This window comes from Myxocyprinus asiaticus, chromosome 1, assembly GCF_019703515.2.
Source record: "Myxocyprinus asiaticus isolate MX2 ecotype Aquarium Trade chromosome 1, UBuf_Myxa_2, whole genome shotgun sequence".
Classification (NCBI taxonomy): Eukaryota; Metazoa; Chordata; class Actinopteri; order Cypriniformes; family Catostomidae; genus Myxocyprinus; species Myxocyprinus asiaticus.
Genome location: NC_059344.1, coordinates 10392295 through 10536473, shown reverse-complemented (window position 1 = coordinate 10536473; position 144179 = coordinate 10392295). Strand labels below are relative to the sequence as shown.

Below are 144179 nucleotides of genomic sequence, written 5' to 3'. Positions count from 1 at the left end.
GATTGCATGTGTGTTGTTTCTGTGTGATGAATTTCTCACACAATGGAGAAAGCGCTGGTTGTGTATGCTCGCACTGCACATACTCGACACGCTCACATTTGCATGCTGTTCACTTCCCTCCCTCGCCAGACTTCGCCGGGAGATTGCATGTGTGTTATTTCTGTGTGATGATTGTCACATAAACAATCTTCTCACACAATAGAGAAAATGCTTGTTGTGTCTGCTTGCGCTGCACATGCAGAACACACACATACATTTACATGCTGTTCGCTTCCCCTCCCCGCTGGTGTTCGCCATGAGGCTTGACGCAGGCTGTTTCTGTGTATAATGTTCACATAAACTATGTTTTCATAAAATCAGAAATGTGCTAGTCGCAAATATTTGAGACGCACACATTCATACGCTGCTCATTCCCCACCGTAGGTCGCTGGGATGATACACAATGTGTTTCTGTGTATTGTGTTCACATAACCAATGTTCTCACACAAAAGAGAAAGTGCTTGTTACAAGAGACACACACACTGCTCATTCCCCACCGGAGTTTGCCGGGATGATACACAAATGTATCAAATGTGTTTCTGTGTGTGGTGTTCACATAGGAATGTTCTCACATAAAAGAGAAAGTGTTCGCTGTATGTGACGCCCACACACTCACATGCTGTTCACTCCCTGCCAGAGTTTGCCGGGCTGTTACACAAAATGTTTCTGTGTGATGTGTTAAATAAAGAATGATTCTTACAAAAAAGAAGAAATCGCTTGTGATGCCTTCACAAAACACTCAAACATTCTCATTTCCCTACCCCTCCCTGCCTGAGTTCGTCTGGACTGGGATATTACACAGAATGTTGCTTCTGTGTGTTGTGTTTAAATAAAACAACCCTAACAACCCTAACCTATCCCTAACCTTTATATTATGGGAGGGCTACCTAATATATGTGTATTTTGGTACAGTGACCTGTATATTGGCTTTTGTTGAAATTACCCCCCTTAGAAGTCACAAGCACTTCCATTAGGAATACATTTCCTTTCCCAACCTTTGGTTGTGAAGGGGTTAAATTTAGAATGTGTGTATTTATATGGTTCATATAGATTCCCAGGCTGAGATTAACTTCCATCTGGTTTTCACCATGTGGGGTTATTCATTAATATACACACTTGAAGACATGTCTTGTAGGCCTGTGACTTCCTATCCTTTTTCAAGTGTTTATATCTCAGGGGGTATGACTTCACATAGTGCGGTGTGATGGGACTCTGTTCCCCTAGTGAGTTCTCGCAATGTTGAGTGAACTGAATTGAGAAAAAGGGAACGAGACATTGCGAAAGCTAGCCGCACTACTTCAGAGTTTTGAGGTTCCAGTGATGCGCTCTTGTCCCTCAGTCAGAAAATTCTGAAGAAATGGTGTTTGCGCACCTGCTTATATAGGCCAACTGTGTGCCTAAAGGGGAGGGGCTCAAACACCATTGCCAATCTCAGGATTGGCATTATTGTTAATGATGGGAAGATCGGATCTTTTTACTGACTTGAATCACTGAGTCTCGTTCAGCAAAATGAATGTATCTTTATTCAAGTCATTTCATTCATTTGAGCAGAATTAAATTAAAATGTTACATTTTCAATAGCCAAATCACCCCCAACACGTCTACTTATGCAAACTTTGATTATAGTCCCAATAAGGAAAAATTGATAATGCAACAAAGGACAAATTATGAGAAACAGAAATGATTAGTTCACCTCTGGAATCTTCTTGTCCAAGTCGTTTGTTCTTTTGTCACGTGACAGCCGTATGTGCATAGCGTATACGGCTGTCACATGACAAAAGAATGAACGACTCGGACCAGAAGACTCGAGAGGTGAACTAATCATTTCTGTTACCTGTGTGAGCAATACATAGCTGTCACGTGACAAAAGAACGAACGACTCAGACCAGAAGACTCGAGAGGTGAACTAATCATTTCTGTTTCCTGTGTGAGCAATGCATAGCATATACGGCTGTCACGTGACAAAAGAACGAACGACTTGCCTATGCGGTTTTCACGTAACAAAGGAACGGAGGTTGCACAATGCACATGCGTGGCCAACACAAAATGAACGAATCACTCTCTGAGACTACTCATTCTTCTGTGTCACGAATCGTTCATGAACGACCCATCACTAGTTATTGTACATATTTAAGTTTTAAAATGCATAGCCTATTGAGTAATGTGATCATGTCTTCTTAAATAATCTGTTTTAGAAGAGCATATCGTCTTTCTAATGCCATTACAATTAAGCTTATCAAAGAAGGCTAATATAACATTATACTGCATTCGCAGACTGTGGAGACTGCCTATTGATTTCATAGCGATTTTTCTCAACACTTTTTTATCCTCTGAAATTGTTTTCAATGGCTTTCCAATAATCAAAATGCATTAATACAATTTATTAAAAGTTCAGTTGTCTTTGATAAACAGTGAAAGATCACAGAAAGATACGTTTAAGTTGCACTTAAGAGCGGTTCAAAGCTCTCGGTAATTTACAAACGTTTTTACTTAGATAACGATGCTTTTGGAACATTTTTCACATTTAAGAGTAATAAATGAACAAACGAACTGGTCATTTAATTAAAACGAGGGCATGAAATAATTAAACGTGGCAACAATTTAACTAAAACGATGGAACAAATTAGTAAAACGTGACTACGATTTAACAAAATCGAGGGAAGGACTTAATAAAACGTGCTCACATATTAACAAGTCGAGGGAACGATTTATTAATTTGTGGCCACGATATAAAAAAAATGTCCCCCGCAAGTCATGTGCGGGGATCGTACTTCGAAACCTTTAAGAATGATTTGTTTCGAACCAATGATTCAGGGTGCTATCAAACTAGCCAAGTCACAAGATTTCAGCAAACGAGGCTGGCTTCGTCACATCATAATGTTTCGAAACAGTTTTGAAACGTTTCGAAATGTCTCGCGGTAACGCTAGGAGGCGTTGATCCCACAGTGAAACCATGAATCAGTGTTAAATGTTGGCTGTAGCTGATCTTGAGTCAGTTCAGCAATAACTTAGGTGTATAAAATCAGACAGATTCAAAGATTTGACACTTCAGTCATTTTAATTTCCCTGTCGATCACCTTGAGTTGTGTTCCCAATGGAAAAAAAATAAAATAAATTTGTGAGAAAGAAGTTTAAGAAAAACATAGATATTTTGTGACATTTAAAAAGATTTGTTTGTTTTACAAAAGGTGAATCTGGAATTTCAAATTTTGTACGTTAACGTCCCTTTTTTTTATTATTTTTTATTTAGTCTCCTAATTTCAGTTCATCAGGTATGCTGCATAGAATAATGGTTTACGCATTTATCATATTATTTTAAGCACTTCATGTGTGAATTTGAGTGTCATACTGACTGAGAAATGTAACATTTTTTTTTCCTCAAATGTTTATTGCATCCGTTAAAGCATATATATATATATTATATATATATATATATATATATATATATATATATATATATATATATATATATATATATATATATATATAGGTTGATATTTGAAATAATTTTAAAACAGTAATCATAAAAAGGCCAACTTATTTAAGAAGGTATACATATTCTGCCAATATTCAGATCTGTTTATTACAGGATATTGTAGACAACCAGGAAAAATATATGACAAGCACAGGGCAGTAAATGTATTATTTATTACGCTGCTTTTGACTCGAGTCTTCTCATTGCGTTTACACGCCTGTGACCAGCAGATGTCCTCAGCGTGCTTTGTTTCGAACGCTTCGAAACAATGAATAATTTCCCCTAACAACTGGTTCATGTATTTCGGAAAGCTTCGTTTCTGCCATCTGCTGGCACTTCGATCCATTTCACTGTCATGGCCATTATAAAATGCCCATATACAATGAGTGGGCACATTAACATTACTTAATGTCTTATTCAAGCACTCTAATAAATATTGCATAGATTCTATTCTGCCTTAATATAACTTTTTAATTTAATAATTTCAGAAAATAAAAGGTACAGAGGAATAATATGCACCCCCCTAGATCCGGCCTTGCTGGCAAGTGCTTCGGGTCAGGAGGTTATTCGCCTCCACGTTGTGCATTAAAATAGTTTAACACACACCTAGCCGTGGATTATCCCTTACATATATTTTAGATTGTTTTAAGATTTAAGTTTTAAGTGTTTATAGATAGATTTATAATCAAACAGACTTATAGAAACATGCTGGGAATTTTTTTGCTTTAGATGGTATTTAAATATAATTAATGCATTTAATCCTTGAGATTGTCTGAATGATATCATCCTTTTGTGCATTTAAACAATTTGAACATTGATGCTGTATATAACAAGTAATTTATTCACGTTTATACAATAGGCTACCTCCTTGTAAATCAGCCATTTCTATAGCGGGAGCTCCCCAAAGTGGTTATTTAGGCTATCACTGGTTCTTGAGATAAGGGACAAAACATAACTTACATGCCATATTTAAAAATCAAGAAATTCATAAAAATAAAAATACTGGAAAAGCTAAATCAAAAGGAAATGTGTATACTTAGGGCATTTATTACTTATATATATATATATATATTTTAAATAATTTAATTAGAATGTTTAAAAATGCATGCTTTATACTTGGAAGCACATGTAACTTAACCTGTCCTCAGCAAGAGTTCACAAAGTTAAACTGCCAAACAAAGTGTTTAAAAAATGCAACAAATTCATAAATATAAATATCACATGAAAGGTATGGATCTGTACAATATCAAACAATACATAAAGTAAACTTTAAATAATTTATTTCCATAAAAATCTGCATATGAAAGTTGTGTCCTCACTTTGCGTCAACTCCGTCAGATTTTTTTATTATCATGAATAAATCATACAGTGTCATAGTCAGCTATAACTCTGAGTACCCCTTTTCCACTTCCTGCTCATGGTGAATGCAAAGTAGCACACGTTGTCTTGTAAGTTTTATATTTTTCATATTTGAAACAAGCAATGTTTAAGTCTCTGCAGTCACAGCTTCATCATGTCAACTCCATCATACCCATTATGAAAATTTCTGTTAGAATTGTGGGACAAATTTTGGCATTTTAGTCATTTCATCAACTGGATAGAATGTACAGCATTTTAACACTTAACTCCTTTACTGAACACCATTATTAGAGAATTAAAGACTTTACACTCTTGTTGGATAGATCAAATTGAAATAGCATGCATTTAGTGTGTCTGACGGAGTTGACACAAATGACAGTAGGATGTAAGTTGTGAAGTGAATAAATGTCAATATTTGTTTTTTGAACTGGAATAAACCAATGGTTTGGAACTAAGGCTGTTGTGGAACTGGTTTCCTTTACTCCATACACCTTCTGACAGAGGTTGAGGATCCAGCAATTACACAACAGTGCATCTACACACACACACAACATATAACAATTTATAATAAATATTATAAAGCAAATAATTCAAATATGTTACATCATCTACATAAATTGTGGCAGCAGACAAGTAAAGCATTTAGACACATACAAAAAGTGGCTATAAAAATCTAAAATAATGTTTGTTTTATTTCCACATCATTGAACATAAACCTATTTTTGGCATAATTCTTTTGGAGAGTCTCACTTTGTTTGCATCACATCTCAGTGGTTTTCATCTCTGTGTTTTTAGGATGCTGTGGCAAGTTAGACATTTGAAACTTTGAAAAGTGCATCTCAGTATCTCTGAATTCTGTTGTGCTCAGTCAGTGGTCTTTTTGCACAATAACACATCATCTGTGGAAGGCTGTGCTGCCTGTTCTTATTGGAATGGAAAGGCGTGTTGCCTGAGCAGCTGTAGCTTCAACTGCCCACTACTGCCCCATATTCGTAAAAACATCAATGTGGTACATCAAGCTTGAATTGCTCTGATGGTAGGGACATTCCTTTTTTACGGAATTTAAGGGTTGGGGGCCATGATTATGCTTTTTTTGTGTGTCAGCAGTCAGTTGAACAGGCCTACCACAAAACACTGTTTAAACAGTCACTAAACTGCATCCAACAGCCAACCTAAGGAAAAACTTAGGAGAATGTTGGTCACACCGCTACCTTACTCCAGATGAACACCGAAAAAAGAGAGCGAAATGGGAAGTGTCCCTAGAATCAGACTTCCTTAACCCGCTCATAATCTTCCTTATTAAGTACACTTACTGAGCACTTTGTTAGTAACACTATGGTCTTAATAAAGTGCCTGACGTGGTCTTCTGCTGTTGTTGCCCATGCACCTCAAGGTTCGACGTTTTGTGCATTCTGAGATGCTATTCTGCTCACAACAATTGTTCAGAGAGGTTATCTGAGTTACCGTAGCTGTCAGCTCAAACCAGTCTGGCTGTTCTCCATTGAACTCTCTCATTAACAAGGCATTTCTGTCCACAGAACTGCCACTCACTGGAAGTTTTTAATTTTTGGCACCATTATGAGTAAACACTGTTGTGCGTGAAAATCCCAGGAGATCAGCAGTTACAGAAATACTCAAGCCAGCCCGTTTGGCACCAAATATCATGCCACAGTCTAAATCACTGAAATGATATTTTTCTCCATTCTGATGGTTGATGTGAACAGTAACTGAAGCTTCTGACCCATATCTGCAAAATTGTATGCATTGCAATGCTGCCACACTATTGGCTGATTAGATCTCCATTAAAATAATTAGAATTGCAGTGTACAGTAGGTGTTCCTAATAAAGTGCTCAGTGAGTGTATACAGTAGGGATCATAGAGATGTGCCCAAAGCCAAATACCTTATTCGGAAAGGTATAAATAATGACTTCAAAACGAAAAGCAGATTCATCCAAACAATATAAAAAAAATATTTGTATGACTGATTATGCAAAAAGCACAAGGATAAAGCGACATTTTAAATAAACATATCCAAAATTACAATGAATTTTTTTTTATTTATGAATCTTTGCAGCCAATATTTCTAAAGTGGAAACCTTATGCGAAAATGCGCACTCAATTTTTGGTCTCTGTTAATTGTTCGCATCTGGAGCTTGTCAAGTGTAACATTAACTAATATACAACATCATATACACTTTCCACTTTTTGAAATGTCCATGTTAATGCATCATACGATTCACACATGATTCTCATGTATTTATTTATAGCCTAAACCTGAGCACAATGTTAAATTCTTGACCTGAAGTGATTTAATGTCAGAGCTTGTATATCTGTCTCTTATAGTTGATCACATTTATATCCACATCAGTGATTAAGGTAATTAACTGGTTAAGATTTTACTCCAAAAAAAAAAAAGTTAAAATGCTCCATAAAATTTTAAATGCTCCACTGAGTATTCATCTATTAGAAATATCCCTCCTTATGTAAAACAAAGAAACTGAAAAATGCTCTGTCTTTTTTTCCCTTCTTCTTCTTTAAACTGTGCTAAATTTGAGCATGTTAAGTGTTCTTGAACTCTGGTAAGGCGCTATATAAATTTTACATTATTATTATTATTATTATTATTATTATTACTTTTATTATTTAACTAAATAATGGTGTCCTATCGTAAAAATTCCTGATAGACTTACAGGGCTTTCACCTGTTTGTAGGCTATATTTATTTTATTTTAATTTCTTTTAATGTTTGAATTTGTATTTATTATTCATTGCAAAATATGTGCTTGACATTTCACATTTTGGTTGACACCTCCTGCCTTCAGAATAATGTTGTTATACATGCACACAATAGCGGTTCTAGCTTGTATGGCAACCTGGGCGAAACCCGCTTCAGCACTTGTCTGTGTGGGTGCCTCATGCCGCCACTGGCAAGATGCCGCCCATGCCTAAATCCGCCCCTGCATGCACAGACAAACGAAAATTCTGTTTCATGCAGATATTAATATCTGAAATACCAGGAGAAACTACAGTTAACAACATATTCCACAGTTAAAGGTGCAGTATGTAAGATTCATAAACCCTTGTTATTAATGACACCTGTGGCCGTTAAGTGAACTGCAGCCAGCTACCTGTTGCTCGTGCTCGCGCTCGTGCACACACTCCATAGGGACGCGAGCATCGACCAAATCAATAACATAACGTACAAAGAGGCTAAACGTGATTCACCGGCATCATGCTGACAGATGAGGTAGCATAATTAAAATTACAGTTATAATTGTTTTACTACAAACTTTGAGACTAAACTAAAACTATTTATCAGCTAACATAGCATACTGACACACACATACAGCTACATACTACCGAACTATACCAGACAGTTTACTGTTGCACTGCAGTTATGTTGCACTATTGTATGTTTTGTATGTCATATGTTGTACTACGAATACGAAACCAGCATATTTGCTTAAATTTATCCTGTATACCTGAATTTTAGTATAAAGAGAAGATCGTTGAATTATTTGAAAGTTACGAAGCAAGGTAGCTTGCAATTTGTCAGCGTTAGCAGGCAAGATCAAGTTAGCTAAAATTACACAGATCAGTCCTTGTGGCACTATATTTCACATGCTTTGCAGTTATGTAAGCTTACCTGTCCAATAAGAAGAATGCCAATTCAGGGTCGGTTTTGATCCCCAAAACTGAACGAAGGTCCCTCCAGGAATCAGATGCCCTGCTGATGTTCACTCTAGTTTTCGCTCGGTCACGTTCCCGCTTAGCCAGACTGGATTCAGTAGATAAATGTTTTTTTTTTTTTTTGACTTACTCTGAGTTTGTGTTGGAGTCGGTGTTGTGCTGGGAGCCGGCCATTTGCTGGATTCCATCTCTAAAATAACATTACCTAGTGTTGCAGTTTGTTGTCACTGCTGAATAGTGGAAGCACTGAGGCAAGGCTCTCGGGAGCGCGCATAAACGTCACATACTTTGGATTTTCCCGGCAAAAGCGACCCGCTCCCTTCATATGAAAATCAGTCTACAGGCTTTAATAGGCAACCAAGGAAGTCCGGGAAGGGCTCATTTTTAAGTTGTATTACAAGCCGTTCACACATTGGCAAAAAAAAAAAGGTGAATATTACATGAAAATTGTTACATATTGCACCTTTAATATAGCCTAAAAATTCAGCTTCATCTAGTAAGAAAAATTCATCATTGTTTAATAATAATAATAATAATAATAATAATTATTATTATTATTATTATTATTATTATTGGCCTATTATTATGAAAAGGCATATGCAAGGCAAATTTTGTTAATAGAAATTATAAATGTAAGAGTAACACTTAAAAATGGGCATTTCGTTTAGTTGTGACACACTTCTGGTTTAATTAATTAACATTTATATAGCACTTTTATGACACCACACTCATAGTGCTTTACACAGTGAACAGGTGACTCTTCTCAACCACCACCAGGTGGATAATGCAACGGCAGCCATAGTGCACCAGTACATTCACCACACTCCAGCTATTGGTGGAGAGGAGAGAGCAGAATTATTAAGCCAATAAATGGATGGGGATTATTAGGAAGCCATGATTGAAAAGGGCCAATGGGGGTAATTTGGCCAGGACACCAGGGTTACACTCCTACTCTTTTTGAGAAGTGTCCTGGGATTTTTAATGACCACCGAGAGTCATGACCTCTGTTTAACATCTCATCCGAAGGACGGTGCTTTTTTACAGTATAGAGTCCTCGTCACTATACTGGGGCATTAAGACCCACACAGACCACAGGGTGAGCACCCGGCCTCCCTAATACACTGCTGATATACATTCGGTAAGTCTTCGAGTGTTTTCGGAAGAGAAGGGGAGGTTGTATTGCACTCATAACTGATACTCGCTACTAGCCAGCCAGGTGAAGATGGAGCGGTCTTCCTCAGCATTTAATCACTGGCTCTATAGAGATAACCAGCAATCTTAGTTATCCCAGGAGGTCTCCCATCCAGGTACTGATCAGGCTCAATCCTGCTTAGCTTCAGTGGGCAACAGTCTTGAGCTATAGGGTGATAAGAATTTCACACACCATTGCACTTGTGTATATGGCTGTGTGACAATAAAAGTGATTTGATTTTGATTTGATTTGATATGGCTGCTGGATGTTTAAGCCCTGCCCACACTCGGTTCTATCCCAATACAGAAACAGAGACAGATAATTTTGTCATATGAACAGATACAGATACAAAGACAGATAATGGCTTCGCTGCACACCCTAATGGATTATCTGAAAACTTACCCTCACTCGCTTGATCACTAATACGTAACCTCATTTGTTAATACAGAGATTCATTTCCTCATAATCTATAAGGGGGAGGTACAATCTTAAAGGGGAAATCATCTCACTACAACCCACCCTACACTTTGTATATTGATGATAAATAATAAAAAGAACAAATAGATATCTCATCCCAGGGCCTAAAGATGGCCAAAGTCATACTACTAGACTCATGGACTCAGGAGACTACAGCCCCATTTTCCCTACTCCTCACCCCCATGGGCAAATGATGGTTGTTTGTATGCCTTCCTGCCGACTCCATGGTCGGGGCATGACCATGCTGGGACCAGGTCCATTATCACACGATTTGCTCTGAGGGCTTCCATTGTCGTCAGCAGCTCTGACATATACTGGTTCCACTGCTGGTGGAAGCAGAGAAACTTTAGTATTGCTCCGTGCAATTGTGCCCTCTACTTCAGTCTGAGGAACAATCCACCAAACCTAAGAATTCTCACTCATTATTTTTATTCACCCACAAGTCTGTTTGTCTAACTGAGGAAAGAGGCTGCAAAATGAGGATATAATAAGCATGTTAAACATAAGTCAGAACAGGACAAGTTAACTCATCACCATGGATTACTAAAAGTTGGAAGCTACTTTATAATCACACAACATATGTATGTCATGCACCCATCAGTCTCCCAGTCCTCCACTATCACCCACTCTCATTCATCAGCACTAATCCCATCATTGGCATCACCTGTCACACACTAATCAAGGACTCTATTTATACTCACCACTTTCCTTCAGTCAGTGTTTAGTCTCGTCTAAAGCAGCATTGATCTATCTGTGTTTGTTTCTCTAAGCTACGTTCTTTGTATTATTATTGCTTATGTTGTTAATCTCTTTTGTTTATTTATCTTTGGAATCTCTAAGTTTATAATTGTCTATTTTCATCATTAAAACACTGCATTTGGGTTGCATTGGGTAGAATATATAGTGTACTTCAGTGAGTTGGCTAATGTGGTTGACTTCAGTGATGTGGCTTTGAAGGACCTTTTCCGCATTGGATTGAACAGGCCAGTGAAGTCCGTCATGCCTTATGGAAAAAGCCCCTAACCCAATTTATTTATCTGGCATTGTTACTGAGTAGATCTGCCTTCACTGTAGGAGCAATGGGGGAGGCCAACACTCTTGCAATGGATTCCACGGTGGAGTTCCCCATTATGTCTGCCACAGCCCAAGAGCCAGCATCCACGCATGCCATAGTCCCAGAGCCAGCGCTCATCTCAGAGCTAGTGCCACCCCTGCTATCCTGCATCCCGAGCCTTCGACAGCTCCGCCCTCCGAGACTTCCAAGGCTCCGCCCGCTCCTCCAGTAGCTCTGCCCGCTCCTCTTCCTGAGACTCTTCCTCCTGTGGCTCCTCCTCCTGAGGCTCCCTGCTCCGCCTCCTGCAGCTACGCTCGCTTTGCCTCCTGAGAGTCCTGCGGCTCCACCTGCTCCCTCCCCTGAGCCTCCCGTGGCTTCATCTCTTGAGACTCATTTCCCTGAGCCTACTGTGGCTCTGCCTGCTTCTCCTCCACAGCTCTGCCTGCTCCTCCTCCTGAGACTCCTGCAGCTCTGTCACCTGAGCTGCCTCTGGCTTCGCCTCCTGCAGTACCACCCCTAAACTTCCAGCTGCTCTGCCTCTTGAGCCTCCTGTGGCACCGCCCCCTGAACTTCCTGCAGTGAGGGCGGGGGAGCTGAAAGATCGGGACTGGGCAGTAAAAGGTGCCTCTCACGTACTTGTCAGCTCCTCGTGCACTTCCGGGAGGAAAGGAACTGGGGTGGGGTGTGGCTGTGAGCGGCGCCGCGGGCCCAGGAACCAATCATCGAGCCGCGAGGGTTCAGGGGAGAGCAGAGGGTTCCACTCTAGCCCGACGCTCGCGGCTGCCCAGGAAAGCATGTCCATCATCTCCGCGTCAGCCTGCGACTGGGTTTCCATACCCGAGGGGGGAAACCCAGCTGAGGTTTCCGCGTCCGACTGGATGAGCCCGCTCTCTGATGCTGCGCTTGAGAGCTCATCACATTTCATTCTAAATCAGCACACTGCTGATATACATTCGGTAAGTCTTCGAGTGTTTTCGGAAGAGAGGGGGAGGTTGTATTGCACTCATAACTGATATTCGCTACTAGCCAGCCAGGTAAAGATGGAGTGGTCTTCCTCAGCATTTAATCACTGGCTCTATAGAGATAATTTCATTTTTAGAATGAAATTACACCAATGGTGTGCCACTTACACACTGAACTTAATTGCTTCAAAGGATGTAGTGGATGTCATCTCTAAGTATCCTGCCCACAAGGTACACAATAGTTCAACTGCAAAATGTGCAGAAATATGAAACAAAGCCCATCACTCTACAGTTGCTGCTGATGCATTGGAGTCCGCTGCATGAAACTTGACATCAAACTTGAAACAATTTTTCCTTGTGTGACTCAGTGGAACTCTGCTGTTTTAAAATATTCTGCTCTTTTAGAATATTCTTGCTGTTTAAAAGATAATATCTTGCACCTCAACTTTCGAATAGGTAATGAACTATCAGTAAGCAGTGTTGGGCCTCATGTATTCAGATAGAAGACAAAGGCAGGCCTAACACAGTCATAAAACCTAACTCAGCCCCCACATACTCGCTCTCACACAAGTCGTAAATCTTACTGATAAAAATCGCGCCAAAATCAAACAAAGGGAGTCCAAAACAGACTACAAATCCCATGAAGCCTTGCTCACTAAAGGATCGAACTCTCAACTCCTATTGGATGAGGCACACAACAGAACGTCCCTCAAACCATGACATCATCAGGAGTAGAAATACCTCTGAAATGCTTCCGGGATGCTTCCAGCAACTTTGTTCGCCGTGTATAGACGTAGCTCATCGCTGCTCTCAGGTGCAACCTCGTAGCACAAGGAAGTAACGTCCGACTTGAAACTGTGGCCATACAATCTCCATCTCGCTGGACGAGTTGACATTACTCTGTGTTCAACCGAACACTCTAACGGATCCGAAGGAGACCGCCGAGCAATCCGCATCTTCATCCGTTGCCTGCAGAAGTGAAGAGATTAAAGATTTCTCTTCCATCTTCAATCGAGTCAACATTTCTGATTTCTCCGCCAGCCCGCCGAGAATCAGCAGCCGTGCCCGCCGAAAGAGCGAGGAAATGGCCTCCCGTCATCACCTGAGCCTCGAGGAACTGAGTCTGAGTTAAAGGACGGATGAACACACATTCTGCATCCTCATGCGATTCAAGTAAGAGGTTTACTTCTGGGCAGAGATAGAATATTATAGTGTGTTATTCTTGTGTTTCAAGGTTTTTTGCTTGTACAGTTTACGGACCGCCATGTCTGCTCATTATTAATACTCAGGGTATTAATTATCACGAATTTGTTTTGCTGTATTGTAGTCCAACCACATTGGACTGTTGTGCATTTTCGCCATCGCGGGTGAGACCGGCAAACTGAGTTTATCCATTAAAGAGTCAAAGATTACGGGACTTTTACGAGCCGTCCACCGTGTCTCTGAGCGATAAACTAACAGCTGCTTTCTCTCCCACGATCGTGAAATCGGCTTTAGGGCCGTCACTTTATTCTCTCTCTCCCTCTCGTACTAACCACACACACACACACACACACAACCCCTCACAAACATTCTGGCACACATTTTTGGCTCGTAGATAGCTTCGTGCTAAAGCTCAGCTTTGTCCCTAAGCTATCGTACAAGCGGATACACGCGGTAACTGGTAGACGCCATTGACTGGTTTCTCTCCGCCCACATTCACGGCCATATTCCCTGGCTGGAAGTCTCGCGTGACATACTCTCCACAAGAGTCATGTCCGTCATTTTGTGCGCATCCCTCCTTACACACACACACACACTCGCTCTCACACACACACACACCCTCATGTGTTATAGGATTATTTTGATTTCCATATCTAATCATATCACTGTTTAGTTTGTAGTTGTAAGTCGGAAGTTTATTGACTGCATTGTATTAATTATTAATTGATATTACTGCATAAATAAACTTTGTTTATATTACAAAGAGAAGTGTTTTGGTTTGTTTTGCATATGCCTGTGTTATGCTGAGGGGATGTCAGTACTCAGATTCAAGCCTTCATTCATTGTTTTTTCCTGAAAATCAATATTCTTCGGATGTCGATTTTTCTAAGAAAACAATCTAATATTGAGATTGTTATACGATCTGGTTATTAGTCCCTGATTCCAGGGTGGTGCCCCGTCAATTTTAATCCTTATTAATATTCTGTTGATTTTTGATAATTGATAATTATCTTTGATGATTGTTGAATTTGAGATCAATAAGCTAGTGTTAATTTTAATTAATGTTTCATCGATGTTAACCATTAAAGATTATCTTTGATAATTGTTGATTTAAAGGATTAAAAAAACTAACATTGATTCTCATCAATGTTCTATTGATTTTAATAATTAATAATTATCTTTGATAATTATTAATTATTGCTAATAACCAAACCCGCTCCTAAACGTAGCGCACTACATTTACTGGAGCCCCATATGAGGTTTTAATGAGTTAGATTCAATTAATTAATTAAAATATTAATTAATAACTAAAGAAATAATTATTAATTATTTCTGATAGTAACACTGATCTAAACAACCAGTAAAGCCCTACAGAAGTAAGGGTTAAAAGTGTTTCATTGTTTTTAGATTAAAGCTTTGACCTAGCAGCATTGCCGATGATTTTTTTGGTCATTAATGTTCTTAATGTTGCTATTGTTTTATGCACTTAAAATGAACTTGAAGTCTCAGTGTTTTGAACTATAAACTTTGGCCATGCACTGTCATTGCTGTTAGATTTAATGTTTAATTAATGAATGTAATGTTTAATACACTTTTTAAAAATGTCATAAAGAGCTCTTTTTGTGAGGTTCTTTTTGTTAGTAATAAAGAATTGAATAAATGTTCTTCCTCTTTGTACTTTTTTGGTCAAATGACTATCCTACTCAAATGCATGTGACATAAATTATGTTGAAAGTAATACAAAAGTAATCAGATTAGATCACCCCAAAAATGTAATCTACAAGATTACGTTACTGATTGCATTTTGTGCAATGTAATTTGTAATCAGTACCGAATTACAATTCACAAGTAATCCGCACAGCACTCATGTGTTGAATAAACTGCTTTTTGTGAGGAAACAGTGTAGAGATGTGTGGAGTTTACTATGATAAAAAAAAAATTATAAGATAGGACATTGACAGTTTTGCGACTGGAAGGTTACAGTTTAGGGCTCTACCCATTCATTTGTATGGTATCCGCTAACGGTGACTAACTGTCGTAACATGCTTGTTGACCATTACGCTTTCTCCTGTGGTAAAAATGTGGAAGTTACGTGCTGCATCCGAATATCCATACTTCTCTATTATATTGTATGCCAAAAACAGTATGCCAGTTGAGTAGTACATCCAAATCCACAGTATTCACAAAGCAGTAAGCGAGAAATACCCGGATGAACAACTATTTCCAGCGAGATTCTGAAATGCGAATTGACTGGACACTTAACGATCCCATAATCCCTCAGGAGCTGAGGCAACGTCACATTCAAAACGCTGGATTTAAAAGAATGAACCACGAGTCAGATGGCTCTTCTCAACTGTAAGTGCTACATATACCAAGATCATTGTTCCTTGTGCTTAAATGGTGTTTGTTTAACAAAACCAGAGCAGTTTTTGCGGTTGTTGTTCTTACGTCATATAAGCCGGTCACGGGTCAATGCCCACGTGCCCGGATGAAGTATGTCCGAAATCTGTTCATATTACTCGCATGCATATCTAAAGGAATGTACTGCTTTGGCGGCAGATATGTGTGTCCTTTATCAAATACAGTACATACTCTGACAGTACATGATTTCAGACACAACAGTTATCTCAGTATAGAAGATCTCTGGAGAGTTAGGCTGAGTTCAGAATGGCATACTACCCATACTACACATACTACTTCTGCCATATCTTTCTATAGCAGAAATAGTAAGAGTAGTATGGTAGTATGCCATTCCGAACTCAGCGTCTGTTTGGTTTTTCTTCTGTGTTGCAGATGTGACATGCAACGCAAAAGCAGCAGTGTGCCCTCTAGCGGTGGATGACTGTATAGACAGTCTTTTCAACATCTGCTGGCATGATTACTGCATGCATTTGTTCTGAAATTGATTCATTGATGATCGATAAGCTTAAGCAATCAAATTATTGACAACAATGAATTGATTATCGATTATTCATTAACATCTCTAATTCCACAAAATAATACATATTTTAAATAGAAGACAAAACAAAATGAATCAAATCCCCTTGTAATTCACTAAAACTTGTATTTTTTTCTGTCTTATAGGGTTACCTTTTTAACAAGTAATATCTACTTTTAATATATCCCATTGTCTGTCTCCCACTCAAAGGCCTTGACTAAAATCTGGAAGATTTCTGAAAAACTTTCCAACATGCTGCTTTTAAGGTGGAGTAATTTTATTACATCTTCCCTCTTGACATTTGATTGGTCTCTTGACACCTGCAGTGATCTTCTTCCTCTTTGATTGGTTTCATTGTTACTACATTGTTTAGCAAGTATGTATTTACATAAAATTTGCAATTCAATAATCTATTTTATTGTTGTTTTATTTCTCTTCTTACATATTACTGGATTATAAGCCTTAGCTATGGAGGACCAAAACATTAACCACCCCTATAATCAAAAAGGGACGAAGAAATACAAAAATTAATTAAATATGAAATTTAAGTAAATAAAAGAATAAAAGAAAGAAAAATTTGTACATTGAAAAATAAATACATTAATAGATTATTGAAGAGATGGAGCAAAAAAGGAATAAAGCATTACAAAAATACATTTTTAATTGACTACTGTGAAAATTGAAAAACCTTTATCCCATTGTTCTGTTTATTTATTGATTGATTGATGTAATTTTTTTTTTTTTTTTTTTTTTTCAGTTTTGGTCCTCCATGTGGGAAAAGTTTACTTTGAACCCAGGATCTAAATGAATGTAGTCTGTGCTCAACAGAAGATAATGTTTCATTTTATTTTTTTCATATGTGATTGGGACATTCTCCCTCTTTGGTCCATGTAGGCTCTGATCCCAGCGTTCACCACAATCTTGAAGATTTTTGACCATGTACTGTATTGGCATTGTTTAATCCTCACCTACACTTTGTAATCATCTCTTTTTGACAAGCATTCTCTTTAACCTCTCATGGAACATTAGAATGCATATACAGACCTTGTCCTTCTCCTATCTGTAATTTAATGTGCTTGTTCTAGCTGTGCACTACCAGATACAGTAGGACCTTGAGAACGTTGTATAGGATTTACAGAGGGGCATGCAATTACTGTTTTGTACTGACATTGATTTTACAGTATTACAACTCCATAATAGAGTATGGGCAGGTTTAATTGTCTCTTAGACTTATAATAATGGCTGAACCCACACTTGTGGATAGCTAACCACTCTCACTCTCATCTACAATGGCATTTTCTATGGGTCAATACAGTAATGGGAAATTAAGATTAGTATGAATATGACCTTGGATTTACCCTAAGGATGGTTACTTATTCCTTCTACATAATTTACCTTTACATTTTTGTTTTACATAATAGTGATCATAATTGCCAAACTTCATAGTACAGTTTAGAGTAAAACAAGAATGCACTGTGAATGGGATTAATATATACATTTGTCATCAGTATGCAAACAATTTTTTTATTTCAGAAAAATATATTGTTTACTTTTTTGGTGTGGTAACTGATATTATAATAAGACCGGAGTGATGACCGATGCTATGTTTTGGAGGGAATCATTTTACATTTATTTTTCACCAAAGCTCTAATGCAGTCAGTAAGCCTCATTGATTTGTTTTTATTGGGTTAAATTTTAAATTGAAACAAAACCTCTGGGACTGTAGTCTGTTGTGTTTGAGGGCTCAAAATAGACCCTCTATTGTGAAAATAAAACAAAACTCAAACTCATGTAGGCTCAATAAACATATGTAGTGCTAATGTTAGGCTTTAATAAAGCAATAAGCTGTGAGAGGCCATACATTTCATTGATTTTAGCCAGAGTGCCATACTTGCAGGTGTTAAAATCCTACAATGTCTTTAGGACAGGATTTTATACTGCTTCCTACTGTCACAATTTAAGTAGCACACAGAAGATTGCTGAACCCAAATGCAGGGATATTTATTAACTGAAGTAAAAAAATAAATAAAAAAAACAGGAACGGAAGAAAACAATGGTAAATAGAACTGACAAAACTAGCACATATGAAACTAAAGTCTCTATAAAAAGCTGTTGAGGTCTTTAGCTTGTCAATGGTGAGACAAAACAATAAAGTGGAGGAGTATATACAGCATCCTTGTGATAAGATGATTGAGAACAGGTGTTGCTAATGAGTGATGAGGCTCAGAAGACTGGGGAGTTATATCATGTGACAGCAGAGGAAGGAGAGACTGATGGGCATGACAGAACCCCCTATGCCGAGGTCGACCCCATCCACAAGGAGCAGGATGGTCCGGGTGGTCCCGATGGAAGTCTGTGAGAAGACTTGGGTCATGGATGTCATCTCGAGGGACCCATGACTGCTCCTCTGGGCCGGACCCCTCCCAATCAATGAGGTACTCCAGCTTTCTCAGTAGACGACGGAAATCCACGATAGCCCGAACCGTGTAGGCTGGACCATCCTCTAGGAGTAGCGGCGGAGGCGGAGCACAATCCTCATCAGTCTCTGAGGAAGAAAGAGAGTGCGGAAAAGCTTGAGTACGGAAACATGATTTGTAGGTGTAATTCAGTACAGTGGGGGAAGTTGAAGGCAGTAAGTGACTGGGTTCATTTGTTGTGTAATGGTGAAGGGCCAAATTCTGAAGGGAGTCAGAGATGAATGTCCCTGGTGGAGAGCCACACCTTCTGGCCAGGTTTTTAAACAGGTTGATCAGAAAGTCAAGTGTCAGCCTGATGTTTTTGGCAATGAACTGCTCACTGAAGATGTGTGTGAGCAGCATTCCACATCCGCTCACTAGTTCTGAACCAATGGTTGGCCACTGGGAATTCTGAGGGCTCTCCAGACCAAGGGAGCAAAGGGGATTGAAAACCAAGAATACCCTGAAAGGAGGTGAGTCCAGTAGAAGGATGGCACAGGGTATTCTGTAAGTATTCCGCCCAGGGGAGAAAGCAACTCCACTCATGCTGGTTCTTACTACAGTAGGTTCTGAGGAACCAACCTATCTCCTGGATCTTACGCTCCATCTGCCCAATTGTCTGAGGGTGGTAACCTGGGGAGAGGCTGATGGAGATGCCCAGGAGGCTGAAAAAAGCCTTCCATACTCGTGATGTAAACTGCGGACCTCTGTCTGACACTATGTCCTCTGGGAGACCATAGTTATGGAAGACGTGTTGGAAAAGTGTCTCTGCAGTGTCTGGTGCGGTGGGAGAGGAACCAGATGACAGGCCTTGGAGAATCGATCCACTGCCACTAGAACACAAGTATGGCCCTTGGACAGGAGAAGGTGATAAAATTCACCCCCAGGTGGGACCACAGTCTTCGGGGCACAGGTAAGGGCTGAAGTTTCCTGGCTGGGAGACGGCAAGGCACCTTAGAAATTGCGCAGTCTGGACAAGCATGCACATAGGTGCCACCAATAATGGTACGGACTAGGACAATCATCTGCGATGTGCCTGGGTGCCCCGACACTGGGGTGGTGTGAAGCCAGTTGAGGAATCTGTGGCATAGGGAGGCAGGAACGTAGGCTGGAGCAGGCTCAGTGGCGGTAGCTTGGGCAATTTGCTGGTCCAGATCCCATTGTATGGGACTCACCAGGATTGAGGGAGGGAGGATGGGTTCAGGTGATGAGGAGTTGTGATCTTGTGCATGGAGTCGGGAAAGGATGTCAGGTCTAAGGTTTTTGGTGCCTGGTCGATAGGTGACAGTGAACTGGAAATGGGTGAAGAACAGGGACCAACATGCTTGACGGGGGTTCAGACATTTAGCTGAATGTAGATATTCCATGATTTGATGGTCAATAATAACCTGGAATGGGTATCGGGCTCCCTGTAGCCAGTGCCGCCATTCCTCTAATACCATCTTGATCACCAGCAGTTCCCTGTTCCCTATATCATAATTTTGCTCGGCTGGAGACAGCTTCTTGAAAAGAAGGCACAAGGGTGGAGCTTGGGAGGACTGCCTTGTCTCTGGGACAGCACGGCCTTGACACCGGTGGTGGAATCATCTACTTCCACTATAAAGCGAAGTTCAGGATCAGGGTGCTTATGGATGGTGGCATTTGTGAAATCTGTCTTGAGTCACTGGAAGGCCTCCGTGGCTTCGGGAGTCCAAGGAAGAGTTTTGGGCTTGTCTTTGAGGAGGCTCATAAGGGGAGTGACCACCATGCTAAAATTCCTGTAGAACATCCGATAGAAGTTGGCGAAGCTGAGGAAGCATTGTAACTCCTTGATAGTAGTTGGTTGTGGCCAGGATGTGATGGCCTGTACCTTGGCATTTTCCATCTGCATGCCATGGGAACTGATGACATACCCCAGAAAGTGAATGGAGGTCCGATTGAAGAGACACTTTTCTGCCTTAAGGTACAGATGTTGTTTCTTTAGGTGCTGTAGAACTAGTCTTACATGATGGATGTGATCTTAAAGAGAGGAGGAATATCATCAAACGATGACAAAATGGTGCAAGTACTCACACAGAATCTCATTCATGTAAGACTGGAAGATGGAGGGGGCATGACCAGACCATACGGCATGATGCAGTACTCATAGTGACCACTGGAGGAGACAAAAGCGGTCTTCCATTCGTCACCCTCACGCTGCGTAGGTCCAGTTTCGAGAAGATGGTGGCACCTCTCAGGAGTTCAAGTACAGATGGTACAAGGGGTAGAGGATATTTTAATTTCATAGTAATCTCGTTCAAAGCCCACTAGTCAATACACTTCAAAGTCCCCCATACTTCTTATCTACGAAGAAGAAGCTGGAGGCCACTGGGGAAGTGGATGGATGGATGTAACCCTGATTCAGGGCCTCTCTGATGTAATCCTTCATAGCTCGTTGTTCAGGAAGTGATAGAGGATACACTTGTTCATGAGGAATTGGAGCACCAGGCAGAAACTCAATAGAACAGTCCCAGGGCCTATGTGGTGGTAATTGGGATGCCCTCTGGGGACTGAAATTGTTCATAAAATCCTTGTATTCAGGCAATATGGAGATGGACTGAGCAATGGTAGGGCTCTCAATGGAGGTGGTATTACATGAAAGTGACAACTCACTGACAGCCGGTTTATCGAAGGATACAGTACGGTGAGGAAGGGAGAGACAGTCAGTAAAGCATCATTCGCTCCAGGCACATACCTCTCCACTAGACCAAGAGATGATGGGGTTGTGATGCACCAGTCAGGGTAATCCCAGGACAATGACCACAGTAGAGTAATCAAGGATGTGTAGAGCCATAAATTCGGAGTGAAGGGCACCAACTTGAAGAGTAATTGTTTCAGTCTTCTGGGTGATGAATCCAGAGCCAATGGGTTTTCCCACTACGGAGCTGATCGGCAGAGGTGCGGGGCATGGTTTTCCCTGGAGGTGGAGTTCGGGGAGGAGCGAGAGAGAAGAGCTTGCTCGCCAGTCTCTAGACACACCATCACCTGGTCCTCAGCCACTGCTCCACTCTCTGGTGGATGACAGCCTTTCCTCCCTAGGTGGATGGCAGCAGGTCCTCCAACCCCTGGTGGATGGAACAGCTCCTCCCCTTTCTGGCAGATGGCAGCGGTTCCTCCAACTACCGGCGGACGGCAGCGGCGAGGACTCTGCAACAGCGCATCCCTCCTCCTCCCAGGTTTCTGCATCAATGTAACAGGTTCAGGATGGGCAAGGAGGAGGCGGGAACCGGCAGGAGAGTCAACATAACTTTAATGATGTAACTGAACTTAAAACAACATAAAACAAACATAAACACACACACACAGCACGGTCGCGTGTGTCTCTCTTTCTCCCGAACTGGCGTCTCCGCCTACCCTTTATCTCTCTCTTCCGCTGATTAATTGACTCAGCGCCAGCTGTGCACCCTCACGGCCTGGCCACGCCCTCCTCCTCATCACAAATGTAAACTGGAAATTTGCCCATATACCTAACAAATTTCATTGGATGTTTCTAGGATTACCGCTCAGACAAAATTCCAGAGTAAATTAAAATGAGAGATCAGAAAACAGAACAACTGTTGTCAAGAGAAAAACTGAGAATGTATCATATGGATTGGGTATCAAGAAGGGAGTTTTTCATTAAATTACATTAAAACAAAGTTTACTGCTCTATATTATTTTTAATGGGATCTCAGAATGGGGTTAACATATTACATCTTTTTAGAAACTCTTTGTAAAGGACAGGGTTGTATACCATTCAAAACTTAATTAAATGACTTTTCAAGCTGAAGTATGTAACTTGTTTTGTTAAAGTACTTTCTCCTATCCAAGCTTAATATACAGAGACAACAAGTAAGCCACTAATAGGTACATTTTCTCTAAAACTGTAAGCACTGTGTCTCTGTGGCACTAAGGAAATTTCTCTGTTTGTTTTGAGCGACCCGCTTAGACCATCTCTTTGTTTGACCATAGCAGATGGGGGGGCATATTCAGAAAGCTCTTTTGAAAACAAAGTTTGTTTTTGCAATTCCGTTTGGTGGTGCTAGTGTCACAGGAATTACATACTTCAGCTTTAAATTCCAATTAAATTCCTGGATTTTATTTTAATTTGAATTGTTGTAGGAATATAGGATGCAGAATTGTAATTTTGAATTTTATTTAAAATAAATAACTATAACTAATAATAATAATAATAATAATATATATATATATATATATATATATATATATATATATATATATATATATAATACATTACAATTTCAGTATCAGTTACCCATAAATAAGTGTCTCCAGAATCATTAGACAATTAATAATCTGTGTTTGAAATGCCATCTAGAAAAATGTAAGGACTGCCAAATAGCTGCTGGCACTAAAGGAAGTCTTCAAAATGGAGCCAAAAAATATAAAGCTGTCTGAAAACAATGTGGTGGACATTATGTGGTCCAGTGTGGCCAAAATTAAAATATATTAGCATAATTTTTCGAATTAACTAATTATGTAAATATTTATGTTTGTAACGATGGCTGGCAGTAACAATGACAGGCAGATGAAGAAGAGATGATGTGAAGAACCCAAGTGCAGTTTAATACAAACATGAAATCCAAAAACAGTAAATCCAAACGTGAACAAAACATAAACATGAACTTGACTTGACTTGACTTGAAACAACGTTACACCAACAATGTTACATTAACACAATACCTGACAAAGGACCATGGTAAACATGAGGGTATAAATACATGGACAAGGGTAACAAGACAATAAACCAATGAAAACAAGACACATGAACATGGAGGGACACAGGATGAACACATGATTTGACATGGAAACAGGGAATCACATGACATGGCAGGGAAACAGGAAATAACATGACATGGAACCACATGACCTGAACAGGAACTAAACTTTAAAATAAAAGACATGAAAACAAGAACAAAACACATAAACATGACATATCCCCCCCACAAGGGGTAGCTCCCGACGCCCTAAAACATAAACACAACTCATTTGTGGTGACTTTTGGTTTGTGGTTGTGGAGCAGAGGCGGGCCTGGACATTGGAGCAGAGGCGGACCTGGACAGTGGAGTAGAGGTGTGCCTGGACCTTGGAACATGGCAAGGAGCAGTCTGGGGCTTGGCTGAGATATGGCATGGAGCAGTCTGAGGTTCAGCTGTGACTTGGCGTGAAGCAGACTGAGGCATTATTGTGACAGGCTCAGGCATGGCTTTGACATGGCATGGAGCTGACTCTGGCGTGGCTGTGACATGGCATGGTGCAGACTCAGGCGTGGCTGTGACATGGCATGGAGCAGACTCAGGTGTGGCTGTGACATGGCATGAAGCAGACTCAGGCATGGCTGTGACATGGCATGGAGCAGACTCAGGCGTGGCAGTGACATGACATGGAGCTGACTCTGGCGTGGCTGTGACATGGCATGGAGCAGACTCAGGCGTGGCAGTGACATGACATGGAGCTGACTCTGGCATGGCTGTGACATGGCATGGAGCTGACTCTGGCATGGCTGTGACATGGCATGGTGCAGACTCAGGCATGGCTGTGACATGGCATGGAGCAGACTCAGGCATGGCTGTGACATGGCATGAAGCAGACTCAGGCATGGCTGTGACATGGCATGGTGCAGACTCAGGCGTGGCAGTGACATGACATGGAGCTGACTCTGGCATGGCTGTGACATGGCATGGAGCTGACTCTGGCGTGTCTGTGACATGGCATGGAGCAGACTCAGGCGTGGCAGTGACATGGCATGGAGCAGACTCAGGCGTGGCTGTGACATGGCATGGAGCAGACTCTGGCTTGGCTGTGACATGGCATGGAGCTGACTCTGGCGTGGCTGTGACATGGCATGGAGCTGACTCTGGCGTGGCTGTGAGATGGCATGGAGCTGACTCTGGCTTGGCTGTGACATGACATGGAGCTGACTCTGGCTTGGCTGTGACATGGCATGGAGTTGACTCTGGTGTGGCTATGACATGGCATGGAGCTGACTCTGGCATGGCTGTGACATGGCATGGAGCTGACTGGCATGGCTGTGACATGGCTTGGAGCAGACTCAGGATCTGGGGCAGAAGGTGGCACAAGCTCTGCGAAAATGACGTGGGACCCTGGCTCAGCAACCATGACGTGGGACCCTGGCTCGTCGACCATGATGTGGGACCCTGGCTCGTCGACATGACGTGGGACCCTGGCTCGTCGACCATGATGTGGGACCCTGGCTCGTCGACATGACGTGGGACCCTGGCTCAGTGACCATGACGTGGGACCCTGGCTCGTCGACCATGACGTGGGACCCTGGCTGGTCGACCATGACGTGGGACCCTGGCTGGTCGACCATGACGTGGGACGCTGGCTCGGCGGCCATAACGTGGGACGCTGGCTCGGCGGCCATGACGTGGGAAGCTGGCTCGGCGGCCATGACGTGGGACGCTGGTTAGGCGGCCATGATGTGGGACCCTGGCTCATCGACCATGACGTTGGACGCTGGCTCGGCAGCCATGACGTGGGACGCTGGCTCGGCGGCCATGACATAGGACGCTGGTTCGGCGGCCATAACGTGGGACGCTGGTTCGGCAGCCATGACGTGGGATGCTGGTTCGGCGGCCGTGACATGGGACTCTGGCTTGGTGGTTGTGACGTGGGACTCTAGCTCGTTATCTGCCTCCCCCACAGTGAATGGTGAACCACTTATCAGTAGGGCAAGGTCGATATACTGAGTCTGGCTTTAGGTGCTCCAACCGCCAGGCATCAGGGAGGAGACCGGCTCATCCAGCCCAAAACGGAAACAGTCCTTGAGGGCATTCTCATTAAAGTCGACCCTGCAAGCCAGAGTGCAGAAGTCCTCTACATATTCCTCCAAGGGACGATTCCCCTGACGTAAACGAAGAAGGTGAACTGCTGGGTTCATTTTGCGGTCAGGTACTCTGTAACGATGGCTGGCAGTAACAATGACAGGCAGACGAAGACGAGATGATGTGAAGAACCCAAGTGCAGTTTAATACAAACATGAAATCCAAAAAGAGTAAATCCAAACATGAACAAAACATAAACATGAACTTGACTTGACTTGACTTGAAACGATGGTACACCAACAATGTTACATTAACACAATATCTGACAAAGGACCATGGCAAACATGAGGGTATAAATACATGGAAAATGTAACAAGACAATAAACCAATGAAAACAAGACACATGAACATGGAGGGAAACAGGATGATCACATGACTTGACATGGAAACAGGAAATAACATGACATGGAACCACATGACCTGAACAGGAACTAAACTTTAAAATAAAAGACATGAAAACAAGAACAAAACACATAAACGTGACAATGTTTTGTTGCTTAACTTGTTGGATTAAGGAAATGTCTCTATTTTGTGACTGTGTTGTATTTCTGCAAAAGCAATTCAGCAGATTCCTCTTCAAGTCATTCCAATTCAAATTCAAATTCAACATCCTGAGGGGCGTGGCAAATTCATGTAAAATTCACAATCATAAATTTAAAGGGAACCAATTCTTAAATTCTGTATTTTGCTTCAGCCTGGTACAGAAGCCAACAAGATCACACAGGAAGTCGTTATGTTGTTTCAGAGAGTTCCAGTACTTTACGATCCGCTATATTATGCTGACTCACCGACAAGTGGCATCTCCACATCGCTCCAGCATATTTACCTTCAACTGTAGCGCAACCGGAAGCGTGTTGCGTCAGCAGCGTGGAAGACTTGGTTTTGAATCCTGAGTTGAAACCAGGTAGTAATCATGATTGCATAAACAGTGACAAGCACAATTGGGAGGTTGAATTTTTCCCTCTAAAATTACATTTTTACTCCACTGATGTTAGGTTTAGGTTTGGGGGGTACAGTTTATAAAATATGCATTTCATCTTAACTGTATTACAGCCTGTAGAGCTGAAAACAGCTTGCTTCACAGCATGCTTTTGGCGCTCCTCTATGGACATTACACCCGGAAAATAGAGTTGCCCAACATTTTTGCTAAAGAAAAGTCAACCTACTGTTTCAGAATCCACTGTGAGATCAGTCTGGATTTGCATTAGCCTCTTATTCTAACACAGGTTGCAGCTCTTGCACTGTCCCTTTAAGAGGCCATTTCAGCTGTCATTGGAGTGATTGTGTGGGCTTAAACTCCTGTGGCGGAGGGGCTTAGCGCAGCGCTCCAGTAAAGCATCCAATCAGGAAGGTAACACTCCTCATTCCTGGTCCACCCAGTGTCCCTTCAGCAACACTGCCACAGATGAGATGTGCTCATTAAACTCTGCTGAAAGTTTTACAGTTGGGATATGAGTATAATGGCAGAACCAGCAACAATAACCAGACCTCTGATATCTTCTAAGCGACACAAAAGCATAAGGAAGAATTCAAGAAGGATTTATTCCCAATACCAGGAGGATAATGGGTGAGTGTGCTCTTTTACCAACCCTGATAGAACTCAGCCTTTTGAACTAACTACTCTTAAGTTACATTGACTGATTTCACACCTGACACCAACAGACTATTGTATTCAGTCTCTTAGGTGAGGGTTTTTGTATTTTTTATTATTTACATTTTTTATTGTAATATTTATGCTGTGCAGCATCCAGTGGGCATCCAGGTATTTGGGCTGTGGAAAGAATGTTATTTCCCTGTTATTCTGTTTAAAGTAAAATAATCTTTCATACTTGATTAAGATTAGGAAAAACTTTTTTTATATAAATTCTTCTGCGCTCTTGTTATTTGAAGTCAGGATTCCATTAAGGAATTTTAAATATGCACATCATTATCACATACTGATGCAATGTTTTATTTTTTTTTTATTTTATTTTTTTTTATGTACTGTATGTTGATAAGTTGCTTTGCATATGTAGTAATCATTACTCCTCATAATTAAGCCTTATGTAGGATTATTACCCATGTAGCTAATAACACATTTGTCATCATTAATCATTTTTGTAAATTGAAATAGATACAATATCAAATACAGCTAAATGGTTGTAAATCCATTTCACCATTTTCCACAGTGTGTCTGTATTTATATATTTAGAAACAACGAATACTGTAATAGTTGATTGCAAGTAATATTTGTTTTTTTATATATACATCCTCTTGAATTTTGCCTTTTCTTATTTTGTATGAAGTTGCATGATGGTTTGAGAAGTACTTCATAAATGAAAAGCCAACTATGTTACTATAAAATAAATTAAAGCGATCATTGATCACTTTGGTTGTGTTTCAGACTGTCTGATGACGAGGATAAGGATGGAGAGAGAGTAGACAGTACTGATCCAGAGGAGATGTTCCAGAACATTCAGCTACAGAAGGAAATAATTGCCAACATTCGAACCAAACCTTGGCCAATAAGACGCAAGCTAAAAGTGCTTAAGTAAGACACCACCAAGTATAATTCAAAGCAATTTCTGAAATTATTAAGAAGGGAGTTAAATTGTTCTTTAGTGGGCCAGTGTGAATGGCATATATAATTAATAAGGATAAAGGATAAATACTTTTTATAACATATATACACTGTATAAAATATCTGTAATTTGAATGGTAAAAGAATGTAAAAATGCTACAGTAAAAAAAATGTTTACCTTAACATATACAGTAAAAAATTATAATATATTTAACAAGAATATACATGTAATTTTACGGTATAATATTGTATAAGAAAAAGTATTTTTAGATCTAAAATGTGTGATTTTACCATATAATTAATGGTAAAAATGTATTTTATGTTTAACATTGGAATAGTAGAGAATAGTCTTTAAGGTAAACTATTGTTAAATTAAGGAGAAAAAACATCTGCCATTCCCAGAAGTCTCCGCGTGACCCATCACGTTTCATTATATTTTATGGGAATAGTTGTGTTTCTTCTTTTAGTTTTTTTAGTTTTGTACTATGGGGTGTTCAGGAAAACACACACACACACACACACACACACACACACACACACATAAATATATATATACTGTATATATACTGTAAATATGTAATGTATGTGTGTGTATGAGTGTGTGTATGTGTGTCTGTGTGTGTGTAATATATGCAGATAATATAATTTATAAGGCCTCTTTGACATGTTATGCACTGTAAAGGTTTTCTTGAGTTTAAGCCAGTTTTACAAAGCAATTGGGATTGCAGCTATTTCATGACGCTACAAAGTGTGGGATGTTTGTGAGAAAGATTCATTGTGTAAGTAAGAAGAATTAAAAGAACTGAGCATTATTTTTTTTCCTTAATTGGCAATTTTATTCCATTATGGCCATTAGCCTACATAAAACAAAATTCAAAAATTTTGAAACTGATGATAATGGTGTAAGAAAACATCCACACATTAAACCCGCAAGGTAAATAACAATTAACTTTCAGTGCTTGAAAGCAGGCACCATATTTACAACACAATGCCTGGAGAACAAACTAAATTGGCTGAGTAATTGTTTAATTAGCCTGACCAGGACTTTCTCATTTTACTGTGTTACCGTTTGCTGCAGCTTCGGGTCAAGGATGCACAAAATGATTAGGGTTACACGAAGAGCAGGTGTGGTTATTTTAATGTGTAAACAAACATTGACTATTCATGCACATGGCAACGCACTGAATAAATGCTGCACTTACACTACAATTAATGTCTGACTTACATATTACATGTTGTATTCATACTTGTTGGAATGCTTAATCATGAGAGAAAAGCACATAAGCTTTCAGTATTATTTTATATCAAGGTTTCTTAATGTTTGCGTTGACCCTAATCTCCAAAGATGATGACGATCCAACAAATGCTTTTATTATCACATTTATCTATGAGATTAGTTACAATAACTGGCAGGTTTATGCCTGATGGTGCATGGAAGAGATGAATGCTACATTTTATGAGTCTTCTAATCTTTGGGTGAGCGCCCATGATTGCATATGCCAAAAAGATAAAAATAATAATAATAATAATAATAATAATAATAATAATAACCCTGTATTTTGCTTTTTGTTTGCTTTCCCTATTATCTTGTCAATTAATTTTATTCATTTATATAAATGATGCCAAAAGCCTTATTTTGTTGCCTTTGTTTATGTTGTTTATTTTTATAGAAACATGGGAAGTGCCTGTTCCCTATCTGTCACTCACTCAACGTTGTGTCGATGTAGTGACACTAGGGGTCACACTTGGGAGCCCAAGACACCTCTGGTCTTTGATAAAAGGCCAATGAAAATTGGCAAGTGGTATTTGCATGCCACTCCCCCGGACATACGGGTATAAAAGGAGCTGGTATGCAACCACTCATTCAGATTTTCTCTTCGGAGCCGAATGGTCATGCTCATTGAGCTGAATTACTACTGTTCATTCACCTCTGCTGGATCTGACGGCGCATTTCAGTGGCTTCTCCCTCCTCTGCACTGGTGCACTGCAGAGAACGCCCCTGGGCGCTTCGGCAGAAAAAAGAGAGTATATTTTCTGAAAGAGTTTATTTCTATAAAAGAGTGTATTTCTCTAAAAGATCGGCACACACGGAATGTCTTTTTAAAGACGTGTCTTTTTAAAGATGCCTTTCCGATTGTGTGTTATTCCTGGTTGCGGTCGTTATCTCTCAACTTCAGATGGTCATGATCGCTGTCTTTCATGTCTGGGCGTGACCCACACGGAGGCAGCTTTCATGGATGGTTCATGTTCTCACTGCGAGAACATGACCATGGCAACGTTTCTTACGAAAGCAAGCCACCCCAGCGGCTCCCCGCCTCGGTCCTTCTACCTACGGTTTAGAGGCCAGCGCGGCTAGCACTGGGGGCGATTTGGGGACCCAAATGGGATCGCCTCTGCCTGGTATCCCCCCGCAGACCTCCCATTCCTCAGCACGCTCGTCTGCCCCAGTCGGACTTCTGGATGAGTCCGCCGGCTCGTCTCACGGCAAGTCTGGCCTCTTGTTCGGAGCCCGCGAAGATGATGAGCTCTCAAGCGCAGCATCGGAGAGCGGGCTTGTCCAGTCAGACGCAGAAGCCTCAGCTGGGCTCCCCCCCTTGGGGATGATTGCCCAGTCACAGGCTGATGCAGAGATGATGGACATGCTTTCCCCGGTGGCCGTGAGCGTTGGGTTAGAGTGGAACCCTCCACTCTCCCCTGAACCCTCGCGGCTCGATGATTGGTTCCTGGACTCGCGGCGCCGCTCAAAGAACCCATACCCCACTCCATTGCCTTTCTTCCCGGAAGTGCACGAGGAGCTGACGAAACCGTGGGGGGCACCTTTTACTGCCCGGCCCCGATTCCTCAGTTCCCTGCCCTCACTACCCTCAATGGCGGGGCAGCCAGGGGCAATTCCCTTGGTGGAAAAGGCGCTCGCAGTTCATCTATGCCCGCAGAGCGCCGCCACCTGGCGCGGACGCCCAAAGCTCCCGTCCAAGCCCTGTAGGTTCACGTCATCCCTGACGGCTAAAGCCTACAGCGCTGCTGGACAAGCCGCCTCTGCCCTACATGCCATGGCTCTCCTGCAGGTCCACCAAGCCAAGGCGCTAAAAGAACTGCATAAGGGTAGTTCTGCCCCAGATCTGATGCAGGAACTGTGCTCGGCAACCGACCTCGCTCTCCAAGCGACGAAGGTCACGGCGCGGTCTCTCGGGTGGATAATGGCCACATTAGTGGTCCAGGAGCGCCACCTTTGGCTCAAACTGGTCGAGATGGGTGAGGCCAACAAGACACGGTTCCTTGCTGCCCCCATTTCCCAGACTAGCCTATTCGATGACCCCGTCGAGGACTTTGCCCAGCAGTTTTCAGCGGTGAAGCAGCAGACGGTGGCTATCTGGCATATCCTGCCCCGGCGCAGCTCAAGATCCCATACCCCGTCTGCTTGTCGCCAAGGGCATCCCCCTGCGGTGACTGCACCAGCTCTGCCACAGCCCGCCCCTTTGGCCTGGAAGGAAGCAGACGTCACCTGTCTCACAGTCGGCCGCTAAGAACCCATGGAGGTCATCAAAGCACGCCTGAAACGGGCGACCCAGGGTCGAAGAAACCCACTCACCTGTAGCTGGTAAGAAGACCACTCCATCCCCCGGTGGAGGACCGGGTGGAGAATTTTTTGTTTTATTTCGCCACATGCCCAAATGGCTGCAGTACCCAACAGTTCAGCAAAAAAGCGGTTTCCTTCTCCCCTGGGTCACATACCCAGTGTGCACAGTCATCATCACGACTACCGTCCACGGGTTTTTCCTTGCAGGATTGGCACTCCAGCAGTGGTCTTCCCGCCCCTGAGTGCCTAGCTGTAGCACACAGCCGCCCCCGATGTGACAGTCTCCTCGGGTTACGAGGATAGGCCTCTTCCTCCCCCGTCCCAGGCTGTTCCGGGGGTGGTCACAAGGAGCCAGGTAAGTGCTTCAATGTCCCTAGACTCAGCACGCCCACGACATGGCGTGGCACCTCAAGCTCCGTCCCGCCGCGAGGCCCCACCTGCCGGTACATCCGACGAAGTTGTCCCCTTGGTCCCCCTTCCGCGGAACTTGGATGCGTGGCTTGCGCTTTCCAATCCGTCACGATGGCTGGTCCGGACCGTCCGACTCGGCTACGTGATTCAGTTTGCCAGGCACCCGCCCAGGTTCAGCGGTATCCACTTCACCTTGGTGGAGGACGAAAACGCTGCTACCTTGCGTGCAGAGATCACTACCCTCCTACGGAAGGGTGCGACAGAACCTGTTCCTCTGGCCGAGATGAAGAAGGGGTTTTACAGCCCTTGCAAGCGTTCTCTGTCAGCGAAGCGTGCCTGGAGTTTGGTCCGGGCTACTCTCACGTGATCCTGAGACCCCGACCGGGCTATGTGGCCAAGATTCCCACGATCCCTTTTAGGGATCAGGTGGTGAACCTGCGAGCGCTGCCCCAGGAGGAGGCAGACCTAGCCCTATCGTTGCTGTGTCCGGTGTGCGCTTTACGCATCTATTTGGATCACACGCAGGGCTTTAGAATCTCTGAGCAGCTCTTTGTCTGCTTTGGTGCACAGCGGAAAGGAAGCGCTGTCTCCAAGCAGAGAATCGCCCACTGGCTCATTGACGCCATAGCTATGGCATATCACGCCCAGGACATGCCGCCCCCGGTAGGGCTACGAGCCCATTATACCAGGGGTGTAGCGGCCTCCTGGGCCCTGGCCAGCAGTGCCTCTCTAACAGACATTTGCAGAGCAGCGGGCTGGGCAACACCCAACACCTTTGCAAGGTTCTACAACCTCCAGGTGGAACCGGTTTCATCCCAGGTAATGGCACGCAATACAAGCAGATAAGCCCGGGATAGCCAGCCAGGTGTATCGCTTGCATATAGCGCCTTCCACCTCTTTTGAGCTGAAGACGTGCGCCATTAATTCCCAGTAGTGTTCACAAACTATGTTCACTGTTTGACTTCCTCCGAGCCCTGTGGCAGTCGAGTTTTCAGAGATACTCGCTGCCGGCCCAGTACACGTGCTAACTAAGAGCCCTGTTCTGGGGTAGGTGCTCCGCATGTGGCGGTTCCCTGTAAGGCAAACCCCATGTGATGTATATCTTCCGCTAATTCGTTTCCCTGTTGGCAAACTGCATCTTCCTTGGGCAGAGCCCCTCTGCCCCAGTCTCCATGTTTGTAGTAACTCCTCCCCCATTGGGTAGGATCTACCTTGTGACTCTCTACTTGGTTGTCAAGACCATGTGACGTATTGTTCCACTTAAATATCCCCCCCTCTCTTTGGGCGAGGTGTGGTCTCCACAGTGTCCTCCCCTTGGGAGGGACACCCCCCGACTAGACCTGGCGGCCCAGTCAAATAATCCCCCTTCTTTTTTAGGGAGTGGAAAAAAAGAAGGGGAAAAGAGGCCACGACTGGGTTAGCCTGTCTCTATCTTTTGGGTAGTCGACTTGTCCCCAAATGGCCGTTTGACACTAGGTCTCCGCGGTAACACGCTCAACAAGCCACGTGATAAGATGTGCGGATTGACAGTCTCAGACGCGGAGGCAACTGAGATTCGTTTTCTGCCACCCAGATTGAGGCTAGTCACTACGCCACCACGAGGGCCTAGAGTGCATTGGGAATTGGGCATGCCAAATTGGGGAGAAAATCCAAAAAACAAAACAAAAACAAAAAAATGCAAAACTATCAACTGTAGTTTATCAGAAGAAGTAGGCTATAATTACTTCAGAATTACAAAAAAGAAAGAACAAATTTTTTAAAACTAACCAAGCACACATCACATGCACAAATTAATAAATATATTTAATGAAATTCTGTGCAAATGAATAAAAATAATTCAATTACCAAAATAAGGTATGGTACAGAATACTTGCTTTGAATAGTGGCATAAGGTATTTGCACCCTGGTGTATAATAAAACAGTATTTCATCTAATAAGTAGGCTATTGTGATGGAACTTAACTATATTGCTGGCAGTGGGAAGAAACACACCTGATGTGTCAGTGTCAGTGTCAGACTCTCGTTCTGCTGGCCCATGAGATGCCAGGCCACTAGAAAATTCCATCACCCACACATTTCATACCGTGTGTGTGCCCGTCCACCCCCTTCTCTGCACTGCCTAACCTTTAGCGATCACGACGAAAATGCACCGTTTATTTTCAGTGATATCACAGTCCCCTTAGACACTTTATTTAGACCTTTTGTGTTAATTTTTATTTAAAATAAGTGACTTTCCGATGGTGTGTACTGTATGTCTTTGCTAACATAGATCGATAAGAGGAAAATATTGATATTGGCAAAAGGTGGTCTCAAACTCAGATCACCCACACAACTAACCAACTGTCTTACTAATGTCACCACATCACATCTTAGGCTGAGAGAGGTCAAATTTACATACTTATCTCTCCATGTCTTCAAAGCGTATGCAATATTTTTAATAGTTTTGATAGGTTCTATCAGACTATTGGCATGAAAATAGCAAGTCTGTGTGCCCAGTGCTATTTTCACTTATTGAAAATAATTATATGGCTATACTGAACCAGTGGTAAGGGGGTCCCTGGTGGAAGCGGGGGCCCTATGCAGCGGCATATGTCGCTTATTAGGCAGGTCCGACTCTGAGATAAGGTTCACAGAACAGAAAAGCATCCTGTTAATGGCTTTATTATCTCCTACCTCTGCTGTAAATTCAAAATAAATAAATAATAAATGGTGTGAATTATCCGAATTGCTAAAGCTCACAGTTTTTGTGTGTGTGTGTGTGTGTTTTAGGCAGGCCAGAGAGATTGTTCTGCAGTATGAAGGCAGACTGACCAGGACGCGTGGTTACCAGGCAGCTGGGGCAGATGTAAGTTTTATGCAACCTTATATCAATTAACTTTTATTGGGTACTTTTTGTTATATAAGTTCACCTTTTCAGCCTCAGACAAAATGTTTTTACTTTGCAGCTCTCACCAAACACGTTGTGCATGCATGTAGCTTGGAGCATTATTCACTGTGTTTGTTTAGGCAAGCACATACAGTACTTTAGGAAAATAATTTTTTTCAATGTTGTAACTTGCCCTGCATAATTTGTGCTATAAATTAATTTAATTTCAAATCATTCCACTTGTTGAAGAGATATGTAAGTAATTGGAGTTACAGTTTTCGCCTGCTAAATGATAAAATAGTTGGAACAAATCTCATAGACTCACACTGAAGGAGGCACCCAAACCATATCAAAGGACCAGATTTCCACTGAGACTTGAGGGGGGTCTCTTTTGACTTGGGCCAATAAGCAACCACCCAGAACACCTTTGCAACCACCTAGAAATGAAAAATCTAGTTATTTTCAATATCATTCAAATTTAGCATTTAAATATGAATCCTCCCGAGACAAACTTCTTTCAACCACCTTTAAGAATTTTAATTTAAGGAGGTCTGTTATCTATCTACTGAGGCAATCTCTGATGTTACATTTGTTTTGTTTTTTATTCAGTATATATAGTTTAGCTTCTCTCCTTTTCTCTTTAATTTTTCGGTCAGCACTGTTTATGAGATCTTCAGGTTCTGCATCTCTCTGCCTCAGTGGCACTCCTCATCTGCTCACAGACGCTGCACTCAAATTTATGGCCTGTTGTTATAGCCTGCTTTAATTAAAATGTCCAATGGCATTCGCCCAAGGCTGCCCAAGCTCCATAAAAATTAATTGACTTTTTTGCAAGTGGATTTAATGAATTATTAATTCTGATTATGGCTTTCATGGAAGATTAAAATCAGATACCCATGCATATTGATTTAACAAATGTATGCATTTCTATTTTCTCGCTATCATCTTATAAATGCACAGGTCTTACAGATTCTTGAAAACTCCTTGGATTGAATCTTTTATTTATTCGTTCATTTAATTGTGAGTTCTTCTAGCTGCAAAAATGTCCTAATCAGATTTTTGCCTAGGTGAAAATGTTAGCTTCAGTTGTTGTCTTTAGAATGATGGTTTTGTTCTCATGTGATCACACATTTTGTTACATTTACAGTTGCTGAAGAAGATTTCAAGAATCCTCTACAACATTGTTGTTCTGTTCATTCCATGGGAAATGAGGATTAAAAAGATTGAAAGTTAGTAACACAACATACTATTATTTATTGCTATGTAAAAAAAAAAAAAAAAAAGAAAGAAAAAAGAAAAATGTACATTTCATGTTGATAGGTTAAAGGAAACATGAATGCTTGTTTGTTTACAAATGTAAATAAAGTAGACATACAGTGCTGTTCACAGCATATTTTAATTCCGTAATGATGCATTTCCAATTATTAACAGGAAATTTAATGAGATAACATGTAAGGTGGGATTTGATACTTTGGGAAATCATTGGATTGTGAAAAGTGGGCATTACATACTAAAATGGAGTGGCAAGTTATTACATTTTAATGAAATATTACAAATACAAAGTTATAGCATACATATAATAACATAATATGGTAAATCTGTTAGGTTTATGTTTTATTCATCTTACTGTATTAAATGCATATGTTGTTTTTGAAGGTCACTTTGGTTCAGGAGTTGCCTCTTATTTCATATTTCTGCGATGGCTGTTTGGCATCAATATTGTCCTCACTCTTTTGACTGGAGCATTTATTGTGTTGCCTGAGGTTAGTTTGCACTGCATTTTTTCTCAAAAGTAGTTAGTATACTCTATATTCAAATCTGAATCTAATTAGAAATAGCTGAATCAAAGCTTCATGACATTTCTAACTATTTGAATGTACATTATCTAATGATTATACATAGCATTATGCTCCTTTTACAAAAGTTTAATGTAGAGGTATGCACACATCACTGTATGTGGTTTTTCCCAGCATCATTAGTTTACAGACAGCATCTTTCATTAAAACCATTTCTTAGTAAGGCCATTTATTTCTTAGAAAGGTATTTTATCTGTAAATATGGTTAGATTTATTTCACTCCCTGATGCAGAGACACAAAGCAATTTCTGTGTTCAGGTATAATGTGTTGCCTGTATCATTCTCACTCTCTCTCCAATCTGTGTTGTCCAATCAGCTCCTGGCCGGCGCTCCATTTGGTACTACCCGCAGCAAAACCATTCCTAAGGAGCACCTTGCTTCCGCGCAGGACTTGGACACCATCTGGTCGCTAGGGGCAAGGCTATTATCTCTCTTTTTATATTGCTTTTGCCAAAATTATGCAATTATGATATGTGTAACTATGCTATTTTGCCACTTAGGGATATATCACTAATTTATTTTTGATATCCAATCTGCCACTTTGTAGACGAGTTTTGTTTTTATGTCTGTTTTTCAGGGTTATCTACAATACTCTGTGTTGTTTTATGGCTACTACGGCAATGTGCGTAAAATCGGCAGCGCTGGATACAGACTACCCTTGGCCTATTTTCTGGTTGGGATGGCTGTTTTTGCCTACAGTTTCATCACTTTGTTAAGAAAGTAATCACATATACAACAAATATACTTTTCTTGAAATCACTGATTTGTCTGCTGAAAAGAACTGCTTAGACCGTTCGATTTTATTTTATTTTTTTTAGGGTGGCTTATGCTGGTTTGGTGCTGGTCCAGCTAGTAGACCTATTATTTGCTCACCCTCATGAAGTTCAAAATCCATATGCTATTATACAAAAAGAGAGCTTATGAAGAATATTTATGCAGCTTTAAACAAATTTTCAAAAATTATCCTTTTTTTGTTTGAAAAATAAAAATAAAAATAAAAATAAATGGGTTTGGAATATAAGGGTGAGTAAAAAATGACAGATTTCATTAATGGGTGAACTATTCCTTTAATTACTTCCCAGTGTTATCTTTATAATCATTCTTGCTCTTTCAATTTCTTATTTTGATCCACATGCACTTGACAGAGCTCCTTCCAGCATTTGTTGTTTTCTCTAGCATGCATCGTTAATTGAGCTTTATATATTCTTTTTTTATTAGAATGGCTAAAAACTCCCGCATGAGTTTAGCTGGCGCTTCTGATGAGAATTACACCTTCTGCTGGCGTGTCTTCTGTGCATGGGACTACCTCATTGGGAACCCAGAGGCAGCTGAGAGTAAAGGGGCAGCCATCGTCAACAGCATCAGAGTGAGCATCTGCAACATCCTACATCCCATATTAAACCACCTATCCCTGACTCAATTCCCAACGATCGTCCAGTTTTAATTCAGTATGACATTGCCTACAAGGGAAGCTTATGTTCTACTATTAGTGCTAATTTCCCCAAGGAAAACGTGCAATTTGAGTCTCATCAGTGTCATTCAAATAAAACACTGCCATTTGTACTTTCGCTCAGAATAAGAATAGTGGCTAACCTGCTCTCTAGAGATATATCGGCTGCTAAAAAACCAAATGTCAGTTGAACACTAGTTTTGGGGCCATTTCTTGGTAGTTTTATTGTAGTAACAATAACTGTATTACCTATTTGTATCCCAAAAAGTGTTTTGGGAATTTGAATGTTAATTGTTTCTCTTTTTTGTGTGTGTTTTTAAGGAGGCCATTGTTGAAGAGCAAGAGAAGAAGAAAGACACCAGCCTGCAAGTTCCTCTTTATTTGTCTCCCATTAACACATCAACATAACCCAAAAGTGCTGACACAGTCGTTTTTTATGAGCTCTTCCCTCACTTTCTCAGAAGTGCATGTTTAACAAAACCGAGGCCATTGCAGGCTTTTGAGGGAATAAATGCACAGTATCAATAAGTGAATTACAGCGATGTGTTCCTCTCTTTCTGGGGCTGTCACACCACCTGTAATGCTGGCTCAGAGTGCTCTGATTTATATATCCCATCCAATGCAATTGCAGCAGAACATGCTAAATGGAAAACAACCTGCTGTATATTATACAAACTGCCTTCTACTAATGGCGGATGACTGTGCCTATATTGGCATCAGACCTGCTCACACATTAAAGCAGATTAACATGTTGTGGGAAAATAATTTCTCAAAAATAATGTCAAATAGGCTTAATTTGCTTTAAGAAAAATATAATTTATTTATTTATTTATTATTATAGTGAGGTGATATATGACCTGAACATGTTCTTGACAGGTTTCATGAGACTCGCCAATATGTTCTAAATATATACGTCTATGTGACAAGGAGGAGGGCATGGCCAGGCCATGAGGATGCACAAATGGCGCTGAGTTGCCTAATCAGTGGGAGAGAGATAAAGGAAGAGCCGGGGATGCCAGGGAGAGAAAGAGAGAGAGAGACACACAAACGGCCGCTCTGTGTGTGTGTGTGATGTTATGTTTCAGTTCCTTTGTACCATTAAAGTTTACGTTGACTGCTCAGCCAGTTCCCGCCTCCTCCTTGCCCATCTTGCAAATGTGTGACATTATCGTGACAGTCACTACAGGATAATCATGAATATCCCCGTGCACACACCTCACCCTCACCCGATTATTTGCATATAATGCCTCATTTTGAACCAAGCATTGATGAATGGAGGTTTGATTACAACCTGAATACACAAAGGCTTGGTATGTACCCCCCTTAACACTCACCGGTATATGGTATGTCCCTGCTCAATCAGATCAGTCCGTGGAGTGTCGGGGACCCGGATCAAGGCCCACCTCTATTGCCGGGCATTGATCTCGACCATGACCCAGCTCCCCGCAACACCAGCAGACCAGCCCAAGCTTCCTGACCACACCTGTGGTGGTGGGTTCCCTCACCTGGGGTGAAGAGAGGGGAGAGACAGGGTTTGTTGGAGCAGGGAACCCCCATGACCTGGGAGCCAAAACGGAACAGGATGGAAAGAAGGGGGGGGGGGGGGGGTGAGAGAGCCATAGATGAGACAACAGGGGGGGAAAGGGCAGGGGTGCACCGGCCCGATAGTCTTCCGCCAACTGGCCAGTGGCACTGAACACACTCGGCCATCCCCTTCGGCAGCTGGGAGACAAACTGCTCCAGTACCACCAAGTTAATGACATCGTTGGCGTCGCTGTCCTCCTTAGCCAGCACCCACTGCTGGCATGCGTCACGCAGCTGCTGTGCAAAGGCAAACGGGTGGCTGACCTCGCTCAGCATCAAGGATCAGAAGCGCTGCCGGTGTTCTTCTGGGCTGTGGCCAACCCTTTCCAGGATTGACTTCAGCATAAACTTTAATGGTACAAAGGAACTGAAACATAACACACACACAGAGCGGCCATGTGCGTCTCTCTCTCTCTCTCTCTCTCTCTCTCTCTCTCTCTCTCTCTGGTTTTTCCTTTATCTCCCTCCCGCTGATTAGGCAACTCAGCGCCGGGCTTGCATCCTTGATGCTTGACCCCTCTCTGCTCGCCACATTCACATTAGTCTAAAAGTAAAGCAGCTTATAATATTTTACAATATTGTTGTTTCATTGGTATTGATGTTAATTGAATACCCAAAAAACCCACAAGAGGTTCAGTAGATATATAATAGCAATGACACTTGTTTAAAGGATAAAGGATACTCCTAAATAAAAACTACTATTAAAAATACTACTGTACAAAATCAGGTTTATCTAACCATAATGTCATACATTTCGGCTTCTGTCCCAATAGAGCCGTACTGATCAGTTTGCGAATTTTGGCCAACATTCTGGTCCTGCTGTCTCTGGCTGGCAGCATTTACATAATCTACTTTGTGGTGGATCGTTCTCAGAAACTGGAGCAAGAGAAACCAGAGCTAACACTCTGGGAGAAGAACGAGGTTTGGTTATAGTATTTTTATTTTTATCTTATGTATACTTTGTCTTGAACATCAGTACATCGCAAAAAATTTTTTCTTTAATTGTGTTTATCCATATTATGCATTGGGTTACCTCTTTAGGTGAGTGTGGTGGTGTCGCTCATCACGATGATCGCTCCTTCAGCTTTTGAGCTAGTGGCCCAGTTGGAGATGTACCACCCCAGGACAAGTCTCCGCTTCCAGCTTGCTAGGTCAGAAAATAACTGTTTTAAGTTACTGCTGTTTGTCTATTTGCTTTTTTTTTTATTTTTTTTTTTTGAGACAAATGTGCCTCTTTTTGTTCATTTGTGTATTTAGAGTACTGGTGTTGTACCTTGGAAACCTCTACAGTTTGATTATTGCCCTCCTGGACAAGGTCGATAGTATGAGCTCTGCTGTAAGTGACAATTCTCTTCTTATTCCATTAAATTTATTCCCCAAATTGTTATCCCACCAGTATATATAATCTCATATTAAGATTTAAAACATCAAGAATTTTAAACCTAAGTGAAAATGTTTTGCTCAGATGTTCCCCTTAATAGCTCTACATTAGAGCTGGCCGGCGCTACAGAGCACTCAGCACCAGGACAACCAGGCACAAGAACAGTTCCCTATCTGTCACTCACTCGACAATGTGTTGATGTAGTGACACTAGGGGTCGCCCTTGGGAGCCCCAAACACCTCTGATCTTTGAGAAAAGGCCAATGGGAATTGGCAAGTGGTATTTGCATGCCACTCCCCCGGACATACGGGTATAAAAGGAGCTGGTTCGCAACCACTCATTCAGATTTTCTCTTTGGAGCCGAGCAGTTGTGTTCAGCGAGCTAAATCCTCTGCCGTTCCATTCACCTCGAAAAGCTGTTGGATTTACGGTGCATTACAGCGGCTTCTCCCCCTCTTGTACCGGTGGAGTGCAGAGAATGTCCCTGGGTGCTTCAGCAGCTAAAAGAGTATATTCTTCCTACTGAAAGAGTATATTTTCCCTTCTAAAAGAGTGGCATTAACGGAGAGCATCTTTTTAAAAATGCCTTTCCGTTTGTGTGTATTTCCTGGTTGCAGTCGTTACCTCTCCGCTTCTGATGGCCACGATCACGGTCTTACATGCTGCGCAAGTATGCGTTCCCCCTCAGTGAGCCTACTTGCACAGACGTTGTGCAAGGTCAGGGAGGACAAGGAGCAGGTCATCATAGCATCACCCTACTGGCCCACCCAGACTTGGTTCTCGGACCTCACGCTCCTCGCGATAGCCTCTCCCTGGCGAATTCCCCTGAGGAAAAACCTTCTTTCTGAGGGACGGGGCACCATCTGGCACCTGCAACCAGACCTCTGGAACCTCCATGTCTGGCCCTTTGAGGGACACGGAAGACCTAAGTGCCTACTACCTGCAGTGGTAGACACAATCACTCAGGCCAGGGCTCCCTCTACGAGACACCTGTATGCCTTGAAGTGACATCTGTTCGCTAAATGGTGTTCTTCCCGACGCGAAGGTCCCCAGAGATGCGCAGTCTGATTGGTGCTTCCTTCCTGCAGGAGAGGCTAGAGGGGCAGCTGTCCCTCTCCACCTTGAAGGTGTATGTAGCCGCTATAGCGGCACATCACGATGCAGTAGACGGTAAGTATTTGGGGAAGCATGACTTGATTATCAGGTTCCTGAGAGGCGCTAGGAGGTTGAATCCCCCCGGATTGTGCCTCATCCCCTCATGGGACCTCTCTGTGGTCCTTTGGGGCCTATGGGGAGCTCCATTCGAGCCCCTGGAGTCAGTTGAGCTAAAGGCACACTCTTTGAAGACTGTCCTCCTGACTGCACTCACTTCCATCAAGAGAGTAGGGGACTTGCAGGCATTCTCTGTCAGCGAAACGTGCCTAGGTTTCGGTTTGGGCTACTCTCACGTGATCCTGAGACCCCGACTGGGCTATGTGCCCAAGATTCCCACGACCCCGTTTAGGGATCAGGTGGTGAACCTGCAAGCACTGCCCCAGGAGGAGGCAGACCCAGCCTTGGCGTTGCTGTGTCTGATGCGTGCTTTACGCATCTATTTAGATCTGACGCAGAGCTTTAGAAGCTCCGAGCAGCTCTTTGTCTGCTTTGGCAGACAGCGGAAGGGGAGTGCTGTCTCCGAACAGAGGATCGTCCACTGGGTCATTAACGCCATCGCGATGGCATATCATGCCCAGGACATGCCGCCCCCCTTGGGGCTACGAGCCCACTCTACTAGGACTGTGGCGGCCTCCTGGGCCCTGACCAATGGCGCCTCTTTAGCAGACATCTGCAGAGCAGCGGGCTGGGCAACACCCAACACCTTTGCGAGGTTTTACAATCTCCGGGTTGAGCCAGTCTCGTCCCGTGTGTTGTCAGGTACGAGCAGGTAAGTTTCGGGACTGCTGGCCAGGTGTACTGCTTGTGCATAGCGCCTTTACCCTCCCCGAAGGTGAAGACATGCGCTTTGACCCCCATTCGTGTTCACAAAGTTGTGGACCCTGGATGACATTCCTCCTTAGCCCTGTGGCAGGCGGGTTTGCGGAGAAACTCGTTGCTGGCCCAGTACGTGTGCTAACTAGGCCCTGTACTGGGGTAGGTGCTCCACATGTGCTGGTTCCCCGTAGGTAACACTGTGTGATGTATCTTCTGCAAAATGGTTTCCCTGTTGGTAAACTGTGTCTTCCTTGGGCAGAGGTTCCTCTGCCCCTGGTCACCGTGTCTGTAGAGCTCCTTCCCCCTCGGGTAGGACCTACCACGGGACTTCTCCACATGACATACTTCCGACAAAACTTGGTAAGACCATGTGACATATTTCCACTCAAATACACCCCCTTCCCCCGGGTGGGGTGTCGTCTCCACAGTGTCTTCCCCTTGGGAGTGACACCCCCCCCGACATGGACACTCATGGCCCCCAGTCGGTAAACGATTTCCACTCTTTTTTGGGGAGAAAAAAGAGGAGAAAAGGCCATGGCTTGGCTAGCCTGTCCCCATTTTTTGGGCAATCGACTTGTCCCCGAGTTGCAGGGGACCGTTCGACGCTCGTAGGAGCATTGGGGAGGTTACGTGACAGCCTGGTGCGCTGGCTACGAGGCACACAGCGGTCTGCCCGTCTTGCACCGCCAGTCCACGTAACACAGTTCAGCTTATTGTGCCGTTTTGTATAGGGACCCCTAGTGTCACTACATCAACACAACGTCAAGTGAGTGACAGATAGGGAATGTCCTGGTTACTTTCGTAATCTCCATACCCTGATGGAGGGAATGAGACATTGTGTCCCTCTTGCCACAACACTGAACTACCCGCTGAAATGGCCGGGACCTTGTCTCAGCTCCTCAGCACAAAACCTGAATGAGTGGTTGCGAGCCAGCTCCTTTTATACCCGTATGTCCAGGGTAGTGGCATGCAAATTCCACTCGCCAATTCCCATTGGCCTTTTCTCAAAGATCAGAGGTGTGTGAGGCTCCCAAGGGCGATCCCTAGTGTCACTACATCGACACAACGTCTCGTTCCCTCCATCAGGGAACGGAGGTTTACGAAAGTAACCAGGATGTTTTTACCCTCAGGCCATTTACCACATGAACAATTAAACTGCCTTCAGGACTCCCATAGTGCAATAATGTATAAATATGTAATGTACATATGTAAATTCACTTATATTTAATTCAATAACTGTATATACCCCTACCACATATACAGTATTACCACTTGCACATGTACATACAACAAAATAGGACATATAACATAGAATGATGTATGTCTATATATACTCTTATGTTGTTTTATATTCTGTGTCTAATTGTAATGTTCTTTGTGCACTTGCTTGCTTGTTTCTCCTATCACCAAAAAAATTTACTTGTGTACGTGAGCACACTTGGCAATAAAGCTCATTCTGATTCTGATTACAGATTATGACTTTATGGAGTCCTGTTAGAGTAATGTTTCTATAGTTATCAACTTAGTCTCAGATGTTAGGAATTCTTAGTCTAAAATTCCTTAGGAGAAATACAAATGAAATACACATGAGACAATTGTAAACATACAGTAACACTGTAAAGCTACAAATGAATGTGGATAGCACAGCTAAGATAAATGTTGGAGTTCATATTGAAATCTCTTACTTTTGATTGCAAATCTTTGTATCTTGGCAAATCTGAGCAGTTTGAGACATTGCTGATCTATTCTGAAACTCTAGAGGAGATTACTGTGGTCTTTTCCTCAGAAGAAAAATCTGAGAAACAGGAGACTTAAGTAAAACTCCCTATTTGCTCTCCATTTAATCTTATTTCAGTCATGACAACTCTAGGAAAGATTTAGCATGTTAATGTGAGTATGACATATTGATTGGATATTGGTCTTGGCAGACTACATCTGCAACGCTGCTGCTGCTGCTGAGAAAGTATGGAGACTTGCTAATGCTAGAACATACACAGATATACTGAGCACAATTAGAATAACACAAGACATGCTGCAGCACAATTAGACATAAATACAATCCCCATGTAGCAGATCTAAACCCGTGGAGCTGGGGAGGAGGATGGTTTCAGTGAAAACTCTTGCAGCGCACTGCAGTGAAACCGGCTTACTTGCAAACTGAGCCAATTTAAACTTTGCAAGTTGATTGGCTACCCAATTACATGTTAACAGACCTATCAGCTTACACTATGTAAGCCGATTGACTTGACATACTGTATCACATGAGAGCGAGCTGATTAGCTAACAGCTAAGTTCAAAAAGGCTATCAGCTTGCACCATTCAGGGTTTAATGCATGAACATAGTCTTGTCGTTTAGGAAACACAACTAAAAACCTAATTGAAACAATAAAAACACTGCTTAGACATTCGCCACTCTTTAAGTAGACAAATACTGAAACTTTCCAAAACATATTGCATGTTTTTAATAATTCTCATTCATAATTTGCAAAAAACACTCTAGATTCCTGTTGGTCCAGGAAACCTAACAGATTCAACATCATACCTAGCAACGATCTCTCAACCCACTGAGGACAACCTATCCACCATCGTCCCAGATATCACAGAGCGACAGAACAGCACTCTGACCATGACTCTTCTGGACCTAAACAACAGCATGACCACTATCAAGAGCCACATATCCTCTGGGCAGCCAATGAGAATGCAAGCTCTGCTAAACCAGACAGTCCTCTATGAGTACAATACCAGATCACAGCAAGACCCCTGCTGGGAAACATATGTCGGTCAGGTACTCATCACTGCTTTCTGCTCCTACTTTCCTGGCACATGAGCCTGGTTGGAGGATATGAACAAACCCTATTAGCTTGATTTTTAGGTTGCCATCTTTAATACTTTTTGCATTGTCAACAGGGGCTTAGGAAAATTGTTGGGGTGCCCTATAAGTTTTGCTTATGTACATTACGAGTGACAATCACCCAGTAGTCCTAACTAATTTACTGAAAACATTGGTGTGACGAGGAGGAGGGCATCCCCGGCTCTTCCCTTATCTCCCTCCCACTGATTAGGCAACTCAGCGCTGGGCATGCATCCTCAAGGCCCGGCCACGCCCTCCTCCTCGTCACATGCATGCCCGGCGCTGTGTTGCCTAATCAGCGGAAGGGAGATAAGGGAAGAACCGGGGACACACTCCTCTTCGTGACAATTGGTAAAAAAGGTGTAAGATTACTGCTTACTGCTTGTACCTTTGTTTAGTCCACTGCCCACTGACACTACCTGTTGACTGAGGCTTCTGCTTGTTCTCAAAGTCAACATGAAAACTAAATTTACCCTACTTACTTTCGTGATGCATTTCCTTATTGTGCACAATTCACTGGTGCACGTTATTGCGTCCCCAAGAAAATGTTGTCTTCCTAATCTTTTACCAAAATTACCAATAACCTGCTCTGCCTCTGAAATGACTATTGTCATACTATACTGATATATTATACAGAAATAACAAAATTTAAACGAACAAACATGCTTACCAACTTTTAACAACTATAGTACAACATAATCTTTATGTTAGCTGATGGACCTCTATTTTTCCAGTTGCTATTGCAGGCTACATAGTTATGTATTTATCAAAGATATTATTGTAAAAAGTAAAATGAAAATGGCTGTTTGACAGAAATGATTTTCATGGAGCAGTGGAGTATGGATTGGATACATAGATTTAAATATGCAGTCCAGCATTTATCTAATGAAATTGCTATCAGGGTAAGATGTGGTGTGCATGAGCTCTAAGATCTGAATTAATGGCCTGCTTGGAGATACTGATGGTTTGCATAGGGGCACAAGGTAACTAAATACGACTCATTTATTTTGTTTATGTAATTCACAGGAGATGTTAAAGCTCTCCATCATTGATATGATCTTTACGGTGGCAAGTATCCTGCTTATTGATTTCATCCGGGGATTGGTGGTTCGATACTTGAGTGACTGTTGCTGCTGGGACTTGGAGAGCAAGTTTGTAAGTGTGCTACTTTTGGTCCAAATGACACTTTCAGAGATTTTTTAAGCTACTTTTTGACATATAAGCCTGCATGGAATCTGTTTCCACAGAATTTGCAGAAAACACAGCAAATTCCCATAGAATTCAATGTTCATTAAGTTCTACCAGACTGATCTCACAGTGAATTTGGCTACAGTAGGTCAAACGTTCTCAGTGAAACTCAGTCTGCCTTACCAAAATTCGTACCACTGCCCCATATGTTGGAAGTGGGAAGTGTTTTTGAACGTAAGCTCCACAGCCAAATGTACATGGAGGGGTGCCAAAAGCGAGTTGAAAATTATGTAATACAGTGAAGAGTAATGCATATTTTATCAACTGTACTATTTAAAGGAATGTCCAGGTTTAAAACAAGTTAACCTTTTTCAACAGCATCCGTGACATGTAAATAATTTAGACACCTACCTCTGTTTGTAAATAATTAACAAATAAGTTTGTCAGAGATGTTAAAAGTAAGAAATCTTTTAAAAATCTAGTTTAAAACTCTTGTGTCATGTTTTTAGAAATGTAATCTTTGTGTCCAATTTGGTTTCATAAATATTTTATAAACCTTTTATAACATTTTCCTCAAAAAATAAATAAATAAATAAATAAATACAAATAAATAATAATAATAATAATGAATTTAAAAATGTCATGTGGTGTAACCATCAAGTAAAAAATATTAAAATACTTTTCTTTGAACTTGAATATATGATAGTATAAGCAGCTTAAACATTAATAAAAAAAAAGTTTTCAAACATATTTTTCAAGGTAATTTATATATATATATATATATATATATATATATATATAATTAATTTTTGAGAAAAAATATCAGAGTTTTTTCCGGGTTACACCACATGACTAGAACAAACAGTTTTCACATTTTCATTAAAATGTCGAAGTATCATTTTTTTTTTTTTTTCAACTTCATGCTCAGTCTTGGAGGTCTAAAGGGGTTTTGTCAACATAAACAACACAATGGCTACCAACATTTTGGTTATACCACATGACTTTGATCTGGTGGACAAAAGTATTTTTAAATATTAATTGTATTTTAAACACGACTGTTTCACAGTTTTTTTTTTTTTTAAATATATAATAATAAAAGATTATTCTGTACTACTCATGCCAAAAAAAATTTTTTTTTTCAAGAATTGCAGCTTTTGATAAGACTTTGACATTTTTTTTTTACTGTCTCTTAAAAAAAATAAAAAAAAAAAAAATAATATATATATATATATATATATATATATATATATATATATCAAATACATCAAAATGACTTTAAACTCAGATATTGAAAATATATTAAAAAAAAAAGTGTTTTCAAGTAATTGTTTGTGTGAATTGCATTTTCTTTTTTTTTAATGTATTTTGAATCATTTAATAGATCTGGACAAAAAAAAATTTGCATCACGTTATTGACCCAAAAACAAACAATGTTTGCAGTAATACATATACAATGGACAGAATTCTACAGATTTCCCAGACAATCAGCACAAAATATGTAACAAAAATGTGTGAAGATGCCTAGCGATGAGCTAAAAGGCCTCATGTTACTAGAAGTAAAACTTATTATCACTTGTTTGTATTTTTTAGTTCAGATTTTTCTGTTTGTAGCATATGGCTAAAAACTGCAGCTATAACGTTCATATATTAATCAGTATATTCCCTTTCCAGCCTGAATATGGTGAATTTAAAATAGCTGAAAATGTTCTTCATCTGATATACAACCAGGGAATGATATGGTAAGTTGTAATTTATACATTTACCAATACTTTGTATAAGATAATGATAATCATTATGAGAAGAAATTGTATCATAATGATTATTTTTACATTACTGTGACTGCTGTTAATCTGTAAAACACAAATCATAATATAAAATATTATTTTTCACTGTATATCATTAGGCTATACTGTATTTTACCTCACCTATCTATATCTGCAATAAACTGTCCTATTCCCCTGGTGCTCTTTACATTAGAACTCAATGCTCCATTGCTCTCCAGCTTTATAATCCCACAATAATGACTTGTCTGAAGCTAGGGGCACAAGCTGAACTCCATTAAGATGAGAAATCAATCTTTCACTGTGTCTTTTCTTTATCCCTGTAGGATGGGAGCGTTCTTTTCGCCATGCCTGCCCGCCTTTAATGTCCTAAAGCTCATTGGTTTGATGTACCTGCGGAGCTGGGCCGTGCTGACCTGTAATGTTCCCCATCAGCAGGTCTTCAGAGCCTCGAGGTCAGTGAGGCAAAATGAGGTCATTAGAGGTTAGTCATTTACCACTGATCTCAGACCAGTGCTGTGCTGTTACAGAAGTGGTTTGGTGTTTTGATTTGACTCTGAAAAGGTGACCTCAGACTATGGCAATTTAGTCCAAAAGAGTAGCTGACCTTACTTGCAATATAACTGAAGCATGAGGACAAAATGTTAGTTTCATAATAGGTGCTGGGGCCAATTAAGCAGGTTGAAAAGTAGTGCATTTCATTTCAATTCATTTGAAATTGAATTGAAATGAAGAAAAGTCAAACATGCTGGTGTTTGACCCACAGAAACTGACAGCTGAAACCTTCAGTTTCATGCATAGCCTATCACCGTAACGGACACTTCTCTAGTGTTGTACGTACACAAATAATACATCTCAAAAACATTTTAATTGCTGACATTACATTAGAACCTTACGGTGTATTTTCAGTAAAATGCAACAAAAAGAACTGTAATTTCAATGTTTCTGTCAGTTACAAGAGGCCCCTAGTTTGGAAATCTTTCCAGCCCATTACAACATGTATCCTTTGCTGAAGAACCACATTCATGAAGATCTAAATGGTTGTATAAATTCCTCTGACAAGGACTGTGATGTGAAATACAATTTTATTTTATATGAGCTGTGAGATTAATTTAAAATCAGTGAGCATTCAGTGTGCGGATCAGAGACTCTCTACTTCACTGAATTTAAATCCCTTTCATTTTCCAGTGTGTTGAGTACTGAGATAACAATGAATGCTTCAATGTGACAAGCAACTGCACTGGTCAGTCTCTCTTTCAGATGTATTTAATTGCAGCTTTATTGTTCCCCTACTTGGGCTTTATCAGTCACTTGCAGATGTGAGGTGAAGCATTACTATGCAGTCTACACATTTTTCATCTTCAACAACACTGCAGTATTTCATACAATAAAAATAAATCATCCCACTGCTGGAAGTTGATAACGTATCATCAGATAATATGGAAAAGCCAAATCAATGTAGTTACATCTTGTTACACAATGTAAAAGTCCACTTAAATATTTGATAGGCTCAGTCTTGTACTGGGACTGTTTTAATTTTATTTAATTTTATTTCCCAGATCAAATAATTTCTATCTGGCGATGCTTCTCTTCATGCTGTTTCTGTGTATGCTACCAACCATTTTTGCCATCGTGAGATACAGGCCATCTCGGTACTGTGGACCTTTCAGGTAAATAAAATTGTCCTCAACATATATGAATGGCTGCCTCTTTAAATCGAAACTATTTAGAGGTATAGTTCACCCAAAATTGAAACTTTTGTCATAATTTACTCACCTTTATATTACTTCAAAACCATATGGTTTTATTTCTTCCGTTGAACACATAAGGAAAAAACATAGGAATCCTATCACATAGGAAGTTGGCATGTTGTTTCTGAGTGTTCCAGCACCTTAGATCAGCCACATTTTGCCGACTCAATGACAAGAGCCATCTCCTATCAGACATTTTTGCATCGGCTCCAATGTGTTAACCTTCCCTTGTGGCGTGTCAGCAAGAGTGTTGCGTCAGCAGTGTGGGAGACCCAGATTTGGATCCTGCGTTGAAACTAGAGGGTAATTGTGTTTGCATAATCACATTACAACTCGGAGGTTGCATTTTCCCCTCTAACATTAAATTGTTACTCCACTGATGGTTAGGTTTAGGTTTGAGTTGGGGGGAGGGAGGGAGCAGGTACAGTTTATAAAATATGCATTCCTCTTCACTGTATTACAGCCTGTATAGCTGAAAACAGCTCGCTTCACTACTCGCTTTTGGCACCCCTCCGTGGACATTACACCTAGAAAATAGAGCTCACATGTGCCCATACACCCAACAACACTGGCCACTGGGGGCAGTGTTTCAAATTTCAGTAAGCATAGATTAATTTTTGCTAAAGAAAAGTCAACCTACTGTTTCCGATTTCACTCCGAGATCAATCTGAAGGAAATGTTAGGCAGAATGTCCAAATTACTTGTTTTCCATATAAAGAAAGTGAATGATGCCCAGTGGCTGCCAAGCTCCAAAAAGAACAAAAAAGCACCATAAAATGTATTCCATATGACTATTTTTAAGTCTTCTGAAGCCATACATTAGCCTTGTGTGAGGAAGAGACCAAAAATGTAAACTTAATCAAATTGAGTTGTTAATTGCAGAAAATCTTGCCCTTCACTGTACTCTTAAATCTAATTCATGCATGTGCACATTCAAACTTAGTGTGTCATGAGACACAAGAGAAGCATGCCATTGGGGTGAGTAATTTGTGACAAAATCTTCAGTATTTGGCTTAAATTACCCTTCAAGCATACACTACTTCCACAGTATGTATCACTCCCCTACATGGCAGCATTCTATTCAAGGTGCCGTTCTATGGTGACATCACGTGAAAGTCTCGAAAAAAAAATACAAAAACAATTTCCCTTGTCGCGTGGAAATAAATTAAAGATTCCATTAAGAAAGATTCAGAAGGCCACAAATTAATGAAGGCCAACCCATAAAACAACCTGTAATCATATCTTGTGCAATAAAAATAACATAATACAAAATTAAGTGATAATGTACAGTCAGTTGCATTACACGAAGAGGAGTGGTCTTATATAGTTTTGAAGGTGTTTACTTTAAAAAAATTTTGGCTGACTCTAGATAGTTCCACTTATTTGATGAATTATTTGATGGCTATCTACAAACAATAAATAAATACAAGGACATTAAATATTGATTTACATTAGAAGAAAGAGACCGCAGAGTGATACAGGAGCCATGAAATAAGCACAGCTATGTTGGAAACTGGTTTCCTGGGACAATGATCGATTATACAGTTTGATGATAACTAGGCAAAATATTTGACCACAGAATCTGATTGAACAATCAGAATTTATTATTCCAAAGTGCTGTGCAAAAATGGCTGTCTGCTTTTCTTTACATCTCCTCCACCGCTCTGAAGTGGTCAGGAGAAAATTTACGACATCATCTCCGAGACCATTGCCAATGACTTCCCGCTGTGGTTCAGTAAAGTGATGAATTACGTCACCAGTCCTGTGGTGGTGTTGCCTGCATTGCTTCTACTGTTGTAAGTGCTACACTTCTACATATACACTGGCCTTAATTATCACAGAGAAAATAATTCGATCAGGCAAACGTTCAAATCCTTTATTTTAGTTCAGTTTCTCACGTTCTCTTTCAGTATGCTGATCTACTACCTACAGTCCATTGCTAGATCACTCAAAGTCACCAACAGCCAGCTGAGATTGCAGCTGCAGACCGTGAGTTACTCTAAATGGAATATCATTATGATGGATTTTAGTTATCGGGCAATGATTTAAATGAGGAACCCAAATGAAACAGGATTAGGACATAATAGGGATGGGCGGTATAACTAAATTCTTATTATCATGGTATGAGTAATTTTATGTCATGGTACAGTATCCATATGTACATCACTGTATATGTCACAATATAATTCATTTTTGCTGGAAATTCAAAACAAAAATAGCCTATATTTTAATGCATTAATGCCTATTTTGGATAATCCAGTGAACTGATTACTTTACAAAAGAATGGTAATTCATCTCATGTTCATGCTCACATGTGACTGCACATCAGTTGAATTGTTTATTAATGGTACAGTATGCAATTTTTAAAGTCCGCTAGGCATTAAGCGAAATAAAACCCCTTAATAACAGTTTCTTCCTCATGTCTTACTTGTAAATAACGTGAAGCAGTCCTGCCCACTGATAGCAGCACAAATATACACCAATCAGCCACAACATTAAAACCACCTGCCTAATATTTTGTAGGTCCCCCTCGTGCCACCAAAGCAGCGCCAACCCGCATCTCAGAATAGCATTCTGAGATGCTATTCTTCTCACCACAATTGTACAGAGCGGTAATCTGAGTTACCGTAGACTTTGTAGGGCTTTACTGGTTGTTTAGATCAGTGTTACTATCAGAAATAATTAATAATTATTTCTTTAGTTATTAATTAATATTTAAATTAATTAATTGAATCTAACTCATTAAAACCTCATATGGGGCCCCAGTAAATGTAGTGCGCTACGTTTAGGAATGGGTTTGGTTATTAGCAATAATTAATAATTATCAAAGATAATTATTAATTATTAAAATCAATAGAACATTGATGAGAATCAATGTTAGCTTTCTTAATCCTTTAAATCAACAATTATCAAAGATAATCGTTAATGGTTAGCATCGATGAAACGTTAATTAAATTAACACTAGCTTATTGATCATTCAAATTCAACAATCATCAAAGATAATTATCAATTATCAAAAATCAACAGAATATTAATAAGGATTAACATTGACGGAGCACCACCCTGGAATCAGGGACTAATAACCAGATAGTATAACAGTCTCAATATTAGATTGTTTTCATCCGAAGAATATCGATTTTCAGGAAAAAAAAAAACAATGAATGAAGGCTTGAATCCGAGCACTGACATCCCATCAGCATGACACAGGTGTATGCAAAACAAACCAAAACACTTCTCTTTGTAGTATAAACAAAGTTTATTTATGCAGTAATATCAATTAATAATTAATACAATGCAGTCAATAAACTTCCGACTTACAACTACAAACTAAACAGTGATATGATTAGATATGGAAATCAAAATAATCCTATAACACATGAGGGGTCGCGTGTGTGTGTGGTTAGTACAAGAGAGAGAGAATTAAGTGACGGCCCCAAAGCCGATTTCGCAATCGTGGGAGAGAAAGCAGCTGTTAGTTTATCACTCAGAGATGCGGTGGACGGCTTGTTAACAGTCCCTTGTTCTTTGATTCTTTAATGGATAAACTCAGTTTGCCAGTCTCACCCGCGATGGCGGAAATGCACAACAGCCCACTGTGGTTGGACCACAATACAGCAAATCAAATTCGTGATAATTTATACCCTGAGTATTAATAATGAGCGGACATGGCGGTCCGTAAACTGTACAAGCAAAAACCTTGAAACACAAGAATAACACACTATAATATTCTATCTCTGCCCAGACGTAAACCTCTTACTTGAATCGTATGAGGACGTAGAATGTGTGTTCATCCGTCCTTTTACTCCGACCCAGTTCCTTGAGGCTCGGGTGATGACGGGAGGCCGTTTCCTCGCTCTGTGAGCGGGCGTACGGCTGACTGCTTATCGGCGGGCTGGCGGAGAAATCAGAAATGTCGACTTGATTGAAGATGGAAGAGAAATCTTTAATCTCTTCACTTCTGCAGGCAAACGGATGAAGATGTGGATTGCTCAGCGGTCTCCTTCGGATCCGTTAGAGTGTTCGGTTGAACACAGAGTAATCTCAACTCGTCCAGCGAGATGGAGATTGTATGGCCACAGTTTCAAGTCGGACATTACTTCCTTGTGCCACGAGGTTGCACCTGAGATCAGCGATGAGCTGCATCTATACACTGCGAACAAAGTTGCTGGAAGCAAATCCCGGAAGCATTTCAGAGGTATTTCTACTCCTGATGATGTCATGGTTTGAGGGACGTTCTCTTGTGTGCCTCATCCGATAGGAGTTGAGAGTTAGATCCTTTAGTGAGCAAGGCTTCATGGGATTTGTATTGGACTCCCTTTGTTTGATTTTGGCGCGGTTTTTATCAGTAAGATTTACGACTTGGTATGTGGGGGCTGAGTTAGGTTTTATGACTGTGTAAGGCCTGCCTTTGTCTTCTATCTGAATTCATGAGGCCCAACAACTTTGTCAGTTCGAATCAGTCTGGCCATTCTCTGTTGACCTCTCTCATCAACAAGGTATTTCCATCCACAGAACTGCCGCTCACTGGATATTTGTTTTGTTTTTGGCACCATTCTGAGTAAATTCTAGACACTGTTCTGCGTGAAAATTCCAGGAGATCAGCAGTTACAGAAATACTCAAACCAGCCCATCTGGTACCAACAATCATCCATGCAATTATCTAATCAGCCAAACATGTGGCAGCAGTGCAGTGCATAAAATCATGCAGACATTGGTCAGGAGCTTCAGTTAATGTTCACATCAACCATCAGAATGAGGAAAAAATGTGATCTCAGTGATTTGGACCGTTGGATGATTGTTGGTGTCAGATGGGCTGGTTTGAGTATTTCTGTAACTGCTGATCTCCTGGGATTTTCACGTACAAAAGTCTCTAGAATTTACTCCAAAAACAAAAAACATCCAGAAAGTGGCAGTTCTGTGGACAGAAATGCCTTGTTGATGAGAGAGGACAACAGAGAATGGCCAGACTGGTTCAAACTGACAAAGTCTATGGTAACTCAGATTACCGCTCTGTACAATTGTGGTGAGAAGAATAGCATCTCAGAATGCTATTCTGAGATGCGGGTTGGTGCTGTTTTGGCGGCACGAGGGGTACATACACAATAGTAGGAAGGTGGTTTTAATGTTGTGGTGTATGTAATGCAGTTTAAACAGTATGGTAAATTTCACACTGTATGTAACAGCATACTGCCCTGTCCTAGGACATCACATTTCATATAATCTCCTGCCTCCAGCAGTTTTTTTTACAACAGTAATTACATTTATTCTTGTTTCAGGAGCGGACAGATGACAAGAAGAAAGTATTTCAGTTAGCTGCAGGTACATTATCTATAAAAGATCTTCATTATTAATACAAGACTGATAAGTCAAAAGGCAGTATCAGCTTGTCACCAGATGCCTAAACATTTCGGTGTGTAAATGTGTTATTCACAGCGCGTCAACAGGCACCTGAGGGCGATGATATAAAGCCAGAACAAGAAAGTGACATCACCAGTATGGAGTCCTCTGCCCACTCTGCCTCCCCCCAACGCCGCAATGGCAGTGTCACCAACTTCGAATCTCCTGTCCGCCATGGCAACAGCATTCGGACCATAACCCAGTCAGCTTCACGGCCTGATGTCCCAAGAGCTGCCGGAGCAACACGGAGTCCAGCAGTCCCTGTGCGACAGAAACACAAAGCAGAACACATATCCAATAGGTTTGTGATGCTCCTTGGTATAATATATATATATATATATATATATATATATATATATATATATATATATATATATATATATATATATTTCCATTCATTGCTGCTTAGTTCCATTCATCTGCAGTTCACAAAGCTTCACTGCCCTCCATTTTTGCCTGTGTAGTGCTTTCAGAAAGTACAGCAGCCCTTCAGTTCTTCAAAGACAAGTACGGCTAGTGGAGTACATACCAATCAGGTTTGATATTCTCATTGAATTTGATCATGCAACAGCAGTAAATCTTAAAAGTTATTTAATCCGAATACTACAATTATTTTTTCTATGACTGCAGTGGACATTTCTCTTAAAAGAAGACTGTACTTAGAAGACATATATATATATATATATATATAAATGCTGGTTTTGAATTTGCTTTAAAGTCAACATGAAACATCATTTCCAACCCATTTTACTTTAGTTTAAAAATATTAATTTAAGGATAACATGAAGGGCAGGACCTGATTTTATCCATTGAGAATTAAAAAGTAAGCGTACAAGAATGGAATCGGGTGGTTAGAGGTGAGGGATTAGAGAAGGTGGTGAAACATATTACATTTTAATGAAATATTATGAAGACAAACATTTGTTTTATTCAGAATAATGATTACAGATGAATCACATGGGATTCATAAGACCACAGACGTATATTAAGAAAATATATTTGGGTCAATTTTGATTTCGTGTTGACTTTAAACATTTAAATACATTTTAAGACGTTTAATTGTTAGTGTCCATGTTATGCCATCATTTCAGATTATTGGGATAGGGGAAGACAGTGCTTGCATTTTAAAAGTAAATTTCCAACTTCATCTCAACCATTTGCACTTATAGCTTAAAGGAATAGTTCACCCAAAAATTTTTATTTGGTCATAATTTACTACCTTCATGTTGTTCATGACATTCTATCTTATGCAGAAAATAAAAGGATATGTTTTAATGAATATCGCAGGCCAGATTGCAGCCCAAAAATGTTAAGTCTCTCATTATTCACTAACCCTGATGTCATCCCTGATGTGTATGACTGTCTTTCTTCAGCAGAACACATTTGAAGAAAAATAGAAAAAAAGATGATAAAGCTCTGTAGGTCCTTATAATGTAATGTAATGTAATATAAATGGGTGCCATCAGGCTGCTGGCTATTTGACGGTCCATAAGGCATATTTCGGCAGCATAAAAGTAATCCACACGACTCCAGTTGATCAATTAATGTCTTCTGAAGGACCTATAGAGCTTCAACTTTTTTCTAAAAATCTTAATTTGTGTTCTGCTGAAAAACAACAGTCAGACACATCTGGGATGACAACTGAATAATGAGATGATTTTAATTTTTGGGTGAACTATCCCTTTAAGCTTTAAAATGAGACACTATTCACTGTCATTGTATTGAAAAGATAGACTGTGATATTCATTAAAACATCTAATCTTTTGTGTTCGTTATAAGATAAAAAGACAAACTGGATTGGAGTAAATTATGACCGAATGTTCATTTTTGGTTTAACTATTCCTTTAAACAACATAATTTACCATCTGCATAATATAGTATAGGGAAAATGTCTTTGTTTCTGTGAATACATATATGTACAAACGTTACGTTCTCTGATATGCAGGCATGCTGGGTACTTGAGTAGTGGTTCCAGCCACTCCAAATCCTACCATCACATGGCCTACAAACCCTGTACACGGTACACCGAGAACATCAACTCTGATCCACTGTATCGCAAGACCCTCCGCCCCATGCACACCGAGCCTGGCATAACCACAGCTCAGAGCTACGTGGGCCTCCGGGCCCATACAACACGCTACGTCATCGTCAACGAACATGAAGCTCGCAAGAAGTTAATGCGCTCCACAACACGTGTACCAAGACATTATCGCCTAGCGGATGAACCAACAGAGATAGTAGAGCTGTATCCTCGCAACGTAAAGTGTTGCATACCTCGAACCCCTCACCGAAGCCATCAGCCACACCTCAGTGAGGAAGAGGAGGAAGAGGAAGACCCTAAGAGCAGCACAAGGAGGGGATCGTTCAGACAGACACACCGTCCACAATCACTGTCAGATCTCCACCAGACCGCAAGGTTCTACATTGGCGATACAATTAACAGTCAATTGTCTATGGAGCAGGGTTTATATGGTGAGGAAGAGGAGGAAGACCAGGAAGAAGACTGGGTGAATGATGGCTCTCACCCCTGCTCTCAAACAAACATCCAAGGCCCGGAGTCGACTTACAGGTATGGTGTGCCACATGTCAAGCCCAAGACCAGGCATAAAGTGGAGCCCTCGCTGACCGAGTCAGATTCTGCATCACTGGCGTCCAGCAGTGACCAACAAAACAGCAGCACAGACCAGTACATCCAGGTCATTCACAATAAGGAAAAGTACCTGAAGCCCAGTGCGAAGCTGACCAAAAAGAAATCCAAGAAGAGCGTTAAACTGAATGTGTCTGGCTCTAATGATCTTGTCTGCTCAAATGTTTAACCTATTTATATCTAAAACAGAGATTATAATTCAAAAAGCTACAATATCTAAATCTTTATCATGTTAAGGTTGCTGTTTTGTCCTGTGAGAGCACAAAGATTATCAAACTGTACGTGTATTTTGCATGTCTCCATTTAAATTTGATTACGCAGTGAAAATCAGAATCAGAATGAATCAGAATCAGAGTGTATTTTGCATGTATCCATTAAATCTGATTACGCAGTGGAAGTTTTTTCATATTTGTAGACCCAGTGATCCAATTAAATACTGTAACTTCAAATTCAGGATTAAGGTTGGGGAGACTAATAATGAAGTACCAAACTGTGAAAACCCCATTTTGGCCAACACGTTCCCCCCACAATGTTTATGATGGTTACTTGATCCAACTAACTTGGCCAACAGGTGAAAAGGTTATTTAAGAGTTCCCTGTAAGCACTGATGATTAACTCAGCACACTTTTGGAGTTCATGGAGCAGGACTATAACCACAATAGACACTGAGGGGGACACTTTCGTCCAACAATATTAAAATTTTGTCAATTTCAATGTTATGGGACTATCACATTTAGTCCCCCTAATCCATGTCATGGGTCATTCTAAAAAACAGGTGTTATCTGAGTCCATCAAAAATGTTTGCAAAAATTACTTAATAACCGATGCCAACTTTTACTGTTTTAATTTAGACATTGTCTAAAATCCAGACGTTTTGTTTTTATCTTTCTTAAATTTTTGTTTCATGACCTTGAGGAAAAAGCTTGTAATGTTAAATTAAACTTTACAACTGTCAAAGTTAGTTTAGTTTACCCTGGTGGTAGTTGTTACTGTATATAAGCAACCGAATTCATTTAACAGAATCTATGGAAAACGTTAACATTTGTAAGCCCCGCATGTATTAAATGTTTAATGAGAAAGCAAAAGTATGCCGTAAAGGGATAGTTTACCCAAAAATGAATATTCTGTCATTATTTACTCACCATCATAATTTTATGATATTATATAATTTAACGCTTTCAGTAAGCTTCACAAGAGGGTGGAGATCACACGGTCTCTCGTGTGATGTACAGTATTCCATTGCCATGATACAGATGTAATCTAACATTCTCCACTCAGTTGAGACATCCAGGATGAGCACACAAACTTTAAAAATATTGATCTTTTTCACACCAAAAGGGATTGCGTTGCTTTAGAAGACATTCATTTAACAGCTGGAGTCATATGGATTACGTTTATACTGACTATCTGTTCTTTTTGGAGCTTCAAATGTTGGATCACCATCCACTTGCATTTTTATAATTTTTTTATTTTCTCCCCTTTTCTCCCCAATTTGGCATGCCCAATTCCCAATGCGCTCTAAGTCCTCATGGTGGCATAGTGGCTCGCCTCAATCCGGGTGGCGGAGGACGAAACTCAGTTGCCTCCGCATCTGAGACAGTCAATCATCTTATCACGTGGCTTGTTGAGTGCGTTACCGCAGAGACCTAGTGTGGAGGTTCACGTTATTCTCCGCGGCATCCACACACAACTCACCACATGCCCCACTGAGAGCGAGAGCCACATAGTGACCACGAGGAGGGTAACCCAACGTGACTCTACCCACCCTAGCAACTGGGCCAATTGGTTGCTTAGGAAGCCTGACTGGAGTCACTCAGCACTCCCTGGATTCGAACTTGCAACTCCAGGTGTGGTAGTCAGCGTCTTTACTTGCTGAGCTACCCAGGCCCCTCATCCACTTGCATTTTAAGGACCTACTGAGCTAAGATATTTTTCAAAATTTCTTCAAATGTGTCTGGTGAAGAAAGAAAGTCATATGGACCTGGGATATCATGAGGGTGAGTAAATGAAGAGAGAATTTTCATTTTTGGGAAAATTCAACTATCCCTTTAATAATGAATGATCTTGCTTCAGTTTATAATTCAAAAGTACATACTGTATAGGCCTAATTAGCCATGTAAGACATTGCTTACATTTTTCATTGTAACAATTACTACTAAGTTTTCTGTCAATTGGGAAAAGATGACTGAATCTGCCAAGCATCCTGTAAAGCAGATGCCACACTAGCTGTTTTTTCCAGTGATTGTCAGGTGTGAGCTTCATTGGCATAGTCGCCAGCCAGTCGGAGGAAGGTGAAGCGGAGATTAGTGTCTGTCAGCAGGAGGTCGTTAATCACTTGACCATCAGGACTATCTGCTGAGTTAATGGCTTCGAAATTTAAAAAACACATCTGGCTTGCTTGAAAAAATCGTTCTTTCACCGAGGCAGGGTCTTGTGTTCTTGACAAGTGACCAGTGAGCTTCTTTTATTGAAGAACTGAAAAGACATCAAGCTGATCTGAAAGTTTTCATCACACTTAATTGCCAATCATCACAAACGCTGATTGTAATTCATAGAGATTCTGTCACCGAGTTTTTCCTGCCTTTTTTTCATACACTAAAATGACATCAGAAAGCGGAGCCACAACAGTCTGTTTTTATTGAATGCATTTTTTTTACTCATGCACTGAAAGCTGCATATGGACATACACATTCTATGGCAAGCCTCGATGGGATAAATACACAATCAAGCACTTTCACAAGGTAAAGTTACTCCTTTGAATCGCTTCCTGGAGGTGTTTTCACCATTTGTTTTGGAACCTGGTGCGTTTTCTCAATTGGTTCAATTCGTATGGGCATACACCATCATGGTAATCGCACTCAGATCTGCACCAAAACAATCTGTCTGAGACCACCTGGATGATGAAGAAATCTGTAGGTCAGCTCTGTAATTCATTATCAAATTGCGGATGTAGCCTTTTGCCGGCTATATTAGATATAGGTCGATCTTCACAATTGCTTCTCTCTTTTGGATAGCAACAGAAAAGACAGGTAGGATGGCGTCAGCATCTTTATGAGATATAAAAGCGCGGTACTCCTGGTGTTATTTCGGCAAGCACTGCATGACAGGGAATCGGAGAGAGAGAGAGTTGCAGGGCTTTGCAGGGTTTGTCACCCCTCCACCATTTTGTATTGGCAAGTGTTCCATACCTCTGACTGAAGAGAGCGAGATCTCACCAAAACATGTGTGACACCCTCGGCCAAAATCAAGTTGTTTGGAGTCTGCTAGTGTGGCACTGGTTAAACAGAGCGCATAAAGGAGATCTTAGTCACGTAACTAGTGTCATGCAGTAGTAGTAATAATATAATTATTATTATTTCATTGGGTATGGGGGGCCTCCATGCTATATTGGCCCATGGGCCTCTCAGTTCTTAATCTGTCCTTGTTAAAATGTATTCATTTAGACTGAGATGAGACAATGGATTTATTAACACATAGTCTGATAGAATATTTAAAATAAATACTTTAAAAGTCACCTTATCAAACTGGAAAAGCTCCAGTTTTACAAAATGACCCTGTTAACACATGGCAACCCACATTTGAGCTAACGTTGCCGGAAACTACATTTCCCAGAATGCAACATTCTCATACAGAGCAAGGAAATGGTTCTTACTGTAAATTATGGAATAATATTTGTAGCATAAGACGAGTTGTTATCTATTTTTAAAACCACGTTTAATCCATCTTGATCGCGCATGCATAATCGAAGAGTTGCGTTCATATCTGTACAACTGTATCAATAATTATCTGTCGTCGCCGGTCGGTCACGATGACAGTGTGACCATCTTTAACTAATGAATGAATTGGAAACATTTGTACTGTTACACTAGAAGCTGACGGATTTAACAGTGGTTGTAGTGTCAGTTTATGGAAATTGGACGTACTTCGCGTGACAATCGACGGTCGACGGTTTTAATTTGAGAATATTAGTAGGTTGCAGCCAGTCGCGCATGATACAAAGATCTAAATACATGTGGTGTTAAGGAACAAAAAATAAAATTATAAAGGGTAGTTTGCATCGTCATGGATTATATAGATACGGCCAGATCAGTTGAAGATCGTCTTGCGAGCTACAGAAAAGACGAATCCGGATGGAAAATATGCAAGAAAACTGTAAGTAGTAAACGTCTTTCTGTGATCTGTTGCGGATGTTGAAGATCTACCCAGTACAATAGATCAGTCTATGAACAAACATTGTTTTTGTTTTTCTAGAATGACGTCGTGGTGTATTGGCGACCCTCTTGTGAATTTCCGGGGAATGTGTAAGCATACATTTGTAAATGCATTTGATAGTAGATCTGCCATAGTGTCGTAATGTGGTCAGATTGTTCGTGCACTCACTCCTGAAGTATCATATCCGAAATATAAAATATAAGATTTAAACACGTTTAAACGTCTCCATAGAGTCTATCCAGCAAGTCAGAATATACATAATAATGATAATAATAATAATAATAATAATAATAATAATAAAATACAAGTGCAAACGGTTTATTTATTTATTTGTTTGTTTGTGCTATGATTGCCCTACATTTGCTTAACATTTATTTGGCACAACAGATATACGTAATTTATTAAGTATTTATGTGACTTATATATTAACCTTATTTTGCATTTTTGTATTCTTGTGTGTAATTCCTGTTGGCCTTTTTTTGTCAATTTTTCTAGTTTTAAGGGGAATCCTGTTATGATAAATATGATGCACTCATAGAATTGAACTTGAAGTCAGTGTGATTGAGATCAATACATTTAACGCTAGGCATAGTTATACTCATGTATTGTATAGTAATATGCGTAATCAACATTATTTGTGTTATACACTATATTAATTTTATATTATTTATATAACATTAATATGCAATCTGTACAAGTTTTACTATTATATTAGAATTATATAAATATATATATTTTTTACATTACATTATATACTGTATGTTTATATATTTCTTTTTTCTAGCATTAACACACTGTAGACAGTGCAAACAACATGACAGCAAGGACATTAACCTTTGTCCATTATGCACGAGTAGTGATAGTGTTTCTCTGGGTCTTACAGGTATAAGGGGGAGGGGATTGTCAGTGGCAGTCCAGAGAAAGTATGGGACTGCTTGAAACCTGAAATCAATGGACTTCGTGTGAAATGGGACGCAAATATAAAAAAGTTTGAGCTACTTGAGCAGGTGTCTGGGGTAAGATAAACATTAATACACACCCGTAAGAAAGATTCATTGTTGGGTGCTCATGACCTGACCAGTTTACCAGTGTAAGGAACACTATTTTACTATTTCTATTTGACTATTCTTACTTTAGATAAGCTCCATTGTAGGATATTGTCAATAATTCTTGTTTCCAATAGCCATTGAGATGTTTTTGATGCACTTTGGCATTGCAGTGATACAACCATGGATTCACACTTATGTTCACACTTGTTATACTAAATGTTTCTCTTTTTCCCTTTTTCATTTCCTAGGACATTATGGTCTGTCGAACTGCAACTCCATCAGCAGCTATGGGTATTATATCGCCTCGAGACTTTGTCGATGTCATTTCCATCAAGCACGATGAGGACGGCACAGTGTCATCAAATGGTGTGCTGGGTTATGACCTTCCTTCTTTATTTGAATTTGGATCTGCAGCTGTTCTCACACAGCCTATACTTTAAGAAATATATTTTCAGAAAGTTCAGAAACTCAATACTGGATTAGTATAAATAAGATCATTATGGATAAAAGGGAAATCTGACCCCAGATCTGATTAACACCCGTTTTTATTATTTGATAGCTACCAATGTATGCCATCCAAACTGTCCTCCGCAACCAAGGTACGTCAGAGGCTTCAATCACCCATGTGGCTGTACTTGTGTTCCAGTTCCTGGGTAAGTCTCTCAGAAATATCAATGAAAATGTCTTTGGTTGATGTCATTCAAATATAAGACAACAGATAGAGACAAAATTTTACATTTCAAATGTTGTTGTCAGACAGCATAAGTGTTTCCATTTTTTAATAGCAGTAATTCATCAATAGCATAAAATCTGTTTGAATGTTTTCCTCTTTAGTGAGCCAGGAAAAACGCAGCTGTTCAGCTTTTTTCAGACTGATCTTGGAGGTTTGCTTCCCCGCTCAGTTGTTGATTCGTTTTTCCCCACAAGTATGGTGGAGTTTTACAGCAACCTGACCAAAGCAGTGAAATCGCTGAAATAGCACTAATGACACTTTCTAGAGAATATTCCCCTTTAATCTTAAATCAGAACATTTTGATGAATTGATGAATTTGATGCACCCAGCATTTAATCATGCTTTAGTGGAAAGTGAAATCGACTTCAAATATATTCTTGATTCTTCTAGTAGTCCACTTGTGCCCAAATACACAGACACCATTTTATCGGGAGTACTGTTTTGTTTACCACTAAACTCATATTCTGATAGCTAGCGATTTAAATGAAACTATTGCACAAATATTGATTCATTTACACTGGGTCTGCAATTCTCACACATTCCGTTTCTGCCATAGTTCAGGGGTGAGAACCAGTAATATAGCAACTAAAATGTATTTTATTCAATTTTAGCATTTTGTACCTTTCATTATGGAGACCCAGATGTTGACTTTATATTTTAGACATCAACTTTTAGAATTACAGTCTTAATATTGAGATTAATTATCTTACTTTGAAAATTCAGATTTTATTTGATTAATTGACCTCTTGTTAGGTGCTCAAATTTGACTATATAGGTACATCACAACCATTACTATATTTAAATAGTGATATTATAGATCATAAAGGCTTCGGCAAATTAATGTTTCCTGGCAGACTAGTATCTCTAGAAATATTTGAAGAATTCCATTTGCTGCTGTACTTTGTTTACATATGTGATTTTATGTACTGTACGTTCAAGACTGACAAAAAGGCTAGAACAATCATGACAAAGTTATATGATTGAGCGCTGTTAAGAAAGATGATTTAAAAGGAACAGATAGAACAGATAGATAGGATGTTCACCATTAAGCATTGAATTGAGAATGCCTTTTAATTTCATTTCAATTCCAGATTTTTTAATTGAATAGTTAGATGCAGAATTGCACATCGAATTTGAATTTTAGGAAGTAGAATTAAAATGGAATGAAATGCAAAGAATTTCAGAAAACTGCCCTAAATGTTTTAATAATACATTCCATTTTACAGGATGAATTACCCATAAACCTGTTAACATACAATATTTGGGTGATGCCCATTAACATAATATTAAGATCATATTATGACTCCAAACATATTAATTTAATAATCAACTGTTTGAAATTTATATTATATATATATATATATATATATATATATATATATATATATATATATATATATATATATATATATATATAAATAGTATGTATTTAATTTATATATAATTGTTTATTATATTTAATAAAAAGAACTTTCTCTCAGAATGCTCTAATTTACCCAGAAGTCTTCAAATAGAGCAAAACAACATAATGCAGGCTTGCAAGAAGAAACCTTAAAGGAATATTCCGGGTTCAATAAAAGTTAAGCTCAATTGACAGCATTTGTGGCATAATATTGATTACAACCAAAATTAATTTAGACTCATCCCTCCTTTTCTTAAAAAAAAAAAAATAATAATAATAATAATAAAATCTGGGTTACAGTAAGACACTTACAATGGAAGTGAATGGGGGCCAATTTTTGAACATTAAAATACTCACTTTTTCAAAAGTATAGCCACAAGACATAAACAATATGCGTGTAAACAATTTGATTGAGGTAAAATCACTTACTAACCTTTTCTGTGTAAACTTAAAGCCAGTTTTACACCTTTGTTGCCATGACGATGTAATGTCAACAAACCCTAAAATGACTGTAAAAATGACAATTTAATCAACTTTACAGCTCAAATAATCCACAAGTTTTAACAGAAGCATTAATGTAAGTGTAATAAAATTATAAGCCTCAACTTTCTGCTTTTAAACCCTCCAAAAATTTTCCCATTCACTTCCATTGTAAGTGCCTCACTGTAACTTGATTTTTGCTTCTTCTTTTTTTTAAGAAAATTAGGGACGAGTCAAAATACATTTTTGTGGTAATCAACATTATGCCACAAATGCTGTCGATTGAGCTTAACGTTTTTGAACCTGGAATATTCCTTTAAACAGTTTTTCCAAAAACAGTCTTCCTCTCAATCCAATTCTAATTCCTATTCAACGTCCTTTTTGGGCATGGCTAATTTGTTTCCGATTCCAACTCATAACTTGAATGGTATCCCATTCTTAAATTCTGAATTGTGCCCAACCTTGGTATGGGGTGCATTTAAAGCATTCCAAAAACCAAAAAGCTGGGATAAAGTGAAATTAATAGAAATCAATCCCACAGTAGGAAAAATGTATCCCAGTTTAGCATTGCCTCTCTGCTTCAATCTTGTCTGCAGTCTTAATCGCACATGGACAAAAGGGACTGTGTTATACTGTGAGTTTAAAAGACTTGACTGACCTCAGCAAATACAGTGTGTTGTCTGTGCGTTTGCAAATGTGATCTTTATATTACCGTTTGCCTGTTTTGGGTCCAGTAGCATGACTGTACATATATATGTTTTAAAGCTGAATTGTGTAATTTCTGCACCACTAGCGTCACGAAATGAAATTACAATAATAATCGCTGTTTTCAAACAGATTCCAACAAACTCCTGTGTTTTCTATTGGTTTTTGAAACAGATAGTCTCACCCCAAACTCACACCATTTGTCGAGCCAGAGTCGCTGTGTCAGGCTGGACATGCTTTAAACAAACAGAGGAATGTTTTAATAGCGCCACAAAGCCACAGTGTTGTACGCTGAGGTGAAATCAACCTAAAAATGGCATATTTATAGTTGACTCTGCATATTAAGCTGAAATACACAAAATAATTATAACATTGAAAAAATTACACACATCAGCTTTAGCCAATCAGTAGTTCTATGTATTTTTTCCCTGTATGCTGTCAGTGAAATTACTGTGAACACATGCCCATGGCCTGGAGATGTGTTCTGGGTTTTATTATTATTGTTTGTAACAATTTACAGTAAGGTTCAATTTGTTAAAATTAGTTAACTACGTTAGTTAAAATGAACTTACAATGGATAGTACTTTTACAGCATTTATTAATGTTGGTTAATGTTAATTTCAACACATATACTGATATTTATTTATTTTTATTAAAAGTAGTATACGTAAACATTATTTAATACATTATGAACTAACAATGAACAATTACTTTTTTTTAAATTTTTTTATTAACATTAACCAAGATTAAGAAATGCTGTAAAAATATATTGTTCATTGTTAGTTCACAAAACCTATGTATGAACTAATGTTAACGAATGGAACCTTATTGTGAAGTGTTACCATTATTTTTATAAAAATGAGCCATATGCTGTAATGCAAGCATTTTTTGATATTGAGGATCTAGTTTTTATGTTAATTTTGCAAGAAGTGTGTGCTTGCCTTTGGTAGTATTGTTGTATAAAGCATCCTAATTACTGGTTAGCTAGGGCATTCTCTATTTGCCAAAACCATATTTTATTAATGCACAGATTTGCATTCCGTTACAAATGAGAATGAGAATATGTTGTAAATCAATGTGTCAAATTAGGGATTTGTTCAATTAAATAATGTACTGTTTAATCATGCACAATAATACCAGGAACTTGTAATGAAGTAAATAGGGTTAATTCAGATTTCAAGTTGACTTTAAACAAGTTTTAGTCTGCTCTATGTCCAGTGCAGTTTGCGATGTCGACCTGGCATTGATTGCAACTATGGGACGTCAATGTACTGTTTTGTTAAGTGAAAATAAAAAAATAAAAAAATGCACTTTGTAAAACCTTTTGTATCCTGTTGTTCCTCCTTTTAGATTTTTTATTTTTATTTTTTTATTTTTGGCTTTTAAAGGGTTAGCTAACCCAAAAATGGAAATTCTCTCATCATTCACTCACCCTCATGCCATCCCAGATATATGTGACTTTCTTTCTTCTGCGGAACACGAATGAAGATTTTTAGAATATCTCAGCTCTGTAGGTCCATACAATGCAGGTGAATGGTGGGTAGATCAATGTCCAGTGGTTAATCAATGTCTTCTGAAGTGGTCCAGTAGGTTTTGGGTGAGAACAGACCAAAATGTAACTCCTTTTTATTGTACATCTTGACAGCAGTCTCTGTGGCAATTATGATTTCAAGCTTGATGACACTTCCTATAGCGCCATCTAGCACTCTGCGCATGCGTCAAGCACTAGGAAGTGTAATCCAGCTTGAAATCATGTTCGTGCCTAGAGACTGCAATGCTGGTGACACTGAACAGATGTTGCAACAGTTAGTGGCAAGATGGCGCCATTGTGAGAGGCATGCCATCAGCTACCTGGCTTGTTCTGAGTCTGTTTGTTTTAATAGGTTTATTTTCTGTTAATGTGCTGTACCATTTTTGGTGTATGATCGACAAACACTTCTGAACATTCGATTGCCGACCGAAGGACTATTAAAGCAGGCTCAGAAATGCTCACAGTATGCTCCCCATCCTCTATTGGCATCTGTACCTGCATACCTGCACCGCCTGTCTTGCTCTCTTCCTGGGAGGAAGCGCCGTAGAAGGCGGGGAGGTATAGCTGTCAAGCTCAAAGTTTTTCTGGCAACCAAAAGGGAGTTGAAACTGGGTACGGGCTCTCTGGCACAAGAAATGGATGGGACCTGCTTCATCTGGTGGCATTCCCTGGAACCATCGTACGTGTGGAATATTACTGTGTTTCCAGATTCGACACCTCAACACCCTTTATATCGCTCACCTCGCTGTCGGCATGGCGGTGTGGATAGATGACATCTCTGCTCGCTGTGCCGGTCATCACAGCCGAATGAGTATCTGGTGAGGTCGAGGATTGCTTTGTTTAACGCCAGATAGGTGGTAAATAAGACTTTTATACTAAATGACATTTTTGCCTCGCGTGATTTGGATTTTCTGTGTATCACTGAAACGTGGCTTACGACGGGGGATTGAGCCCTCACTCAGAACTTTTCCTCCTGACTGTAAAGTTTTTAATGCTCCTCGCTCGTCAGGTCGGAGAGGAGGGCTGGCTTAAATTTGTAAAAACAATTTTAAATATAGGACCCTTATATGGGATGAACATAGTAGCTTCGAACTTCAATTGTTGGAACTAGAAATGGACTCTCCTTTGGCGATTACTGTGATATATCGGTCCCCAAAATACCACAAAGACTGTATAAATAAGTTTGCTGATTTTCTAGGGAGTATCACTCCAAAGTTTGATAGACTGCTTATCATTGGAGATTTTAACATCCATGTGTGTTGTCCGTCACACTCAGTGGCCAAGGAATTTACTAGCCTTATATACTCTTTTGACATGTCTCAGTTGGTAAACGGCCCCACTCACGCACAGGGTCATACACTTGATCTTGTTCTATCGTTTGGCCTACCTATTGATGACATCGAATTATGTGATGATGTATACTATTCCATTTATATGCCATACTGACAACCCTACTAAAGTTATGCGGTGATCTCGCATACTGACATCTCCCACGAGTGATGATGTTTCCACAGAATTTAAGGAGGTCTCTCTGTCTGCTGATCTTTCTTCTCACGACCTGAGTGCCGAGGAACACTTCGGGTGGCTAAACCCTGCCTGCACAAACATCTTAGATGAAATTGCTTTGCTAAAGGCAAAATATTATAAACCTAAGTCTGAACCCTGGTTAAACAACACCACCAGGGGGTTTAGACAGGCCTGCATGAGAGCTGAAAGAAAATGGAAGAATGACAAACTCCAGGTATCCTTTGAGATGCTAAGGGACACACTATCTAAATATCAGAGAGCGGTGAGATCAGCAAAGTCTAAATGTTTCTCTGACCTCATTGAAAAGAACTGCCACAACCCGAGAACTCTTTTTAATACTATAAATGCTGAATCGTCAGATATGTGTGAAAATTTTCTTAATTTCTTTGTTGATAAGATAAGGTGCATTAGACTGAACATCATCCCGACTACTTATGATCCTTATGTCCCCTCTATTAGCACTGCGGTTTTTAACAAATTCAAAACCATTTCGTATCCAAATTTACAAGAAACTATAAGTAAGTTGAAACCTACTGGCTCCTCTCTTGATGCGATCCCTCCATGTCTTTTTAAACAGGTGTTTGAAGTGGTTGGGCCTAGCCTGTTAAATATTATCAATAAGTGTCTTGGATTGGGAACTGTACCTGATTTCCTGAAACATGCTTCAGTTCAACCCTTTATTAAAAAGCCAAACCTAGATCCTACAGTCTTTAAACCTGTTTCTAAGCTTCCTTTTATATAAATTTTCCAGCAATTGCATAGTTTTTTGGAAGAAAACAAGATATTCAAAGTTTTTCAGTCAGGTTTTAGAAAATACCACTCTACGGAGACAGCTCTTGTGAAGTCTTAAATGATGTTCTACTAACTATCGACACTGGTTGCTCCGCAGTACTTGTGCTTTTAGATTTGAGTGCTGCCTTCGATACAGTTGACCATACTATTCTCGTTTAGAGAAATGCATTGGCATACAAGGAAATGCTTTAAATAGGTTTAAATCTTATTTTAAAAATATAAGTTTTCGGTCAATAATGGAGAATTTTCCTCAGGCTCAGCTCACCTTGCATGTGGTGTTCCTCAAGGATCTATTCTTGCCCCAATTTTATTCTCCCTTTATATGCTTCCATTAGGTTCAATCTTTAAGAAACTTGATATCTCCTATCACAGTTGTGCCAATGATACCCAAATTTACTTGCCCTTGCAACATTCCAAAAACTGTGTAGACTCCCTCTTTGCCTGTCTTGCCAACTTGAAGGCATGGATGTCTCTTAACTTCTTAAATTTAAATGAAAGCAAGACTGAGATTATATTGTTTGGGTCTGGGGAAGCATCTAAGTTAAATTTCAGCTCTCATATGTTAAATCTTGTGTAAAAAAACAGTGAGCTCAAGTCTGACAAACAAGTCAACTATGTTGTTAAATCTAGTTTCTTTCATCTAAGATCACTGGCCAAAGTGAAGTCATTTCTTTCTTTTAAGAATATTGAAAAGGCAGTTCATGCACTTATTACATCAAGGCTTGACTGCTGTTATTCACTATTTATGGGAATCAGTCAATCAGCTCTTTCCTAGTTACAAACATTACAAAATACAGCTGCTAGGTTTCTGACTGGTGTAAGAAAACGTGAACACATCACCCCAGTTTTAGTCTCACTACACTTGCTGCTAGTCTGCCATAGAATTTATTTTAAAGTCATCTTACTGGTATATAAATTTTTAAATGGCTTAACACCATTTTATCTTTCTGAACTCTTATCTTGGCATCACCCCAGGAGGTCTCTAAGATCTACAAACCAGATGTTACTATCAGTACATAGGACTAGGCTGAAATCAAGATGAGACCATGCATTTGCTGTAGCTGCACCTAAGCGATGGAATAGTCTGCCTGCTTGTATCAGAACTGCAAAAACTGTCAATGTTTTAAAATCAAAGCTTAAAAGTGATCTGTTTTCTATAGCTTTTAATCAATGATGGTTTCTTGTTGCATGTTATACTTTATGTGATGTATTGTTTGTATTATGTTTTATGTTATTTTTACAATGTTATGTACAGCACATTGGTCAACAGTTGTTGTTTTTAAATTGTGCTCTATAAATAAAATTGTCATTGACATTGGCATTGATATTTCTGACACTAGCTATGCTTTTAATGTAAAAGTAGAATCCTGCACTGCTAGGGGGAGCATTTCACAAAAACAAAAAAATAATGATTTACATTCTGCTTTGGTGAAATGGTTTACAAATATATTTATTTACAGGGTTGTGCAAATATTAGCATCAAAACAGGCAGACTTGACAAGAATCATGTTTTTAGCAATCCCTGATTGTGACAGTAAAAAGTGCAATGGCAACACAGTACCATAAAATTCTGCACATAAAGTATGTTTTTCTGATCATGTAGTAACTCATGCACATCGTTGATTAACATCAACATCAACATCAACATCAAGAGTCACACAACTGTCAAAAGGTGTTAAAGGGATAGTTCACTCAAAAATTAAAATTCTCTGTGTATGACTTTCTTTCTTCACCAGAACACATTGTAAGAAAAATATCTTAGCTCAGTAGGTCCTTAAAATGCAAGTAAATGGAGATTTCTCTTTTGAAGCTCCAAAAACCACAGACAGTCAGCATAAACATCATCGATACGACTCCAGCAGTTAAATTAATGTCTTCAACAGTGATACAATCACTTTTTGTTTGAAAAAAGATCAATATTTAAGTACTTTTTAACTATAATCCAACGCTTTGAGTAAGCTTCACGAAAGGGTGGAGTCTAAGCGTTGCCATGATACAGAGGTAATCTCACTTTCTCCACTCAGTTGAGACATCCAGGAAAAGCACACAAATGCACCACTGTGATTAAAGAAACAGATAAATACAGATCTAAACCAAAGCCAACCAAGCTTATGTACAGCATTCCTCCTTCTCACTTGTAAACAGCGCTGCTCTCCCAGCTGTGACGCATGTGCGTCAGTTCTCGCGTGTCTCAAGTGCCAATGCGATTACATCACACACGCGTACTGCTGCAGAACTGAAGCATTATTTAGAGTTAAAAATTACTTCAATAATGATCTTTTTCACACCAAAAGCGATCGTGTTGCTTTAGAAGACTTTAATTTAACAACTGGTGTCGTATGGATGATGTTTATGCTGACTGTCTGTGATTTTTGGAGCTTCAAATGAGAAATCACCATCCACTTGCATTTTTAGGACCTACTGAGCTAAGATATTTTTCTATTTTTCTTCAAATGTGTTCTGGTGAAGAAAGCCATACACACCTGGGATATCATGAGTGTGAGTAAATAATGAGAGAATTTTCATTTTTGGGTGAACTTTCCCTTTAATGGCAAAATTAAGCAAATACAGTCCAAGACAACTAAATGACTCAAGGAAAACCTGGAAATATCTGGGAATATTAAAATTGTGATTTCTAGGCTTTTACAAAACACTTTACAATAAGGTATACAGTACATTAACGTTACTTACAATTGTTATTGAACATGAAATAACAATGAAAAACACTTTTAGAGCATTTATTTATAAATGTTAATTTCTAAATATATTTTAAATACTAATTAATGCATTATTAATTATCCAAGATGAATAAATGCTATAAAAAATGTTGTTCATTAATTTATGCTTACAATACACAATGCAGTAACTAATTTTAACATAATTATTTCTTGTTATGCTCAGCTCTAAAAAAAATCTCTTGATTTCTCAAAAATAAAAAAAGAATTTAAATCCCTGCAATATCTATTTTTAATTTTTTTTCCAGTAATGATGAATTAATTGGTCAAAAAGTGTGGGAACCATTCTTCAAAGAAGATTTCAATGTGCACTGTGTACAGACATTTTAGCAAGTTATGATATTTTCTTTTTAAGGCTTGAAATGTAAAGTTTTGCATAATTTAAAGTTAACTGGAATATCCCACTATGTCTGGTGTGATGCGGGGGTTTACTAGTGCTTTTGAGTAGTATTTAGCACTGCTCACATCTTTTTTGCTTAATGACAACAGTAAACGGACCATCGTTGAGACCTTTGATGAGCGTCCAGGCCTCGAAACGTGTAAGACCCTGCAGAGATGAGTCTTGAATCTGCAGTACCTCATCACCAGACTTAAGACACTTTTGCTCAGCATCACTCCCTGATAGAAAAAACACAGTATATTATTCATACAAAATACTGATTTGAAAACCCCCAAGGAACCAAACCTGCACAACTCCACAGAAGTTTAAATATTTGGCTCATTTTATTATGCTTTCAGCTAGTAAGAGAGTATACTGTTAGCACAGTTTAGCACATTTTACTCTGTTTACATTAATTAAATCAGTGCAGAATATGTGGAAAGTCTGCAAGTTCCACCCTGGCCTGCTGACTTGTAATGCATCATGATTATAAGCTATCAGAGCAGGCATAGTCAAACTACCACAGATATTACAAGAAAGTTTTGGTTTAAGGTTCTCTCACCTGTAAATATTCTGTTGATGGTCAATGGTCTGTCTCCATTAATGGAGCCTTTTCCTCCCTCAAGACTGAATCCGACTCCACCTGCGTTCTTCTCCAGCTCGATAGTTACAACTTCACCTTCATCATCACCTGGGAAATAAATTTTTGAGTAATAAGTATTCATTTATGGTTTGAAAGTCAACTGACAAATATCTAGCCTCATTATCATTAGGGCTGTCAATAAAAGCTTGTCACACGAGAGACCGCGAGAACTCAGCATTCACGCGATTACATCACACGCATATGCTGCTGCTGACCAATTTTTATATAAAAAGTACTTAAACATTGATCTTTATTCGCAACAAAAATGATTGTTTCTCTTTATAAGACATGAATTTAACCGCTGGAGTCATTTGGATGATGTTTATGCTGACTGCCTGTTCTTTTTGGAGCTTCAAATGTGAAATCACCATCCACTTGCATTTTAAGGACGTACTGAGCTAAGATATTTTTCTAATTTTCTTCAGATGTGTTCTGCTGAAGAAAGAAAGTCATACACACTTGGGATATCATGAGGGTGATTAAATGATGAGAAAATTGGGTGAACTAACCCTTTAATTCCTATATTTTCTATTGCATGATGTGTATTGTAGCTCTTGAAACATTTCTATATCCCTGTTGTGCCCTATTAAACGATGAAATATCAACGTTATTTAAAAAAATCTAGAGTTCTGGCAAACTTGCCACAAATTTGCCACTCATTATTTTCACATGCAAATGAGCTTGCGATTCACCACAAATGTTTGCCAGAAGTTTGCAGCTTTTCACCAGTAGTGGTGAACCTGCAGCAAACCTTTGGTGACAATGAAGAGTTTGCAAAAGCTCATTTGCATGTGAAAATAATGAGTGGTGAATTTGCTGCAAGTTTGCAACAACTATAGATTTTTTGTAAGGGAAATTACTATGGTAATATTCATAATGTTGTCCCACCTGTGAAGCTGCTCTCTGCTCCACTGCTGCAGCTAGATTCATTAACGTTAGCACTTCCTTTCCCTTCTGCATCTTTATTCTTGCTTACCACCACCACCGCCTGCTTCATGGTGCGAGCTTGCCTGAGTATAGCTGTGGCATCACTGTGTGTGACATTTTTTAGTGTTTGCCCATTAATGGACAACACTTCATCTCCTCTCTCTATTGTGCCCTCCTGAGCAGCCAGGCCATTGGGGAAAACCCTGTGAACCTGAAGGTAGATTAATACTTACGTTAATGGAATGAAATATGATTGATAAAGTAAAGTGGGTCTTGCTCTAAAACTTGCTAATTCCAGAGACATTGTGTTGCTAGCAATGTGCTGCCTTCAAGGCCTTCCGAAAAGTTTGAAATACGTAATTATGATGCAATTCAAGTGATTTTTGGCTCAAAATTTCCCACTGGTAATTATAGCATTTATATGTGCTCATCTCGTGAATACAATCATTCTGACATGACTTGAAAGCAGCAATATACTCTTACTACAGACATTTTGGATTTACAGCTAATGTGCATCCAAACACTACACTGATACAAAGTAAACACTAGAAGTTTATAACTTCATACTATAAGATATATTTAGTTAGACATACAGAATTAATGCATTCATGAACATAAATAATTTTCAGCATCATTTTCTAAAACGCCATCAGTAAGTCAAAGAAGCTATTTCTCTTCTTGAAAGATGCAGTAGGTGTGTTGTAAGGGGTTTATTGTGATCAGCCATCACTTACTGTAGTTGCTTTGTTCTCCAGATCAATACCTCCAGCAATGCTGAAACCCAAGCCAGCTCCATCATCTTTATGTAGAATCACAACATGGATGTCTTCCAGTTGCTAATGGATGTTAAGAACACAAATTTAGTCCTGTTTCTCAAGTATTTTTTTGTTTGTACGTTTGAAAACCCTTTACATCCGTGAATATAGATTGTAATCAGAATGTCCATACTCTAATCCATTTAGCATAGCAGTTATTCTAAAACATTCTGCATTTGAGAACACAGGTTTATTGCTGTTTAAAGACCAGCTGCATCATTAATAATTTCCAGATGTGCTTTTATCAGTGTGTGCTCTGTTAGCATGCTGCTGCTTACCAGGGCCAGATCATGGTCCCTCTGGGCCTCTAGGCCCCTCCCACTCCATTCGCCCACCTGCACAGTGGCAGACCCCTTATCCTTTTTTAAACTTGGTGAGCTAACTAAAAAATTAGGAAAATATTTTTTGACTAAAAATAGTAGCCTACACAAATATTAATCAGTCAAATGCGGATTCTTGCTGTTATATTTTGAAAATGTAAATAGTATTCGAACATCAATGTATGCAGCTATGAGCTCTGTATTTGCCAGGAGAGTTTTTGGAGACCCCTAGCCATCTGGTGACCTTAGGCATTGGCCCAGCTGACAAATGCATACTTAAGCACTGCTTAAGTCATCTCACCCACTACACAGGAGGAATACAACTATTCACTTAGCTTAGAAGATAACTTTTAGGATTATTTCCTTATTTTATATTAACCTGGCATGCTTTCAAGACATTTCTGCAAAATATTGACACTACTTTTTTATCTGCATATAACTCTGACACTAAAAAAGAACATTAAATGCACATTATGTCTAATAGAGGGTATCGCTTCATTAACCCAGAGAAATGTAGGTAAGGCATTGCTTGGTTGAAGACAAAGAAGTTGGCAGAGGAATATTGATCAGGGAAACTATTGCAAATGCAAAGTGGTTCAGCAAAATGCACCCCAGAGAGACGTAGCACTACCTAGCAATGCTATGGTCAGGAAAACACAGTTTCATATTTTTATTATATTTTTATTTACCCTGATTAAAAGAGAGCCTCGGAAAATAGCAGCATGTTTTGCACACAAAAGAAAGTTTGTTGACCTTTTAGAGCAATTTCAATATGCTCTACTTTATGGAGAACTGATTTTTTATTTGTCACATCTCATACATATTCAAGAGTTTGCAAAGCAGGATATGGAAGTAATCAACAGCAGACAATAGCCAACAGCATGAACTTATTGATGTATCAGTCCTATCATTATTAAACCAGACAGCCAAACTCACCCTTAGCGTGTCTTCATCCAGATCCTTGACTTCCTGAATCATCTGCTGGATCTCCTGTGGAGGCAGGACTGAGATCACAGATTGGGCACAGACTGCCGAGGCTGAAGTGAGGGGTCGTTCGGGTTTACGTTCTTCCTTCTCGCACTCCTCTCCTCTCTCAATAGTGCACTCTCTCAGTTCAGCCAAGCTGTAGACCAGATAAAGAATAAGTGTGTTGTTTGAAATTGCCTTATATGTAACCACTCAACTCAATTTGGGACACTGCCAAGAAGATGCTGGTTCAAGAGCATAACACATTTACAAAAGACTTAGACTTCCTAGAACTATGAAGCTGATTTGATGTTTCACTTGCACGTTGCATCCAATTTGCTAATATCTCAAAGCATTTATATCATGACTACTTTGGGGGAAAGTGGTGCTTCTGTAGGTTTTTATTTTTTATAAAGAATTAGTGTAAGAAAATCAGCTTACAAAATTATAGTAAGGAAGGGTCTGTTGTTCATGACTAATACAACCATGCTACATTTCCTCCTCTTGTCTAATATCAAATATAAATGATTCAAAACTTTGCTAGACCTTTATTATACAGCCAGTTGCTTGTATGACTGTCAGCCTCAACATGAAAGAAGTTTGTTGGCTCTGTTCCCTGCAAGTGATCTTATCCCATACCATCAACCAAACTCTTGGTGCTTTTTCAGGCCAACACTCCATTTGCACAGAGTGTAATTATCTCCAAAAGCTTTAATCCTGCAAGTGCATTTGTTTTACATCGTTTCCAGAGAAAATATACTTGGAGAAGGTGCATACCTTACAGAGAAACCCCTCTCATTGTTCTCTAGCCCTGAAGAAGGTGGGGGCTTCTCAGCAGAGTCTTCCTCTACAGGGTTATGAAGAGGTGATCCTGGTGGGGCACTCCAGGGGTTTCCAAACCTCACGCAAGGGGACTGAGGCAGGGACTGCATGGACCGCATCAAAGCATTGGACACCTGGTTGCTGAAAGACAAGATGATGCTCAGGCTCTCCCCTTCCAAGCCGCATTGATTGCGGGCATCTGAAGAGGGACTAAGAGGTAGGCTCCGGGTTCTCAAGCTCACTGCATGAGTGTCAGCACCTTCAGATGAACTTGGCTTTTCTGGGGGACCCTCTTTTGAGCTGCTTGATCTCCGTGGGACATGGCTTGTTGGGGGAGAATGATCTTGAGAAGACATGGGTTCCTGCTCAGTCTCAGCAGCAGGTGGAATTTCTTTTGGGATGGCTGTGGAGTCATGAGTGGGTTCTTCAACAGGGATTGGCTTGCCAGGCTCTGAAATAATATTTGAACCTAGAGAAGTTGATTGTTTTTCTTCCTCTGCACAACTGTGCTCTGAAATTATATTTGAACTGAGGGAAGCTGATTTCTTTTCTTCCTCTGAAGGCTGAGTGGTTGCTGAAACTGTTGATGGAGACTGGCAGTTATCATTATTTTGTAAGGTGCTCATGATAACCTTGGTTCCCCCTGCATTGCTGTTGTCTGCAGATTGTGTTTTAGACGTCTTCTCCATTACAGGAAGAGATGAAGTTGGGGCCAGACGCCTGCTTGGTCTTTCTGCTTCCTCTGCATTTGAAAATGTCTCAAATGAGCTGATCTTCTGCCTGATTGACAAATTGGCTCCTGATGAAGCAGCCCTTAGACTAATCCCAAAGGTTCTGCTAGTATCCTGGCTCCGGTTATGCGGATGTTTCAAAGCCTCTGTTATTGGTTTCCCAGACTTGATGATCTTCAGGCTTTGGCGTGCCCATGCAGTCTTTGGAGCCACTGGGGGCCCTTTTTTAACATCGGGAGGTTGGTCAGATTTAGAGTCTGAGGTGATGTTCGTGGTTTCAGAGGCTGTGCCATTAACTTCATTATCCCCATTATGGTCACTCATGGTTTTAGAACAGTAGGACTGGTTCTCTGGGCTGTCAGTGAGCTTCACCCAGGGGTCAAGTTGCTGAGCTGTGCTGACCTCCACACAAGTCTGACGTCTCAGACCAACCTGTTTACTTGGACTACACACGTGGAAAGGGAACTCTGGACCTGTAACATAATACAATATTGTTCAGGTGTATTTCCCTTTGATGGGAAGCCGAACACAGAAGTTCAAAGTAAAAATCTTTGTAAGAACTACTTTACAAACCTATATAAACTGTAACAGACTTAATAACATAGAGTAACTCTTCTATTTTTAAGTTGAACATGGAAAAATTATAAAATATTTCAAAAAAAGCTACTTAAAAAACATTGTCATTAGGATATTGCAATTTACTGTTGTCAGCTGAGTCAGGAAATGTAATGTTTCAACATAGGAAGTAGGTTTCTTTTTATTCTTGAACTAGAAAAGCATTGTAAATGTCTTAATCCAAGTTATGCAACCTATATAACATACATTGCTCATTTGTTAAGAAAAGAAAGGCAATGACTATTGACCATTAATTTCAGTATTTATGCTTGACGTACCTCTGTGCTCTCGGCCCCCTCTATGTGTTGTATCACTTGCAGGCTTAGGCTCAGAGATACAGACAGAAACTTTAGTTCCGACTTCTAAGCGTTCACCCACTTCCTGTCACAAAAACAGGAAATGGTTGGCTGAGTTTGTCTTACAAATAATTTGAAAAGGTGTTGAAATGCATCCGGCATTATTTCGTCATGCATCACTGATGCATATAGAGATACAGGCATACTCCAACCACACATGCTCCATGCAAGGTACTCAAGCATATTCAAAAAGACATAAACATAAATACCAGAATCACACATCTGACAAAAAATGTGCACAAATAATTGACAGTTTGAAGTGCCATCACAAAACACTAACATTAACCAGTCCAGAAAGAGGAAGCATGAATTTCTACGTACATTCTTAAACAGAAGCCTTGAGATCGTTCTCAAAGCCCTATATAGACTGCAGAAAAACTAAATGCATGTGGAGAGACCAAAGACATTGAAAGTTTCAAGTGGTAGTAAATAATGACAGTCACTATGAATGCACCATTGCACAGTTATAACACATAACAAATGATAGTGTGGAAAATCACAACTATTTGTAGCATCCTGTAAAGGAATTTAAGATTTTCTTACAAAGAGCCTGACAATAAGGCACGGAAGGATCACAGTTAGACCAATCATGCCTTCACATATTTGACTACCATTTATGGGCAATGCAACAGTCTCAACCTGAAAACCTCCTACTTGTATATTGGGCATATTGCCAGAGAAAAAGAGTGCAACAGTATAATATGAAAAACGTACTTGATAAATCAATTGTGGATAACCTAGCTTATATAATATTTACTGGTCCCATTTTATATTAGGTGTCTTTAACTACTTTGTACTTACACATTAATAACTGACGGTGAGCAAGCATTAAGCATTTGAAACAGTGGATTACTGTGTGCATAGATGTCATTCTGCAAAACTCCCACAAGATTAGTTGCTATTGAAGTTGGGAGATGGTAGGGTTTGGTTAGAGTTTGGGTTAGGTTTAGGTATAGGGTTTAAGGTCAACATTGTGATTATTGATGTAATTGCATCCCGGTACTTTAAATGTAAGTACAATGAAACAACATCAAATGTATCAAATGTTAAATTTTTTAATGTAAGTGCATAGTAGTTAAAGACACCTAATATAAATTAAGTCCTTTATCTAAAAATGTATACAAGGCAGAGCAAACAAAGAAATAAACATTGTTATTCAACAACAACCACAACAACAGCAAGAAATCACATTTATTTTACTAGAATCAAAAAGTGCATTTAATTAATGTGACTATATCGCCCTACCTGGCAGTTGCTTTGAGAAGGCAGAAGATCTTCCTCTTTCACTGGTGAACCTTGACTCAAGCTGCTTGAATCAGTCACTGTTTCTTGTACGGTGACTTCCTGTCGTCTGCTGTACCTCTGTGGCTGGGTTGTTGGTCCTTGCCTAGAACTCCTCACCACACATGTAGCCACATCCAATGGTTGTTGTCCAATGCAATTCTCTGAACTTTTATAGGGAATGTTATAGCTGTCGTCAGTGTATGAGGCTGGAGACAGTCTGCTATTAAGTGAAGCTTCACTGTTGAATGTGAAAGAGGCATCCATGCTCTGTACTCTGGCCACATGCTCAGGTTGTAGGGAGGATTGAGTGTTGGCACTGGTTGGTATACCGCGTTGGCTATAAGCACCCTCGCTGCAGGATCGGATCATGGGTTTCTGTGCTCGTCTACAAGTCAGCTGGCTCGTGCTCCGCTCTAGACAGCGGACACACTTTTGTCTGCTGTGGGAACAGGCATCTGATCTCCTTAGACCTGAGATTAAAAACACAGATGCATAATCTAAATGCCTAATTTTCTTTCTTGACACCAGGTGCATGTTCATAAGTCTGACTTAAAGTGTAAAGTGCCATCCAAGTCAACTTTCAGGTCTTTGGAGATCAAGTCTATGTCAAGTTGCAAGTCTTTTGTCATGAGATCAAGTCAAATCTCAAACCCCTTTTGTTTTTTCTTTATGTTGCAGGCAGTGCTCAAAGTGAGCCAGTACACACCAAAATGCACATGGATGTCAAAATCTTGTCACAGTACCAGCAGCAATTATTGCGGAATGGAAGCTCTCTGTGATGCCAATAATGTTGCCCAAACAGAGAAATGCTCATGGGCACCTTACCCACTTACGGGAGAAGAAACTCCCCTGGACGGATGGAGTAATTCTCAGGCGAAGAAATACCGGCGCCGATTTTGTTACACTTCAAGCACTGGCTACAAGTTAGCTTTCTAATCTTTTCCCTGTCTCAGGATATTTAATTTGATATTTTGAATATTTAAAATATATACTGGATATTTTGATTAGGGATTTACTTGTTTGTCAAGTTAAACTTAACTAAAATTGGTTATACTTGAATACAAATATTATTTTATATTTAATACAATGCATTTCAAATCTAATAGTTTATTAATTATCCACTATAGTCAAAATATGTTTAACCATGTTTTTGTCTTTCTGTAAATGCCCACTCAATAGGACATCACTCATTCCGGAAGACCAGAATCACACATTTGACAAAACATAAAATAATTATTCTTGCATGCATTATGAGGAAAGTTTCACATATGGACAAAAAAGGTTACATTCTTGTCAAGTGCCAGTTATCAGTGTATTAACCCTGAAATTTTCAAATTTGGCATTGTATGCTGCTCTAGTCTGAGCAAATGGCTGCACATTCACACGGGGGAAAAAAGTGACAGAGACTGCATGAGAGACTCTCTTTTATCTAAACAGTGCTTTCATATTCAGAACAAATACAGTATTTCATCTTGTAAAGCTTCTGACTTGAGTTCTTCACGAGTCCAATTCAAGTAAATTGAAATGAGTGTCACATAAACAACTTGATAACTTACTGCTATTACATCCATCCATACTCCACTGACTCGTGTCTCTTCTCAGTTTGCTGTGCTCCACCGCCTGAGCAATAGCCTCATTTAACTGCTGAACAGAAACCTACACACACACACACACACACACACACACAAACACAAATACAATTTATACAACCTTTAAACACTTTTATTTTTACCATAACCATAATGAAGTGTAAATTGTTTTAGCATTTGTCAGTCCATCAACACAGTTTGTGCTAGCATGTGCTCTTATGTTATACTACTGAAAGGAATGTAGACCTACTTTTGGGTCAGGATGCCGACTGATGATGATCTGAACCGGGCCTGGGCTGCACTGACTAAGAACTGTGTAAACATCGTTTAGTGTCATGTTGCAAACCACCGTGTCATTAATCTCCATGATCTCATCCCCACATCTGACACACAGCAAGAGAGCACAAATACTGCTTAATAACAGTTAGCAATACAATGCAAAAATGGTTTTCTTAATCAGCATTTGTTTCTTCTTTTCCAGTAAGAATATATATATATATATATATATATATATATATATATATATATATATATATATATATATATATATGTTACAAAAAAGTAGAAGGGAAAACAAATTTCTTTATTTTTCTCTTTTTTTTTTATTTATTTATTTTTATTTATTTATTTTTTTTAGCATGAACCTCATTAAATTAGGTTAGATTTTTCAGAAAACAAGAGATATATCATTTTGCTTCTCAAGTAAGTTTTATATACAAATCATTTTACTGGAAAACCAGCTCCATACCTTAAACGTCCATCCATGTGGGCCACTGAACCTGGTGACAGGGTGTGTATGTAGATTCCAGGGAAGCCCCCAGCAGAAGGTATGCAGCACAAGCCAATACCTAGACCTACACCAAACTCTGATCAAATGCAGAATACACACATTTATCAATGCTCCCAAAGCAATTCTTCTCACAGTTTTGTAGTCATGGTAATCTGTTACCATAAAGTGGCTATTAAAATTTCAAACACAATAACTGATGTATATAAACTAGTAGGTCAAAGCTATCGTATGACTTTAAAGACTTTAAGGACTATATTTTAATATTGTATGGTACCTTTTTGTCCTTATTGGATCTTGACAACGTGAATCCATATATCTTGTGTGAGAAAAGAGCAGTTTGGGCATTTTGTACGTAAAACATTTTCTTTGTTATTCTCTTTTTAAAAGGAAATTATACAGGTTTGAAAGGACATGAGAGAGAGCAAATGGTGACATAATTTTTATTTTTGGGTGATTATTCCTTTAACCCTTAAATGCATGGGTATGTCACCAAATATTATTACATACTCGGGTCTTTAGAGACCTGGCACATACTGTATATCTGTCACAAATGGATTTACAACATGCCCAGATAGTGTAAAATTTTCAGAGCATTTTCAAGACAGTTATAAATAGTAGAATAGAATTAATAGAATAAAATATATTCTTACAAATTTTAATGGTTTATTTTTCATATATCAAAGAAATTATGTGACAACTCAGGACAAATCCAGAACAGGATTCCTTGCTTTCACATTGAAATTTCATGAGATGCAACTGGCTGTCAAACACATATTAAGCTACATACTGTATAACAAAAGCTACACATAAGCTGCACATATGTATTTTCTCAGGCACTCATTGAGTATAAACAGACGCACAACTTACAGAATATCAGTAGTTCACCTAAATGACAATAGCCATAACATGCTGTTCATGTTTTACACTAGTTTACTTCCATGTTGTTTCTTAATCAAATAGCAATGTTAAATGTAGATCAAGCCAAACACTGAAACAACAGGGCTAGAATAGATATCCTGTGATAGTAAACTTATAGAGATATGAAATAATCATCAAAATATTATTTATGGAAGTGCAAAAAAGCACTGTGTGTGTGTGTACTTGTTTATACTACATTGTGGGGATTAAATGTCCCCACAAGGATAGTAAAACCTGAGATCACCTACCTTGTGGGGCCCAGCCAAGGGATATGGCTCATAAAACATACTAAATGATTTTTTTTTTTTTTTTTAAATGTAAAAATGCAAAACGTTTTCTGTGAGGGTTAGGTTAAGGGGTAGGGTTAGGGATAGGGGATAGAAATTATACTTAGATCAGTATAAAATCCATAAAATGCATGGAAGTCTATGGAGAGTCGACACAATGATATAAAAAGAAGTTTGTGTGTGTGTGTGTGTTACATTATTCATAAGAGAAAGGTTAAGGAAAACTAAAGAGGTGTGGGCACAACTCCAAAAAATGGAAGAGGCAACCCAGTCTCATGAAAACTCGAACATATTTTACGAGTTGACTATTTCGTATGAGTTTGTATGAGTTTGTTTGTATAAATTTGTACGATTTCATCACGTGCAAATGCCTGGATGTCTAATGCGGAAGTACACGAGGCATTAAGGACATGCTTATTAATATTATGCCCTTACCCAAAACCCTTATCTAAACCTAACCGATCAGTAGAGTGTGTAAACATGATAGGAAGCTGTTGTGTGTGACAGAGGCAAGTAATTGTCGCATATGAGATGGAAACGATGTCCAGCGACGTCAATGGCTGTAGTGAAAATCGTACAAATTAATACGAGTGCAGTCGTGCTATATCATACAAATTAGCCAAATTTAGAAAATTTGTATAAATCCTTACGATTTCGCTGTAAGACTGTGTAGGAAGAGGTACAGGGGGTGGAATGAGGCTTTAGGTCACAGACCCAAGGTATGCATTTAAGGGTTAAGACAACAGAAAACTAAAGGTGTGACAACAAGTATTTGAATTTGTTGTTGTGCAGCTACACAACCAAGGCATGCTTTAGCTCTAGAGACTTTTATGTGCATGGCTAAAAGCTAAAGCATTTGATTGATGTGTGTCATGAAACATCAGCAACAGCTGATCGTGTCTCAGCAGTGTTATCACACCTAAAACAGTGTTCAATTTTGACTGGGTGTTGTGAGCTTTGAGACTGCAAGGCAGTTTTTGTGAAACAGTGAGATAAAGTACAGTAATAGAATTTATTTTTGATTAAAAATGTAATTTACAAACATTCCATTCAATATGTATCATCATAAAATCCATGAAAGGCATTAAAACATATGGCAAGCCTGCACAGAGCTGCATTTTCAGCTGGGTGCTACAATTACAAAAACTGTTCCAGAACCTTGTGAATTGCTTTGCTGTCTACTGCTGCCTTCTAAAGTAGCATCTTAAATTAAATGGAACCTCATAGGTGCAAGATTTGGAACACTCTACAAATGCAGCATCTCTGCATATACCACAAATAGCACTCCTCATGTGAAATGCATAGAAGACCATCTCACAAATAGTGTTTGCCATTAGCATGTTGCTAAGCTAAGCTAAGATCATGATAGACCTACTATTTTTGAACTATTTTTTGCTGATACTGACCATTTTTGAATTAATCTTATTTATTGTAATTCAATCAAAATAGATATTTTTTTAGACAAAACAGTAGACGAACAGCCATTGCACCAATGTATAGACCAGTGTTTCCCAACCACTGTGCCACAGCACACTAGTGTGCCGTGAAAGATTGTCAGGTGTGCCGTGGAAAATTATAAGATTCCACAAAATAAATCAGGGCTCCGGACTGAGACTAATTTTTCAACCATTTTTCCTAACAGTACGATTAAACTTTGCAAGAGGTAGAATTGGTGCAACTATAAAGTTGGCTGACTCTCTGATTGTGCTCTGTTGTTTTTTTGTTCCGTATGAGAAATATCAAACGGCAAACGTTCCAAGCGCGAAAGGAAAAACAGCTTTACCCGGATCAGTCAGCGCTGCTCAATGGACAGATCAGCGCAGAGACGTGCATTTACATCTGGACCAGTCTTGAGCGCTCAGCCGTGCAGATCATCATAAACAGAGCTGCGAGAAGCATGGGCTGGGTCACGAATTTGGCATTGATTATTTGTTTAAAACCTCTATGAAAGCCCATAATTTGTCGATGATTAAACCAGTTAAAGTTTTTATTAAACGGCCCCAACATTCTAAACAGCATTGAAAAGGAATAAAGGAGAAATCTGCACAATGAACAGACAGAAATTGTAAGGTTTCAATCCACACATCACAGATATTTAAAAAAATATTTACCATGAACTTAAATCAATATAGTAGTGAGAGAATACAATTTAATTTCTGGATGTGTTTTTCTTATGAGAAATGCCATAATTTGTTTTATGGTTACTGCTAATCATGGTTTTACTTATACTTTTGGTTACTATGATCTTATTGCAAATGCCACAGTTAAAACTATGGATACAATGGAACTTGCCTTCTGTGTAAAATCATTTCTAATGTCATTCTCTTCAGATGACTGTATTTTAATCATCAAGATCCTGATAAAAATAAAGAAACCGTGAAAGAAATCATGGAAGTTCTTGAAAAGGAAAACTATCAACGATGGTTATGTGGGACAGTGGGATAGAGGTGTGCCATGGGATTTGTTTAATTGTAAAAAGTGTGCCGTGGCAGAAAAAAGGTTGGGAAACACTGGTATAGACTATGTGATGAATATTAAAGGAATAGTGTATGAAAAATAAAAATTCTGTCCTTATTTTTACTCTTACTCATGTTGTACCTCATATGACTTGGCATGCATGTTTACATGAGAACTTTCATTGTGAACAAGCTTCTCTCGTATTGCGTCTGAATAAACAATGGATATCAAGACTTTCACTGAAAAATTACTTACATTTCTTGTTGTTTTTCCACTAATTGTATTCCTTCACAAGACTTGAAACATGACACATGAGAAGCATGGACTACTTTAAGCTTTAAAGTGAGTCATTATCAACTGCCATTGTTTTCAAAAGACAGACTTTTTATGTTCCGCATAAGAAAGAAAGTCATACAGGGTTGGAACGATGTGAGACTGAGTAAATTATAATAGAATTTTCATTTTTAGGTGAACTATCCCTTTAAGATTTGGATACAAACCCTTTTGCAAAGTGATCTCCATCATGACTCTGTCCTGGGGCTTTGATGAGTTGTTGAGGCAGTTATAGTCCCCCAGGTCAGCACTGGCTCGGCTTATACTGGTGCTGGAGCTCAGAGATCTGGATCGGCATAACTGAGACACCTGTCCTTGGCTGCCAGGCAAGGCGCCCACCCGCAAACTGGTCCTCACCACCAGCGTTAACAAACCCTTCTTCACTTGCTGCAGACAGAGAATATATTATATATATATATATATATATAAAAATTTTTTTTTTTTTTTTACTTGTACACATCACTGATATTTACAGTGTGTAAGAATGCTCATGGTAACTACGTATATACCTATAAACCTACTTTGCTATTTGGCTTGCTGGCTATACAGGAGGGTCTTGTGCATTTGACTCGACCAATCATTTGAAACATGCAACTATCGAGGTAACATTACTCACTTTAAACTTGTGTAAGGCATGTTCATGTGTCAAGCCATGCAGAGATTCACCGTTCAATTCCAATATCTCGTCTCCTGTAAAGGAGAAACACTAATACAGTTACCTAATATTAGTTTTCTATCCACTTCCGGCTAATGCAACTGCAAGAGTTGATGGGAATGCATCATTTTGTTGTTAGTGTCTGGATAGCTCTGGATAGATATACTTATCCATTACCAATTACAGTATGATATTTAACTAATGAGTCCACCTTCCTGTAGACGTCCATCACTGGCCGCTGCTCCTCCAGGAAAGATGGTCTTGACGTAAATCCCCATCGGGCCATACATGCTGTCTCTACCTCCTACTATACTAAATCCCAGGCCCTGAAATACAATGGGCAATTTATATATTTTGAGGATTCAATGCATAAATATATGTGTAATATGTATGCAGAGCCAGACAGAATTTGCAGACTTTTTTTTAGCATTTCCTGCACTGATTTTGGTGGGGGGGGGGAAATCTGTGAAATTAATTTAAATATGGAAAAATTTGTTAAATGGAGCTTAGGGTCCTACAATCATGTTTGTAGCTAAAAACATAATCAAAGTAGCCAAAATATTTAATAAAATGAATACAGGAGGGTGGAGGATGTGTAGAAGTGTGAATGATGGACTTTACAATTCTGCAGAAAACTGAAAAGATTCCTATATTTTCATTTCTTTACAAAACAAACATTTTAATTAAGAAATATTTTGAAATTAATGAACTGGACTGTATAGTGATGGAAAAGCAGCCAACAATTATTGTTGACCAGTATTTATGTGAACTTAAACACACTTTTAAAAAGCATCCCAGTTGTCACCCTATGAAGTTGGTTGAGAGAATGCTGAGAGTGTGTAGAGCTGTAATCTAGTCAACAGGTGACTACTTTGAAGAAGCTAAAATAAAAGATTGTTTTGAATTTCTTTTTTTAAATGTTTTAATTTTTATTATTATTATTATTATGGTCACTATATAATGCACATATTTTTGTTTGTGTTTTTCATAGTTTTGATGACTTAAAATATGAAAAATAGTAATTATAGAGAATGAGTTGGTGCATCCTAAAGTTTGACAGATAGTGTATGACATAATACATGTATATGTGTTTGGTTACCTTGCCATGGCCCTTCATGAGGACGATGTTGGAAATGATGAAGGCCTGTACACTACTACAGGAGTGGACCAAGTGTGCAGAACTTAGAGAGCGAGATGGTCTAACCACAGCCTGTGGAGACAGACGACAAATAAACTGAATAACTAAATCATCTGGAAAGCAGGTCAACTGCAAGCAGAAAAAAAAAAAAGTTAAGTGGTGTATGGGCCAAAAAGACAAAATGGGATGTCTTCTTTTCATAGAATTCTGTTACACAGATCAGGGGTGAACAATTTGAGTTCATTTTTGTGTTACATACAGTATGCAGTTCCCAAGACATTCATTAAAAATAGCCCCTTTGCCGATGTGGAAAGGGAAAGCACTTTGGAGAGAGCACTTTTAGAGAAATAGAGAATCCTTGCCTTGAGTGGATATTTGTTAATCTTGGAGCACTTACTGTAACATCTATTTATTTAATTACCAGTATAATAATGTCATTATCAAATAAAGTGAAACAGCTATAAGGCAATTCACTCTCATTCAAAGCGGTTCGGTTAAAAGTCCTGGACTGGCAGTCAAGACAGAAACTGTTATGTAGATTTAGTCCTATCAGTCTATTTTACATAATTTAATATAAATACATTTTTATAGAATTAATTACATGATATGCGGATTAATCATGATCAGTCGCATATATCAATAATTGCCGAGAAAGGCACCCAAATAAAAATTAATATACTGTATATAAAAATGCAATATATAATTATTAAAAATATAATATACTGTATATATATATATATATATATATATATATATATATATATATATTAATTATAATTCAGATAATTACAATAAATTACATTATTGTGGTAGTCGAGTAAACCATTGATAAGACAATATATTGTTTATTTCCATATCATTGAACATAAGACCATCATTGGCCTACAGTCCACAGTAATCCATTTTGGAATTGAATTCATCAATCTGTCCGAGGTAAACTTATTATAAGGACTTTTCTAAGGACACGTCTATGTACACATGCGCCATATATCAAATTCTTTGCAACACGAGATGAGGAGTGTGGGTGGACGGGGCTAGTACAGCATACAATTGATACCTCACTGCCCCATCCATACATCTACAGCTTCACCGGCTGGTAGTGGTCAAGCAGTGGAGCAGAAAATCCAGGAAATGGAGAAGGTTGGGGAGACTGCCCAAATTGATGACACCCTGGATTACAATGCTGGGCCCAGTTGGTTTAGCTACTTTGACCTTCAAAGCAGGTATTGGCAGGTGGAACTGGCCCAGGATGCCTAGCCCAAGACTGCCTTTACTATTTGGCAAGGGCTTTATAAGTTCCGGGTGATGCCGCTCGGGCTTTTCAATGGCCCTACTACCTTCGAATGCTGCATAGAGCAGGTGCTAGTAGATGTCCCTCAAAGCTGCTGTGTGGTGTATCTGGATGATCTACTAGTACATGCTCCAGACTTTGGAAGGGCCAGCAACACCTCCAGGAAGTCTTTGCTGCCATCTGCCAAGCCAGACTTTGCCTCAACCTCAAGAAAAGCCACCAATTTCACTGAGAAACAACTTTCTTTGAGTGCTGAAGGAGTGGTCATGGATCCGGAAAAGGTGACAGCAGTGCAATACTGGCCCGTGGCAAAGGACATTACTGAATTACGCAGTTTCTTTGGGCTGGCACAGTACTACCGCTGGTTCGTGCCGGACTTCTCCACCATCGCAAGTCCGTTGCACCGGTTGACGGAGAAAGGCCAACTGTTCCTCTGGAACGATATGTGTGAGGAAGCATTCTGCCGGCTGCATGAAGCACTGTCTAGTGCCCCCGTGTTGTACCTGGGCACCCTTTTATAATTTACACCAATGTAAGTAACGTGTGGTTTGGAGCAGTGTTATCTCAGGCAGCTGACGACAGGGAGCTAGTTGTTGCCTATTACAGCCAAGCATTGAATACTGCTTAAAGGAACTACTGTGTCACCCATCGGGAACAGTTGGTGGTGGTGCAAGCACTCCACCACTTCCGACCATATCTCTAGGGGAAAAGTTTCCAGCTGCGCACTGACCATGCCTCACATACTTGGCTTCTGAGTTTCAGAAAAATGACCTGCCTACTACTCCCAGACTGCAGAAACTGTCACCCTCCATGATGGTCCGCTGTACCTTTGTTTGCAGGTGCTGAGTGGACAGGCTACTTACTGTACCTGCAGCTGCTGGTGCCCCACTCCCTGAGACCCCAGGTCCTGCAGATTTTCCATGACTCAGTGGGGAATGGCCAGGGGAATTGAGGAGTCAGTTCTACTGAGCAGGATGCAGTGAAGATGTGGAGCTCCACGTCCACTGTTGTGATGCCTGCACAGCCCAGAAGGGCCCCTCGCAGCAGCAGCATGCCCTGCTGCAGCAAAACTTAGTGTATGTGCCTATAGAGAGGGTGGGGGCCAACATCCTGGGCCCCTTTTCTTTCTTGGAGGCTGGGAACCGCTATGTCTTTGTCGTTATGGACTACTTCATAAAGTGGCCTGAGGCTATGCGGTTTCTGATCAAAGTGCAGCAATGATGGCAGGGAAGTTGGTAGAGGAAATGTTCTGGGACTATGTTTGTAGTGATATTGATGTTCGGGAGGTGCTGTGCGCCATAGAGTATAGGACCCCGGGATGGCTGTTTGTTAGAAGGAGCAGTGTAGCGTCCCATCATTACAGTTGTTTCCATTGTTCTGATTGGCTGTTCATGTTGCAAAGGTTTATGGTTAACTCTTGTTTTGTGTTACCATCCAGCAAAAGTTTAGTGCTTTTGGATGAGTTATTTTGTGAGCTGTGTATTTCTAAATTTGTTCTGTAAATATCTCAGAATAAAGAGCTCCCAAGAAGAAGTTCGGAACACAAGGATGGATATGGAGCAGAAGACATCCTCATAAAGAAAGATGATCAAAAATGGCAAAAGTTACTATATTTCTGCTCATGTGTGGAAAAACTGCCTTTAATAACATATTGTAAAAAAAAAAGAATTGTTTAAGTCACATATTACACATGTTAAAGAGGGACACTAAAGGCATCAATTTCGCAGAATGACCCAGAAAATGATTACAAAACTATATTTAGGCTAATTATGCAGATAATGATGTTAAGTATTTAAGAAAATAACTTAATAGCAAGGTCAATTTTAAAGTGAGGTAAAAAAGTATTTATAAAGTTATGCACAAATATAATTAAGTTAAAATGATGAGCAACACTACGGTCACATTTCAGCACATCAATTAGCCCTTAAAGTGTGTCCTTGAGCATTCATGTTAAGTGCTAATTTGGGAAAAGCACTTAAATAAAAAATAGCAAATGTTTGTAAAATCGCATCATCATGACCATGATATATTAAATAATATAGATAAGACATATTTTTAAAGCCCATTTTCAATAATGTTTGACATGGGAAGGAGCTTTGTGATGTTAACATTAACATTAGAGCATGCCTATGTACACAGTAAAAAGATTTAGCCTGCAATTGGCTATTTATATTACAAGATCTAACACTTAAAAGTAGTTTTGTTGGTGTAACCTAATGTATTCAGGTTGATTCAGTGATAGAAATTAATATTTTGATATGAATAAAACAAGTTAATTTAATGTTTCCGTATGAAGCACATTTTGTAGGTTAAAATTTTTTTCAGTTTACAGTATACTTTTAATTAAAAAATATTAAAGAAAATCCTGTTTTCCATTATATTTTCCTTTAAATAAACTGCACAGCATGTACAACAACTATATTTCAATATTCAGCAATGATTAACCATGCAACAATCTGTAACTGAAATGTTTTAATTTTAATTATTGTTTAATTCTTATATTTCTACACAGTAGTCCAGATTTCACGATCCTATAACTCCCTCTCACCTGTGGAATGTTGTGAGGGAACTCCAGCTGCTGGGAGAGAGACTTCCTATTGCCGTAAAAGCCTGCGGTGGTGTGGGCGTGACACTGGAACAGCTCTGGCGTCTTCATAATGATGGTATCCAAGTCTCCGATCCAGTATGGGTGAACGCCTAAAACCATGTGGATTCGTGAAGTTACATAAGACAGTGTCCTCTAGATGTTGGATAATGGAAACAGTTGGACAATGTAAAAATAACATGGACTTGTGAGAAGGTTTCAATATACTGTTGTCAAGCAAGAGTAGGATATAACGTGTTTAATTTCAGGAGGACAAAAACATGTGTTTGCATCTTTCGGGGAAAATCCTCAAGAGCTTTTGAAGTTATGTAAGTGGCCTTCTGCATTGCTGTGTTGCATGTGTGTAGTTTTTTGAGGACTGGGGGTGGGGGTGCTTGTGCTCACCTAGTATCCTAGGTGATATCAGACATGATTCCCCCTTCATATAATAAATTGCAATCAATGATAAAGTCAAATATGCATAAAAAAATTTAAATTATGCATTAAATAAAATTAAAAAAATCACTAGTAAAGTTGAAAAAAGCTGGTGTAGTAGTGGTATGACTTTGAGGAAAAAGGTGGCCTGTGTTTGAACTGCAAATCAGCATATGTCAACATTAAATCAAAAATGAACTTACTTTCTTAATACACATTCTTGGTCTTATTCCTGTTTTTGCTTTGTAATTTTTCATCAGAAGGTAATAACTTTTGTTATTAACGACTTTCCTTTTTGGCAGACATAACAAATCCTCCAATCAATCAAATCAAATTCCTGATGGATAAAATCAAGTCACGCTCTAAATTGTTTCGCATTGAATATACTGTTGCACTCAGAGATACATCACATTATGGAAGTAAAATGGTTGGGAATGATAAATGTCTTCACTCCCATTGGTAATGGTTACTTTGTCATGCTTCTGAACTTTGCTGCAACGTTCGCTGTCACTTATGTCCCTGGAAACTGTCAACTCTAATTGAAAATGAATGGCTTTGACTTTTTCACTGCTAATCACGGCCAGTGTGATCTCCCATTTATGGTGGGTCTCAACAGCCATTGTGTATACAGTGTATTCATGCAGGCTTCTCTTACTGGTGGAGTTGGAACGAGATCTCTTGCAGGACGTCTCTTGACAGTTCGGATCCTCGCTCTCATTTTTAGAGTTCTTGCTGTCATCTTCTGACACCTGAATAATTGGCATCTACAAATATGAACAAATGGTCTGAACTTTTTGTCATGTTTGTAGATTTATGTGTCAATCAGTGGGCAGGACAGATTTATATTATTAAAATGTGAGAGTGACAAAGGAACATGGAGTCATGCAAAAATACATAAAGGTTGATGCGTCCCAAGCAAGTCAAGATGAGGAAGAACTTAAGGGGTGTAGTTATTGACAGTTGCAATTTGCCACATAAATACAGAATTCAGAATACAGAAATTATTTTTATTAAAGTTTCAATAAACTATAATATACAGTATAATTATATCTTCATATACAGTATGCATATACTGTATACACCCTTGCTTTCAAATACAATGACTCTTAAAGTGATATAAAATTTTGGTCATATCGCCCACCCCCTACTTTGAAGCAGATCATATATGACCCTAATCTGGCTAATGACATAAATCAGAAATCTCTCTGAAATTGAGGAACAAATGAAGGTTTTAACAAATATCATTTTCCCCCCACCTTCAAGTTATTGTTGTTTCCAGTTGTCTCCTTTATTCCACAACTGTAGCCAAGCTTGTCTGATTCATTGATATTTGTGAACAGAGCTCTGTTTTCATGAGGAGAGAACTCCTACAGGAAAAAAAAAAAAAAAAAAAACAACAACTTTGTGGAAGACTACAATTAGATCATTGACTTACTGTAAGAGTCTGTGTCTCTTTTTCACCCTGGATTAAAATACTTTCTACTGCGTCTGTTCAATGACTTTCATTACTGAATGGATTCTGTGTTGTGTCACACAGTTAAGCCTGCTCATTGGTTAAGGTCTGACTAATCACATTTGACCTGTTCATTTTAGCTCTGCTCGAGAAGGTGTAGAACAACGCTTTGCATTTGAACAAACCCCTAACCTTAAACATTAAACTTTGGCACATTCTGTCTGTTCTGACTCAAATCATGTGGCTTTGTTCAAGAGAGGTGCACTATTATTTTTCTAAGCAATCAGACTTATAGTATTTGATGGTAAAATGGGCAACATATACTCATAGACTTACATTAAAGGAGGCAGCTGAGCCATATCTAGGGACCAGAATATCATTAAGACTTTGGGATGGGCTCATTTGACTTCGGCTACTAAGTCTCAGAACTCCAAAGCAAAATCATTAATTTTTCTAAAAAGAAATAACTGTAAGTTTAAAATGTTTTCCATTCAAATGAGTTCCTTACTTTTATCAAGGGAATCAGTTTCTTGATATTTTTAAGTGATTAACTGAATAAGATGGCTGACTAGAACCATTCTAAACTTTTCTAATATTCAATACAACACTCAAAGGCATTCCTATTTTTGGGATTTTTAGAATCAAAAAGGAACAATAGATATTTTGTTTTTCACAGTAATGTACGCCTTCTGTCAGAGACATAGCAGAGAGCATAGGAGTGAAGTTATTTGGGAATTTTGCTGGTTGTCTGACATTTACAGGATGCTTAGAATAAATGCCCTTTGGGCTGAACTAGAATCAGCCATTTTGATCAATTATACAATAAACCACAAAATCTGCTCTCAGATTAGTGCTCAGAGCAATGTTTTTGATGTTTCTAGTGAACATGCAACTGATAATGTCTTCAGTACTGGCAGCTCTATGAATAGAGTTATATGGATATTTCACAGAATAAGACTAGCATTTAAGAGAGCTGAACAGGGTCATTTTTTTTAGAATAAGTTCATTATATCAAGCTAAGGACATAACAATTATCACTGAGTGCTTGTCAAATCTTCACATTGTTTTTACGTTTTGCATTATAACAAACTTTCGAAATAGTCCCTCTTGTAAGTAGACGCAGTATATATTGCCTGTTTTACACAGTGTGTGAATGTTCTGTATGCATATATTTGCCTAAATGTGCAGCATACAATGAGAGCACTCTGCACAGAATAGTGTATCCCTTGCGCTAGCAGTAAAATTAGCTGCAATTTTCAAAATCTCTTTCTTGACTCATTATTTAATTGTACTGTCAAATTGGATTAAAATGCAAAATTATTGTTTTTATTTTTGAGCTGAATTAAACATGCAACATAGTGAACAATTTCCAAATCTTGCCCCACCATCCTACATTTCGGAAATCCTCCTCCAGGCAGCAAGTTTCTGTTATGCAAGTTCAGCTCCTATCTTCTTGAATGGAGAAAGACCAAAATCTCCAAAACGAATGGTTCAAAACTTTTACGTTCAAATAACATATTTCAAATCAGCCACAAAAAAAACCCAAATAATAATCTGGTTATGGAATCATACATTTTGCGTTTTTCACTCAAATCATTTATTAAAAAAAAAAAAAACTTTTTGCAACAATGTAGCAACTTCTGCAGCATAATGTCTTACTTCAGTACTGGTGGTATGGATGGTCTTCAGGGCGCATTTTCTCTCTGCATCAGATTCTGGTTTTGTGTGATCGTTTATAACCAGTCCGTTAAATGGGGCAAGCTTGTCTCCAAAGTAGATATAAGTGTCCCTAGAGACAGAAAACAAGACATTATGTGCATTAAGGCACTTAAAATGTACACTTTGTGTACGTGCATGTTTGTGTGTACATACATGCATTCTTCATAGGAACATGTGAAGAGCACATTTGTTAGAACAACATACAAAATAGTAAAAATTTGGTGATTGCTACCTGTGTAAATCTTGAGCAACAGCACCACCATTGTTGCCAGACTGTAGTTTGTTATCACCTCCTTGTAGGCCCTCCTCGCGTGTGGCGACACACATTCTCCAGAAACTGCTTTCCTGTTTTAGTGAAACCCCCAGAACAGTCAAACAAGGGCACTACTATTCCACCATATATAAAGAGCCGTTAACAACCAAAAATCCTGAGTTAAAGGTTTGACAGCTGAAAAAAATGTGAACATAATAACCATGATCTATTAGACCATGAACTACATAAGTGACATTTACAGGGTACCACAATAAAGAACTTCAATGTTTCAATGAATCAGACTAGAGAAGTATTTAAGAGAGCCAGAGAGGCTAATTTTACAATGGTAAGTTCAAATCTATGTATGGCGCCTTGTGCGAAACCCGCTTCAAAAACACGGCCCCAAAGTTGTTGACTGGGGTGGGGGAGTTGTATAAAAGTTGACCGGCCGCCCCCCCGGGCAACTGCACTTGTCGCCCATGCCTAAATCTGCTACTGATCTGACAGTTCAAGCAGCATTGGAGCACTGAACCGTAGGATGGGGCTTGTGCCAAATTATATACAGTATATATCTTTTCATTCGTATTATTCAAATAATCTCAAGAATTACTGACAGAAATACAGTACATGATATATTATATACTAAAGAGATGTATGCAGTACACTAACATTCCATTCCAAATTTCTTATTCATAAAGTCACAGCAGTGTCATTACAAAGTAAATGTTGTTATAACAGTTTTTCAAATGTGCAAAGGTCATGGGGGTGTTTTATTAGCGTGTTGTGCTCTAGGATTTTTTCTGTGTCCAAGGGTGCTCCGGGTGACATTACAAGAAATTCCTATGTGACCTGTATGAGTTCTCTGTTCCATGTCTTTCTGTATCACAACAAGCCCTCTTTTGTGCAGGAGTAATGAGCTGGGCAAAACCACAAAGTCTCCCATCACAACAGCCATGTGAATATGATTTATTTTGCAAAGAGACAACCCAGACAACTGAGAATCAGCACTGAAAAACAGAGATTTTTAAAATACTTTGGTACACACCGATTTCAGCATTAGACAAGTTCCAAAAAGTTTATAGGTGACACTGGACTAAAAGATTTTATATTCTTATTGCATACAATATCTTGGTTACACTTTTTCAATAAGGTTGTATTGGTTAACACTAGTTGACTGCATTAGTTAACATTAACTAAGAATAAACAATACTCTACAGCACTTATTAATCTTAATCTTATTAACATAATAATATTGAAATTAAAAGTATATGTTATCATTAGTTAATCCATAGTGAACTAACATAAACTAACAATGAACAATTGTATTTTTATAAATTAACATTAACCAAGATTAACAAATGCTGTTAAAAATATTGTTCATTGTTATTTTATGATACCTAATGCACGAACTACAGTTGACAAATACACCCTTACTGCAAAGTAAAAAAATAAATAAAAAATAAAAATCTGAGATCTATAATGTGGTCTCAGACTTTTGGATCAATCAATCAATCAATCAATCAATCAGTCAATCAATAGAGTGGAATAGACTTCTGCAACTTCAGCTTCCTGCAGTTTTAAATGCGCTTCCAGAATATTACAGACTGAAAAATATAAAATCTGAAAACAGTCAGGAAAAAGCTACTTGTGTACAACTACTGTACATTAATGTCATCTGACGTAACAAAAGGAGAATCCCTGCTGCTGTGGCATCATCACTTATACATACCTTGATGGAGAAGGACCTCCTCATTGGTCTTTTGAGTCCCTGCTGAGACGCTTGCAAAGGGGCCTGTACACTGATGCTCCTTGTTATATATTTTTCAGAATTTCCAAGAGACCCTTCTAATGGCTCTTTGTAGTATCCCTCATCAAGACCACCATCCCAGGCCTCACAGTACCTCTCCTCTGGGCTGGACCCATCCTCATTGGTACTGGAGCTGCAGATGATGAGCGACCGGGACAGAATGGACAATTTCTTGGAGCGCAGTCCAGGTTTCCCCTTCTCCATCCTCTTGGTTCTCCTTCTGTGATGCAGTTGCTGGTGGTGGGTATTTCTCAAAGGCATGATGGCCACAGAGGGAGTTTCTCTCCCAGGAACCATCACTGCTAATGGAGGGGGCCGCTCTGCAGAAGACAGCAATTAGAAAATTCAGTTAGGAGTTCATCCTGCCATCCTCCTGTGACCTTAGTGTTTTCAGAAATCACAGAGGCTACAGCCACAGATAGAGCACTTTTCTTCTCTGCTCAATGGTTGGAGAACATTGCCATATCATATGACTGTGATTTGGCAGGGAATCTGTTACCTTCCAAACCACAATACAATATATACTGTATACTGTATATATATGTTTATTTTGCTTTTGTTTTTCTCATTAGAATGTTATAACTTGACCATCTTACCTTACAAGCCAAAGATACTCCTCAATATATATACGCATATATATACTGATCAGTAACATGTACAAACGGTATGAAGCCTAATGTTTTTGGTCTTTCTTTACAGATGGAGTATGTAGTAAAGGGATCGAGTTGTCATGCATTATAAATGACTGGCTGCACATACAGTAACAAGACATGTGAGATGAGCTAATATCCATTTTGACATGTGGGAATATTCTATGACGGATAGTGCCTAAAATGAATGTACTTTCTGGACAATACATTTGGTTAGAATGATGTCATGGTCAACTGGTGGTGAGAATAGGCATTACAGTAACACAAAGAGAATATTGCATGTGTAATATTGCCTGCCCTCTCATATGTGCATTAATGGTCAAGTCCCTTTGTATTTTTTTTTTTTTCTTCGATCAATTCAATTGTTTAAACAAACTTGTGATATGCTTATAATTAAGCAATATCACATTAGCAGGAATGCTGCTGTACTGAATATCAGCATGGCTGTGATTCGGTCATAGGAACAATGCTGTGCAAACATGCTGATATTCAGACCAACAGCACAATTCAAAACCAAAGTCTTCTTTGTGTGTGGCCAAGCAATGCATGGACTAGAATTCAGTTTTCAGTCAGTGGACTCGACCAACAGTAATTTCTAGCTTTCATGATACTTTTATGGTGTGTGTAGTTTTATATTTATTTAATTATGTAATTTTTGTCAACCGTTTCCACTATGAACTGTAGTTGAATGGAAAAGAGGTGCATAAATATTATAATATTCTCTCTTTAAATTTCTTTGAAAAAAATAACAGAATACCCATTTTCTACCTCATCTTTTAAACACATTTATTTTACATTAAATATATATATATATATATATATATATATATATATATATATATATATATATATATACACACACACACTGGCGGCCAAAAATTTGGAATAATGTACAGATTTTGCTCTTATGGAAAGAAATTGGTACTTTTATTCACCAAAGTGGCATTCAACTGATCACATTGTATAGTTAGGACATTAATAACGTGAAAAATTACTATTACAATTTGAAAAAAAGTTTAAACTTAAACTACTTCAGAGAGTTCTTATAAAAAAATCCTCCACATGCTGTAATGACAGCTTTGCAGATCCTTGGCGTTCTAGCTGTCAGTTTGCCCAGATACTCAGGTGACTTTTCACCCCACGCTTCCTGTAGCACTTGCCATGTGGCTGTCTTGTCGGGCACTTCTCACGCACCTTACAGTCTAGCTGATCCCACAAAAGCTCAATGGGGTTAAGATCCATAACACTCTTTTCCAATTATCTGTTGTCCAATGTCTGTTTCTTTGCCCACTCTAACCTTTTCTTTTTGTTTTTCTGTTTCAAAAGTGGCTTTTTCTTTGCAATTCTTCCCATAAAGCCTGCATCCCTGAGTCTTCTCTTTACTGTTGTACATGGAACTGGTGTTGAGCGGGTAGAATTCAATGAAGCTGTCAGCTGAGGACATGTGAGGCATCTATTTCTCAATCTAGAGACTCTGATGTTATTATCCTCTTGCTTAGTTGTACATCTGGCCTTCCAAATCCCTATCTGTCCTAGTTAGAGCTAGTTGTCCTTTGACTTTAAAGACTGTAGTGTACACATTTGTATGAAATCTTCAGTGTTTTGGCAATTTTAAGCATTGTATAGCCTTCATTCCTCAAAACAATGATTGACTGATGAGTTTCTAGAGAAAGCTGTTTCTTTTTTTTTTGTGCCATTTTTTTACCTAATATTGACCTTAAGACATGCCATTCGATTGCATACTGTGGCAACTCAAACACAAAAACAATGTTAAGCTTCATTTAATGAACCAAATAGCTTTCAGCAGTGTTTAATATAATGGCAAGTGATTTTCTAGTACCAAATTAGCAATTTAGCATGATTACTCAAGAATAAGGTGTTGGAGTGATGGCTGCTGGAAATTAGGCCTGTCTAAATTCCATCAAAAATGACTTTTTTCAGATAGTGATGGTGCTGTTTTTTTTACATCAGTAATGTCCTGACTATACTTTGTGATCAGTTGAATGCCACTTTGGTGAATTAAAGTACCAATTTCCTTCTGAAACAGCTAAATCTGTACATTATTCCAACTTTTGGCCGCCAATATATATACATAAAGGATATATATATATATATCCTTTGCAATAATCACTTACATGGAAAGACATTACACTCAGTCTTGTTTAGATTATTCATATGACATTTAAAACGTATTCCCCCCATTTAAGTCTGCAAATATTATGTCCTCCAAAAATTTTATCAGACCAGCTTCCACTCTTGGCTTTTGATCACTGCATTACCAAGTGCCTACATAGTTTAATCTGTCACTGGATACTGCAAAAAGCCTTTTAAATCATCATAAGTGCACTCATGATGTGAAGGCAGCAGTTTTATGTTGCCTTCTGACTAAAATCTAAAGAAGCATTGTATGTATCCTTTGTGGAGAAGGCAATCACAGAATACAGAAAATATCCATTCAAGATGGCAGGCTAAGCTATAGAAATGTTGATTATAAACATATTTCATTCAGTACTGAAAAATATATATAAAATGTTTTTAATTAAAAATGTATTATTTTACCCAATATTTTTGTGTGCTTGTAACGATGGCTGGCACTGGCAAAGACAAAGACGATGACGATGGAGTGAAGAACCCAAGTGCAATTTTATTAATAAAAGTGAGATCCAATAAACCCTAACAAACATGAATAAAACATGAATGTCACTTGAACTTGACCTTGAACTTGACCTTGAACTTGACCTTGACCTTGACCTGACCTGCAACGTTACATAAACACAATACCTCACAATGGACAAGGGTTAAATACTTGGATATGGGAGAACACATGACAAAGATAACCGATGAACACTAAGAACTCTAAACAAGATAACAAGACAATAAACCAATGAAAACAAGACACATGAACATGGAGGAAACATGAAATCACATGACCAGGGGACCACATGACATGAAACAGGAACTAGATTTTCAAAATAAAAGACATGAAAAACATGAACCAACCGAATAAACATGACAGTGCTATGTATTTTTACATTTTATATTAGAGTATTATGCTAACACCAAACTCTATTGAAATATATGGTCAGTCACTTATGAGGTTCCATTTTAGTTTGTATGATCCCTTAGAAGGCAGCTGCCTACGTAGGCAGTAGACAGTAATGAAGCTCTGTATGTACAATGTTGTGGGGTCCTTCCCGAGGTAACTGGCCATCGGGAGAACTTTTTACTTTTTATTTCAAATGAAAAAAAGAAAAAAAAAAAAAACACTGAAAGAGCTTGAGTAGAATGATAACTGGGCACAAATGTTGCTATTGTGCAGACGCGGAGCAGGTTTCTTTCCAGGTGAATTGGGGTGCGAGAGAGGATCTGGCGGTCATAATAGCAGTCACATTATATGGCTGCGATGCTAAATTTCTGACACTGCCAAAACTTCGTTGGAGGCTTAAGATAATCGCAAAAGCTATTAATATGCTGTCGGTGAACATGTCACACTGAACATTGTTAGAGTGACGATTTTGCCCTACAATGATAAATTTGTCTCAGACGGCAGAATCGTGGCCAAAATCATGCAGTGTGCACCAGGCTTAATCTAACTTTGTGTTTCTTAAAGGGATAGTTCATGAAAAAAAAAAAAAAAAAAAAAAACTCTCATGATTTACTCACCCTCCTGGCATCCCAGATGTGTAAGACTTTCTTTCTTCTGCAGAACACAAATTAAGATTTTTAAAATAATATTTCGGCTATGTAGGTCCTCACAATGGAAGTGAATGAGTGCCAAGAAAAGGGAGCATAGAAGTAATCCATATAACTCCAGTGGTTAAATCTGTGTGTTCAGACACGATGTGATAGGTGTGTGTGAGAAACAGATCAATATTTAAGTCATTTCTATCATAAATTCTCCTCTATTCCCATTAGGGGCGAAATGTATTAAGACTCTGAATCACCAAAACAGAAGAAGAATGGGAAAGTGAAACTGAAGTGGAGATTGACTGAGCAGGGAGGCAAATTTATAGTAAAAAAAATAAAAACAAATAAAATATTGATCTGTAACTCACCCACACTTTTTGGGTGAACTATTCCTTTGACTAAAGAACAGTACTGCATGAATCATGTACTGGGTCATTCATGATGAAATATCAGTACTTGTGCTTGCCTGTTTTAGGCTACAACAAAAGTAGCTTATCTGCCAACATGTGTTGCAAGCACTGAAATCAGCTCTCTGGCTGATAGTCGTAGCACTTTGCCTCAGATATCTGGGACTCCTTTTAAGTTTTGTTGACATTTTAAAGACCACATGAAATGAAAATGGGAGTTTTGTGGCTTTTATTTTTTGTGTTTTTGCTTTGAAGTCATCTATGTGCTGTTGTATTCCTAAGCATTGTCAAAATTGACTTTTAGCACATATAAACATTTAGAACTTGCAGTCTTTCTCTTCTGTGAACACAAACCAAAAATACTGATGAATCATTTTGTCCTAGAGGTCTGCATTTCCGTGGAACTCCCGCAGGACCCAATTAGTTCCCTTTCGAAGAAACTTCGACGTTGCATAATGACACAATTGGGACTACATCTGTGGTCTCACATGGTAGCATATAGCAACTCCGGCCAGAGTTATTGACATTGTAGGTTTGGCCCATCAACAGTGCTCTCTTTTGAATGATGGCTTATCCCCTGCTGTGGTTGATACCATCTTAAATGCCAGGTCTCCATCAATGAGAAGGTTATATATGTTTAAATGGCGTATTTTCGCTTATTGGTGCGCGGCGCAGAGTGTAGATCCAGTCCACTGCCCAGTTGGTTCAGTGCTGTTTTTTTGCAGGAGCGTTTTGGGGCTGGGGTTACCCCAGCAACGCTTAAAGTTTACGTGGCCATTATAGCAACTAGCATGCACTGGCGAATGGAGTTTCTATTGGAAGACATTTTCTTGTCTCTCGTTTTATGCGCGGAGCACGTAGGCTTGGACGTTTTCGTTCCTTTCATGTCCCTTTATGGGATTTTTCTATGGTGTTAGAGTCACTCTCGGCTGCTCTGCTGGAGCCTTCAACATCAGTATCTGATATGTTTCTGACTCTTAAAACGGCCCTGTTATTAGCATTGGCATCGTTTATGAGGGTTGGTGATTTTGCATGTCCTATATGGAGCCCATGACCTGTCTCCTTATGGGCATCACTTTAGCGCCATCAGCCAATAAATTGCCGTGATTGCATACAGGCTTCAGGACCAAGACGATTTTCAGGTTGAAGGCGGGAGTGTACGGGAGTGGACGAGATGTGGATGGGAGCTAGCATCAGAGAAAAGCCTGAAAAATCCAATGTGGATATATATATATATATATATATATATATATATATATATATATATATAAATAAAAATATAATGCAAATAAATAAATAAATAAATAAAATACACTGTGTGCACAATTATGAGGCAAGTGAGTATTCTGATCTTATCATTATTTCCATGCATGCTTATTGGATTCAGTCATTTTCAGGTGATATATATTTGTGTAATGAGGGAGGGTGTGGCGAAAGTGACTAACACCTTATATCAAGGTGTGCATATTTATTAGGCAGCTTCATTACCTCAGGTAAAATGGGACAAAAAAGAGATTTAACTGGCACTGAAAAGTCAAAAAAATTTAAAATGCCTTTCAGATGGATGCAACACTCTTGAAATAGCTAAAATATAGATGCGTGACCACCGGACAATCAAACATTTTGTTGCGAATAGTCAACTGGGGTGCAAAAAACACATGGAGAAGAAAAGGTGCAAATTAACTGCAAAAGACTTGAGAAGAATTAAATGTGAAGCTACCAGGAACCCATTATCCTCCAGTGCCACCATATTCCAGAACTGCAACCTACCTGGAGTGTCCAGAAGTACAAGGTGTCAAGTGCTCAGAGACATGGCCAAGGTTAAGAAGGCTGAAACACGACCACCACTGAATAAGATTCACAAGTTGAAGGTCAAGATTGGGCAAAGAAATACCTGAAGACAGATTTTTCAAAGGTTTCATGGACAGATGAAATGAGAGTGACTCTTGATGAACCAGATGGATGGGCCCGTGGCTGGATCACTAATGGACACAGGGCACAACTTCGAGTAAGGCACCAGCAAGGTTGAGGAGGGGTACTGGTATGGGCTGTTATCATTAAGGATGATGTAGTTGGACCTTTTTGAGTTGAAGATGGACTGAAACTCAACTCCCAAACCTACTGCCAGTTTCTGGAAAGTACTTTCTTCAAGCAGTGGTACAGGAAGAAGTCCTCAGCATTCAAGAAGGCCATGATTTTTATGCAGGACAATGCTCCATCACATGCATCCAAGTACTCCACTGCTTGGCTAGCCAGCAAGGGCCTCAAAGATGCCCAAATAATTACTTGGCCCCCTTCCTCACCTGACTTAAATCCTATTGAGAACTTGTGGGCCCTTCTCAAATGTGAGATTTACAGTGAGGGAAAGCAATACATCTCTTTGAGCAGCCTTTGGGAGACTGTGGTTGCTGCTTCAGTGAAAGTTGATTGTGAACAGATCAAGAAACTGACAGACTCCATGGATGGAAGGCTCATGGCAGTTATTGAAAAGAAGGGTGGCTATATAGGTCACTGAATATTTTTGAAAGGCCAAAAATGTTATTTAATTGTCATTTTGTGTTACTTATTTGTTGCACTTACTCTAAAAAATTGAGAATAAACAATTGAGTTGGGACAATTTCTTTTTTAATTTTTTAATAATTGTGCACACTTATATATTCCCCTGATAAAGACAAAACTCACTTTCCCTTTGTTAAACATTCAGGTTTGAAGTTCAAAAACATTTTGGATTGACTGAGAGCATTGTGTTTGTTCAACAATAAAATGAATCCTGAGGAATACAATTTGCCTAATAATTGTGCACGCAGTGTAATTGTATTTTTTTTTTACAATTATCCAATATTTAGAGCAGGTGGGTAGTCAGTGGCACTTTAGAAGAATGGCAGAGCAAAGTGCACAAATTGTGTCATCAAAGGATGTGAAACTCGTGAAAAATTGTCAATTTAGTGTTTAGAAACCAACTTCAGGCAACCTCAGATGGGCATCATGTCACACGTAATCTGATAATAGCAATAACAGAAAAATAAAATGCATTTTGTGTATAATTGTTGTCCATTTGTATGGCTTTTGCCCTAAGTGAATAACAAATGCAGGGCTGCACGATCAGGAGTGATCAGGAAGAAAATCACTGGAGAGGCAGGGAGCGGGTGAACATGGCATAAAATTCAGCGGGAGCGTTTGAGTGTAGGATAGAAATTTGTGGGAGTGGGCGGGTGTGGGATGGAAAAAACAGTCCAGGACAGACCTCTATTTTTCACTACACAGATTTTTGTCCAATCAAATGCTCTTTAGAAAGAAAATGACCCACCCCATAATACCACTTGCAATTGATTAGCAAATAGTAAATCATGACCGTGATGTAACCAAAGCATATTGGGTATATTGGGCGAGCCCTTTGCTATGTTCCACCTAAACTTTCTGTTTCAATAGGAAATACATAAACACATGAAAGAAAACTATGCAATGTCAAGCAAATTTACATGATCTTTAAGTTTAGTGTTCACAGTATTGTTATATCTTTCCACTGTAGGCTTCATTTTAAAGTTATTAAAATGTACTTTTCAGAATCAGTACTTGCACATTGCATTATGGGTAAATTGATGTACTATGAGCTCTATTTTATATAAAGACATTAAAAAGTCAAAAATATATATATTGAAAGACATTTTAATGGCATACTAACTCTATTTCCATGTCATTTCCTGCAGCATTTTCAAACTCTGTGCAGAAGTTAGTCTGTGGTAATTTCAGTGGCACAGTATGGTGACTCTGTTTCCCATGTAAAACAAGTTGACACAAATATTGATGTAATGGCACAGAGCTCTCAAAATGTGTAGTTTGAAAACTTTTGAAAGATAAAAAGTGAATGAAAACTGTTCAGCCAGTTTCCGCCTCCTCCTTGCCCATCCTTTATGTGCTACAGTGGTGCCGAAACCCGGGAAGGAGGAGGGATGTGCTATCGCGGAGTCCCCGCCGCTGCCATCCACCTGGTAGCCGGCCGCCAAATGTTTTCATTCACTTTTTATCTTTCAAAAGTTTCGAAACTTTCCAAACTTTCCCCTGATAGATGGCAGCGGCGAGGGCATAACAAATCCAAGGACTGTTCCTCATCAGAATTAAATGGAAGAGGGAAAAAGGCTTGAAGGTGAATCACCTGCACTCTGAAGGGTGTGGTTAGAACCTTAGGCACATAGCCTTTTCTGGGTTTCACAGTGGTTTTTGAAAGACCCGGACCAAACTCCAGACATAAATTGTCTACTGACAGTGCTTGCAAATCACCGACCCGTATTACTGAGGTCAAAGCCAGCAGTAATGTGGTCTTAAGAGAAAGCACACAGAATTCAACATAGTCCAGAGGCTCGAAGGGAGGCCCCGTGAGCACTTTTAGGACCAAAGTTAGGTCCCAAGTTGGGACTGTAGCCGGGCAAGGGAGATTTAGCTGCCCCGCCCCCTTAAGGAATTATGATTAAATCATGTTTGCCTATAGAGGTGCCGGCTTCAGGTGTGTGATACGCAGATATAGTCACCACATTAACTTTGAGCATTGACGGAGTGAACCCTGCGTCCAGTCGCACTTAAAGAAATGTATGAATTTCAGGTATGGGGCAGTTCACTGGGTCTTTGCCATGTGAAAAGCACCAATTAGTGAACACCATTTCAGTGCGTAAAGGCGACTTGTAGATGGTGCTCCAGCCTGTTAAATGGTGTTCATAACCAACTGAGCAAATTCTGGATTGTCCGCTATGCTCTGTTCAAAGGCCACACATGTAGGCTTCACAGCTCTGGCTGGGGATGCCAAATTATGCCTTGTGTTTGAGAGAGAAGGTCTCTCTTCAGCAGTATTTCCCATGGAGGCCCATTCAATATTTCTACCATCTCCAGAAACCAGGATTGAATGGGCCATTTCAGTGCAATTAACAGGACTGTTTTCATGTCCACTCGGACTTTGCTGATGACAGAATGAAGGAGGCACACAGAGGGAATTGCATACTTACGTTTCGCCAGCCATACGTGGACCAGTGCATCCTGGTGACTTATATCCGCCACTATTGTTGTGTTGTCTGAACGAATTAGAATGTGGGGATTCACGATGTCAGAAAGAAAAGCTCTCAAAGCTAGAAAGACAGCCAGAAGCTCTAGGCGGTTGACATGCCACGCCCGTTTTCCTTCTGAAAATTTGACACAGCATAACTCTCTGTTGGTAGCAGGCCAACGTTGTCCATAGAGCTAGAGCAGCCAGACAGGGGCAAGTCACCACGATGCACATGCACCCGTGGCTCCAGGCACAATGTGGAACATTGCTTGAGTCAGTACTGGAGAGGTCTCATGTGTAAGAGACCTAACGGTATGATGGCGGATGCTTCCGTCATAAAACCCAGCATTCTCTGAAATGACTTCAGTGGTAATGTTCTCCCAGTACTGAGACAGACACAGAAGAATGGTCTGTACATGCTTGTTTGTGAGGTGCGCATGCAGGCTCATGGAGTCGAGACAAACTCCTAAAAAGGAGATTTATTGGCTGGTGAAAAGTGTGCTTTTCGCCCAGTTGACATTAGACCAGATTTTCCATATGGCAAAGCAGCAAGTCTCTGTGTTGCTCAGTAGTGCCTCTGATTGGCTAGCAATAACCAATTGCTGAAATCTAAAAATAAAAAAGCCACCTGTAACATGATGCAATTGGTACATGAAGTACGTGTCCTTCAGATCTATTGATGCAAACCAGTCCTGATGTGCAATAAGGTCTGTTTCTGAGTTAACATTTTGAATGGGCACGTCACGAGGGTGTGATTTAAACATCTCAGAACTAGAATGGGCTGAAGCCCGCCATTCTTCTCCAGAACGAGGAAATAACGGCAGTAAATCCCACTGTATGTGTCACTCTCTATCACGTTTTTTGAGAGGAGACTGTGAATCTCTGTGTGCAAAACCAGCACATCCTGTGGTCGGAACACAGATTGCAAAGCGCCGGTGAAGCGAGGTGGCCGGCGTACAAACTGAATCGTATGACCGTGCTCGATCATTTTAAACACCCAGTCTGACACGCCCGTGAGGACTTGCCATGCATTCGCGCAGCGGGCAGCAGGCTTATTAATTAATCTGAAACAACCTCTATCGCGTTCTTTGTGAGAAGATGTGTATTTCGGCTCGTAACACCGGTGCTGTCTTCAGACAGAACCGTGGAAGACAGAACACCATTGAAACAGTGCTCCTGACACACAGCATTGTGTGTAAAGAGAGCTTTTGCTGCATGGGTTTTTTCCCCCTCTGCGCAGGGCTTGTGCTAAGGTGGCTGCCTTCATTTGGGCCAAGGCTTGCGTGGCTTTACCGGTGGCTCTGCGAAAACATTTGGCAGTGCTGAGGTAGCAGGCTTGGGTATTTTTAGCTGGGCGCTGGCCCGAGACAGAGTGGGAGCAAGCCAGTTGTGATGAAGTACTGCTCCGTTTTGGTATAAAATGTCTCGTAGCCTGTGAGTATTGCTGAGTTGTGATGTAGCACTCAGCAAATCTATCCACAGAGCTGCCGAAAAGGCTGGCTGGAGACACTGGAGCATCAAATAGAGCGGCTTTTTCCATGTCACGTATTTCCGTGAGGGTCAGCCAGATGTGACAATCCAAAACCACCAGGTTGCTCATTGACTTGTCAATGGCCTGTGCAGTGACTTTTGCGGCTCGCAGAGCTAAGTTCGTAGCAGTGCGGAGCTCTTTTAACACCTCTGGATTGTAGCCTTGCTCGTCCATTAGCTTGAGGAGCTTAGCTTGGAAAACTTGGAGCACTGCCATCGTGTGGAGTGCTGAACCTGCTTGGCCTGCCACTGAGTATGCTTCCCCATCCAGTGCGGACATCAGTCGACACGGCTTAGAAGGATGCAGATATGTGCCGCTACCGCCTCTTCTACAGGGGGTAATTGGGCATAACCTTTGTCTTCCCTTTGGTCCACTTTAGTGAGGAGAGTGGAATCACTGTGCGAGCGAGGTGAATAGGGCGCGTGCCAGGATTTTGTCAGTTCCTTATGAACTTCCGAGAAGAACGGGGCAGATCTGTGGAACACAGTCGCTTGACGGCGTCCGGACTGCAAGAACCATTCATCAAGGCGAGATTTGTCAGATTCCTCTGCAGGAGACCACTCAAGACCGAGCTCTTCGACCGCCCTTGAAAGGACAAACATCTCCTTGTCAGTGGCGCGTGCACGCACCTTGCCCTCACTGGGGGAAGGGCTGGAAACATCCTCCATTGACCACTCACCAGATGCAGTGAGAGACATAACATCATCATCCCCAGCATCAGAACCGTCGAACGTGACGAGGCCGTGCGCTCCTGCAGAGGGCCGATGCTCGTCACGTATATACTGTATTGGCATAGATGCAGTATATGGAGATTGAGGGGCTCACAGGGCATGTGCCAGCATGAGATCCACCTCAAATTCATCCTGCTCAACCTCGCTGTCCCACCATGCCTCCTCGTGTGATCCCTCGGGATTCACAAAAGAGGCGGGTGGGAGGATGAATCGTCCCTCAGAACGAGAGTGTTCTTTTGAGACTCATGCCCTCACAGTGAGGGCAGTCTGTCTCTATGAGAGCTGTCTCTGCATAGACACTCTGCGCGGCCCACACAGTGAATGCAGCTTTCATGCTGATCTGACTGCAGGATGTGTCCCTCACATAATGAACACTTACAGAACGACATCTTTAAAAAGACGCGAACACGTAAGCAGTTCTTTTATAGATATATGTATATACAGTATACACACCAGCGAAGCTTCAAGCAGCGAGGTGGAGTAAATGTTTGCCGTAACACTGCAGGGCAGTGGAGAGTCTTCTTGTTGCCGTGAAGATCCTGCCCACTGACTCGTGTATGTTGACGGCAAAGTAGAAGGCCTCTAGACAAGAGATGAATTGCTGTCTTGAAGGAAGAAAATTCTGAGGAATGGTGTTTGCGCGCCCGCTTTTATACCAGACAGCTTCGTGCCTAATAGGGCGGGGCTTAAATACCATAGCCAATTTTAGAATTGCCGTTATTGTAGAAAGGTTTCAACTACACTATATTGCCAAAAGTATTCGCTCACCCATCCAAATAATTGAATTCAGGTGTTCCAATCACTTCCATGGCCACAGGTGAATAAAATGAAGCACCTAGGCATGCAGACTGCTTCTACAAACATTTGTGAAAGAATGAGCTGCTCTCAGGAGCTCAGTGAATTCCAGCGTGGTACTGTGATAGGATGCCACCTGTGCAACAAGTCCAGTCGTGAAATTTCCTTGCTACAAAATATTCCACAGTCAACTGTCAGTGGTATTATAACAAAGTGGAAGCGATTGGGAATGACAGCAACTCAGCCACGAAGTGGTAGACCACGTAAAATGACAGAGCGGGGTCAGCGGATGCTGAGGCGCATAGTGCGCAGAGGTCGCCAACTTTCTGCAGAGTCAATCGCTACAGACCTCCAAAGTTCATGTGGCCTTCAGATTAGCTCAAGAACAGTGCGTAGAGAGCTTCATGGAATGGGCTTCCATGGCCGAGCAGCTGCATCCAAGCCATACATCACCAAGTGCAATGCAAAGCGTCGGATGCAGTGGTGTAAAGCACGCCGCCACTGGACTCTAGAGCAGTGGAGATGCGTTCTCTGGAGTGACGAATCACGCTTCTCCATCTGGCAATCTGATGGACGAGTCTGGGTTTAGCAGTTGCCAGGAGAACGGTACTTGTCTGACTGCATTGTGCCAACTGTAAAGTTTGGTGGAGGGGGGATTATGGTGTGGGGTTGTTTTTCAGGAGCTGGGCTTGGCCCCTTAGTTCCAGTGAAAGGAACTCTGAATGCTTCAGCATACCAAGAGATTTTGGACAATTCCATGCTCCCAGCTTTGTAGGAACAGTTTGGGGATGGCCCCTTCCTTTTCCAACATGACTGCACACCAGTGCACAAAGCAAGGTCCATAAAGACATGGATGAGCGAGTTTGGTGTGGAAGAACTTGACTGGCCTGCACAGAGTCCTGACCTCAACCCGATAGAGCACCTTTGGGATGAATTTGAGCGAAGACTGTGAGCCAGGCCTTCTCGTCCAACATCAGTGTCTGACCTCACAAATGCGCTTCTGGAAGAATGGTCAAAAATTCCCATAAACACACTCCTAAACCTTGTGGAAAGCCTTCCCAGAAGAGTTGAAGCTGTTATAGCTGCAAAGGGTGGGCCGACGTCATATTAAAACCTATGGATTAAGAATGGGATGTCACTTAAGTTCATATGCGTCTAAAGGCAGGTGAGCGAATACTTTTGGCAATATAGTGTAGGTCTTATAGAAGGACACTACCCATAGCTTCAGCTTAGTGACACAATGTCAAGTGAACTGAGTCATAAGGGAACTAAGGCTTATTAAAGGGGTTTCTTGCAACCAGGTCCTGGTCCCAAGATACTTTATCGCTTGGGTCCGTCCTTTAATATATGTTTATGGAAAAATGGAACTGAAGTCTGATTGCTTATAAAAGTTGCACAACTCTCCTCAACAAGATGCACGATTTGAGGTAGGCTGTCATTCATGTACATAGCACAAACAGAACTTACAAAATGCAGATTTTAGGTTAAAATATACATTAATGTACAAGGGAAAATGTGTATTTTAGGTGCAGTGACAAGTCAGCATTTCTTCAAAGTTTGTAAAGATCTTAATCACCTTTCAACTTTTTCTAGAAGTGCAAATAAACTATTGTCTTAGTTAATATGAGGTTGTGAAAACAACAAGTATAATAATAATATATAATACATGTATCATAAAATGTTGTTTGAAATAGTTAGATGTAGAAAGTGTCACACAGCAGGACACTGATGACAATGCTTAAAATGTCATGTCAATTACCCACATAACTATGTGTAAATATTTGTTTTAAAAAATCTATGAAAACAAAGTTGGCCAGAATATGTACAAATATAAACAAATATAAATATATGTAAATAATAATAATAATAATAATAATAATAATAATAAAAACATTCCTCTTAAAATGTAGATCTTTGCAGATATTCTGCAGATTAAATTGCACATATTTTCACTCTATGTGAGTTTGTTGCATCTTTATATCTGCAGTGTTTTAATTCCTTCACCAGATTATTCTTGAGAAAAAGTGAAAAGCCCTATGCTTTGATAAGCGCTGTTCTGCTATCATTTAAACCAAATAATCCTCAGACTCAAATAGCCACAACGTAATATTTTTCATGACTTATTTTCTGCATTTTTATCAGGTGTGAGCATTATTCAGTAAGCTGCACTTCAGCTCCCAGTAATGCTTTGCAGTTTGAATAAATTATGCAAATGATTATGTACTGCTCATAGCTTTACTGTCTGACGATTTTATTTACGCTGCAGTTCCCTATCTGTCACTCACTCGACGTTGGTGTCGATGTAGTGACACTAGGGGTCACTCTTGGGAGCCCGAGACACCTCTGGTCTTTGATAAAAGGCCAATGAAAATTGGCGAGTGGTATTTGCATGCCACTCCCCCGAACATACGGGTATAAAAGGAGCTGGTATGCAACCACTCATTCAGATTTTCTCTTCGGAGCCGAACGGTCATGCTCATTGAGCTGAATACTACTGTTCATTCACCTGCTGGATCTGACGGCGCATTTCAGCGGCTTCTCCCTCCTCTGCACTGGTGCACTGCAGAGAACGCCCCTGGGCGCTTCGGCAGAAAAACTAGAGAGTATATTTTCTGAAAGAGCATTTTTCCCCTCTAAAAGAGTATATATTTCTCTAAAAGAGCGCACACACGGAACGTCTTTTTAAAGACGCGTCTTTTTAAAGATGCTTTTCCGATTGTGTGTTATTCCTGGTTGTGCTCGTTATCTCTCGCCTTCTAACGGTCACGATCACTGTCTTTCGTGTCTGGGCACTGCTCACGCGGAGACAGCGTTCGTGGATGGTCACATTCTCATTGCGAGAATGTGTCCATGGCAACGTTGCGGTCGCGGCTCGCCTTCGTAAGGAAGCGAGCCACCCCAGAGGCTCCCGCCTCGGTCCTTTTACCCACGGGTTTGAGGCCAGCGCGGCTAGCACTGGGGGCGATTTGGGGACCCCAATGGGACCGCCTCCGCCGGGTATCCCCCCGCGGAACTCCCATCCCCCAGCACGCTCGTCTGCCCCGATCGGGCTTCCGGGTGAGTCCGCCGGCTCGTCTCACGGCGAGTTCGACCTCTTATTCGGAGCCCGCGAAAGTGATGAGCTCTCGAGCGCAGCATCGGAGAGCGGGCTCGTCCAGTCGGAAGCCTCGGCTGGGCTCCTCCCTTCGGGGTCGATCGCCCAGTCACAGGCTGACGCGGAGATGACGACATGCTTTCCCGGACAGCCGCGAGCGTCGGTTAGAGTGGATTTCACCGCTCTTCCCTGAACCCTCGCGGCTCTGTGATTGGTTCCTGGGCTCGCGGCGCCGCTCAAAGCCACGCCCCGCCCCGTTCCTTTCTTCCCGGAAGTGCATGAAGAGCTGACAAGATCGCGGGAGGCACCTTTTACTGCCCGGTCCCGATCTTTTCAGCTTCCCCGCTCTCACTACCCTTGATGGTGGGGCGGCCAAGGGTTATTCGGCAATCCCCCGGTGGATAAAGGCGCTCGCGGTGCACCTATGCCCGCAGAGCGCCGCCACCTGGCGTGGGTGCCCAAAGCCCCGTCCAAGGCCTGTAGGTTTACGTCGTCTCTGACGGTCGAAGCCTACGGCGCTGCTGGACAAGCCGCCTCCGCCCTGCACGCCATGGCTCTCCTGCAAGTCTGCCAAGGCGCTAAAGGAACTGCACGAGGGTAGTTCCGCCCCGGGATTGATGCAGGAACTGCGCTCGACGACCGACCTCGCTCTCCGAGCGACGGAGGTCACGGCACGGTCTCCCGGGCGGACGATGGCCACACTAGTGGTCCAGGAGCGCCACCTTTGGCTCAACCTGGTCAAGATGGGTGAGGCCAACAGGACATGATCCCTTGCTGCCCCCATTTTCCAGGCGGGCCTATTCGGCGACACTGTCGAGGACTTTGCCCAGCAGTTCTCGATGGTAGAGCAGTAGATGGGTGCTAGCCGGCTTGTCCTGCCCCGGCGTGGCTCAAGATCCCCCCATCTACTCATCGCCGAGGGCGTCCCCCTGCGGTGACTGCACCGGCTCCGCCGCAGCCCGCCCCTCCGGCCCGGCCCCGGCGTGGAGCCCACCGCAGGAAGCCGACGCCACCCGTCTCACAGCCGGCACCGAAGAACCCACGGAGGTCTTCGAAGCGCCCCTGAGACGGGCGACCCAGGGACAACGAAACCCGCTGCTCTGGAGCTGGTAAGCAGATCTTCTTTTTGTTACCTCTTGCATTTAATTGCGCTGCATGCCCAAGTGGCTGCAGTACTCAAGAGCTCCGCAAGAGTGGTTTCCTTGTTCCCTGGGTCACATATTCGGTGTGTACGGCTGGCATCACGACCACCGTCCACCACTCCATTTGGCAGGTTGGCGCTCCAGCGGCGGTCTCCCGCCCTGAGCGCCCAGCTGTGGCACAAATCTGCCCCCGATGTGACAGTCTCCACGGGTCATGAGGACAGGCCTCTTCCTCCCCCGTCCCAGGCTGTTTCGGGGGTGGTCACAAGGAGCCAGGTAAGTGCTTCGATGTCCTCTGACTCAGCACGGCCACGATGGGGTGTGGCACCTCAGGCTCCGCCCCGCCGCGAGGCCCCACCCGCCGGTACATCCGATGACGTTGTCCCTTTGGTGCATGGCTTGCGCTTTCCAGTCCGTCGCGAGGGCTGGTCCGGACCGTCCGACTCGGCTGCACGATTCACTTCGCTGGGCATCCGCCCAGGTCCAGCGGTGTCCACTTCACCTTGGTGAAAGATGGAAACGCTGCTACCTTGCGCGGAGATCGCTACCCTCCTACGGAAGGACGCGATAGAACCTGTAGAAAAAAAAAGAAAGCCCTCCAGCCGAGATGAAGAGGGGGTTTTACAGCCCCTACTTCATTGTACCGAAAAAAGGCGGTGGGTTGCGGCCAATCTTGGACCTGCGAGTACTGAACCGGGCCTTACACAGACTCCCGTTCAAGATGCTGACGCAAAGACGCATTCTAGCGAGCGTCCGGCATCAAGATTGGTTCGCGGCGGTAGACCCGAAGGATGCGTACTTTCACGTCTCGATCCTTCCTCGACACAGACCCTTCCTGCGGTTTGCGTTTGAGGGTCAGGCGTATCGGTACAAGTCCTCCCTTTCGGCCTGTCCCTGTCTCCTCGCGTCTACGAAGATCGCAGAGGCTGCCCTTGCCCCGTTAAGGGAGGTGGGCATTCGCATTCTCAACTATCTCGACGACTGGCTAATCCTAGCTCACTCTCGAGACGGGTTATGCGCACACAGGGACCTGGTGCTCTCACACCTCAGCCGACTAGGGTTTCGGGTCAGCTGGGAAAAGAGCAAGCTCCTCCCGGTTCAGAGCATCTCTTTTCTCGGTTTGGAGTTGGACTCAGTCTCCTTGACGGCGCACCTTATGAACGAGCGCGCCCAGTCGGTGCTGGCCTGTTTGAAGGCGTTCAAACAGAAAACAGCGGTTCCACTGAAACATTTTCAGAGGCTCCTGGGGCATATGGCGTCCTCGGCGGTGGCCACCCCGCTCGGGTTGATGCATATGAGGCCGCTTCAGCACTGGCTCCAGACTCGAGTCCCGAGACGGGCATGGCGCCACGGGACACACCGCGTGGCCATTACACTGGTCTGTCACCGTCTTTTCAGCCCTTGGACCGACCTCTCGTTTCTACGAGCAGGTGTTCCTCTAGAACTGGTCTCCAGGCGCATCGTGGTCACGACAGACGCCTCCAAGACGGGCTGGGGCGCTGTTTGCAACGGGCACGCAGCCACCGGCCTCTGGACGGGTCCGCGGCTGCGTTGGCACATCAACTGCCTCGAGTTACTGGCAATTCTGCTCGCCCTGCGGAGGTTCCGGCCGTTGATCCAGGGCAAGCACGTGCTAGTTCGGACAGACAGCACGGCAGCAGTAGCATATGTCAACCGCCAAGGCGGTCTGCGCTCCCGCTGTATGTCACAACTCGCCCGCCGTCTCCTCCTCCGGAGTCAGCAGCACCTCAAGTCGCTGCGAGCCACTCATATCCCGGGCAACCTCAACGTTACAGCGGACGCGCTGTCACGGCAGGTTCCCCGCAGGGGAGAGTGGAGACTCCACCTTCAGGTGGTCCAGCTGATTTGGAGTCGATTCAGTCAGGCACAGGTGCACCTGTTCGCCTCCCAAGAATCCTCCCACTGCCCGCTCTGGTACGCCCTCACCGAGGCCTTCCTCGGCATAGATGCGCTGGCACAGCTGGGCCCCTGGCATTCGCAAATATGCGTTTTCCCCAGTGAGCCTGCTCGCACAGACCCTGTGCAAGGTCAGGGAGGACGAGGAGAAGGTCGTCCTGGTAAGCACCCTACTGGCCCGCCCAGACGTGGTGCTCGGACCTCACGCTCCTCGTGACAGCTCCCCCGGGCAAATTCCCCTGAGAAAGGCCCTTCTTTCTCAGGGAAGGGGCACCATTCGGCACCCGCGCCCAGACCTCTGGAATCTCCATGTCTGGCCCCTGGACGGGACGCGGAAGACCTAAGCCGTCTCCCACCTGCGGTGGTAGACACATTCACTCAGGCTAGGGCTCCCTCTACGAGGCGCCTGTATGCCTTTAAGTGGTGTCTGTTCGCTAAGTGGTGTTCTTCCCATCAGGAAGACCCCCAGAGGTGCGCAGTCAGATCAGTGCTTTCCTTCCTGCAAGAGAGGTTGGAAGGGAGGCTGTCCCCTTCCACCTTGAAGGTGTACGTTGCTGCCATAGCAGCACGCCATGACGCAGTCGACGGTGAGTCCTTAGGGAAGCATGATCTGATCATCAGGTTCCTAAGAGGCGCCAGGAGGCTGAATCCCTCCAGGCCACGCCTTGTTCCCTCATCGGACCTCTGTAGTTTTTCAGGGTCTACAGGGAGCCCCCTTTGAGTTTTGCAGTCAGCCGGGCTTAAGGCACTCTCCTTGAAGACTGCCCTCCTGACTGCGCTCACTTCCATCAAGAGGGTAGGTGACCTGCAAGCGTTCTCTGTCAGCGAAATGTGCCTGGAGTTCGGTCTGGGCTATTCTCACGTGATCCTGAGACCCCCGACCGGGCTATGTGCCCAAGGTTCCCACCACTCCTTTTAGAGACCAGGTGGTGAACCTGCAAGCGCTGCCCCAGGAGGAGGCAGACCCAGCCCTGGCGTTGCTGTGTCCGGTGCGCGCTTTGCGCATCTATTTGGATTGCACGCAGAGCTTTAGACTCTCTGAGCAGCTCTTTGTCTGCTTCGGTGCACAGCGGAAAGGAAGTGCTGTCTCCAAGCAGAGGATCGCCCACTGGCTCATTGACGCCATAACTATGGCATGTCTCGCCCAAAACATGCCGCCCCCGGTAGGGCTACGAGCCCATTCTACTCGTGGTGTAGCGGCTTCTTGGGCCCTGGCCAGAGGTGCCTCTCTAACAGACATTGCAGAGCAGCGGGCTGGGCAACACCCAACACCTTTGCAAGGTTTTACAACCTCCGGGTGGAACCGGTTTCGTCCCAGGTAGTGGCACGCAACACAAGCGGATAAGCCCGGGATAGCCGGCCGGGTGTATCGCTTGCACATAGCGCCTTCCACCTCCTTTTGAGCTGAAGACGTGCGCTGTTAATTCCCAGTAATGTTCACAAAGGTTGTTCCCTGGTTGACTTCCTCCGAGCCCTGTGGCAGTCGAGTTTTCGGAGAGACTCGCTGCCGGCCCAGTACACGCGCTAACTAAGAGCCCGGTTCTGGGGTAGGTGCTCCGCATGTGGCGGTTCCCTGTAAGGCTAACCCCATGCGATCTATATCTTCCGCTAGTTCGTTTCCCTACTGGCAAACTGCGTCTTCCTTGGGCAGAGCCCCTCAGTCTCCATGTTGTAGTAACTCCTCCCCCATTGGGTAGGATCTACCTTGAAGGCTCTCCACATGGTTGGAAAGACCATGTGATGTATTCTTCCACTTAAATATCCCCCCTCTCTTGGGGCGAGGTGTGGTCTCCGCGGTGTCCTCCCCTTGGGAGGGACACCCCCCGACTAGACCTGGCGGCCCAGTCGGATAATCCCCCTTCTTTTTTAGGGAGTGGAAAAAGAGAAGGGGAAAGAGGCCATGACTGGGTTAAGCCTGTCTCTATCTCTGGGTAGTCGACTTGTCCCCAAAAAGGGCCGTTTGACACTCATAACTGTGTTGGGGGAGGTTACGTGTCGACCTGGTGTGCTGGCTATGAGGCACACAGCAAGTCTGCCCACCACACACCGCCAGTTCACGTAACACAGTTCAGCCTTGTGGCGTTTTGTATAGGGACCCCTAGTGTCACTACATCGACACCAACGTCGAGTGAGTGACAGATAGGGAACGTCATGGTTACTGGTGTAACCTCCGTTCCCTGATGGAGGGAACGAGACGTTGGTCCCTCCTGCCACAACGCTGAACTACCCGCTGAAATGGCCGGACCTTATATCGGCTCCTCAGCGTAAAACCTGAATGAGTGGTTGCATACCAGCTCCTTTTATACCCGTATGTTCGGGGGAGTGGCATGCAAATACCACTCGCCAATTTTCATTGGCCTTTTATCAAAGACCAGAGGTGTCTCGGGCTCCCAAGAGTGACCCCTAGTGTCACTACATCGACACCAACGTCTCGTTCCCTCCATCAGGGAACGGAGGTTACACCAGTAACCATGACGTTATTGCATTTGTTGTAACTTACAGTTATTTGTCATTTTGTGATTATTCAGAGCTCATCTTATCCGTAATATATTGTTTTAGGTTGTCACCATTATTGTGATCTGTATGTCAAATAATGAAGCACATGCCCACTGTGAAAGCGATTTCAAAATAAAAGTAATTCTCTGATTTCATATTAAAAGCCATTGTATTGTTTTTACTTTATAAAGTTTATTGAATTCTCACTGTTACAGGTTCTGCACAGCCATGTTGAAGCCCAGGGCGGCCGCCTACGTTGCCTGTAGGATGGGCCAGTACTTGCGCAGCAGTGGGCTGGCCGGCCCAAATTACCCAGCGGCCCACTGGGAAAATGCCCAGTGCTTCCGATGGCCAGTCCGCTTCTGCTTTCATTGATGCATTGTGGAGACTGCATGATTTAGCACATTGATGGTTCTGTCTCCATCCAATCTAATTAAGGACATTTGCATCTGGAATTCAGTGCAGGAGCAGACACACAATCAAATACACAAGCTCTGGGAAACGCAACAGTTTTGTGGCAATGGCTGCCGCATGCAATGTTTGCATGCAATTCAGTTCTCTCTGCATGAGTTTGCTTGATGTCAGTCAACCTGTGTGTGCCAAATTATCCGATGGCTTGGAGTCTGTTCCCTGCATAACAAGATAGTTCACCCATAAATGAAAGTTCTGTTTCATGTTGTTCCAAACCTGCATGGCTTTTCTTTCTTCTGTCAAACACAAAAGGAAATGCGTAGGCAGAATATTGACCTCGGTCACCATTCACTTTCATTTTATATCCATTCAGTGAATGTAAATGCTGAATAAGGCTGTTAGTTCCTAACATTTTGCCTAACATTTCTTTTTGTGTTCAACAGAAGAAAGAAAGTCATAGGAGCTTGGAATAACATAAGGATGACTAAATGATGACAGCATTTTCATTTTTGGATGAACTGTCCCTTTAACATTTTTTTTTTTTTTTTTTTTTAGCTCTGATTCAGGTGTGGCTGAACATTGCATTTAAGTTTCCTACTCCATTTCAGAGAAATTAGATAAACACTCACCGAAGCTGATCATATTGCCTTCTTGTAGCACCCACAAGGAGCCTTATCCCAAAGATTATCCCTGTCTTGCAAGTCTCGTTCTACTAGCAGTTGTCTTGTAGAGTATTCCAGAGGGAAGAGACTGGTCAGTTCAGCATGTTAAAGGTCCGCTGCTGAACAAGTTCTCTTTCTGAGCTCAGAAATTTTCTGTCCTTCTCATTCTCTCCTGTTCCCCCTCTCTCTCTTTTTCATTTAGTGTAGTGCCAGAGGCTGTCAGAGAGTTTCAAAGAGGAGCAATTGTAACTGACGCCCACCCTCTCTTTCCAGCGGCCAGCTGAACACAAGTGTTGTCTCATAGAGCGAGCCACCAAATCACAGCCCTCCTTCTGTCTGACAGTTTAGAGAGAGAGAGAGAGAGAGAGAGAGAGAGAGAGAGAGAGAGAGAGAGAGAGAGAGAGAGAGAGACTTTTATTAATCTGTAAGTGACCTTACACCTAGTCAACTCTCCGGTCTTTCTCTTACTGGGCAGCCACCAGCAATTTGTGAGAAGATGAATCTCTCTGCTGAATCATTGCATTCTCAAGAGATTAGTTTACTGTCAGTGCATACTGGTAACAGCTGGGTTTGCAACTGGATGGTGACTTAAGTCAAAACTCTTTACTTGTAATGGTTCTGTTTTTAAAGACCCCATGAAATGGCTTGACAAGCAAAGTTTTCTTTCCTATGTGTGCATTGTACCAATTGTAACATGAAGTTGGAAATGATAAATGGCAGGAAAATCAAAGGGCTTGTAATAGCCTTTAGTTTTCGTCACAGCCATGTGAGCTATGATTTGCTTGCTATTGCTTGAAGGTTGCAGGTGATATTAGGGGGAGACAACATTCTCATTCTAGAGAGCATTTTATTGGAGAATAACTTGGATATGCTTGTGAGTGCAGGATGAATCATGAATGTTTTCTGCTAACAGTTTATTTGGTTTAGGAGTGCTCTAGCATATACACTTACCGAGCACTTTATTAGGGACACTATGGTCCTAATAAAGTGCCCAACTTCGTCTTCTGCCATTGTTGCCCATCTGCCTCAAGGTTCAACTGGTTGTGCATTCTGAGATGCTATTCCGCTCACTACAATTGTACAGAGTGGTTTTCTGAGTTACCATAGACTTTATGTCAGCTTGAACCAGTCTGGCCATTCTCCACTGACCTCTCTCATCAACAAGGCGTTTCCGTTCGCAGAACTGCCGCTCACTGTATGTTTTTTTTTTTTTTTTTTTTTACCATTCTGAGTAAACTGTAGAGACTGTTGTGCATGAAAATCCCAGGAGATCAACAGTTACAGAAATACTCAAACCAGCCCGTTTGGCACCAAAATAACTAACGGATTATATATTACGTGCTCTGGATTATTGTTCAACAGCAGAATAAGAATATGAACTTTCTAATAAGTGATACAGGCCTAGGCTATCACAAATATAGCAGGTTATTTTTTCATTATTGACGTTTTAATCAGTCTGCTTGTCTGGTCAGGCAAGTAAAATTCTCATTCGCTTGCCCCTTCAAAAATTCACTTGTCCCGGACAAGTGGACAAGCGTTAACATCGAGCCCTAATTAAATATTGTATTATATTTTTTTCTTCTGCAGTATAGCTCCTAATGTAAATGTACGTTGTTTTAAAGGAGTTTAAGATATAATTTTGGAAAACAAGACAAAAAAGACTAATCAAAAACGTATTTTGTTTCAGTGTATAATGGGCTAAGACTACACTCTCTCACCTTTATGTTCACTTCGATCCATCCTTAACTCACAAAAAATGAACTTTCTCTTCATAATAGAGCTGCATATCGCCAATTTTCTTCCTGATAAGATACACACAGTGAATGTGACACATATATTATGATTCACTACGTCGCGAACCATCACGTTATAATCTAGCTGCAGAAAGCATGCGCCAGCGACGAGCATCTCCGCGCCAGAGCGCGTGCCAGCAACGAGCATCCCCACGCCTGAGTGTGCATCAGCCAGGAGAATATTCAATCTCTTCCCCGGTCACTTCACCCAACTCATAGATGGTGCACTGACTGCACAGAGAAATGTCAGTTTCTGAGTTTATTTTCATAACCCACTTCCTTATTATTTGAACTTTAATAAAGGATGCTTTAAAGATATAACGCCGGGATGTATCATTGCTAAACGGAATGCGGCACAATAATTGTTTTATCTCGATTATCTTGTTTTCATAATCGTTGGAAACCAAAATTGTAATTGAAAATAAAATTCGATTAGTTGCCCAGCCCTAACAGGAGTAGCTAATAAAGTGCTCAGAGACTGTAGATGGCCTCAAAGCTTACAGACGTGGAGTAAGTGCTGAAACATACTCTACACAAGTATGTGAACTCAAGCGTGTCTTGCAACCAAAGTTCGATTTCACACATCATTCCATTCTGAAATGTGTCTGACTGCAGTTCATTACACAACGCAACTACGCGTTGCATTCTCAAAGTTGCCGCAAGGGGCTCTATAGCAAGATTAATGTGAGCTACCTGCTTCTAGAGTGATTTTTCACTTTCAACTTAACTACTGTCATGGCGGAGGAAAAGTATGAAGAGAATATTGCTTTAAGTAAATTAAAGTCAATATATTTATAGCAAATAATCCGAATAATAATACATCCAGCTTAATGGCACAGATGTTTGAAGGTATCTCTATCGGCCCCATAAATACTGAGGTTTGTTCCCGCCACAGTAACGCAAGAACGCATGTTAAGCATGTTCAATCGGACCGTGCGTTGGCGCTAAGCGGAATCCTACTCGGAGGCCCCCCGCAATCAACCCCCACCGGATCATGACATTCTTCATTCCCTCTCAGGCTACAAGGGTCTAATTGAGTCTAACTGAGCCATAATAAATGCCTGAGTCTTACTTGCAGCTTTTAGCATATATAAAAAATAAATAAAAAATAAACTTGCTTTGTAGGGCCCCCTGGTGGCTCAGGGGCCCTAAGAGTCTGCTTATACAGCTTGTACAGTTGTGCTCAAAAGTTTGCATACCCTTGGAGTATTGGTAATATATGTACCATTTTTAAAGAAAACATGAGTGAGCAGGCAAAACACATTTCTTTTATTTCTTATGGGATTCATATTCAACTGTAGTTTATAACAGAATGGCACAATCATAAAAAAAAAAAAACAACGCAAAAAAAAAAAAAATGAAATGACCCCTGTTCAAAAGTCTTCAAAAGCTGGAGGGTTAGCTTAGCCTTGTGCTTAGGGTCATTGTCATGCTGGAAAGTCCAAGAGCGTCCCATGCACAGCTTTCGTGCAGAATAATGCAAATTGTCTGCTAGTATTTTCTGATAATATGCTGCATTCATCTTGCCATACATTTTCACAAGATTCCCCATGCCTTTAGAGCTCACACCCCCCCAAAACATCAGTGAGCCACCACCATGCTTCACAGTGGGGATGGTATTCTTTTCACTATAGGCCTTGTTGATCCCCTTCCGAACATAGTGCTTATGGTTGTGACCATAAAGCTCTGTTTTGGTCTCGTCACTCCAAATTACAGTATGCCAGAAGTTGTGAGGCATGTCAAGGTGTTGTCGGGCATAGTGTAACTGGGCTTTTTTGTGGCATTGGCGCAGAAAAGGCTTCTTTCTGGCAACTCAACCATGCAGCTCATTTTTGTTCAAGTATCGTCGTATTGTGCTCCTTGAAACAACCACACCGTCTTTTTCCAGAGCAGCCTGTATTTCTCCTGAGGTTACCTCTGGGTTTTTCTTTGTATCCCAAACAATTCTTCTGGCAGTTGTGGCTAAAATCTTTCTTGGTCTACCTGACCTTGGCTTGGTATCAAGAGATCCCCAAATTTTCCACTTCTTAATAAGTGACTGAACAGTACTGACTGGCATTTTCAAGGTTTGGATGTCTTTTTATATCCTTTTCCATCTTTATAAAGTTCCATTACCTTGTTACACAGGTCTTTTGACAGTACTTTTCTGCTCCCCATGGCTCAGTATCTAGCCTGCTCAGTGCATCCACGTGAGAGCTAACAAACTCATTGACTATTTATACACAGACACTAATTACAATTTAAAAAGCCACAGGTGTGGGAAATTAACCTTTAATTGCCATTTAAACCTGTGTGTGTCACCTTGTGTGGCTGTAACAAGGCCAAACATTCAAGGGTATGTAAACTTTTGATCAGGGCCATTTGGGTGATTTCTGCTATCATTATGATTTAAAAAGGAGCCAAACAACTATGTGATGATAAATGGCTTCATATGATCACTATCCTTAAATAAAAGACAGTTTTTTGCATGATCAGTCATATTTTCAAAATCAATGCCAAAATTCCACAATTTCTGCCAGGGTATGAAAACTTTTGAGCACAACTGTAGCTAGATACAGCCCTAGAACACGTACTTGCATAGGGTATATTTCAGCCTTAAAATCTATCAAACATTAAGAATGAATTCTGACATATAAAAGGGCTTTTTGTTTGCACATGCTTTCTGTGTTGGTTTTGGAGGATGCAACAGACCACCGGGATCTGCCACATTCTGCCAGGAAACTCCACTGTGATCAAGACACCTGAATCAACTCTTTAACATGCTGAAAGTGCACTTGACTACATGCACATCTGGATAACACTCTTCTTCAAAAATGTTTCATTATTAAATAAATTACTACTGCCACGATCAATAAAAATGTACACAAACGTCTCTTATAAACAAAATTCTGTTTCAACCGCCTGAGAGCGATGTTAATTGGCAAACAGCATGGAATTTTGTGAAGAAATCATAATCTATAATGAGCCTAATTTACATATAAAGGAGGCAGGTTTGCGCTTAAAGGAATGGCAATGACTTCATTTGATTACTTAAGATGCAATATTTTAGCACTGACTGCACCTGTTTAAACTAGATAGCGGGTGGTTAGTGAATAAGATGCAGGTTTTCGCACTGAAATACCACACGCAAAAGTGCTGCAACAGTTTGGTGAATTTTCCCCTGACTGGCCATCGGGAGAACCGGGACTTTTCCCAGTGTGCCGGCCACAAAATGGGACCAAATGGGCCACGATTATCTGAAGTGGGCCGCCGCATTATGCAGAACGGGCCACAAAACGGCGCCGCGAAGGGGGCCAGCCATATGCAGAAAAGGACAGCGACCACCCCACCCCCCCCAACATTTTTGAAGAAAAAAATTATTAAAACAGCCTCGGCACTACAGGCAATATGCAGCGCTTTCCGCATTTGTTTTTCCATAGCTTAGCGCTTAGTGTGTGTGTGTGTTATGTAGGGTTGCCAGCCGTCCTGTAAAATATGGGATTGTCCCGTATTTAAAGATAAAATTATGCATCCTGTATCTAATCAATACGGAATGCGATTGTTCCCGTATTTAAGCTGGTCAGATGCCGTTATGATGAAATCGCTCCAGATCGCTAATTTAACATTGATTTAAGTTGGAAAATGTGCCTGTGGTGGGTAAAGGACCATCCGAAAAGTCCACAAATGGTACTAAAACTGTGGATTTGTTTCTATATAAATGTTCAGTAAGATCAAACAATGTATGAATACAATCACTGAGTCATAAAGACAAGTACAGGTGAAGGAAGAACAAAAATATGTATAAACCAACCAAAATGTATACACAAATAAGATAAAGATAAAGAAAAAATAAAAATTATGTATTTTTAACATAGAAAAGATGTATTTTTTTATAAGTCAGGGGTCAGGAAAGTTCTAATTTCAGCATACAGGTGCTGGTCATATAATTAGAATATCATCAAAAAGTTGATTTATTTCACTAATTCCATTCAAAAAGTGAAACTTGTATATTATATTCATTCATTACACACAGACTGATATATTTCAAATGTTTATTTCTTTTAATTTTGATGATTATAACTGACAACTAAGGAAAATCCCAAATTCAGTATCTCAGAAAATTAGAATATTACTTAAGACCAATACAAAGAAAGGATTTTTAGAAATCTTGGCCAACTGAAAAGTATGAACATGAAAAGTATGAGCATGTACAGCACTCAATACTTAGTTGGGGCTCCTTTTGCCTGAATTACTGCAGCAATGCGGCGTGGCATGGAGTCGATCAGTCTGTGGCACTGCTCAGGTGTTATGAGAGCCCAGGTTGCTCTGATAGTGGCCTTCAGCTCTTCTGCATTGTTGGGTCTGGCATATCGCATCTTCCTCTTCACAATACCCCATAGATTTTCTATGGGGTTAAGGTCAGGCGAGTTTTCTGGCCAATTAAGAACAGGGATACCATGGTCCTTAAACCAGATACTGGTTGCTTTGGCACTGTGTGCAGGTGCCAAGTCCTGTTGGAAAATGAAATCTGCATCTCCATAAAGTTGGTCAGCAGCAGGAAGCATGAAGTGCTCTAAAACTTCCTGGTATACAGCTGCGTTGACCTTGGACCTCAGAAAACACAGTGGACCAACACCAGCAGATGACATGGCACCCCAAACCATCACTGACTGTGGAAACTTTACACTGGACCTCAAGCAATGTGGATTGTGTGCCTCTCCTCTCTTCCTCCAGACTCTGGGACCCTGATTTCCAAAGGAAATGCAAAATTTACTTTCATCAGAGAACATAACTTTGGACCACTCAGCAGCAGTCCAGTCCTTTTTGTCTTTAGCCCAGGCGAGACGCTTCAGACGCTGTCTGTTGTTCAAGAGTGGCTTGACACAAGGAATGCGACAGCTGAAACCCATGTCTTGCATACGTCTGTGCGTAGTGGTTCTCCCCCACATTTTTGAATGGGTTTTGTTTCACAGTCCTCTCCAGGGTGCGGTTATCCCTATTGCTTGTACACTTTTTTCTACCACATCTTTTCCTTCCCTTCGCCTCTCTATTAATGTGCTTGGACACAGAGCTCTGTGAACAGCCAGCCTCTTTTGCAATGACCTTTTGTGTCTTGCCCTCCTTGTGCAACGTGTCAATGGTCGTCTTTTGGACAACTGTCAAGTCAGCAGTCTTCCCCATGATTGTGTAGCATACAGAACTAGACTGAGAGACTATTTAAAGGCCTTTGCAGGTGTTTTGAGTTAATTAGCTGATTAGAGTGTGGCACCAGGTGTCTTCAATATTGAACCTTTTCACAATATTCTAATTTTCTGAGATACTGAATTTGGGATTTTCCTTAGTTGTCAGTTATAATCATCAAAATTAAAAGAAATAAACATTTGAAATATATCAGTCTGTGTGTAATGAATGAATATAATATACAAGTTTCACTTTTTGAATGGAATTAGTGAAATAAATCAACTTTTTGATGATATTCTAATTATATGACCAGCACCTGTATAAGAAAGGGTATACAATTTTCTATTAATAACACATATTAACTCTTAATGTATTTATTGCTAAGACTGTGGAGGATGTGGTTAGGGGGCTGTTTTTTCTTCTGTGCAATACACTGATTCACGACAAAGGGAACTAGGGAGTGAGATAATCTATCCATCCATCCATTCATCCATCCATCCACTGGTTTTGTGTTTTTGCAACACTGTGAGTCTGGATCCAGTATCTGGGTTTTAACTTTTAGTTCCCTTAAGTCACAAATCTAGAAGTTGGACACCGTGTAGGTACTCTACATGCATGAAGGAGGTCTCTGTCTTCAACAGACTGCGTGTGTGTGAGTGAATGCATCTTTCCTGGGCATACTGGGTTGGTGTTAAATGAACTGCAGTGGTAATTTATCCATAATTAACCCCAGTCGTCAGAGCACAGAGAACCTCTCAGTGTGTACTTACACACACACCCATACACAAACACTTACAGTCATATTCACACACACACACACAAGCCTGCACTGAATGGAGAGTCTGTGTTCAGGCATATTTTTAACTGGATAAACAGGAATCCCTGTGCAAACACACAATCCTGTCAGGACTCCACAAGTACTTTGTGCACTAAGTAAAACATGTATGTGACGTTAAATATTTATTTACATATATTTATAATATACATATATTATTAACTGTGTTATTAATATAGTAATGAAGACCTAGCAGGTGATTTTAATAATAAGCATTTCAATATTGGCAATTTCAGTGATGGCCCTGTATAACAGTATAAGCAATGCAATAAATAAACAAATTAAAAAAAAGGAAAAAAAATCAATTATCTTCCTATTAAAAGCCCTTCCATCATTACACAGTGATATAGGCAAACTCATCACCATTATATATACTACATACAGTGTATATATACAGTATACTGTATATTATTTGCTTTGCAATGCTCTATAGTGGCGCCCTCACTTGGCAGGCAGCATAATTATCTGCAGTAACAGCCTTGGAGCACAGGATGTGATGAACTTAAAGTCTGTTAGTGCCATCTAGTGACCATCAACTATAATGCTCCACTTTTCAGAAAGACACTACATTGACTCAGAATAGCATACTAACACAGTTACTGCAGTATATAGAATTCATACTGTGATATTAAAGTATGAAACATGGAATGCCCGCATAACACAAGGAGGTCTAATATTCTTGAAGAGAGTTATTCGTTAGTATTTCCAGGCATATTTTTAAGCCAATCAACTGAGCTGTACATTTCTTATTATAACATACTATTAAATTATATATTATATTATATTATATTATATTATATTATATTATATTATATTATATTATATTGATACTTTTGAATGGCGGTCAAAGGAGAAAAGATGCTTTTTGCCTGCATAATGGTTGTAGTTATGACATCTACCAGCAGGGGCTAACTGCCATAACCAGCCAAACCTTGATCCCCTGGGATGAGCTTCTACATTTACTTTTGTCTTAATTTCTAACAGTATATCTACAGTTTATTAGTTACAACCTAAAAAACTTTCTTTTGTGAAATTGTGAAGAAAAAAAATTCTCAATTTCTCAATTTCACACTTTCGCAATATTGACTCAACCCTGTTACCTGAACACATTCATCCATATTACATATTTGGAATATTTCACAAATCAGGTTGAACAGGAAGTGACATTGTTCTAATTTCCTGAATGCCATGGGTAGACAAAAGGTAAGTTCTTTAATTAATTTTTGGTATTTTCAGTGATATTGTGATCTTTACAAAGGAGGTACTCATCAAATGTCAACACTGTTATCTAAATTATAGATGAAAGGAATTTATTAATCACAAATAAATATATTTCATGTGAATCTGTAGAAAATCCTGTGTCCACATGGCATTAACATAGACAATCACATTTGGCCCATATGTTTTACTATTTTACTATTTTAATAAACAAAATGCTATACAAATTTGGATAGAATTGGGCTTGTGGGCCCTGATGATAGGGAAAACTGTGTTATTGAAGTGAAATACAAATTACATGAATACTTTCATTATTTTTTAACAAATGTAAATAATTTTCACATGTAACCATTCTTCTTCTTTCTGCTTCTCCTGTTAGGGGTTGCCACAGCAGACCATCTGTGATCCGCATATTTTGACTTGGCACAGGTTTTATGCCAGATGCCCTTCCTGACACAACCCCCCATGGCTAGGGGACTCTCAATCATACCTACAGGGCAATTGACAGTCTTCAATTCACTTAACCTGCATGTTTTTGGACTTGTGGGGGGAAACCGGAGCAGCTGGAGGAAACCCACATGAACATGGGGAAAGCATGAAAATTCCACACAGAAAGGCCCAGTTGACTCAAACCCAGGACCTTCTTGTTATGAGGCGACAGTGTAGTCATAAAGTATTCAGACCCCTTCATTTTTGTCACATTTTGTTATGTTGCAGCCTTATAGTAAAATGCTTTAAATTGTTTATTTTTTTCACATCAATCTACACTCCATACCCCATAATGACAAAGCACATTTTTTTTATAACTTTCTTAAAAATAAAAAAACTTTTATTTTAAGAAATTTCACATTGACATAAGTATTCAGACCCTTTGCTATGACACTTGAAATTTTGCTCAGGTGCATCACATTTCTCTGGATCATCTTTGAGATGTTTCTACAGTTTGATTGGAGTCCACCTGTGGCACATTCAATTGATTGGACATGATTTGGAAAGGCACACACCTGTCTATATAAGGTCTCACAGCTGAAAATGTATATCAGAGCAAAAACCAAGCCATGAGATCAAAGGAACTGCCTGCAGAGCTCGAAGACAGGATTGTGTCGAGGCACAGATCTGGTGAAGGCTACAAAAAAATTTCAGCTGCATTGAAGGGTCCCAAGAGCACAGTGGCCCCCATAATTATTAAATGGATGTTTGGAACAACCAGGACTCTTCCTAGAGCTGGCCGCCTGGCCAAACTGAGCAATCAGGGAAGAAGGGCCTTGGTAAGAGAGGTGACCAAGAACCCGATGGTAACTCTGGTTGAGCTCCAGAGATCATGTGTTGAGATGGGAGAAACTTGCAGAAAGACAACCATCACTGCAACACTCCACTGATCTGAGCTTTAGTAGAGTGGCAAGATGGAAGCCTCTCCTCAGAGACAGACACATGAAAGCCCGCTTGGAATTTTCAAAAAAGCACCTAAAGGACTCTCAGACTGTGAGAAACAAGAAATGAAGAATGAACTGTTTGGCCTCAATTCCAAGCATCATGTCTGGAGGAAACCAGGCACCTCTCATCACCTGCGCAATACCATCCCAATGGAGAAGCATGGTTGTGGTAGCATCGTGCTGTGGGGGTGTTTTACAGCGGCAGGGACAGGGGGACTGGTCAGAGTTGAAGGAAAGCTGAACGCAGCAAAATACAGAGATATCCTTAATGAAAACCTGGTCCAGAGCACTCAGGACCTCCCAGATGTCCTTGAGTGGCCCAGCCAGAGCCCGGACTTGAACCCAATCCAACATCTCTGGAGAGACCTGGAAATGGCTGTCCATTGATGGTCCCCATCCAACCTGACAGAGCTTGAGAGGATCTGCAGAGAACAATGGCAGAAAATCCCCAAATCCAGGTGTGCAAAGATTGTCGCATCATACCCAAAAAGACTTGAGGCTGTAATCGCTGCCAAAGGTGCTTCAACTAAGTACTGAGTTAAGGGTCTGAATAATTATGTCAATGTGATATCAGTTTTTTCTTTTTAATAAATTTGCAAAGTTATCAAAAATCAGTTTTTTGCTTTGTCATTATGGGGTATGGAGTGTAGATTGATCCAGGGTGACAATCTAGATGATGGGATGGGCTGCCGGGGGAAGCCTTAAAGGCCGTGTGGCACTGTGGCACACAACAGGAACAGACAGGAACAAACGAGAAAACAGGAACAGACCGACAGACAGACCGACCGACAGACCGACCGACAGACAGACCGACAGACAGACCGACAGACAGACAGACAAACAACCTAAACAGGGAAACATCCACATTAATCCACAGAACTTTCCACAACAAACTAGCACAGGACAGAAAACACAAGGAGGTTAAATAGGGAAGGAAATGAGGAGGATAACGAGGGAAAGCAGGTGAAGCAAATGAAATAATAACAAGGAAACGAGGGGGTGGGGTCTAGATGAGAGACAGGAGAGCACATGGCAAACAAACCTGACAGAAGCCATGTGCTCATACCAAACGCGATGACAAGATGGTAGAGTACATGGCCAATGAAACCATCACTGACCATGTGCTCAAACAAAACGTAAAAGACAAGACGAGATGAGCACATGGCAAAAGAACCGATCCTAAAGCCATGTGCTCACAAAAACAAGACATGGAGCACAAGTATCCGAATCCCGACTCAAACAAAACCGAACCAGACCGAAGAGTCAGGATCCAGACACCATGCTCTGAACATGTAAACACAGACTGGACAGAGAAGCATATGGCAAGGAATAACAAACCAAACCCGTGCGCTCATGTGCAAAACACAGAACATGAGTGTCAGGATTCTGTCACCACCATAAACATAACTGACAAGGTGAAAGAACCCTGACAGTTAGTTTGCCCAAAAATGAAAATTCCTTCATCATTTACTCACCCTTATTCCTCTGCTGAACAAAAATCATATAAAGTCAGCATAAAAGTAATCCATAAGAGTCCAGTGGTTAAATAATCCATATCTTCAGAAGCGATATTATACTGTAGGTGTGGGTAAGAAACAGACCAATATTTAAGTCCTTTTTTACTATAAATATGCACTTTCATGGATATGATCTGTTACTCAACCACACCTACTGTTGCTTCTGAAGACATGGATTTAACCACTGGAGTCTTATGGATTACTTATGCTGCTTTACAGAGATCGACCGATATTGATTTTTTTTTTAAACCAATACAATAATGATTATTTGTATGTTTACATATCCGATAACCGATATGCAGAACCGATTTTATTAATAAATGTTTTATTTCATCTTTATTTTACAGTTCAACAGAGAAAAAATTGTATATTACAGTAATAATCACATACCATGTTTTTTATGTAATTACAACAACAACAATAGGCTAAATAAATTGACAACGTCTGATTTCAAATGGTGAATATAAATAAATGACAAGGGAGTCATTGCATGAATGTTATCCATTTTAAACTAGGCCTACAGTTTAAAGGTTTAGGTGTTTTTTAACAGGCAAATAGTTCACTGGAATAAATATATATTCTCAGGAAAGTGAAAAACATTAAATACAATGCTGCAATTAAAGAGTCCATCCTGAATGGCATCAGAATTATTAACCCAAATGCATCAATTTAAAAAAGTTACTCAGAGGTCCTTAGAGGACAAAAATGTCAGCATCAAAAAACTGCCATAATAGTATTATATATTAATATTATTTTCCACTTTCAATTAGTTAATTTTTTTAACCAACATCAGTCCTGATCATAACTACCAAATATTCATTCATTTTCAGGATTTTAACCCTTTAAATGCCAGTTTGTTTATATAATGCCACTGTTGTTTTTTATGAAAAAAAAAAAAACCACAAACAATTAATTATTTTCCATACATTAAATGCTAAGTGTACACTCACACCTACTCTCGTCTCGCACCTGCCATAAAACTCTCAGCTATACAGTATGTGGAATTAGCAACAGTGGCATTATGTAAACAATCTGGCATTTAAAGGGTTAAAATCCTGAAAATGAATGAATATTTGGTAGTTATGATCAAGACTGATGTTGGTTAAAAATAATGGAAAATAATATTAATATATAATATTATTATGGCAGTTTTTTGACGCGGACACTTTTGTCCTCTAAGGACCACTGAGTAACTTTTTTAAATTGACGCACAAGGGTTAAATTAAACCATCATAATTCCAGCATGCACTCATCCAAGGCTAATGTGAAGTAATGTTATGTCTTTGGGACTTTACAGGATTTGTCTTCACGTGAGTTTGTCTCCGTTTCTTAGCGCTTAATCTACACATCAAGCTTTTACGTAATACATCTCACTACAGCATGAATGGCTATTACGTTTAATAAAATGTATTAATTCAAGCAATACATTGCAAAAGCAAGTTACATTACCTATGGACAACACCCAACACTGTTTCCTTTCACACACACTGCTGCAATGGCTGTCTTGCGAGCAATTTCAGAAAATCCGCTAGATGGTGCCAGTTATCGGTGGATCTGATATTACAAAAATGATATACAATTAAAGAAAAATGCTTGAATATCGGAAAAATATCGGGGAAATCCGATTATCGGTCGATCTGTACTGATTTTATGTGATTTTAGGACCTTCAAAGGTCTGGTCACCATTCACTTGAACTGTATGAACCTACAGAGCTGAAATATTCTTATAAAAATCTTTGTTTGTGTTCTGCAGAAGAAAGAAAGTCATACACCTCTGGGATGGCACCGCAATCGTGGAATCACACAAAGAACATATTGCAAATGAGCAGTCAAATCTGACGACAATGGGATAAAAAATTGTGCTTCTTTAGTTTAAATCACGCTAGAAATGGCTATTTTCCCGGGAGGTCCAGCTATGTCTAAAAGGTGACTGGCTCTTTTAGCTGTAAGGCGGAACTTCCTTTTCTACATATGCCATATTGGGCATTCCAGTTTCTCCCATTCATTTAAGTGCTCTGTCTCGGGCTAAATATTCTAGTTTGGAGTTAGCATATTACTAAGCCAACAATGTGATACTCTAATGTGCATTTAAATACATAACACACACAACCATTGGGTAAAACAGTCTGTTTTTAATTAGGTTGACCAATTTGTTAGTGCTATTTTCAATAGTCTATTAAATGAACTATATTTATGATCAACATTTCCCTTGCTTCATCAACTATTGTAGAGTTCATCGCAAAGCATTATAGGATTGCCTTTTCTGTGAAGGATATACAGTATACAGTACATTGCTTCCTTAGAAACTGGCCAAAAGAAGACTGCATAATAATGTTGTCTACCATTTGGAACAGCCTTGGTATCTGGAGTGTGCCAATGATGCCTTAAAATTTTGCCTATGTTAGCAGCACACTAGGTATTGGAACACAGCTACCGACTGTGTGAGTGTCAAAGGAAATGAGCCTCACCTTAAATAGGGGGAGGAAGGGAAAGAGAGACAGAGCCAAGAGGAAGACAGTACACTTTGGCTGCCCTGTTAAAGGAACACCCCCCCTCACTGCCCTCCTGCTCAGGACACAATTTCCAGTATGTAGTATTTTTAAACAATAACAGCACACACACCCACTAGCGCTGCTAAAGCTACTGTACTGTTGCTTGAAGTCTTCTTCTAGAAGTCATCTTTCAATGTTCCCAACACGTGAAGCACACTGTAAAATAAATAAATACATAACTGCAAGTTACCTTGTAAAAAATTGTATTAGATTCTACCAGACAAAGTTTTTGTCAGTAAAAAAAGTATAAGTTGCCTTATAATTTACAGTGACAACAGTAAAATGATGTTTCCAGAAGTCCCAGTAGCCTTATGATTGCTTTCTGAGGAACAGAGCCAAATTTAAATGTTTATTCAATGATCCTTTGGGCCGTGGCAGCCATAACAGTCAAATCCCACTTTCAGTTAAACATTGAAAAATTTCCACCTCAAAAAGTGACACAGGTTTTACATCAGTAACTACTATTTTATTTAAACTAGTATACTATACATTTCTCTGCCTGTTGTATTTTATTAAATTGTTGAAAAGTGGTTAGGTTTAAGGGGTAGGGTTAAGGAATCTAAAATATCTATAAAATGGTAAAAATGTAACAATATAAATGATTCATAAATATTTTTTACTTGTCTAAAGCTGTAAATGTGCAAACACTTTTACGTTTTCGATGGTGTCAAAACATCCACATTATACATTTCAGCATCTATCCAAATGTACACAAATATGTGTTTAAATGTTATGTGGGAATACCAACAAATAATAATAACATCAGGCTGGATGGTTTTTTTGTCTTTATGTCAATACATTGTTCATTGTTTATGCAAGTAAGCCATTATTTATGGAAAGACCCATTTTTATGAACTTTAAGTCGTCATGTGGCATTCTATTTTACCACCTGTATTACTAATGGTATGGCAACAGTGCATCTATTCATATGGCATTTCTTTACCTGTAATAAATAAAGCTTTTCTGTTTTTTTGTTTTTTGTTTTTTGGAAAAATGAATGCTGGTCCTGACAACAGCATGGCATTTTGTAATCATTTTAAATTTTCCAAACTTCCTGTTTGTCTGCAGTGCGCAGTATAAGCATGAAAATGCACGGAGAAAGGTGAAAACCCTTGCCGATAGTAAATCATTTTGAGTGTGATATTCCGACTATTCCAACTTTGGGATTGGCCTAAATACTGTACACTCACACCTACTCTCATCTCGCACCTGCCATAAAACTCTCAGCTATACAGTATGTGTGTGCAAGTGCGTAGATTACAGGGGGGATATAATAATCAAAACAAGCAAATACAACCCCCCCAATATTTATACCATGATCAATGGAAACATGTAAATGCCTCATGCTGCAACCCCCCAATGTACAAGCCAAATCTACGCCATTGTGTGTGTGAATGCATAACCCATCCAGGAATACTGCAGCACGTGTGTGTGTGTGTGTGTGTGTGTGTGTGTGTGGTGTGTGGTGTGTGGTGTGTGGTGGTGGTGGTGGGGGGGGGGAGGGGTGCATTTGGTGCATCTTTAAACCAAACAAGAATCATTTTTTTCCTGTGTATTGCACAATTCAGCACGGTGTGAGTAAACACACATTATTTGTTTGATTTGCTCCCTGTCGGGGAGGGATGATGTCATTCTCTGGGAATGTTCCCATAGGATAGCCGTTGTACTGGTTCATATTAGCAGCCTAGCAAATGGGAAGGTACGAAGATGAATTGCAAAACAGATGCAGCCAAGGCTATTTTGTCTTTGTTCCTTCATCCATTAAATGTTTTTCTTTGAAATAGAAAGATGCTGCTGTGATGTTTTACCTTTGTCTTTTAATTTTTAGTTGGTACAGACAGATATCAAAATGCAACAAAACAATGCAGCATACAACTTAATATATTTACTAGATTTTTAATGTCATGATGAGGGTGTTGTGTGTGCAAGTACTGGCACTGCTATGCATTTGCTAAGGTGTTCTGAATGGTTTTAGCATATTGCTGTGTGATTGCAACTGTGTTCTTGGCCGTGTCAAAAAAAAAACAAAAAACAACAACCCTCAAATCTTTATAATATTCTCAGCCTGATCACATGAACAATTTGAGCAAAAATGATATTACATGGTTCCTTACACGTATCACAGAAGCTAGTTCAAATTTTTCTCAATCAGATTAGGTTTTTAAGGTTAATGCTCTATGGAGTTTGAAATCAACAAAACCTACCTCCCTACCCTAAACTTTAAACCTTAACCTAAATGATAGTGTGGTAAAAACCAAACATAACATGAGAAATGCAACTTCTGAAGTACCGACATCATTTTGTGGTGCTTTTATGACACTTCCGGCTTACATGTCTACTCGCCTGCTCTGCGGGACTCGTATCCCGGGGCCTTTGCATTGCAAGTGCAATGGTCTATCAGTTGAGCTGTGCAATTTGATCAGGCTCAAACAAGCTTGTAAATATAGTTGGTTTTATGTAAATGTTAAAATGACCTTACAAGTCATGTGCTATAGTAAAAAATGTTTTATGTCATAATATATCATTGTGTGAGGTGTTTATGAGTAAGTATTTATAAACTGATAATCTGCCGTTTTACTAGTGATTTGAATAAAAGTTGTTGTAGCGCCTCTTGTGTTCATTTCACCAGTATAACAAGTCACGCAAACATTATTTTGCAAAAATGTAGGCATAGTAACGTGATTCTATGAGACCAGGTTGGATATTCTGATCCCAATATACATTTGGCATTTTTTCATCTGTTTTATCTTCTTCCTGACAAAAATCTTAAATACACTCACTTGCAAAAGTAAAAGCACTAAGTCAAATCCCTAAATATGAACAACAGTAATAGTTTGTATTTCATAAATAATAAAATATTATAATAGATACGTACCTTAGCAAATACCAATTATGTTCACAAAAATATATGTCTAATGCTCTATAGAGCTTTAATAAGGCATGATTAGGTCAGTATTAAATGGTTTTGTAGCTGGGCAAGCAAACAAGCAAGGTGTGTCTGTGTCAAAGTTGTCTAATGCCTTAAGTGAGTAGTTCACTCAAAAATGAAAATTCTCTCATCATTTATCCACCCTCATGCCATCCCAGATGTGTATGACTTTCTTTCATCTGCAGAACACAAATGTAGATTTTTAGATGAATTTCAGATCTGCAGGTCCATACAATGCAAGTGAATGGTGGCCAGAACTCCAAAGATCCAAATATCACATAAAGGCATCAAAAAAGTAATCCATATGACTCCACTGGTTTATTTAATGTCTTCTGAAGTGATCCATTTGGTTTTGGTTGAGAACAAACCAAAATATAACTCCTTTTCACTGTACATGCTGCCATTGCAGTCTCTAGACACGATCATGATTTCAAGCTCGATTACACTTCATAGTGCTTGATGCATGTGCAGAGGTCTAGATGGCACTATAGGAAGTGTAATCGAGCTTGAAATCATGATCGCCAAGGCAGAGGCCAAATGGCCCCAAGCAACCGACCAACCCCAGGCCCCATTTCGAAAATTTTTGCTTAAAATATAACATAAAATTTATTTTAAGTCATAATTTTAAATTCATCCTATCAGCCGTTGTAGCCAAGTACATTCAAAATGTTTACTAAAACATAAAACATTTTTTTTCTACATATGTTTTTACAAAACACTCTTTTTTTAATGAATAGGGTGTGCAAAACCTACTACACTTGCTAACATTTTGGAATTCAGTTTTTATTTATTATTATTGGAACCCAACAATTATTTACTGTTGTCCAGTTTGTCATTATAATTTGATACAGTATTATTATTATTATTTTGAGGAATCGTTGTAAACAATAGTAATATATTTCTGTCTTATATTCTGAAGCTGCAGTGTGTTGTTCCCCATGTTGCAAAAGGCTGTATTTTATGTTAGCATCATAGGCAACAATCGTCAGAGTATTGTAACAGTAGACATACAAGGCACAGGGGGGAACACTGCCGTTTATCAAGCGCTGAAACTTTGCTTGGTGCAGAACAATGTGGAATAATGTTAAACATTGTAACAATCACCTCTTTGCAACCTGAACTTGTTCAGAACGTTAAATCTTTGTGACACGTGCAAAAAACAATCTAGACGCAGCGCAGTCTGAAGCAGGGCAATGACTGACACAGAACGCAGGTGTCTCAGCATGCGTTTTTGAGACCTGAAGATATAAAACTGTGCCGGTCCTGTGAGACACTGAAGAAACAGCGAGACGCAGTGCAGCAGTTATGGACGTTCGTCCAGCACGTTTTCATAGGAAAACAATAGAAAAAAAAGTGCAGACGTGGGCAAAAAACAAGTTTGGTATGAACGGCCACTAACTTATCCATTCGCGTGTATCTGTGAGTGAGAGCATGTGGGCGAAACAAGTTTTGAAGGCCTGTATATTTTTTTCATAAATTACAAACCTGAACTAAACGTCCTACTTGAAAAACTGATCCAACCCGGGGGACCTCTAACAGGTTTTTCAGTTTCAACTGCTCTGAGAGCTCTGACAACAGCGTATTCGCGCGTGTACACAGAAAAACATGTGACATGTCACCCCTCAAGTGGTTTTTGTGGAGCTTTCCCCGACGTCCGGGGCCCCACGCAATTGTGTGGTTTGCGTGGTGGTTAAAATCGCTACTGCGCCAAGGAGACTGCTGTCAATATTTTTAGTGAAAAACTAATTTAATTTTTGTCTGTTCTTACCCAAAACCAATTGGATCACATCAGAAAACATTGATTAAACCACTGGAGTCATATGGATTACTGAAAGAGCTGAAATATTCTTCTAAAAATCTCTGTTTGTGTTCAGCAGAAGAAAGTCATACACACCTTACACATCTGGGATGGCATGAAGGTGAGTAAATGATGGGAGAATTTTCATTTTTGTGTGAACTATCCAATCAGACCAATGGTCTGTCAAATCGGTCAGAGCAAACCAAGCTCAAGTTGCTGACAAAAGCTTGTATTTTACACTGCTTCTGAGCACTTTCGTATCCCTCCAATTCCTCATTTCATCTGAAAACCAAACACACCTCATCATGTGTTTACATTTGGCAGCTTGCAGTCTGCCTAGCCCCTAGCAGGGAAAATACTTTGTTCCCAGGCTTCATTAGACATGGCACCATACAGACAATGTCAGGAAAGCTTTCTCTGCGGTCATCTTCCCAGGTGGTGCGGCTTTATTTTAGGACAATAGCCCTTGATCTGCAGCACCACCCCACCTAACCTTTGGTCCTCCAGGAAACCAGGAGTGACAATCGCAGGCCTTGGGCTTGATCTACCTGGCTGAGGATGCTTTCGGAGTGAACCGGATTTTGTTAATGATTGGAAAAGGTTTGGCAGCGCTGTTTCACTGAGCATTCTGTGAAAACAAAAACCCGCACAAAAGAGCTACTATGCAACATGAGCCGAAGAAATGTAATGCTGAGAAATAAAGCAATCGGTGGACAAATGCAGATTGTGGGGTATATGAGAGGACAGTGTGAGAAATTACAGGTCCAAGGTCAGCCAAAGTGTAAGGATGAGGAATTTCAACTCCTTTTGAAATTTTGCCTGCTCTCCATGACTCTTAGGCTCCCAGGAATCCAGGGCGATTTATGCTGAACATTAAGGGCAGATGTCAATGCTAAAAACTGGCACAAGATTCTGTATCCTCTCCCCACATTTCGTATGAATTGAATCAGTGTCAGAGAATGCAACAGATTCATTTCCAACACTAAATTTTAAATGGAAATGCATCTTCTTTCAAATGCCATCACTATGCTTAAAAGACTATAAACATTGGTCACGTATGTTTTGTCAATTATTTACACATACAGTGACCATGATTTCCGCCACTGGCAAATGAAAACAAATGAAAAGTTAAAAGTGAATGAATGTCATCGCTTAAATTACTACATTTAAAATCAAGTGTCATCTGCAAACAAATAATGCCACACCTTTTATTTTACGTCACTTTTTCTGAGGCTGAGACATTTTTTTTATTATTATTATTACTTTTAACCAACCTGTGTCAAGGTGATTTTTGTGGATGTATGAAGGCAGTTCAAGTAAGCACAAGATGCTTCACAAAACATAAAATAAAAAAACACAGTAAAACCCAACATATTCACATAGTAATATAAGCAGACACGCAGTAAAAGCAGTCATAGATTCAGCAGATCTAATGGCCACGGGCAGGCTGTTCCATATTCTTGGGGCCTTCACTACAAATGCTCTATCACCCTTTGTTTTGCATCTGGATCTTGGAACAGCCAACAGTCCTAGCAGAGTAAACACAGGTGTAGTCCATCACATTAACTATGTACAAGTTCCAGACTTCCAGTAACTTTTAACAACCAGAATTTTTCCAAATAGTGACTTAATTTTGAGCAGTAGGCCTACTGTATATCACTGATTCTTGAGATAAGGGACAAAACAAGTCCAGCATAAAAAAAAGTCCTCTTGATGTAAAAAAAATCAAGAAATTCCTAATAAAAAAAAATTAAAAAAAAATTATGAAAAAGTTCAATCTAAAGGAAATGTGTATACTTCATTACTAGAGTACTGGTACTTCGGTAGCAAGCCAAAACTAAAATAAAAAATGATGTAACAATACCCATGTTTCTGCTTTACCAGTAGTACCGAGCACCAACTCAATCCAGTACCCGCACACTGTCTGACACCCGACCGCTTTCAAATGCTCACGCACAAATCTGAGAGTGTGCTCTGTTACTCCCTTTACACTGAAATGCACACTTAATAAAATTTTAATCATAATATGTCCTAGTTTGACATATTAAACCATGAAAGGCTGACTAAAATCTTAGTCTGCATTTAAACTGCATGTTTTAAAGGAATGTGAAGCAGACTGCTCATACACTAGAAACTCCACAGACACTGAGAATCATTTGCGTTTCTTGAGATGACACAGAAAAGCACTAATCCACTGTGAAGCGTGCAGCCCATGTAAACAATGTATTTATATACAGTAACAAAATTTATATGTACATAATTATAATCACAGCATCTGCACTTTAATGATCACACTTGGCCATGTAATAAACTTTTTATCAGAAGAAGTGAAACTTTCGTCAAAAACACGATACAAAGTAAAAGATAGATGCTTGAAATGGAAGAAATTGCAACAGAAATCTATTACAACTGTATAGTTAAATATAATATTCACTGTAGTAATATTAATAATAATAAAAAATGACTAATAAAAATAAGAATAATAAATAAGCCTATATCACAAGCAAGAGTGCTGTTGTACTGAATAAAAGTTTGTTTAAAAAAAGCAATGTTATGTTGAAAAGTATTTTTTTCTTTTTTTTAAGTTATTGTTCTATTTTCACTTGTTAAAAGTTTTAAGAATTAATTTGATTAGACACCATTTTGATTTTGAAACACTTGAAGGAAACATGCAT

At 40.3% G+C, this 144179-nt stretch overlaps 3 protein-coding genes across 3 annotated transcripts; 2 read left to right on the top strand and 1 right to left on the bottom strand.

The window, feature by feature from the left end:
• Positions 1-30901: 30901 nt before the first annotated feature.
• LOC127448071 (transmembrane channel-like protein 3) lies at positions 30902-59491 on the top strand. The gene is made up of 22 exons (XM_051710383.1): positions 30902-30939; positions 35028-35103; positions 36272-36353; positions 36781-36887; positions 37297-37395; positions 37558-37700; positions 38199-38346; positions 38752-38795; positions 40788-40935; positions 41056-41165; positions 41272-41350; positions 45867-46151; positions 47244-47372; positions 49077-49144; positions 49513-49641; positions 50746-50856; positions 52608-52733; positions 52848-52926; positions 56214-56256; positions 56371-56635; positions 56799-56870; positions 58280-59491. Exons 1-22 carry the CDS (start codon positions 30902-30904, stop codon positions 59148-59150), a joined length of 3252 nt encoding a protein of 1083 aa, XP_051566343.1. The 3' UTR covers positions 59151-59491.
• Positions 59492-62623: 3132 nt separating this feature from the next.
• LOC127422638 (stAR-related lipid transfer protein 5-like) lies at positions 62624-66309 on the top strand. The gene is made up of 6 exons (XM_051666432.1): positions 62624-63133; positions 63233-63282; positions 64077-64209; positions 64491-64608; positions 64802-64895; positions 65077-66309. The coding sequence occupies exons 1-6, from the start codon at positions 63044-63046 to the stop codon at positions 65219-65221; spliced, it is 630 nt and encodes a 209-aa protein (XP_051522392.1). The 5' UTR covers positions 62624-63043; the 3' UTR covers positions 65222-66309.
• Positions 66310-72843: 6534 nt separating this feature from the next.
• il16 (interleukin 16) lies at positions 72844-122264 on the bottom strand. Its single transcript, XM_051695727.1, has 22 exons — positions 122237-122264; positions 99637-100034; positions 97887-97999; positions 97595-97724; positions 95739-95849; positions 95138-95246; positions 94012-94160; positions 90134-90244; positions 89246-89360; positions 88996-89069; positions 88547-88766; positions 84343-84460; positions 83845-83977; positions 83562-83661; positions 81967-82475; positions 80644-80746; positions 78975-80223; positions 78168-78354; positions 76831-76932; positions 76058-76307; positions 75089-75217; positions 72844-74765 (listed from the first exon to the last, which is right to left on the bottom strand). Exons 1-22 carry the CDS (start codon positions 122247-122249, stop codon positions 74599-74601), a joined length of 4590 nt encoding a protein of 1529 aa, XP_051551687.1. The 5' UTR covers positions 122250-122264; the 3' UTR covers positions 72844-74598.
• Between the last annotated feature and the right edge of the window lie 21915 nt (positions 122265-144179).

Coding starts and splice junctions, on each gene's coding strand:
- il16 (XM_051695727.1), bottom strand. Junction 95,850..97,594: donor TCCATACCACCAGTACTGAA/GTAAGACATTAT, acceptor TTTTTCCTGTAG/GAGTTCTCTCCTCATGAAAA. Junction 84,461..88,546: donor GGAGATCACTTTGCAAAAGG/GTTTGTATCCAA, acceptor GCATTTGATCAG/AGTTTGGTGTAGGTCTAGGT.
- LOC127448071 (XM_051710383.1), top strand. CDS start 30,902: ATGATGGACATGCTTTCCCCGGTGGCCGTGAGCGTTGG. Junction 40,936..41,055: donor CACTCTGGGAGAAGAACGAG/GTTTGGTTATAG, acceptor TTACCTCTTTAG/GTGAGTGTGGTGGTGTCGCT. Junction 56,636..56,798: donor GCAGAACACATATCCAATAG/GTTTGTGATGCT, acceptor TTGCCTGTGTAG/TGCTTTCAGAAAGTACAGCA.
- LOC127422638 (XM_051666432.1), top strand. CDS start 63,044: ATGGATTATATAGATACGGCCAGATCAGTTGAAGATCGTCTTGCGAGC. Junction 63,283..64,076: donor TGTGAATTTCCGGGGAATGT/GTAAGCATACAT, acceptor TGGGTCTTACAG/GTATAAGGGGGAGGGGATTG. Junction 64,609..64,801: donor CGGCACAGTGTCATCAAATG/GTGTGCTGGGTT, acceptor ATTATTTGATAG/CTACCAATGTATGCCATCCA.